Source organism: Micromesistius poutassou (genome assembly GCF_964030765.1).
Source record: "Micromesistius poutassou genome assembly, chromosome: 10".
NCBI lineage: Eukaryota > Metazoa > Chordata > Actinopteri > Gadiformes > Gadidae > Micromesistius > Micromesistius poutassou.
Genome location: NC_140280.1, coordinates 18,183,154 through 18,326,224, shown reverse-complemented (window position 1 = coordinate 18,326,224; position 143,071 = coordinate 18,183,154). Strand labels below are relative to the sequence as shown.

Below are 143,071 nucleotides of genomic sequence, written 5' to 3'. Positions count from 1 at the left end.
ATTCAAGTCGATTTACCGGAGTTGTCTGGCTGCCTCCATAGAAGGTGACCTGGTGCCAAGTTGCGATGAAAGCCCAAGCAGCGGTAAAGCCCGGTATGTTTTTAAAGTACTTGCGTATGTCTTGCGTAGCCCGCTCTAGTATTTCGGGCTCGATGGTCTCGCGGTAATACACGTCCCCTCTAATGCCATTGTGCACGTCTGCCCACAGTGGAGCAATGAATGATCTGCTGTCACTCAGGGGAAAGGCTTCCGGGGTGAACTGGCTGACTTGCACATTGAAGGAGATCACACCATTGTTGTTGACCTGCACGCAACAGAATAGGATCACCAATAGACACCATGTGATATGTGATGAGTTCCTTAATGCAGAACCAAAGCAGTTCCCAGGATGGAATAGAGGTGAGGCTTACGTAAATGGAGCGGTAGGGGGCATTGAAGAAAACGAACGGGAGGAGCATTACGACTTCTGCAGAACTCCCATCATCCATCTTGGGGGTCTCTTGATCTCGGCCCGGTCCGTAGGGGTACATGATGTCCTGATTACCAGCTGAGGTGGAGGTAAGAGTGGTCAAGAACGTGAAGATACATTGAGCAATGCATTGACTTCTTCTCAATGGAGTATTTTCCTGGACAGGGCAGGAATGGCGAAGAACATACCTCTAGTCTGTGCAAAGATGCTGAGGAGGTGCAGCACGATCACTGGACTTACTGGGCTGACCATCCTGCGGGTTTGCAGAGGAGATGGAGGAGGAAGAGGAGGAGATGGTCAGGTCTGATAGCGTATCCCACAAATGAACAGGACTGGTACAACCATACTCTTAAAGAAGAATGACAATTAACAGATTAACTTCGGCAATGTATGGGCGAAGGAGTCAACAAACAACTTTCACCATCACCAATCTGGGCTTGTCCACTTGTCCGGTGGAAGAACCAGATGGTAGAAAAGAACCTACCAAACTCTTTTTTTCCCTTTTTTTTCTCGGCATGTTCTAACTTCTTTAAGACTCGCTCCCAGGTCTCCCCGGGGGAGATCTGAAAAGGCCCCATTATGCTTGCCAGAACAATATGTCAGGATCACGTTCGCCTCAGGATCCCATGCTAACGGACAAACGATGTACTCGGGGGCCTCTGTGTGTGTGTGTGTGTGCGCTGTGGGCTCCCTGTGGCTCGCCCCGACCCTGGCCCACTCCACTCACAGCGTCTCGCAGTCTGAGGCTGGGAGTTACTCAGGACCTCATTACCACTTCTGGTTGGGAGCAGTCCATGCCTTGTTGGCTAAAGGAAGAGGGGCGTAAACACAGGGCTGCTAATGGCTTTAAGTGACCAGGTCTGGGTTGCCAAGGTCGCAACGCTGGGCCCATGGGGCTGCTCCGTACCTGGCTTGGCAGGCTTTCAATTGCGAAACTAGCGTGTACTGCCAGGGCGGCAGATATCAGAGTTCACCATATAGCACTAAGCACTGCTCTCACTTGACCCGGTACAATTTGACATTTGGTTACGGGTCGTAGGGTTTTTTGAGGGTTTTATTTGTCGATAGAAGGATTCAGCACTTCACTGAAAATGAAGAGTTAACCGGTACTCGTTAAACTAATTAAAACACACCTAATAAATTTTTTCAATTTAAATAAAAAAAAAAAAAAATACATATATATTTAAACAAAAGTTCAGAATAACTTTTAGCAGCTAGTTTTTATTATTGGGTTGAATGAAAGCACAGACTTCAGACATCAATCATTCACTTAATTCAATGTCATGTGTTTCAGAGACGTGACGTCATCAAGGCTACATAAGTACAACTATGAAATTGAAATTTAAAAAGGATATAATATGACATATATCCAAAAATTAAAACCAACCACAACATTTTTTTTTGCTCCAATGTGATAATAATATAACAAAGGAGTGAGTATCAGCTTTTAATAACTCATTTAATATGATCATAATTCAGGTTACATGATCACCAAATGAATTTATTTTGTGTATTCACTTCAGCAAAGCATTCAAACAGCCCTTTGATGCTATTGAAACGTATAGACATTCCACTGGATGTGCGGGTCCCTTCCTCTGGGTTGAACTGCAGGTGGGCCGGTGTTAGTGGCCCCTGGTGAGAGAGGATTCATTGTAGTTTCACCAGCCTGTCGTCACACTTCATCATCAGCCGATGGGACAATTATGACGATTGTCATTGGTGAGCTGTGAGCTTCACCGCTCACCATCTCATCTGATAGGCATTGACACTATGCCCGCCTTGAACCAGGCCAGTTTAGATAAGGCTTGTGGAAAACCTATGTCTCCTTTTGTCTGTTGAAGGATTGGCAGACATTTGACGCCTGTGATGTGTCACCCACACATCACATCATCACGTGTTCCCAGGTCATTCAGAAACTGCAAAACGTTGTGATATTCCTAACATTAGGGTTATGTTATCATTTCTCTTCCCAGGATGATGGGAAGAATTCTGTTTAAATAACGTGAACAAAATAAGAATATTACTTTCAGTTATTTTTAGTATTTGGTATTTAGTTTTTCAATTAAGTTGATCTAAACTAAATCTAAATCTAGAATAAAACAAATTCCACCAATAGTTTTGAAAATGTCAATAGCCATGTTTAATTCTCTAGTAGAGAATCTGCTAGTAGAGAGCATTAATGGCATACACCCTGCTACACTACACTGTATTAAAGCACTTCACACTTCCACAGCCTCCCCACCTGAGAAACAGCAGCATCGCAGTAGTATTACAGGTGTCCAATTAACGACATCAGACAATTCCAATCATAAGTAGTTACAACCACAGGACCAATCAAGGGTCAGTGGCGGTCTGTGGTGGCGAAAGAGGATGGGACTCACCTGGCTTCAGATGACTGACATCTAGCACCTCAGCTCTCTCAGCCGGCTGCCTGCACAGAGCAGAGGACCATCCACGGATGGCTGGCGGCGTGGATGCGAGGCGGCAGCGGTGGGGTTCGAGACGGGGAGAGGGGGTGACTGAAGGACGGGAACGCCGTCTATGTGCTGGTGGTGGGGGAGGGGGGAAAGGGGGGAGGGAGGGAGGGAGGAGGGAGGTGTGAGACACGGATGCCCCTCTGTAGTCACGCTGCTCGTCAGATAGCAACCCCCCCCTGCTTCGGGAAGAACAGACCTGAGCGTCCCGGCCGGGAGGAATACAAGTTGTAACGTTTAAAGTGGATAAAAAGATATCAAACCAGGGGATTCCTTGCTGCCGGACCCGTGCTCGGTGAGTTTGAGCAGAAGAAGGAGTCGAGAGTTTGGGGGGAAAAAAAGGAGGGTAAAATAAAGCCCTTGTTGGGAGCTCAGTAAGGCGCAGCTGAACAGAGACGTAAGCTGAAAACTCGGATAGCGGATAGTGTTCAACTTAATCTGAGCTGAGAGTCTGGAGTGAGAGGGAGGTAGGGATGGAGGAGGAGGAGTTGGGGCGGCATGCAGTGGGTGTGGGGGGTCAACCGAAAAGCATGTGATGAAAGCGGAGAGAAAAAACAGAAGAAAAGTAAGCCGAGATCCGAGAACGACAGCATATTGGTCTGAGGGGGGGCTGACGGAGGGCCGGGGGGGGGGGGGGGGGGAGGGGTTACTGGGGTGAATGCACCCAAAGATGAATGCGGATTGAAGCGAATGCACCCAAAAACTGGGCAAAAAACAGAGGGGATAGTTTGGGACCACGGCTTGTCGACAGAGTACCATTGGAGTTCTACGTGGGGTCTCTCGTCGATTGAGGCCCCCCCTGGATGTCCCCTGCGTTCCTTCCTCTTCCCGTAGACCCTATGACTGGGTTTCACTCGGCACAGCCAAGGGTACAGTCTCCGTGCACCTGAGCACTCAAGATGAACCAAAGTAGGGGAGTCACACCCTGGGGATGCTCACAGACTGAAAAAGACCCGAAGCTTTCCTGGTCCCCAGAGGAGGAGTTGGGTTACGGCATTAACATGACTCACTTAGGACTCACTATGTGCTCTTTTTGTTAATTACGAACAGCCTCATTTACAAGACGCTTTATTTCACCGATCCTGGAGAGATAACTGCAGCTTTGTGTGTGTGTGTGTGTGTGTGTGTGTGTGTGTGTGTGTGTGAGCGCGCGCGGGCGGGGGGGTATGTGTGTTTTTCAATCTCAGGTGGATCCAAGGAGATGTGGGCTGGGAAGGAGAAGACCTACGTCAGGTGAGCCATTGTGCCGTGAAGGGACAGTGGCAGTAACTGGAGAGGCCGGGGAGCCGGACGTGTGAAAGGCTGAGGGACCGAGGGCACACCCCGGGGCCCCCATTAACCAGCGAGCCGGGGCCCTCTGCGGAGGCTGCCATTGTGCGGCGGCCATGTCTTGTTGTGTAAATGCACGCATACGCGTAGCCAACCTGTAAAAGAGCTAGCGAAGGGAGAGGCGCACAAAGACGCCATGAACAAAACAACAAACAACAGCCCCCCCCCATCCCAAAAAAAACAAAAAACGAAACAACCCCTAAGAAAAGGTTTTTATTTTTGTTAAACGGTGGTCACTGCGTCTAGTGTTCCTGGGAATGTCTGGACGGGTATTGGCCGTGTTGGCGATGGTGAGGTAAGCCTGACCCAGACCCTTGCACAGGTCTTCACACTTCCACTGTAAGGGTGCGGAAGGTGATGAGAATGTGTAACGGCCCCAGTCTGGTCAAAGCCACTGTTGGCATGGCACACCTTTTCTTTCTTGCTTGACTGAGGCTTTATGGTAGGAGCTGGTGTGTGTGTGTGTGTGTGTGTGTGTGTGTGGGGGGGGGGGGGGTTACCTATAATAGCCAGGGGACCTCAATGTGAACTAAAAAAATCCTAGAAAAGATCCTGAAATCCTAGCAATCTCAATTTCTTTATTTCCTTATCAAAATCAGCTCTGTTCATAACATTATGATCCCAGTAAATGTCTGCGCATCATGCCGTCCTGGCTACGAATCATTAGTCCTAGTCCATTCGTTTCCTATACAGCCCCTTTAAAATAAAAGTGGCCTTAGAAATGCTCCATCAAACAAACTATAAATCGATATGAGTAGGCAGTGTCCTTCGGTCTCATATGGATATCAGGCGACTCCTTACTGCCCTATGGGATCACTATTTAAAAACCGATCGCAATTATGAGGCTCTGAACGTAATTAGTGTCTCTTTACCCTGCTATTAACAAAACCCTCCCCATACACGACCTGGCGATAAATTTGATAACCCTTGACCACACAAATCGCTCAAACTGGCAACCGGACTAAGTGGACTCGTTTGAGTGCGCATGCTGCCATGAGGTGTGACGGCGTGTGATCAAGCGCTGTGGGGTTCAGGGCAGGAAGTGTATCGCTGATGTGGGTGCGTGGGAACTGCATGGATGAGTTCTCCAGCATCACCGGAGGATTTCTGTAGAACCCTTCAAGCCTGACACCCCACAAAGAAGGTCCTGGTCTGGAGATCCAAGATTGGGCTCACTTGTGGTGGTCACCTTATCCCCACCCAGCCAACCCTACGAAGGGGCCGCAATCTTACACTAATACCCCCCCCCCCCCCCCCCCTCTATGGCCATCCAGCCTTTGGCCTTGACCTGCCCGCTTCCCATCTCCCATTCCGTTCACATTGTCCAATCTCCTACTGGTAACCTTAACCAGGCTACCAATTCACCCCAACACACAATAGGTCTGTTCAGTTAACCTTAGGCCCCCGATCCCCCGCGCCATAATGGAGTGGACCGGAGCACATCAAGCCTGGGATAGCCTGTCCCGACTGGGTCCCGGGTATGGCCTTAGGGGGTGGGGGTCTGGACCAAGGTTCCGCCCAACATCTCTCTCTCTCTCTCTCTCTCTCTCTTTCCCTCTCGGGGGCTGACCTTGCGTGAGTGGATGTCTGGGTATTGCGTGACGCTGCGTAGAGTCGGGTTGTGGCCGATGGCAGCGGAACTGAGAACCAAGTCCATGTGAGGCTGTTTGTATTGGATATAGAAAGGCTCTTTTATGCTAAATCAATACCGTTAAAGTACATGCTCTGTTCTACTGTATTCGGCATACTGTTTGAACTTACATCAAAGATTATTCCTGCGAACCCGAGTGTGACGCTTTATTTCATTGATACCATTGAGCTCTGAACCCTCATATGTTGAAATAAAATTTGAGATGCTGAACAGAAGACTGCTCAATAGAATAATCTGATAGCTACACAGCTAGACATTCATTAATTCCAAGCAACCCGTCAGGCATACGTTTGTACCTGTGGATGTAACTTTGGGGTCCAACAGTTATGCTGCTAACTATGATATTTAAACTTCACTTAGATCTTAAATCTTGAATTCCCTGAGGAGATGCTCTGCAAGTAGAATGTTTGCTCACATTGGGCTAATGATACATTTGGCAATGCCAAGATGTTTCAGCATTGCTGTAACCCTTTACACCGAACCCAAGAGAGTTCTGCTTCCGGTGGCTGAGCATGCATTCAGCAGCTCGGCGGGACAACACAGACGTCCGAGCGAGGACGAGAAACCACACTGTGGGTCGGGGAGGGGGAGAAGAAGTGGAGGTGGAGGTGGAGGAGGAGTAGGAGGAAGTAGAGGGAATGCCCCAGAAACACAACACCGCTTGACACGTATGGAATGGAGACCGTAGCAGCTTGGCGTGACGCACGCATGCCGGGCAGTGGGGATGAATGGACGGGGAGAATGCTTGTCTTCCTCTGGAGCCAAGTCGCTACAGGGCCACTGTGAAATGGAGCCAATGTGGACCAAACCATGCGACCCACCACGCGCTCCGGCGACTGGCAGGCAGCGCCGAGTCACTCGTCGTCGAGGCGTCCTGCTCTGCACTCTGTAGGCTTCAAGGTCGGTTCTCAAGGAGATCTGATTGTGGATTAGTGAATGAACACCAAACTCTGTCTGGTATGCAGAGTATTGATGTAGATGTTCTTTCAGGTGTAGTTGACCATTGGGGGATTTTTTAATTGATGGCATGCTACTGTAAGAAACTGCATTGTAGTTTTTCTACAGGGCTGTGTTGAAGTTGGGGAGCCAGTGAGAAAATACAGAAAATCTAATTGGAACATTTTCAGGGTGAAAATCATAGCAGTGATTTGATTGGTTGCTCCAAGTATGTTAGGATGGTCTGTCTGACCATCTTAACATGTTTCGATACAACCAGAATCAGCTCAACATAGAAAGTATATAGAAGTAGTTCTTTATTAGTATATCTTTAGATAAAGATAGATATTTTTTCTTTATTAACAATGGCCATTGTTCACATTCCATAGAAGTGAACAAGCATTTGTATTTGTATATCAATAAATTCCAGCTCACAAAAAGAATTGCAGTACACTAATCGTAGGACAGCAATACAACTTCAAACATACTGTGTTTAACACAGTGGAAGGCATACAGTCATTAAGATTATGTCATAAACTATTTATAGTGGTCTCCCACAAGGTGGGAGACCAGAGAATAGTCCTAAAAATTACAATGTCATAGACCCTTTTCAAAATCCCAATATATGACACTCACTCAACCTAAAACAAACAAAACAAAACAAAAATATTTTTTCTCAAATGCCCGATTCCCTTAAACAGCATCACAATCTAATGCGTCAAATCTCTTTGAGATGAAGAATTACTTTCATCCAAATACGTTCAGCGCAAGCACTCATTTTAAACATGGCGGGCGTGTAAACCTAACAAAACACACACATATTTTGAATATAACACAAACAATTCTAAAATAGAGTATGATTTCAGTCGGATGTCGCTAGTCAAGTTTACCACTGTTGTTTCAGTCCCTGCTGTTTTCAAATGGAGAAGGGAACATCCAGGTAGGCTGCAATGTGTTTGACAGCTTTGCTTATATTTTCAGTGTTTGCGTGGAGCCTTGGTGGACAGCTCTGACGTGAACTTGTCAAACTCTTTAAAACAGGAAAACACCTCAGCATTAGGACCCCCTGAAGAGCAACACCTGCTGCCAAACAGTGCCAATCTAAAAAACAACGTGATATTATAACTTTCCCATTACAATGGCATTGGATACATGGAAGCACCCGATCAGTGGGACAACTAAATTGGGTTGGGAACAGCGCAGGTATTTGGGAATCAGATTGAATCTAAATCGTCGTCGTCATCATCATCATCTGAAACTAAAATGGTCACTTTCCCAAATCCAACCAGCAGACGATTTGGTGTCTCTGCAGAAGTCAATGAGCGTGTGACAACCACGGCAACCTGCAGCATCCCTCCCCTCTGCCCCCCCCCCTTCCAATTTCCCTCTGTGTCTCCCCGTGACAGAGCAATGGCCTGACGGTGTTGGGTGATGGAGCGGATGTATAAGAGAGAGACAAGGCTGGAAAGAATGAGACGATGAGAAAAGAGAAGTAGCATGAGAGGGAGATGTATATATAGGATAGTGAAGGACGTGAACCCAATAAGGGCTGCCCCGCCATCACAGAGGGGGGGGGGGGGGGGGGAGAGAGGGGGGTGGAGACCCTATTCATTGAGACGGACAGCGGTGGTAACTCGAGTGATCCGAAAGGCGCTTCGTTTTACCTTTCCTTCCCTCCCGGACCCCCGACAAGCTCACCACAGGGGCGGTCTTGTCTTTCCTGCCTGTGTGTGGGGGGGGGGGGGGGGGGGGGGGGTAGGGGGGGGGGTCGGAGTAGGGTGTCCTGACCGAGCCGTGTCCGTGTGGTCTGTGCGCACCGCTGCCATTATGCTCGACACGCCGCGCTCCTGATTGCAGCTCTATGGGGGGGGGGCGCGGGGGGGGGGGCGGGGGGGTTTATCTGGGGACACGGCGCCATGCGCCTGGGCCGATGGCTGGGCCGGAAGCACTGCAGCACCGCCGCAGGTAGACCGCCACACCGAGAGGGGGGGGGGGGGGAGCGGGGATGGAGGCCTGTGGAAACGCAAAGCCTGTCCCAATTCAATCACATACGAAATAATAATAAACGGGTGGTATGGCTGTGAGTCAAAACTCTCTTTGTGTCGGACGACTTGTATAAAAAAGTGTGTGCAAAGGTGTGAGGCGTGATGAGGCGTGACATATAGACGCACTTTCAACACATTTTCAACGTTGACGTAAAACACGAAACAGAAACCACAAAAAAAAACAACGACAACGGGATTTCACTTGGTTTCATGCACCGGGCGCAAACAAGACAAGCCGGGTCGGGTACGCTCCCCTCCGGCTCTCTCTCCCCGGTCTGCTCAGCTGTCTGAGGAGTGGCAGCGGGCTTTGGCCCGGGGCACCACCAGGATCTCGTCGCCGTCGCGGATGCCGTACGAGTGCAGCGCCCGGCCGGCGTACTGCATCTCCTGCGACACCGACGCGGCGCAGGGCTCGGCGGTGCGGAAGATGTGGAAGAGCCGCACGCCGCTGGGCGGCAGCTGCAGCAGGGCCCGCAGCTGCTTCTTCAGCCCGCCCACCGTCTGCTCCGTGGTCAGGCGCACCACCTCCACCCGGTCGCCGCAGCGCACCTCCACCGTGGGGCCGCGGGGCGTCAGGTCCACCTCGGCCAGCGGCGCCAGCCGGCCGTACTTGGACACCAGGACGTGGTATCTGGCGGGGGGGGGGGGGGGGGGGGAGGACGCGGGGGAGAGAAGAGAGTAAAAAGAAGAGACAGGAGACAGGAGTGTGGCGTCTTGTGAGTTGTCTCGTCGGGTGCATATGTTTTGTTGGAGGTGCTGGGATAGGGAAGCAGGCGGGAAGAGGTGATAGAAAGGGGGGTTCTGGGGCGGTGGGAGTACGTGGCCCCCACCGGGCCCCCACCGAGGGAGCGCGCTGCTCATTCGGAGGCGCATGCGCGATTCGGTGGGGGGGGCCCCCCCGGGCGAGAACAGACCCGGGCTTACCCGCCTCTCCCTGCCGTGAGAAAGCTCTCAGCCACCTGGGGGACCGAGGGCCGGAGATAAGGACCGCGGGGGCGATTAAATAAATCCACGAGTGAAAGGCTGTGCTTTCAAAGCTACTGTAACAGCTGGGCCAATCAAAGCAATTTCCCTTCCCTCCCTAAATAGTCCCTCAACAAAGCCAGGACCCTGGCCCGCACTTTCAAGCCAAAACTCCAAGAGTCCACCCTGGGAATTGTGCTCCGAGCTCCCGGTGCACAAAGTGCTATTCTATTAAGAAGCCATTAAGTTAAAGCTTTCCTTTTATTGGAGCGGGAATGCTTGGTGAACAAATAATTGGTGAAATAATAGCTGGATTTTATACCGAAAAAAAATGGCTGCCATTAGCCGTTGGTAATGGTGAAATGACTGTCGTCCTTTTAGCTGTGCCAAAGCATCTTAGGGCTAATGCTAACCGCTCTGTTCTCTAAACCTCTTACCTAACTTCTGTGGAAAGGCCCGGCAAAGGTCTAGCCAATATAGGAAGTGTACAAGTGGTTTATTTACCCGATTAGGCTCAGTTTTTTAAAAATCGGACTTACGGATGGATTTCAAGCTTGAAGTATGTATTTGAACAACCATGTTGTTACGGAATACACCCGTTCTCCCATTTATCTACAGACACTCGACATCTTAAATGATATCTAATCCCTTCCCTTACTGGAGCTCGGTAGCTGTCTTTTAGAACTACCTTCTTATCCTTTTCCCACTTTTACAACATCCATCCACCCCCATACCCAAATTCACTGTCTATTGTTTCTGTTTTTGGTCGGAAAAATGCATCTTCTCCCCTTTCCAAGGTGGAATGGGATTAAAAATCACACACAAAGTCACACGCACAAATGAACCAAAGGCCTTCCTGTCGCTAACATAAATGTAGTCAATTGAGTACTGACCTCGTCCAGCAAACTTCCCAACCAATCATCATACAAGCCCCCAGATCGCCACTATCGTGTCTTACTCGCCCATAACTAAATATATCTATATAAAAACAGGGGGAGGAATCTGTCAAGTGAAAAGACTGAGGGAGATGTGGGCTGACGATGGCTTTGGATCAGAGCACGAACCTTAAACACAAGGCTCACGCAGTAAGAGGTGTGATGCTGCTCTTTAGCAAGTGAGAAAAAGACAAAAATAACACGGCCATAAGACATCCATGCCTCTTCCACATTAACCGGGGGCCATTGCTAGTCTTATCCCGGGGCTGGGGCGCTTTGCCTCAGAAACAGCTAGGGAAAAACAACGTCTCAGGAGCCACAGTGACATCACCAATAAACACAAAAATCTCTCACTTCCAGGATCAAGGTCTCGGACATAGGGAGATGTTAACCAGAAAAATAATAAGTTTAAGTTAAAAAAAAAATACGACATCTCACTTGCTACCTCGTGTATCGCTTTTCCCAATCAGAGAATTCCCTGCACAAAGGAGTCATTGTGTGGAGAGAGACTAGTGGCATTGTCTTCCAAAGGTTAGCCCTCACCCCGCCCCACCTCCCACCAACACCAACCTCCCACCGCCACCACCACCACCCCCCCCCCCAGCGCACACCACCAGCCCGTGGCCGCGCCTACCCCGGGCTGGCCCTCCCCTGCATTCTGCAGGGGTTAAGTGGAATGCGGTGGGTAAAGATAGGTAGAGCATGGGCAGGTCTTCCTGGAGAAGGAGAGCCGGGGGGCGAGAGAGAGAGAGAGCCCTTCGGAAATTCTTCAATTAAGTTGTTTCGGAAATGTCACCCATTTTTTTTTTAAATCCTCATTTTTCTTTGGATCATAGAGATGGGGTATCTTTGAGTAAATCCGATTAAAACCGGCCCTCCTCCACCTGTGCTGACCTTCAATTTACTATGCATCAGTGAGAAGTGATCAGTGACAAGACTGAATTTCATGTGTCTACAGATGCGGGGCGTTAGGGCGCAGGTTAAGCATCTGGCTGCAGACATCGGGGATCGAACTAGGAACCTTTAGATCGGGGGTCTCTCACACCCTAACCACTGCTGACTAACCCCTTCCTACCCCTTAATGACGCGCATCGGAATTCACTGTGAGTCGCATTTGGTCGACAAAGGCATCTGATGAAGGACGAAAAGATGTAAAGAGGTTGATTATTTCAAAATCGCCCCTAAAGTGACACGGCGAGTGGGTGTGTGCCAGTGGACACATCTGGGTGGACCCTCCCACTTGTGATGTCACTATAGGGTAGATCCTGAGGTGGATAGTCCCCGGCCCACACCCGATTGGTTGCATGGAGTCACCAACGCGGCGTGTGTGAGCCGTGAGCCGTGAGCTGTGAGCCGTACGTCCTGACCTCCTTGGGAGCTCCTCTTCCGGACGGTCCTGATAGTGTCGGATGAAGAAGCGCTCGGCGTCCTCCCGCTCCCCGTCCGTCACCAGACTTCCGTTCAGCACGGAGACGGACGGGAGCCTGCGCACACACACACACACACACACACACACACACACACACACAGGAAGGGGGTTGGGCATTCAGATATTTAGCTTGATGCTTGGTGACTTTTTCTAAAGTGGAGCTTGTTTTGAATACACCCAAATGGCTTTGTGTCGTGTCTGTGTCTGTGTCTGTGTGTGTGTGTGTGTGTGTGTGTGTGTGTGTGTGTGTGTGTGTGTGTGTGTGTGTGTGTGTGTGGAGAACTCACTGTGCAACTATGAGGCTGCGTCTCTGCTGGTCACTGTATGGCTGCAGTAAGGGAATGCCCTTCACTTTCACCTCCGCCAGTTTGGGGAAGTAATTCAGACTGTCAACGTCCTCCCATCGGCTCAGCCCTGTGATGAAAACATGATTGTATGTGAGTTTGTTTGTGCTTTAGTGGAGACATTGTAAGATGAAATTATTGGTGTGAGACGTCCATATCCCAGGGACGACTGGACAACAAAAGCCATCAAAAAGCCATCCTATCATATCATATAGCACACACTCTAATACAGTAATATAATAAAAGCCTCTAAAGTGGAATTAGGATATTTACATTCAACATGTCAGTCACACTAATGACCACAAACAAGTGGTATAGCCAGGGGTGCACATAACTTTTTAAGTGAGTCACTCAGGTGAGTACCAGGAGACGGTGTTTGGTACGCACCCCACACATAGCCCCACACGTAACATCTGATCTTATGAAACTTACCCACAATGTCCCATTTTCAATATACAACTTCTTAAGCACAGTAGGGTTTTTTGCTCCACCTTTTTTTTTTTTTTTTTTTTTTTTAATCAAACTGCAGCAGCTTGACCGCAGAGACCACGTTTGAATATCTCACAAAAGAAGCGACGTTGCGATCAGCTGATTTTGCTGCAGTTCTCCGCGGTGCACAGAGCACACGAGCGCACATTTCAGTGTGCTTATCGTTCGTTTTCGAGCCACGGCACATCTCGGCGCCACTTTTCGAAAAAAAAACTATTTTCTTCTACTCCGGCACCGTTTGCCTCTTCTTTGCAGGCGGCGAGCGCCAAAGTAGCTGCTCAATGTATTTCGTTTTTTTTAGATTTTTTTCCCGATCTCCCATTAGTTACAAAGCAAAAGCGTTGTAGTGACACAAGTGACGTTACGCATCCCTGATTATGGCCTCGCATGCGTACTTGCGTACCAGTTACAGTATGTGCACCCCTGGGTATAGCTATAGAGCACCGAAGGGGCCGTGTCCACAGAGCCTCGCCTGGGGGGGGGGGGGGGGGTGCCGCTGGGATGAGCCCATCCAGGGGTCATGTTTCTATCAAGGCCAATCGGAGCGGGAGCCCATAAATAAATAATGTAACGACAAAAACCAAATGTTAGCGGTTATTAGTGGGTTTTTGGTCCGGTGGTGAGGGGGCTACAGAGGAACCTGACCCCCACCATCACAGGCCCTTAAACAAACACAAACACAATTCCTTTGGTGCTGTAGATAGAAATGGCAGGTGGACCGTGCCTGACCTAGCCTAGCCTAGCCTAGCCTAGCCTATCCACTTGGTCAGTTGGGCTCAGGTGGTCAGACCTGAGTTATTGAGGTTGAGGTAGCGCAGCTTGGGGAAGAGGCGCTCCAGCGCGTCGGGGGGGTCCTCCACAGAGCCCAGGCTGTTGTTGGCCAGCACCAGCATCTCCAGACGGGGGTACATGGCCCCCAGCTTCCGGACCTCCGCCCACGCCTGCAGCTGGTTGTCTGTGATCTGCAGCAGCCGCAGGGACGGGCAGGGCGTCCCGGACTCCACCACCTCCTCGTAGAGGTTCAGGCACAGGAACAGCTCCTCCAGTCTTGGGGTGTAGAGAGGGTGTTTGGAGGCGATCAGTCGAGGGGGAAGGGGGCATTTGAAGGACCGATGGCGCAAACACTACCCAAGCGAACCTCCTTACTCAAAGCGAATCATATGAATTCATATGATCACATGAATTCAGAGGTGACCAAATCTCGAAGGAAGATCAGAGACTAAGGAACAATCTTTGGAACAGGGGTCGCCACAGGGGACTCTCTTACTCTGGGGTGTGGCTGGTGAGCGTGTGCACGGTGTCCCATGTGACCTGCGTGTTGATGAGGACCAGCCGGCGCACCCGGGAGAACACCTCGGCCAGGCTGGGCTCCAGCTCCACGCCGCTCAGAGGGTTCCTGCTCAGATTCAGGAAGTCCAAATGGGGGACGTTGGAGACGATGATCCCAATCTGGCAACCCCAAAATATAGATGGTGATTGCGTCGTGGACACATCCGTTATCGAGAAATTGGAAAGTGGTAGGAGGTCAGTACAGGTAGGAGGTTTTGTGTATTCTATAATGATCTATAATGTACAGTTTCACTAATGTAGCATATAAACTCAATTATGTCTATCTCAACTGTTATGTCATGTTTACACAATTTTTTTGCATTTACATCCCAATGCTTGTGCTCATTTTGTGAAAACAATTCTTATTCTTATTAATTTTTGTTGTTTTATTTTAATCTCTGAAATAACTGCCATTTATAATCAATTCCAGCCAATGAATTGAAAGAACTGCAGTAACCCCTGCATCACCAGAGGTGGTGCTGTTGTGCCTCCAGCGGCGTTCAGTTACCCCGCAGTACACACACACACACCTCTTCCCAGTCCCTGAGTTGGTTGTGGGAGAGGTCCAGCTCGACCACGTGGGCGCAGAACGTGGCCACCTCTGTCCTGTCACCGGCCTTGGTGATCCCGCAGTCGTTCAGCACCAGCACACTGGGCAGGTTGAGCCGATCTGAGGCGACATACACAGGAAAGTTACTGCGTGTCCCTATTGTAATAACCGATAGAATATAAACACATCTAAACAAGTGTGTCTCCTGCTCGAAAGTCTGTTACATACAAAACGTGTGAATCAGACAAGGTCTATGAAAACAGACAACAAAGAAATTATAAGATTATCGCCCTTTTCTCTGTAGATACACAACGCGCACCCCGATTATATCAAATAAACTCTGTGGCGGTCGACATGCATTGCATTGCTTATCCTTACACCCTGTCCTTATCAAAGACACCTCCCACAAAGAGTGTGAAAGATAACCACTCGTGTTAGCGTGGATTGGGGGCCCACGGGGGCCAGAGCCTGTGGTTAACTCGTGAGAGGGAGGGCGGTCGAGGGCACGATGGCTCACCTTTCACCGGGGAGCCCGGGGGGCTTGGCAGCACCACCACCCCCACGCCCGGGCCCCGGCAGTAGGGGAAGTTCTCCGGGTTGTACTTCTCACTGACCACCTGGACGAAGGAGCGCCCCTCCTCCTCGTCGGAGGATGAATCCATGGCCCCGGGCCTAGCGCATCGAGGGGGGGGGGGACAGAGGTAGCAACACGGACACCGTTAGCCGGGATTGGGTGTCAACATGGCTGTAATCGAGCCCAGAAAGGGCCCCTCATGGACACACCGTGTCTCATGCAAACAGTTAACACATAACGGATTCAAACCTGATTCAGCGCATGCTTATTTAATGATTGACAGTACTGTATAGTGTGAGGAAGAATCCATGTGAGACTAAAATAGTAAAATACCAACATATTAGTAGGCATTTTATAGTATTTTAAATGGCCGACAATTTTTAATTGTATCATACAAAGTATTTTCTGTAGACCTGTTGAACAGTACTGAATGAAGAGCATCACACATTCACACTTTAGAAGTGAAAGAGAGTAGAAATGTACTTTCCTATAAGAAACCGTGAGATGCCGTCTTACCTACAATAAGTCAAGTCAAGCTGCCTGCTGATACATGCTCTTTCTTTCTCTAAAGCGTGCTGATAAAAGTTGGTCTGTGCGGTTGCTCCTCCCAAGATTCTGAGCCTCTCTCCAGAAAGCAAAGATAAAAATGTTGTAGCGGCACGTGTCCAATAGAACACAACACACACACACAGCCAGCTTTAAATCCTATTCACTGTCTAGGAGGTAATAAATACAATGTAATAAAAAATGTCTTGCACCTTGAACCTTTATTCAGGTCATTTGCAGTTCTCGGCACCACCAAAATGAATGTGTATTATATATATTATGTTTATGTATATTCATTATTTATCCTGTAATTTACACTGGAAAAATTATTCACAACTTTATTTATTCTAACTTTATTTCACAGGATCAAAATCAGTAAAGCAAAAACTGTTAATGTATTATTTTGCAAATAGCAAAGGATTAATTTGTGGTGATCTTTATGGTTATTACTTTGGATCACTGCCTTTCTAATTCAATGTCTTTCAAATTATGTTTTGCTGAAGTATAAGGTGGTTGTAATTTTATACATTTAATATGCCAACTGATATAATATATAATATACACACCTGGAGTTACGTAACATGCTGAAAGCTCCAAAAGTTTAAATAAAGTAATGCTTTACCTAAATGTATTATACATTTTATGTAGGCTGAAATCTCCTAGAGTTAAATGAAGTTATGTTTTACATAATTGTATTATATCTTCACATTATAGATGTGCTGCCAGAGCATAAGTATGGATAACATATGGTTACTTTGTCTCTCAAAGTTCCCTGGCTAGATAACTAAACGTAACGCAATTACTGTTATGAGCAACACCTGTGTTAACTTTACTATAATGCCGTTATAAAAAGTTGCAGTTTTGAATGACCATTTCTGTCTGCCTGAGTTCATCACACAAATTTCAAACTGGTGTTTTTCTACATATAACATATATAATTTTGTCAAGTCAAATTAATCAATTAGGCTTAAGATAACTTGTCTTGACTTGTCAGTTACATAAACACTGCACTGGACTCCCAAACCCAGCCTGTTGCTTAGTAACGTGACTTGAAGCGATGGCGTTGGCCCAGCACTATTAATCAGTTGCTCTGCTGTTTACCACCTTTTTCCCCGGGTAGAATAGACGGTTAAACTGCCTGACATATCAGTCTGTCATCACAAACAAAGGGCCTGTACATGTGACGGTAAGTTGCTATTGATCTAATTAGGCTAGTTATTCTGAAGTTGAAGGACAGGTTGTACCACACTTTCGCTGCATTGACACTTTCAGCATTGACCGTGAGCCTACAATGATTTCAAACACACAATCCTGGTTCGATTTTTGAGCCACCTTCTTAATTTTGTATTTTTAACAAATAAAAGCGTGAGGTCCTTCCGTTCCATTCTTCTTATTCCCTAGATTCTTCAAGCCTGTACTGAATTGATTAGATTAAGATGTTGTGGTTAATCTCGGTTCCAGATAGCTGCACACCACTGTGCTACCAGAGCCTCACCATCTATGACCCCACATAAAGATGTCATCATGACATTATTCAGTTAACAGTGACTCCAAGAGCTGGCCATTGTCTATTGTCCGCTTCTATCATAATCTCGAGACATCCTCTCACTGAATGATAGCACTGTTGTAGTCTTTTGTCTATTTATTTCATAATCATCACAGCCTCGCATTGCATCAACAACAATGACACCAAGTCTTTTTCTGTAATAATCATGATACACTCTCATTGAATCAACAATGATACAAAGGCTTACAAATTGGTATTTTCTTTAGCTTAATTGTGGTGTCATTGTTAATTCAATGATGTCCTCATGTCATTGAATTAACAGTGACCCCGAGAGATTATTCACTGTATCATGAGTGATAACTCAAGTATAATAATCATATATTTAGTGGTTAAGATTAAGCCTACATTTTAGAATGTGAACTAATATTTATGTCTCTTCATTTTGGGAAAAAAACATAGAATACATCTATCTGTTGCCATGGTTAGATTTGTTATTTGAACTGCTGGGAAGTTTGACAGCCCAGATAATCCATGCTAATTATTAGGTGGCATTTGTGCTCCCTAGTGGTGGACGAACGGAACTGCAATGTGACGACATTGACAGGGAGTAATTCCGTAAAAACTGACAGGAAACTTGGATTTTACCATTTGAATGTTTATAAATCATATGCTAAAGAATCCCCATTCTCATCTAAAGACATCGATTTGAATCAATATTGAATAAGATCTATATAAAATATATGAATACAGGTACAAATAGTACAATACAAATATGTGGGTTAACATTTGCCCCAAGAGATGTTTTAGAGACACAGAATTGTTGTTAAAGCTGCACAAAGAATATACTGTATATTAAAAGTCAGAATGAAGGTAATCACTTTAGCATCAGAATTATACAGGTTATTTAGTTATTTAGTTAATAGGTTAGTAGGTTAGTAGGTTAGTTAAATAAATAAGGCCTCTTTCTTTATCTCTGCTCTCATTTAACATTGTAAAAAGTCAAAGGGAATATATCAGTAGCATACCCTCATGGATTTGCAGAATGGCCATTTCAAAAATTTTAAGCATTCTGTAATACTGGTAGATAAAAACATTTCATCGAGATTACAGAATAGAAAAACATTATTTTCTACCAGGTATCACTTTCAAACACAGAGGATCACACCCTCACCATCTGTCTAAAAGAAGAAAATGTATACCCATTCCATTTCAATAATTGTAAAAGAATAATAAACATCAACGGCAACTTGTACAACAATGAGGGCAAAGAAAACTCATTTTTTTAATAGTAGGTCTACATAATTAATGCACATGCGCATGGTTACAACAACACAGGACAACGTGCTCCTAACACAAAGACTGAGATGGTCTTTGATAGCAAAGATAGCACTGGCTGTGCTATCGGTTTCAGACAGCTGGGGCTTGGTTATCAAAGAGACGAGAGTACTTTCTCTGGAAAGGGTTTGACGTTTTCTGTCAAAGATGGTTTCTCATATCACAGACCGACCTGATGCTTACCTCTGATGTGTGAACGACCAAAGGAGAGACCTTTTCAGCACATTTGATGATCGGAGGTCTGTTGAGAGCCTGCCGAGAGAAAATGCTGATGAGCACTTGGTTGGTTACATGGAAAAACCCCTGCAAGATCTAACAGCTAAAAAGGCGAAACTCAGATAAGCAATCAAAAGCTATTGCCATGCACGTGACCGTTCAAGATTACTTTAAACTTTAGACACAATTGGAAACTCAATATAAGTGCCATATCGGTGCAAGGACCTCTGGGTCTAAGCCATACAAAACAAGACAAGACCAGCTGGGGGTGGACTGCCTTTAAAACTGCCGTGACAAAAGACAGATTGAACAATATGCAACGGCAAAGAATGAATTCAATGACTTCTACATGGAGCAACACATTTTAAAGGGGAGTAGACAAAACCGAAATTAAACGTAGGCATAAACCTACATGGTGAGTGTATACAGTACACTAGTGGGAGGTAGTTATTTCTTGAACAATGACAGGACTTAAATAATAATAAAGAAGTGTGCACTTGAGCAGCCTTGGAGTAACAGGTTGTACGCAGGTTGAGTATGACGTAAACATTATGGCATCGCGTATGGGACTTGTGACATTAAAATACATGTTCATATATATCATAACGTTTTAACATCTGAACAAAAGTGTTGATCCAATATATCACTTTGCAAAACTCAATTCTTATCGTGAAGTGGCATTTGTTTGCACTCACCGTGCCGAAAGTCTTGCTCTTGCACTTGCAGTACCTCTGCAGTACCTCTGTGTTTGTTGTTGTTCTTCGGTTAGATGACAACTGTAGCCGCGCCCCCGTCACCGGAAGTGACGATGTTCAAAAAGTAAATAAATCCAACCTCTTTTTAAAATTCATAACATTTAATACTTTTAGGATTTTACAACGTTTATGAAATTACATAAAACATGTAATCACTAAAGGAAACTATCGTATAGTTATATCTACTGCCATCACCTAAATATCGTATAGAAACTGAAACTCTAATTATCTTTTAGAGTTTATACAATATTTTGGTGGTTTAAAATATGTTTTATTATTTCACTGAGACACATTATAGGAATTATATTTGATTATATTGTATTCAAAATAAACTGAAAGACTGTAGAACAGACTGAAAGCGTAGGAAACATGTAATTTCCCTGATAGGTTTATGATATTAGATTAAAGCGTTTTAATTAAATTGCATTGATATCCTCCAAGGTTGTGATGTTTAATGACACCAACCCAAAAGTATTATCGAAGGTAAGTTTTTAGCGATCGGGATTCTTTTCATCATTCCATTTGTTTGCTTCCAGGTCACATGCACTCGCTGACGCGCAGCGTGTACGACCTCTGCAAGTCGGACTGGTTTATAGTTGCTAGTAATACATTAGGATGTCAGTAGGTAATAATTTGTAACATGAGATGGCTATGCGACTTCCTACAGATATCACTGGTATTCAAGGTTGCATGAGCGATTGAAGTCATCCGGTTCTAGCGATGTTGGCGTTGCGAAAAATGCATGTTACAGTGCGAACAGTATATGGACTTTTAAATTCCTTTCGGGTGATCCGCAGCCATGAATGCATGTGTGTACGTGGACGTAGTAGGACTTTCACCACCGGCAGAATTCTACACAATAAATTCTTTAAAGGTAGGCTCTAAACATGCATTGTATTGATTTTACAACACACCATACCACAGCGAAATATACGCCTACACTCGACCGTGGCTGGTCGAAATGGCTGTTTGTTTATACTGTAACAGTATCTGCGAAGTTGAGAAGTTTGCTGTTTTTTCCCATATGCATTAGACCTGGAAGACCAGTTTAATGCTGCGAGGGACAAGGTGGCGGATGCGCTACCAGGGAGCAAGTGGAGCCCCTTCGACATAAACCCCAACCTGCCCCCCGAGAGGGCGGACATAGTGATCATCGGAGGGGGTGTGATTGGCTGGTCGATAGCTTATTGGCTAAAAAAAAAGGAGCGGGTGCGGGATGGAGTTAAAGTGATAGTGGTAGAAAAAGACCCAACGGTAATTTTCTCTGCCCTGCATTCAAAACATTGAATTTCTCCAAATGATGATTTATTATATAGGCTTACAATTTAGTATATGAATATATGCTCCTTGTATTGATAGAAGGCCTGGGCATTGCGAGAAAAACAACACACAGCAGTTAGACATTTCTCTTTCTCGCCTGAAAATAATCAACCCACATGTGTTATGTATACGTGCGTTAAAAAAAATCTGCTTCTCTTCCCAGTATTCCCAGGCCTCCACGGTGCTCTCTGCAGGGGGCATACGACAGCAGTTCTCACTTACAGAGAACATCCAGCTCTCTCTGGCCTCCGCCGACTTCATGAGGAACATCAACGTAGGTTTCTAACGGGGAGGAGCACCAGACCTGACCCACCACCCACTACATAACATAACACTGTATCAAACACTACTTGGCTGTTTGATACACTGATAATACTCCTTCATACAAAGTGTGTGGAGAAATCGCAGTATGCAACAAATCAAATCCGTTTCCGCCAGAAAAAGTCTTGACGTTTTTGACCATTAACGTCGTTCGGACATTTGGGTTCTCAAATCGTCATCAGCGGTCAAACTGACTGGCAGACTCTTAGAAAATGGCGGAGTGTGATACTTCCTTTTTGGCACATGTCCACCGGCGGGTGTGGCTGCGGGTTTAACAATGCATACGTTTTCTTTGAGGTTCTCATTTCTTTGGGGAACGAGAACCTTGACGGTGGCCGCTCTCCTTATCCTAGGAGCACCTAGGGGTTCTGCACCAGGAGCCGGTGGACCTCCAGTTCAACCACTCCGGCTACCTGTTCGTGGCCAACGAGAGCGTGGCTCACATCATGGAGGAAAACTACAGAACACAGAGGTGTGCCGTTTGCCTTTCTGTCTCTCTTGAACAATCGTTTTCTATCCACTTTATTTGAATACAAGAGGGGATACAAGAGTCTCTTGTCTTTCAAGCTTTCTTTCTTTCTTTCTTTCTTTGGTTATTCAAATTAAATTCACTTAATAAAGGAAATGCTATATTGATAAAGGGATAGAATTGTATTTCATGTTGTTATAATGTGGGTGAGCCTTGACCGGGGTTATGCTGGTGCTGCAGGTTCGCCGGGGCCAAAGTGTCACTCCTCTCGCCCGGTCAATTGAAGGAGAAGTTTCCCTGGATCAACACAGAGGATGTTGCGCTCGCCTCCTACGGTAAGGCCAGACTGCTCAGGAACACGGCTGTAACCATCGAGACCGCCATGGCGGTCAAAATTGTCAAATTGTGCAGAAAAAACAACGAAACGAAAGGCTCCTGAATAGTTTTTATCCACTTAATTTCAATACAAGAGGGGTACGATAGATTTTGTCCAAAAAACATCTAAAGCATCTGTGTTTCTCTGTTCCCACTAGGGCTGGAGAACGAGGGTTGGTTTGACCCGTGGACCCTGCTGAACGCATTCAGACAGAAGGCTATTTCCATGGGAGTCATTCAGAGCATTGGAGAAGTCACTGGTTGGTTAAAGGCTAAACGCATAAGCTTGTGGTTTTCAATTGATGAACATTTCTCTTACGTTGACGTCTTGTTTTTATTCATTCTTTAAGGTTTCAACTGTTCAATAAACAGAATGGACACTGTTGACGGCGAGACAGTGGATGTCAAGAGAATAAAACATGTAAATGTAAGTGTAAACTGTTATGCTTACACTTCATCAGTCACCAGGCCACCGCCCTCGTCTGAAGAGTGACACCGGGCGTGTTGTGTGGTCGGATGTTGTGTTGTTGTCGGTCAGGTTCGAATGCCCAACAGTCGCGAGTACCAGCCGGTGGAGTGTGCCATTGTGGTGAACGCGGCGGGGGCCTTCTCCGCTAAACTAGTGGACATGATGGGCATCGGCACTGGTGCCAAAGACACACTCTCGGGGATGGCCTTACCCGTGGAACCCCGGAAAAGGTAGAGAGATGGATGTGATGAATGGTAAATGGTCTGCATTTACTAACCTTTTGCTAACCTGCTGGGGGGGGGGGGCACTGAAAGCACTTTACAATCAGTGCCTAACATTCAGTTATTAATGGACACATCCATACAGCAACCGCGGTGTAAACCATGCAGGAATATAGAACACATTTAATATATTAGGACAGCTGAGCAGTTTGTTATGCCCCCTCAATCAGTGCATCGTTAGCTGGTGACTTATTTATTAGAGCAGGGGTTTCCAAAGGGGTTATAATAATTATTATCGCAAAATAACGCTGCTACTATTATTATGATAAATTTGCTATAGCTGAGGGATATGAACATGAAATCCATGTTCAAGTTCATTGCCTGCGATGAATAAACTAACAAAATGTGTTAAAGCGATTTGTTTGCCATTTTCAAGTCATTCTATTGGACTGTGCGAGCCTTCTGTAATATAGCCATTCATTAGGTGTAGTGATAAAGTAAGTGATCACTCAAAGTTATTAGAACATTAAAAAACCTTTGGATGGGTATTCACGGTTTACTGGGATTAAACTAGCAGGCCCTGCCACAAATGTATTTCAACGGACACTTGACATTCATCACTTCACTAACTACTGTCCCATCACCAGGTTTATCTATGTGTTCAACTGTCCGGATGGGCCAGGGCTGGACTGTCCCTTCCTTGTTGACTACTCTGGTATCTACTTCAGGCGAGAGGGTCTGGGCGGAAACTACATCACTGGGACATCCCCAGAGGAGGTTTGAGAATGTGCTGCTTGGCTTTGCATACTGTGTGCAGGAAAACACATTTGTGTTTGTGAACGTTTCTTTCTTGTGCTTGCCTGGCTGTAGGATGCAGAGCCCGATGTCCGCAACCTTGAGGTGGACCACGAGTTCTTCCAGGAGAAGATTTGGCCTTCATTGGCTCATCGTGTCCCTGCTTTCGAGAGCCTTAAGGTAAGATTAGAGAATCTCTGTCCTCACCTCAGCCACCAAAACTTGAGATTGATGGGCTTTCTGACCTTGTCTGACCATATGAATACTGCTAATACACAAACATGTAGATGTTTATACAAGAATTCTCTGTTTAAGGCATCATAAAGATTCTATGAATCAAACAAAAAAGTATTCGTGTTTTTCCATAAGATCTGAGCAATGCAAAATGTGCATTGCATGGTTGGGTTTTGGAATCCCCTCAGCCCCTAAGTATGACAATACCGGTACCATTACACGAACATCCCTGTTGGACACCACAAACACTTTTGATCATAGGAACCCCCAATATCTTCTCTCTCTTCCAGGTGACCAGCGCATGGGCCGGCTACTATGACTACAACACCTTTGACCAGAACGCCATCCTGGGCATCCACCCGCTAGCACAGAACATGTTCTTTGCCACGGGCTTCAGCGGGCACGGCCTGCAGCACTCACCCGCCGCCGGACGCGCTGTGGCGGAACTCATCCTGGACGGCAGCTACCAGACGCTGGATCTGACGGGGCTGGGCTTCCAGCGCATCATGTCCAAGGAGCCGATGCTAGAGAAGAACATTGTCTAGTGGTGCAAGAGTAGCATGAAGACACAAAAGGTTCACAAACTGTTTGTCAGCGACGCCGTACTGCTCACCCAGGGAGGTAGCAGGAGCCCCCGGAGCATAAAGGATTTGGCTAGTTTGCTAAGACCCCTGGTTATTAGCAAACCAGCAGAGGGCAACCTTTCGATACGTCGATAAAACAGATTGGAAAGAAGCCTTAGTATTGACTTAAGTTCTTAAATCTAAATCAAGTGCTCAGTTCCCAGTTGTTGTTAATGTACACGTCATGCTCAGTCTCTTAAGTCTTTGAGCATGCACTGTGATATGTAAACACAAAAAAACAAAAACAGTTATGTATCTTAACAAAGATACAGTTATGGGAGTGGCTAAACACCCATTTGGAATAGAATGGATGTCAATGGCTCACCGACTGCCTCATTTTGGAACATTGCCATACAGCAAGAGGCTAAGTTGAAGAAAACCCATGGCTGATTTTAAATCTCAATATAGAATATGTCTTTATTTAACCTGGGGTCTTAACAAACCGGCCAAATCCTTTATGAATGAAACCTGGTGGCAGTCTCACAGAAGAATCAAACACATAAAGCATTTAGCAATGCTTAAGCAATATGGAAGTGGAAGAGAATGGAGGGGGACAACGTGGGAAAATGTGAACATACCTAGGCACTTACTGTTGACTTACTGTTGCCTTGGGATTTAATTCGTAAATGATGACTTGTGATATTGTCACTCAAACTAAATAACAATTGTGTTTTTACTCTGTCATAAGTTATTCTCACCAACCTACTGGAATTATTTTGTATTAAGTATTTCCTAAAACTTTTTCTAGAGGGAGCCATTACTGTATTTTTCAGGTCAGTATTTTTTATCTACAGCACTGGGTTTTTAGAATCAGTTATTTTAAAGTAAGAGTCAGAGGGCCCTTTAATGAGGTACCAGGCCTTATTTGTACTAAGATTTATCCACATCCCAGAGAATAATTCACAACATATAGCCATTTTACCAAAAAGATATATTCTAAGACGTATCAGTAACATGGGTTTTGCGTAGGCACAGACCCAAGCAATTGAACAGCCAAAGCTTTGTATTAATGTTTGAGTTACTTGTTAGCCGGTGGTGAATACATTAACCCAACACAGACCCTAAAGCAATTGGCCTTACTATTCAGACAAGTTAAATGTTCAACAGGGGACGGGGGTCAAGGCAAGCTGCTAAAACCTTTTAAACAAACAGTTGTGAGAAGGAAGGATCCAAGAAATGAACGCAATGCAAAGACTTACTTTGACGTATGTGTATAAAGACATAAGCCATATGTGTGTACACGTTAAATGTACATGTTGTACACATTCAATGTAAATGTACATATTGTCTTCTGTTAAGATGCTGAGGTCCTTAGTCCTCAGCGAATACAATTGTACAATCAAGGTTGATCTGGAAATTCATTTTGTATCAAAATGTTTTAAAATGAAGGAAATGGCAGAGAGCATTTCATATTATTTTGGGCTATATAATGTTCTATTCCGATTGGAAAAGCTTTTTTTTATTCACTTTCCCAATTCTGTAGGCTCATCTATACTATTATTCAACATTATACATTTTGCTGGGTTCTTGAGTATTTTTACTTTTCTGTGGATAATAATATTTCATACTACAAAACTATACCTGTTATTTCCATCTGAAACCTAAATCATTGTTTGATGTAGCTGAATATAAGTGAGCCATCCAAAAATCTGAAATTCTGCAATCCTAATATGTTAACCAAAGCATGGAATCCATGAGACAAAGGGGTTTTATGCCTTGCATATAATATTAATTCTATCAGTATAATGAACCTGATGTAGGTTTGTAACGACCTACTCCAGGAGAACAGACAGATACTACCAAAGACACTAAAAGTATGTGTATATATATATATAAATGGATTTACATTTTGGAAATAAATCCTATAAAGATTTGCCAGGTTGGTTAAGATCACAGGTTAGTCACCCAAGGTGAAAATGTCTTGTCAACTGTCACATATCAACTGATTTTAGTGCGGTGTAGGGGCGTTCCTGAAATGATCAGTTGGCAATCCAATGACATCCATTCTATTCAAATTGAGTGTTTAACAGTTCCTTAAGCTGTGCTTTTGTTTTGTCCAACACATGAATAGGCCATAGAAACTGCCCTGGCTAGGTAGGTTTCTCCAATAGGGCCCACATACAAACCAAACCCTCAAGTTTCGGTTCTGTGTTTAAACACCACAGGACATGCTCAGGGACGAGGCTATGAGGCGGATACTGTCTGCAGCCACTATCTCTGACTCCCTGAGCGCGTGGGGCATGCACATAGAGCGTCAACAGAGAATCTTTACTCTATGGCTCACCAACTGCCACCTTTCAGAACACATACTCTGTGAGAGGGGCTGAGAATGAAGGTTCATCTCGACATAGACGCTGACAATAATTTACCTGGGGTCTTAACATGCCAGCCGAATCCTTAAACCTTCAAACGTGTGACTCATTTGTCTTCTTGAGCTACATAAATAGTCTGGAGGTTGTGGGGGGGAAGTGGTGCATATTTAGTGGTATTTAAAACCACCATTAAAAGTCAAAATGTGCAACTTGCTCCAAACTGTGTGCACGCCACCACCGTACACATTGTACTCGCACACTGCACCACCCTCTACATGCAGTGCACGCCATACCTGCTCTGGTCCCAGACACTGCATCCTACCCTGATAGGCCTGAGGTCAGCCTACACTGCCTCTGTTGGGCGCCATGTCTCCCTCTTGCATGTCCAAAAACAAAATATGCTCCACATATATAAAAACTCGGCCATGACAACATGGCACGGAGGCACAGAAGTTTGCCTGCAGCGTTTCATTTTGATGCAAATCTCCAAGGGCCTTGGAGGGGTTTGGCAGGGGGGGAAGGGAGGGTAGCTGAACCAGGGGCTGGTGGGGGGGGGGGGGGGGGGGGGGGGGAGAGTAGCACAGTTGAAAGATTTCTTTGTGAGGTCTCAAATGTTCTCAGGGGCTTGAAAACATGAGCAGCATGGGCTGCAGAGCTGGCCTCGGTCAATAGATAGGGCCTTCTGCTGGTCTGAAACTACCGGCTCAACTGCTGAAACCAGAATATTCTGCTTTCAGAAGGAAAGGGCCCCTCACCCCCTACACACGCACACACACTCTCATCGGGGACCTCCTATCTTCTGTGTGAGTTGCATTGGAGAGGCTCTCCAGGGGCCAAGCGGGACTGCCAAGGGACCGGAGAGAGTGTTGTTGTGTCTCTTGGGCACAGTGGACTTTTCATGGTTGGGGTACACTGAAGGGTGTCTAATAGAAAATAACTCAGGACAGGAGCGTTCTGGTCGGCCCCTGTGTCTGTATGGGACCGAGCACACATGGCGGCATGTGGCTGGGATTAGGAAATTTCATTGTGGATTAAAATCTTTTCAAGGTCTTGATGGCTGCTGCTGGGTGAAAAGGAGGCTGAAGGACCAGAACACTTTCAGTCTGCAGTTCGGGCCCATGGTTGCACTGAGCAGGTAGGTGGGGATTTCCTGTACATTTGTAACTGTAGTTTCAACAAAGACAAACGTTAAGTGTACCTTGATCCAGGGTTTTGTGTTTGGTGTTAAAGTTATATTGTGTATGGCGTTAATGTGGATTCCTGTTGTATTGTTGTTATTGGCTGTAGTTACTCAAATGCATACAAGATGAATGAAGCTTTCCTTGATCACTTCCGCTGATGGGTTATGTAACGGTGATGTTTTAGATAGGATGAAGGGATCTGAAGATCTTCCAGATCTTTGTGTTTAAAGTTTTACCAAGTTTCTCTGTTGTGGTTCTCAGCAGGCTGTGTGGTGGCTAGATGGCTCACCAGTTACATAAGAGAAAATCACAAAGGACACGAGAAGCGATTTCAAACAATGAGCTCAATGAAAAGACCCACACAAAAAACATTCCTCACAAAATATTCAGTATGCTTAATATGCACGTGGCAAAATAGTTGCTGTATGGGATTATTTAAGGTTGTAGACAACAATTTCCATTCAAAAAGATAGCAAACAACCACAAAGAAATCAATCTTGCAACCTGTTCATCAGGGGATATAATTATTATAAATATATTTACAGGGGGTTTTAAGTGCAACTACTAAAATTAGACCTTCTCTAAAAAGGCATCCAAAAAAATATTCATTCCAGAAATTATAATTTATATATTTTATCTTAGCACTTATCTTCCTGCAAAAACAACTGCAGCTTTTATGATGCTGTTGATCGTTTGTGGAATTGTCCAATGAATCTCTTCAAAATTAACCTTTATTGACCTAAATTGTGTTACTTTTTTAGTCACTTTTTAATTACACTTAAACAACAAAACATTATGAAAATAGTTAATAAAACCCATACGACTGGCATGGTTTAATAACACAGGATTTATTAGGCATGGGCCGAGGGACCACACAGAAGATAAACCATGAAGTAAACATCATTATCCATGCCCTCCTGTTCCCTCTATACCCATATCTCCGCAGCGGGCCAGTTATGGACAAGTAACTTTCATCATTGTGCTCTAATATACTTAATTAAAAACAACATCTGATTAATTAAGATGGAAGTAATGACATTGAATTGAAGTAGTTATATTCTTGATTGACATTTAATGTATAACCTATTATCATAGTGGTCTTTTCCTTAAGAATTATTGGGTTTTTTTCAGGACGGTATAAGAATATCTCTTCCATTATAATTGCTATTTCTATGCAAATAATATTCTGGCTGCCACACTGGCATATTTACATAAGAAACTGCAGGATACCATGTCGATTCATTCAACAAGATGAATGTAACACAAGGCATCTAAAGGGCTTATCAAATGACTTATCAAATTCTACAGCCTTAACTGGCTCTACAGCGACAAAGGAGTGTCTCAACCAGTCTGATATGATGTTCCAACCCTGTATCACGCGATTTCGTGCTCATGCGCACGAACGTTAATCTATTGAATCGTGTTTGAATCGTAATTCGTAATCGTGTTCAATATATATATATATATATATATATATGTGTGTGTGTGTGGGTGTGTGTGTGTGTGTGTATGTGTGTGTGTGTGTGTCAATATTTCAGATTTTGCAGAAGACCTCAAAGACGGAAACGTATTTTTCGTGCTCCACAGAACGAAACGAGAGAGAAAGAGAGAGAGAGAGAGGGGGGGGGAGAGAGAGGCTTCAGAAGGGGTGTGCGCAGATAGTACAATGCACAGTTATGTTTATTCCAAAACCACAAATGCATCAAAGGGTAAATGTAGTGTGTTTAAGAGCAGACCTCCTCAAAAACCTTTCGTGCTCATGTGCACAAACTTTAATCTATTGAATCGTGTCCCAAAGCACGATTGTCTGACTTATTTCGTATTACACAGAACGAAATTCAAAACATAGCCTTTCAATTGGGATATTTTTTTAGACTATAGAAGGGGTGTGCGCAGATAGTACAATGCACCCTTTAGCTATTTATATGTCAAAACAACAAATGCATCAAAGGTTGAATGTAGTGTATTAGGGCTACTCTGATTTTCCCGCTTTTTACAGCAGACTCCTCCTCAAAAACATTTCGTGCTCATGCGCACAAAAGTTAATCTATTGAATCGTGTCCCAGAGCACGATTGTCCGACTTTTTTCGTACTGCGCAGAACGAAATGTTGCTTTTTATACCAAAAAATTGGAAAATCGGGTCTGTTAACCCGCTCTATTAAATCACAAGAAAGAAGACGCCATACCTGCTCTAAAAAATGTACTAAAGTTTAAAGTAAGAGAAAAGTAAGAGCAACTAAAGTTGTTAAATAAGAGAACATCATTAGGCCTACACGGTTACATAAAATAACATAACAAGCAAAGACAATGGTTTTATAGCCATGATGTAAACGGCACGCGAGCTGCTGGTTTCAGCATCCATAGCAACCGTCATAGCAACCATGTTATTATAAAGTATGTCCACCATTTTCACATTAAAAAATCCTAATAACTGTCCAATAGGAAAGATGCTCACAACGTCTACAACGTCTGGGCTGCTGGAGCACCCGGTCTGAACGTCAAACGTCGACGGGATGGCATTACATTGTAGTGAATTGAATCCCTTCTCCGTCTGCAGGCGACGCGGAAGGGTACCAGTCGGAATTTGACGTTCTCGGGCCACATTGACCAACTCTGACGGGGGGATCCCGAGGCGTTCCCAGTCCCAGGAAATAATTTCTTATTATCTTCATTATCATGTTGGTGGGCGTTCCCTTAACCTGCGTCCGCGTCCCAGTTTGATTGACATGATCAAACGGCCCGCCCCGCCCCCTGAAGACAGCCCTCACTGCTGTCTCCGCACACAGCTATTTGATAAATGCCAGATTATTATAAAACACGCATTTAAAAAAATCGAGTCTATCAATAACTATCAATAACAATGCAGGACAACGTCTCAATTTGTAAAAAGTGGAAATGCGTGACTGTATATATATATGCATTTGCATATTTATATTCTGAGAAATGCTCAGATCGAATGGGTTAACATTTCGTTCTGCAGTACGAAAAAAGTCGGACAATCGTGCTCTGGGACACGATTCAATAGATTAACGTTTGTGCGCATGAGCACGAAATCGCGTGATACCTGGTTGGATGTTCAGATGTTCTCTGTTTTCCGTCCTTACAGCCACAGCATGTTCCAGATGATTCAGAGTCCCAAGCATGCCCAGCCCGGCGTTAACAAGAGCCACCACAACCGGTTGGTCACAAAAGACGGCCACTGCAACATAGAGTTTGGAAACATTGAGTACGCCAACCACTTTTCCTTTGTCCTCGACTTCTGGACCACCTTTGTGGAGATCCGCTGGCGCTTTGTCCTCCTCTTCTTCGTCGCCTCCTTCACAGGCAGCTGGTTCGTTTTCAGTCTGCTGTGGTACTGGGTCGCCAAGAGCAATGGCGACCTGTATGGCCAGAACCGCACAGAGGAGCACGTGCGCTGCATAGACAATGTGAACGGTCTCACCACGGCCTTTCTGTACTCCCTGGAGACCCAGACAACCATCGGCTACGGGGGGCGAGCGTTGACTGGCCACTGCGCGGGAACCGTGGCCCTCATCATCGTGCAGTCCCTCATCGGGGTCTTCATCAACTGCTTCATGTGCGGAGTGATCCTGGCCAAGATCTCCTTACCCAAGAAGCGGGCAAAGACCATCACCTTCAGCAGCACGGCCGTCATTTGCCTGAAGAAGGGCAGCCTTTGTCTTCTGATCCGAGTGGCCAACTTGCGAAAGACCTTACTCATCGGCAGCCAGATCTACGGCAAGCTGCTGAGGACAACGGTCATGGCTGACGGCGAGACAATCATTTTGGACCAGGTGGATATTGACTTCACGGTGGACGCAGGCAAGGACAACTTGTTTTTTGTTTGCCCCTTGACCCTCTACCACGTGATCAACAGGCACAGTCCGTTTTATGAGCTGTCAGTAGACACTCTACCCCAGCAGGACTTTGAACTGGTTGTGTTCCTGGATGGGATGGCAGAGTCCACCAGCTCCTCCTGCCAGGTCCGGACCTCCTACGTCCCACAGGAGATCCAGTGGGGCTACAGCTTCCTGCCCATCATCTCACGCACCAAGATGGGGAAATACCGGGTGGACTTCTCCAACTTTTCCAGAAGCGTGTGCGTGACCACGCCCCACTGCGCGCACTGCTTCGAAACGGACGTGGACCAGCGTAACCATAACAGCCAGAGCCATCCTGACCACAATCAGAGTGCGAAGCAGGGAATTGACAACCATGGTTTCCAGGTGATAGACATGCAGGATACGATGGACATCACTAAGATGTGAGCCTGATGGAGGTTGTTTTTACCTCGAGGAAAGATGTGGGCTCGTCCCTGTGTTTGCACAGGTCGTAAACTGTAACAGCAAGGTGTTGTCTGGAGATGTTTCAATGGAGAAGTTGAGTTCTAATGAATGTAACACTTTACACCACAGTGCCCTTGTTACAGTGCAATTACACATGTAATAAGCAATGTAACAACTGTAAAATCATGTTATGGAACAGACTGTAACTACCCAGTGTGGTTCTGGTGTGTTAGCTTTTGCTATTTTGAACTGAGCAGGACCTTTGCCAAGGTCCTCCCTTTGAGTATGAGATGGAAATCAGGTAAAAATAGAGTGCCTCCTAATACAGCTGTTACGCCACCGGTTACATGCTGTTCCATAAAGTTATTAAATTGTAGGCCTACATGCTGCTACATTGCTTACAGTACTTTAAGGTGCTGTATCTAAGATTTGAGAATTGTGAAGAGAGAGGGAGCAGAATAGACCACAGGAGTGCACGATTTTGAAACTAATCCATTGAGAAGGGTTGCATTTCACGCACCTGTGATTGACCGGCAAGATGGATTACCCCAACCAATTGCGGAAAAAGATTCCCTGATTGGTCATAATTGAGCCTTGAGTGGTCTGAAATCTAAATTGGCTCCAAAATAGGCAGGCGCTGTCAGCATAAAACAGATCCTCTGACACCGCATTTCCCTAACTAATAACTGACGGATGGCTATGCCATTTCTAACGTATCACACTCAAACTAGAGCTTTTAGGTCTTACCTACAGCATAAAACACAATGTATAGTAAGTACCTTAATAATCACTTGAGAATTAAAAAAAAATCAAGCTGCATCAAGTTGTTTCTAGGTACTGCTCATTACAGTAAAAGTTTTTTGTGACTTTGAGGAGGGAAAAGGGTTGAGACAGGTTGACAGGCAGAAAAGGAGTAAAGAAAGCATTAGAAAGCATGGGCTCTTTGAGAAGATTAGGAGCTAGGCCCAATATAATGAAATTCAGAGAATTGTGCAGGTTGAACAGGAGAAGCAGAACAGTGCCTTTAGGTGTTTTAAAATTGTTCTCAAAGGTTGTTAGGTTTGCAAAACCTACAAAATATAGGCTATGAATGCCTAGTTTTTTTTTGCCATGTTGACAGGTATTTTAAGTGCTGATAAATAGGAAACTGTGAACATAGCTGCTAACTTTAATGTCTGTTGTTGTTGTTGTTGTTGTTGTTGTTGTGACCTACTCTTTGTAGATCATATTGTGTACTGATCTCAGGAAAACGTGTTAGCATAAATAAACTATCTTTGACTGTTTGAAGACTATGTCCGTCAACTTAAAGTATGAAATACGCAGCCAGTGTATGTTAGTATTTACAATAAGATTTAATATACTTTATTAACGCCCTTTGGTAGAAACTGAGAGTGAGAGAGAAACTGAAGGGATTAAAAGAGTTTGAACAAAAAGCCTTCTTACACATAAGCTGAGCATGCTCATGTACTGGCACGGTTGCACCTAATGAACCAGGTACCACCTATAGCTTATACGCATTACTAGTTCATTATACAGAGTGATTAACAGTCTTAACAAGTTCAAAAAATGCAAATCCGTGAAAATGGGAATTGAATAGTATCAAAGCTTTTGAATATCGCACTATGCTAATACTTTTAATTGGAAAACTGCCTTGCATCATCGATAACAGACCGTTTTTTGAAACAGTTTTTGAGTTGACATCCGGCCAGCCATTACTGTCAGTAAGCATACAGGGTGAGCTGGATATTTAACCTTTATCTTTACTCTTTAGGTGTTCTCTTTATATTTTAACTGTCATTACGTTTTTAAACTGCTGTGGCTGAGTGTTGTCTAGTTAATGTCTAAATCGCAATCCCTGTCCTATGCAAATTCAAATAGGCCAATAATATGGGCCTATTTTAATTTCCATAGGACAGTGTGTGCACTAGTATAGGTTAACTACAAGTTGGGACTGATTTTCCAAAAAGAATGGGGCAAGTCACTTCCAAACATGCCTGCAGACTGAAGATTGACTGGCCACTGTACACACACACACACACACACACACACACACACACACACACACACACACACACACACACACACACACACACACACACACACACACACACACACACACACACACACACACACACACACACACACAAAATACGATAATTGGCTGACGTTTAATAATACCTTAGTATACGACTTTTGGCCCCAGGGCCCCCTAGTGGGGTAACCTTCACATGGTTGGATGTTTCCAGTGCATCCCGCTTACCAACTACGGCAAGCCACGACAGGTGACTTTGTGTGTCTTTGACTGAATTTAATTAATAAACTAGCAACTAAAACATACAACAAACCTAGGGTGATGGCAAAAACGGTGAAACGGTACATCGGTATGAACTGCAACCGTGCCATTCTAGCCTAATCTAATCAAAATCGATAATAACATCATATTGTGAGAAAAAATATTTAAATGCCCATGAGTAACTATTTGGCCACTAGAGGGACCACTCTGACCTGTAGAAAGCTGTTTTAGACTATAATAGCAATTAAATTCATACAATGAAGGCGGTCAATAGATATCTCTTCATAAACATGGATATAATGAAATGGTTGGATACCGTTGTTGGTATATGTTTCAATATACCACACCTCAAACCTCTTTAAAATGTAAAAAACAATAACTGCTTAAAATTATTAGTCGCAGGGATCCTGACCAAATAGGCCTAGATGAATTGGTAAATTCTTCTAATTTATGGAAACTGTTTTTTATGCTTAGGATAAAAAAAACGCGGCCTTCAATCAGACATTTATAGCGCGCCTCATTTATAGCGTGCCTCATTCATCTTGCGAAAACCATTATTGGGTCAACTCCAAGGATTTGCAAAAGATTTGTATTTCTCCTTATGCTGATCAAATGCCGTTTCATGACTGGATCCACATAACAATGAATACTAAACACCATCTATTTGATATAAGGGAAGTCTCTGGTTTAAGCTGCAATGACTTCACCCCCCCCCCACACTCCCCGCTCACGCACAGAAAAGAAGATAGAGAGGGTTTATGTTAATTTTATTCACAGCCATTCACATTGACTACGATCATCACTTTGACAATGCATTTTATTGACGTGTGCTTCTATGGAAGAAAAAAAAGGTTATTTCACATGTAAACACATTTCATAAGGTCACTTAAATGTTGCAAAGTGTTGCTGAATCACAGCAGCAGGATGTTCCTCCACTAGATTTCCTCTATAGTCGATACTTCAATGTAATTCTTGTGGTTGTATGCGGAGAATGCCTGAACAATTCACAAGCATGCACAAGAATGTACCCCAGCAGCCTCCATGACTTCTCTTTAAAATAGGCCTAAGGCAAAACAAGATGTGTTATAACTTGTCAATAAAGGACAAAAGTAACTGAAAGCGCACAAAACATGTCATTTTTTAATCTTTGTAAGGCCAAACCATAAGCAATGAGCAAAGATACTGAAAAAAAAGATAATTAGGATCTAGTGTAAAGAACGCATGTTGGTTGCTGGTTGGTTGGTTGGTTGTTCTTTAGCTGTAACTATATTTGTGCAGCCAATGTATGGCAAAAACAAATGACTTGATCAGTTAAATGTATTCTCTCTTTGGATGAGGTCTATTTTTGGCCCACATTGCATAGTTTATCTTATATCCTCAAGGGGAATCCAGAGAATTGATCATCATCTCATTTCAAACTGTCAAACTGTTAAATTCAGTTTTGATACTAACTAACGTCACCTTCATGACAACAGCCGAAAGGAAACCATGACCAAATCACGTGGGCAGTGGTCTTCGTTAGACCACATTCGCATGACAGCAGTCAAGAGAATACATAGCAACCAACTGCTCCTCTTGGCCTTAAATACTTTATTATTAATATAATTAAAAGATAAAATACATGATTATACAATATGCGTTTGTGTATGCATGCAATGACATGCATACACACAAACATATGTATCCATGACCCAGGACAAGTGAGAAAGCAAATAGGGCAAACCAGTGGTCCTTTTGCCATTATACTCATCTCCTAGGTGCTGAATACCTGCTAAATGAAGTTTGCATAGGCTACACTAAGCCTATAATAGAGCTGGTCTTTCAGAAGACAATGCAACCATGACTGAACCGTTGCTCGCTCAAACTGGGATGCTGGGTACAGCAGCTGCATTTCTTTCAGTATTTTGTCTTATCACCGTTCACTGGGACAATAGTTTTTCATTATCACACTAAGTGTATAGTGATAACTCATTTGAAAAACATCAAATATATCTTCAGTCCCGGAACCACTACAGGGTGAAAAGTAGTACATTTAATATTTGAGAATTTCTTTATCGACTACCATTACTTTAACAATGGAGGAAATGCTACTTTTATTTGAACTAGTTTGGACCAGTTTTCCTGATTGTAGAGTACCGACATCTGTTACTTGTTGTGTGACCGAAAGTAGGCAAGAAGAAAACCTCAGCATTTTCTCCATAATAAAAAAAATAACCCATATAATTGAATATCAGCTAGAATAGCTGAATATCAAATGTTCTATTAGCTGTATAATAGCGTGCGCTGGCTGGGTGAAAACTCAGGTCCTTTCAAGGCCATCACCATCCATGTTATCATGTCAGTGCCCACTTTGCAGCAACATTTATCCTCAGAGGCCCCGGGAGGTCAAATTCAGAAGGGCCCTGCTTATGGGGCACTTCACAGATGCACATAGTTTAGCTGCCTGGAGGGGGGGGGGGCGCGCACGCACACGCACACACACACACACACGCACACACACACACACACACACACACACACACACACAAATATTATTAGCTTGCCGTCACTCGTGGGCAACACTGATATACTCCGACACGGTGGGTAATCGTCTCACATCAGCGACGCCATTCAGACTAAGGACACGCAACGATGTTGCCAATCAACAGAGACGTCAAGTGTATAGCATCTGGTTATTTGGACGGCTAGAGCGTATTATCAATGTATTTCAGTCCCTATCAGGAGGCTGCTGGGAATAGCCGATTCTTGATATGACACGAGAGACGTACAGTAGGGTTTCTTAGACTGGGACGTTGGGAAAAGTTGTCTCCAAAAAAAAAACTGCCCCAAAAACATCACTGTAATGGCCACCAGCTTCCATACTCTCATCCATTTGAGAACCATTAGTCAATGTAGGTCAAGTCAATTAAGGACGTTGTATTGTTTTGCACCAGCAAGTACAGTCCAAAAAAAGATAATCCCCCCCCCCAGAAAAATTTATGAAATGAAAGGCTGATTATAGTTTTGAATTGTAGCAGTCAATCCCTGTATTAAAAAAGAAACGAAAGACAAAACACTTTTACATCAAATTATTTGAGGCAAACACGGGCATGCACAAGCATGAATGAGTCTCCCTGGGCACAATTGAACCCTTTAACCTGGGTCTTAGTGTGCTACAGGGTTTGGTCGGCGCAAACGCATGATACATCATTCAAACGAAATGCATAAGAAAAAATGCATTTGTTTCGTTTTTTTGTAAATGACCCTGAGTGGACAACAACATGGCAATGTTTGGTTCGATTCCTGACCTGCAAAAGGCAATTCTTTTACTTGACTTATAGCAGACCATATTCCTGGTCTTCTATAGTACACACATGCATTCAGAGTTAAATACCTAAGAAAGAAAAATTGTAAAAAACTAACTGGATCCTATATGGAGATGAGTACAAGTAACCGCCACAACTGCACTCTGATGCATTCCCTTTCAAAATAAAAGACTTGAACTGAAGATTGACTTCAAATGCTTTCCTATACTTGAGATGCTTTCTTCTTATAAATCACAACATAAGGCTTTTGAAATAACGGCACCCTCACTGCAATGATACACAGACACATTTCAGGGTCTTGAAACACTGAAAGACTAAACATTTAACAACAGAAAAAAATGCTGCTTCGTGTTTACCATGGTACACAAAAACCTTTGAAGCCAAGCATTTAAAATAGGATTTACATGAATAAATAAAATCACTCCCTTACAGACGTGTGACCCAGCACCGTTCATCAAAAAGCTAATGGCGGACTATTTTGGGGTGCGACTCTAGTGTTGCGTCTGTGGTATTAATCTACGTCGGGCCAGAAAGAAAAAGAAATCTCTTTGGAAGGCAGTCTTAAAAGGATACAAAGTGATGCTGCATACATCACCGGCCAAACGATATTAATGTACACGCCTTACATCAGCTTACCAATAAATACCATCTGCTATAAATACAAACATTTCTCAATTGCAACCTCAATTTATACAACCGTATCTTTACCCATTTTGTAATAAGGAGTGTGAGACAGATGGACAACAATGGCAGTTTGTCTGATGACAAGTCGCATTTTGGTTTGGTGAAGCCACATGGACGTTGGCGTCTCCTAACCAACTATCACAACCATAATGCCCGCCGTAGCTGTGCTTCTTAACCCTGCGTCACTCTCACATGGTGACACGATTGTAAATAAGATGAAAATATCAGACTCCTAATTGGGTGTCATTTGATGCATCGCTTTCCATTCCCTTTCTCTCTCTCTCGCAATGTAGTGGGCTGGATCCCTGCTCCCCGCACCACGCCTCTTTATCTCCGTGGGCGTGTCCTGGATGCAGTACCAGGGTCTGAGTAGTCTCCAGTGGGAGAGGAGGGGGGGGGGGGGGGGCAGGGAGGGGGGTGTGGGGTGGGGGGTGGGGCAAGCCCGTCTGCTCACAGTTTTATCGGTTTCACCTCCTTCCCCCCATGTCTGGGTCTTTTTTTTGTTCCGAGCTGCGTCTCCCTTACAGGGGGGAGGGGTTATCGGTAAGGGGTCTCGGTCTGGTGGGGGCTCGGCCTGTAGAGCTGCTGCACCCGCAGCGGCCTCCCCCCCGCCGCCGCCGCCGCCGGCCACCCGCCGGCCAGCTGTCCGATGACGCGCAGCCCCACGGGCTGGCCGTGGCCGCTGGGGCTGAGGAGGTGGCCCTGGCCAGGGCTGGGGAGCTGGGGCTCGAGGTGCACCGGCGGAGGGGGCCCGCCCTGGGGGCTGAGGGCCTGGGCGGAGCGCGGCGGGGCGGAGGCGCAGTGGGGCAGCAGGATGGCGGGCGTCAGGCCGTAGCGCAGGTGGAAGACGCGCAGGGGACCCTGGGCCACGAAGCCGTTGGGCCGCACCAGGGCTTCCGGCGGGGCCGCCTCGGGGTCCTTCCTGACCTCCGGCGCGGCCGTCTGGAGGGCCGGGGCGGCCTTGGTCTCGCCGGCGGGCCGCTTGGCCCGGCACAGCTCCTGGACCTTCTCCACCTGGGCGCGGCGGACGTGGTAGGTCTTCCGGGAGCTCTGGAAGGACTCCAGGAAGGACTCCAGGTTCACGCTACCCTCCATGAACTTCTCAAGCAGCTCCTGTGGAGGAGAGCGAGGTGGGGTCAGCGGGGGGGGGGTGTGGGGGGGGGGGAGACACCGGACGCAACAAGACCACAGGATTTGTGAAACCACCTTGGAAGTGAAAATGTTTTTACTCTTTGGTATAAGTGGGTGGAAGGTTTAACCGTCAAACTCTCCCACGGTTCAGGAGTATTATGATCTCAGTGTAGTTTGGCCGTGGTCTGGGGAGATTTGGGGGAAGGCCCATCGATGAGGGTGGCCCCAGGATGTGGAGGCCTGGCACGGGGCCCAAGCAAAAACTGGCAGATAAAACACTTCAGTATTATGTTCCTGGCCAATTTGTGCATAATCATTTATCCTTCAAACAAGTGGTGGGATAACTAATTTAGCATTTACTATCTCCCTCGAACAATGACGAATGTTTTATTAACACATTAACACAGAGACACTTCACTCCTAGCCCTGCGGGCTGTTGTCTAACACGGCCAGCGCAAGCAGCACGTGCTTGGAGAGCCACTAGTGCTAATTAAAAGGAAGTTCGCAGGAAATTTAGTAAATCATTACTCTTGGTATGGAGTAGGCAACCAAGTGGGATATGCATGCTCTTGTCTTTTGGTATTTTTGTATATTAACATACCAAAGTATGGCAGTGTAGGAATGTATTTGAATAAATGTTGGCATGTAAAAGTATGCCTGTGATGTTCAATAACCTTCATAAAACGTTTTACGGCTAAAATGCAAGAAGGCTAGCAAGTCTTTGATCGCAGTAGTAGGGTATTTAAATGCATTAATAGGATCTCAGATCCCAAGTAAGCAGACTTGAATATTAAGGCAGATGGGCTTAACAAAGAATGAAAACAGTTAAATATATATCATTTTCCATTGCACCAGGATCCCTTTAAACCTTGGCCTTAATCCCTCCAATATTCAAATGGTTCTGCCCTAGCAGAACCCCACTGTCAAGTCATTACCTCAAACAGCGCCAGTTGGCTAAAGTCACAGGGGTTGAGGTGGGCCCACAAAACCATTCATTTCTCATATTGGCCTGATTCGTATGCACACTGTTGCATTTTAAAAGTCCACTCTCTAGAGGATGTTTATTCAAAAGAAGAGCTACCATCTGCATGTCTGTCTACATGTCCATATTCAGCCATTAACGCCGTTATCCAGGAGGTTGGAACATATCCCAGATTACTATGGGCGTGAGGTGGGGAGACTCCCTGAAAGCGATACCAGTAATTCACAGGTCATTTAGAGAGTCTAGGGCCTAGAGCACCAGGGTGAAACCCATGTGAAATGTGATGCAGATGGGATCAGGGTGCAACTGAAAGGGTGTAGGAGGTGTTGTCCATTTGGCCTTTGCCTTCGGAGATATGTGGGTCTCCTTGACAAAAGTTAACGCACAATGGTCACCAGGCAAAAGCTGGGGAAACCACAATTGATCCTCAAAGCCAATTCATACATGACCTTACCATGGAGTACATTCGTCTAAGATTTCAGGTTTGGATTCATAGCTGTATATGAAGAGATAACTCCTTGTGAGAGGAGTTCTCCCGCTGCCCTGAAACCTTAGAGCACTATGAGCATTTTCTATAGCCTCTAGATTTAACCATTAGGCAGTTTTTTGCAGGGTACCATTGTTTAACATTACAAATATATATATATTTTTTATTAATTCAACCAACCTGCCGAGCTTGTAAACAGCTCTCCTAGCCCGTGAAACGGCCCCCTTAAAACCCATACTGTATATGGGTTCAATCCCCCGGGACACCAAAAGCAGAGTCATGATAATCATGCGTAAGAGACAGCGGCGTCGGCAGCAGGACCGCCGGGTCTGCTGGCGAGGCGACCAAACCCAATCCTGGCTACAGCCTGGATTCACACATCACATCCTGCAAGGCCTCAGAACGCACCGGCCTAATTTCCCAGCGCTTAATGAGCGGCTCGGCCCGACATGGGGAAGGGATGTCTCAGAAATCCAATGAGATTTATGTGGAAAACAGTTCAGAGGCAGAACAACATCCTGTGTTGTTGCAGCCCGCCGTGGCGTGCTATTGTCCACCATGCCCGACCCAGACAGAAATCGGTCAATTTCGGGTCTGCTTCAACCCCGCCCCCCCCCCCCCCCCCCCCGCCCCCAGACACTCAATAGACAGTTGCTTTGCGTCCTACATATTTTTGTGAGCGACAGGAAACGCTGTACACACATCTGCCAAACAACTGTCCAGATGTTCTGAGCTTGTGGGAGAAGCAGAGCCAATTAAGCACATCCCGGACGTGGCTCAGTGTTGGTTCTGTCAACAGGTTTGAAAATAAAATAGTGAGGCGTCAGCTGTGCTGTCAGGAGACAAACTAGGCTTTATTAAATACACATTGTTAGTGACAGGCCTTGTATAATGGGCTTTGTTTCCATCAACCACTTGCTGTGTGAGGCAGCGAGAGTGGATAAAGAGACATCATTAATGAGACTTTTGCATTTGATCCCTGTTCTGTTTATGGACAACCCCCTCCCGATGACAAAAAAACATCTCCCAGCGCGCCCCGCTGCCATCAAATGGCAGCAGTTTGCTAAGTAAACCTTTGGTTACGTGGTTACCTTGGGTTACGCGGTTACCTTGGGTTACGCGGTTACCTTGGGTTACGCGGTTACCTTGGGTTACGCGGTTACCTTGGGTTACGCGGTTACCTTGGGTTACGCGGTTACCTTGGGTTACGCGGTTACGCGGTTACCTTGGGTTACGCGGTTACCTTGGGTTACGCGGTTACCTTGGGTTACGCGGTTACCTTGGGTTACGCGGTTACCTTGGGTTACGCGGTTACCTTGGGTTACGCGGTTACGCGGTTACCTTGGGTTACGCGGTTACCTTGGGTTACGCGGTTACCTTGGGTTACGCGGTTACCTTGGGTTACGCGGTTACGCGGTTACCTTGGGTTACGCGGTTACCTTGGGTTACGCGGTTACCTTGGGTTACGCGGTTACCTTGGGTTACGCGGTTACCTTGGGTTACGCGGTTACCTTGGCTTCCGACTCCACATTCCTTGCAGCGGGAGCATGTTCCCGGAGATCTGCTGGATATGGGTTTGAGGGAAAAGTCCACTCGTAAGTGTTTCTGTTGGCAGGTTTTCTAGTTGAGGGGCATTAAAAGGGGCTTAATGACAAACTATAGTTGATCATATTAATTAAGAAGAGAGAAATGGATGCATGAAAAAAGGACTGCATCTTTGACACGTCCATAAAATATAGTTCTGCTTGGGCCATCTCTATGAACAAAGCTGTGGATAAGGGTTAGGGGCTGTCTAGGCTGTGTCACGATGCCAGCTCTATGGCTTAACAACGTCAGTATGGGCTCCAGTTCGGTCCAGATTTTCACAAGCTGAGGTTTTTTTTTTCTTCGCTGGTCCAATACGAATCCGGCAAAGCGGGAGACATTTCCTCGCAGATCAGGCAAATGATTCCTGAAGATGTGACCCTAAAGGAAACTGCCAAGCGTTTAAAAGCTTTTGGGGGGCTCTAAAATGAAAGTAAACATTTAATATCATAGGATTATGGCCTTCGAGGTCGATATTTAATAATGAAATGCAATTATTCTGCAGTATGTGCTGCCAAGTGCATATCATATACACAGTGTGTGTATAGGAAGAAGAACTACATTTGCAGTGTGCGTTCTTCAGTTTAAGAGGGCTAGTTTGGACAAGTATAAACCTCACATAGATGTACTATGAAGTAAATCCTCAACGCTGGGATTATGTGGAGGTGCTGCTGGATTAATTCATGATCGTAAAACAGACATGAAGCGCTTTGGGAAGAGCAACACCAACCTACCTTCTGTGTTTATGGAACATTTCCTGTATTTTTGTCTCGCTGGCTGCAAAATATGCCATCCATCAAAGCAACATCTGTTGATGTCCCTTTTAAAATGCACTCGCTATTTCTTGCTTGAAGATCCCAAAATCTGTCTGTTATTTTTTTTAAAGAATGGGGATATAATATCCACTGAACTGCACAGTGATCGACTCAAGCATCCCTTTGTGATCTTGCTGCTGCTGGGGCCCCCTTGGTGGAGCTCACTGTCAAGTGTCAATCATTCACTGAACAAGAAGGTGTCATTCAAAGACAGTTCAACCTATTGCTTGTGGCAGTTATAAATCACACGCAAGGGCAGCCGGGCCTGAAGGCTCCTGGCGATAACAAACCTTATAAGTTAAACTCGGCTTCTTTTACTGCCCTCAATCAATGTTTCGCAGAATATCGTTTTAATGGAACTATCCGGGTCTCGCCTACAGTGTTTTGTACTTCAGTTTTCTTGTATCTTACGGTTTCAGCTAGCTGGGTCGATGTGATCAGATGCGGCAGGGCTATTGAAACAGAGCACCGTATCGCACTTTCAAACAGTGTTTGAATGTAGGTCTGTCATGCATCTCTATTATTTATACCTTGTTGTTTTTTTACATGCCTTATCTCCCTTGTTAATTATTTATAGTATTCCTCCCCTGTTTTACTTCTAATGTTTCGTTTGATGCCAAACACATTGGAATACTGCACTTATGCTTGAAAAGGGCCAATAAAAGGGCGTTTATGGTTACTTATTGTTGACAAAGGCAGCGCTTGTAAACAGTCTTCTGCATCAGTACCACTTCTGAGAAGTAATCATAACAAAAACGTCCAGACTTCAAACGGGAAACCTCTTCAAGTCCGTTTTGAATACTTAAACATTGTCGAACATAATACTCTTACAAACTAATTGAAATCAGGGATATGTAAACAGGCTGTAATCATAAACATTTATCATGTGTTATGTTAGTCATGATGTGCAAAAACATCTGTGACACAGTTGTTTGCGTTGAACAAGAAAATAAGATCAAATAAGAACATGTAATCCTGGATCTTCACCTCCGATTGCTCCTCCGCCTGTGCCACCTCTTCCCGCAGCAGGGTCTGGGCCGTCTGGGGGCTGCTCCTGGGCCCGTGGTTCTCTGCAAGGACAAAGAGAGAGAGAGACCACTGATTCACCCGATAACATGGGGACGGGGAGGGGGGGGCGTTGTGGCTTGGTTGTGTTTGTCTAGACTCTTGATGCTCTCTTTTTTTGGAGGGGGTGAAGCAAAAAATAAATAATTAAAAAAGCAAAACGGATGGATGAGAGACAAAATGTGATGATAATAAGAAAAGTCCTAGGTGAACAGTTGGATATATTTCGTACTTCTTTCACAGACCCATGTGTTTTTCACATCCAACTCATTTTTTTCCACTCCTTTATTGGTCTTTCTCACTCTTGACTTTGATGCACACATTGTCTGCTTGTATCCTCAAACAGGACACATCCTGTGTTTCCAAGAAACAAAAGAAACGAGTGGAATACGCCCTAAAGCCTGTCTAGGCGAGGATTTCCGAGACACAACACATGAACATGCATGCCCCCTCTCAATTATTTATAGTCCACAGCAGTGCAACGGGGCTGGGTGGGCGGGGGAGACACGGCCCACTCATAAAGAAACTGGTCACAATCTATTAGCTCCGTGCGGCTGGATAAAAAGGTGTGGCGTGTTGGGAGGGGACGGGGGACGGGGAGGGAGGTGAAACGACAGTCGTGTTCCTCGCTGCTGGCTAGGAAGGGTTCACTCAGCAGTGAGGGGGTGACCAACAGGCCGCTGCGACGACACCCGACAGCTCCCGTGCCTCCCGGAGATGCGTGCGGACATGTGCGCGTGTGCGTGTGTGTGCGTCGCTCCTAGCGGTGTCTCTCAGGGGACGGCGCACACTGCCGTGACGCTAATGCGACCTAGCATTCCGCCTGGACTGTGCAAGTACCCTCTTGAGAGGGCGGGGGGCGTGGGCCGTAAACCGAATAAATCCTTCTAGACAAAAAAAAAAAAAAAAAAACATAAAAGCCGAAAAGGTGCCACCCTTTTTAACAAGTCCTTGGTTGACACGCCACGCCCACTCCTACCCGCTGCTTGACCTGACCTCAGAGACCCCCCCGCCGTCAATAAATAAACACCACTCCACTGCCAGGGGTCTGGCCTCTTGCTTGTAGGCCTCACTCTGCTTATGTAGATATGATCAACGTTTGTTCATGCATGAAGATATCGCCTCGTGTTTGACCCCCCCACCCCCTGCTCCTGATGTTAGAGATCTAATGAGGGCTGACAGACAGGCAAACCGTGCGTATGTGGAGGCTGTATGTGACCTAATTTCCATGACTGCAGGGGGCGCGGGGGGGGGGGGGGGTAGGGGTAGGGGTAGGGGTAGGAGTAGGGTGGCAATTGGTAAAGATAACTCGGTCAGCCCGGGGAGCTCGTGTGGTCTACTACAGCTCAGTGCTAGGAGGATAGCGGCGCTGGGATGAGGGGTGACACCACAGAGCGGACTGCTGGAACAGACTGCTGCTCCTCAAGCCCCGAGCGCAGCTGTGGTCGGGGCGGGGGGAAAAAAAAAAATAAAAAGAGAGAGAGACAAGGAAAGGCAGGACCGTGGAGACCGCATTATGTGGAGGAAAAACATGATGGGGGGAAAATGATGACGCCGTTCAAATGAAACATCACCAAAAAAAAAAAAAAAAAAACGTCCATAACTCTCATTACAAAAAGAAAATAAGGTGCGAGGAGTCTTGGGGCCTTTCGGCATACGGGCCGAGCTGCAGCGCGCGTGAGAAACGCACTGACATTTACTACACGCCACGGTCCCGTGCTCCTCCCATTGTGTGTGGTGACCGGTTCCCCTGGCGGAGCCGGTGGGTGCGTGCGTGCGTGCGTGTGGCCTTGTACAGGAGCGTGTCACGCTCGCGTGGTTCGGTATAACGGGCCCGTCGCGAGGGTGTCGGGTGGCGTGGCGGCGTGGCCTTGGCGGAGCTCTCGTGGCAAGACGACGACGACGCTCGGAAATGAAGTGACCGATCCAAAAGTGGAATGGTCACGAGCATCAGACACCGGTGGAGGATCAGCTATTCAGGCAGCTGGTCGTGTGTTGCCTAGTTGGGTCATTGCATGTCCCTTGATAGGCTGAAATCAAGGGGAAAGGCCAAGATGAGTATTACTCAGTTTCGCACACTGCTTCCAAGTTAAGGACTTTACAACTGTGGTATCCAAGCAACACGCGCCATGATGGGCCACAAATACAAAGTGACCTTGCTGTAGACTGACAGTAGCGTTTGTTTTCCAGCTATGGAAAAAAAAAAAAAAAGTAAACTAAAGCTGTTGGTGTCAGCATGGAACACTCTTTATCAATGCTAACTGGCAGAGGGGAGCAGAGGAAGTGTAAGCCAAGAATAGCCGGGAGATGTTCCTGTGAATGCCGACTGTACACAAATAGGTCACCGTACTGTAGACGAGTCTTTGATGTCCACATTTGAGCAGTAATTGAGGGGTAAGTCTAATCATGAATTATGCATGCATGCTAACATCAAAGGGGAGTGGTACCGTAATGGTCACCACAATTTTAAACTACGGCAGACATGATATGAACCGAAATTCGGGTGGCAGGTGGAATAGGATGGTGCCAAGTTGCCTTTGAACAATTTCTGGGTTATCTCATCCAATGAAGGGCAGGCCCACAGCTAGTGGTGTAGGGGGGGATATAAATACAACCAACTGAATTTTAAATCGGAAAAGTACTGAACTGAAGGAAAGTCGGTCGGAAATGCTGCAGCTTTGACGATTCTCTTAAAAAAATAAAAAAAGACACCATGGATCTGTTTTCCCCTTGCTAGCTCAATTCCATAACCATATATTATTCACCTGTTCAACAATGTATGCAAAGTAAATCAATCATTTGACATCAAAAAGCGAAATCAATGCAACAGCAGCATAGCCAATTCTGTGATGCAGTTCACGTATGGTCTCAAGGAGGCTCTGCGACTCCAAAATATCTTAAAATGTTTCTGCCCCCACTAATCTAAAACCTGTAATGCCGGAACACAAATGCTGAATGTGTTTTGTCACTTTCAGATGAAATCAATTAAAAATCAGATACCGCCTACATTTTGCCTGCAGTCATGTCCTGTTTAACTTGCAAATCAATTCTTGCATCTTGGCATCTTACGACAATTCAATACTTTGAAAGCCAATTCATGATTTTGTGAAGAATTATGTTCCAGACTTAAGATGAGAATCTTAAGTCTAAGAATAATTGAAAACGTACTGGTGCATATATTACAGGTGGGTAAGGGAATGTGAAATGTGCCACCACACAAATCACAGTCAAATTTCCCAGCAAAATAACCTAATGAGAACACTTCCCGTAATATTAACTGTACGCTCAACCTTCATTGCGTAAGCAGTGTGCACCGCGTCCCTGGGTGTTGTGCAGTACGTTTGTGTGTGTGGTGTGCACAATAAAGGTCCCCCTTCAGCCATACATAAAGGGACTATGGCAGTGCCGATACAATAATGGAATGAACACATAGTTATGACAAACATACACTTTGTTTATATAACATGGAGGCAATCATTGGGCAGTATAGGAGGACTTTAACACATGCATGCATGCACAGCAGCAGACATGAAATGCCCTTAAATGGCTTTTTCCTTTTGTTTGATGCGGGGTGACAGTGACTAACCCTATACTATAGATGCTACTATAGCGATGCTAACATGTCATTAGCCAATGTATTCCTGCACTTACATGCACTTACATGTTAACCGAGCTAAAAATGTGAATGGGGGCCCCAACAATGGTTGGGTGAAATTACCTCATAAAAACGACAATCTGGAAAGTACATGGACCTCACAGGTTTTATAATGTTGTACAAAAGCCGCCATTCACCATTAATGATTCAATGAGACAATAAAGGAAAAAATAACTCTGTGGCTGCTGCTTCCTGATAGACCCAATGTTCCCTTTTTTGAGGGGATTAAAATGGCTGAGGGGAGTCCTTTGTTCCTTGCCGACAAATGTGTTGGTTGAATACACAGGGAAGTTGAGCATAAAAGTCTTGCCTAACGGTTACAGTTGCCTTTGTGAGGTGAAATCAACCATAATCCTAGTGCGAACACCACGCCCAGCATCCACGCTGTCAGACTGAAGACGGGAGGCGTAATAAGCACGGTCCTACTCCACACTGGTGTGTTATCATCCTCGTCGACCGCTCAGCTCAGAACGCTCGAGCTGCTGAATCTAGTGTTCCTCCCCTCCATTCCTTCAAATTCAATATATTGAATTAACGCTCCAATGAGAGTGACCATAAAACCGATATATCGACGAGGACACTTTGCTGCAATCTAGGGTTTTAGGGAAATAGCCCTAGTTGTTTTGTGCATTAGATGAGGGTTTGGGGAAGAGGATTACCCATATTGATTTAAGGCCACTTTATAATATGAGTCAATGGTAGAAAATCCAGTGATGTAGCGCAACCAGGTTGTGTCGGCATTAAGAGTAATTACGGATGACTCAACAACATAACAAGTCCAAAACATTTAATGCTCGAAAACAGAATGACCATATTTCCCAGGAGAAGACAGCTACTGCTCCACAGATGTAACCATAGACAAGGAAGATCAGATAATTATTTTTTTGGGGGGGATGCCCAGAGGGGCATGCATCAGTGGAGCTGCAACAGTACAGAGAAAGATAGCGCTAAAACTCGCCTGGAATGATTCCATTACTCTGGAATGTAAATCTGTTTCACACTTTTCACACTTCACACTTTTCACCCCAAGACCACGGGGGGAAGAAAAGAAGGGATGGTGGGATGGTGTGCGTGTGCGTGTGCGTGCGTGCGTGCGTGCGTGCGTGCGTGCGTGTGTGTGTGTGTGTGTGCGCGCACGGGGAGGGGTTCATGTTTTACCCTCAATAACCTAGCTGACCAGCTGGCTCCACGGGGCCAAAACTGTGGCCTGCCTTCCTGCCACATCATCGACTACATGTCTCTCCGCTGGAATTATTAGCCTGGAGTTATACGACGACGGGGCCCGTGCTCCTCGTGGCCATGCTGCGCCAAACCAGATTCAGATGTTCGGAGGAGGAAGGAAGGAAGGAGCTCCACACCCAGCCTGCTCCGCTGGGGAGAGTGCATGGGCCGTGCTTGTGCTCACATGGTGTGGGTGCGGAGCAGGAGAGCAAGGGGTGGAGGTCTTTTTTTTTTTTTTACAGGAAGTTTGACATTCCACCCAACTTCCATCACTGGACAGCAGCAGCTGCTGCTGCTGCGGCGCTGAGGAATTCATTCAGAAAAAAAACCCTGTCACTTTAAAAAGGGTCAGCTTGAACTCCGAGAGCATGCGTTGAAAAGATAGAAAAACAACATTAAAGCGGCAAAGATCAAAGCGGCGGATTTACAACTAGTTTCTCTTTGTACGAGGTAGGATTTATCGCGATGGAAAAACGCATCTGCTGCTTATTGCACCGCCTTTGGAAGTGTCCGCTGGTTTAATACCAGAAATGTAAGGAGGCTGCCAACACGTGTGATCCTTCATGTTCCTGATGTGCGAGAGTAGCAGAAGACCAAACCGACATATCAACACATTCTGCCCACATCACCCTGGTCTTAGTACAGCAAGACTTACTGGACTGGCCCGAGTTACTTGCTGCCCTGTCACAAAGCATGACTTGACTAAACAAAGGCAAACCCCTCTTCCACCCCCCTCCCTCCCCGGCTCTTTTCTACTCTTGTAACAAATTCCTTGACAACTTCTGCAAACTCCCCACTGGCATACGATACGTTCCCATGACCGCCAGTCAAAGCTATGCTGAGGCTTACGCTGAGCAGTTGGAGAGCCGCGTCTCACTAGGGGGAAAATAAAAAGCTAACTGAGGCAAACAGTGAAGAGAATCCTGCAGCAGCCACCGCCGCCTCATTCATTGGCTTTTAATGAAGAAACTAGCGGGAGGCTAGCTGGGAGACGAGACGGGCCTTTTCAAATGTCAAGGTTTCAATGTTGGGAAAGGAGACGAGAGAGAGCCAGTAGAGTTAATAAAGTCAATGTGCCTCTTGTCCAGTGTTGAGGATACAATGGGCTGTGGGGTGGCGATGAACTGAGAATTGGGGTTACAGGAAAATAAAGGCGCGAAACAACAAGGGGCAGTGGTGTCCCTTTCTCGTGTGCGGTTTCTATCCATATCCCCAGTTATATAATCCCCCCCAAGCATGTAAGTGTGCAGGGCCAAATGGGGAAAAAAAAATAGGAAATGTGAAAGTCTCTTTTTCCAAATTCACAGCTAAAAGGCTTTTATATCTTAATGGCAATTAGACTGTGAGATAATGCCAGATACTCGAGGGGATATCGGCTGCCTAATTACTTTTACCATTGCCTGGGATTCAAGACAAAAAAAAAAGGTTGTATTTCATCCAAGCTCCTCTTATGTGCCAAATGGTCACTGGAGACCGAATTCAAGAGCTTAAAAAACTGAAACGAGAAGACTGTTAGCATTTGGCAAATTAAAGCGGTCGAGTTGACTGATAATGAGCCAGTGAGAGCTTTTCTCCCTACAGACGCACTAATCTCCCTGTTGGATCCCTATAGGTGGGCTCCTCTGTCTGCACCTACAATCCAAGCCCACTATCCTCACCTGCCAGGGTCGGGAGTTTAAACTGATGCCGCCACAGGTCTGCTAAATATTGAGCATGTCTTGTCAGCGTATGAATAAAACCCATTAAAGCACCAAGAAATGTACCGGTATGCACTCAACATGTTGTAAGGATGAACCTTTTCACCACTGGCTGTCATCCACACTGATCAAATGAACTTGATCCTTTTAATGGACGATCCTTGAAATCCCCATGCGAACCCAGAGGCGTTTCAACTCATCTGCCGCCATGCCACTCAAACAAATCAGCCTCATGCAAAACCCCCACCCCGAGTGGTTCCTCTGCGCTTTTTTTCTTACCCAGCTGCTTCCGTTTCTCCCAGCAGGCGGTGGTCAGGTTCGAGAGCTGGCGGTACTTCTCGGCCAGCTGGAGCTTGCCGGTGTTGAGCGGCGGCCGGCGGGCCAGGCTCTCCTCGGCCAGGCACCGGTTGGAGGCGAGCAGGGCCTCTCTCTGCAGCTGTAGTTCCTGAAACTGGAGGAAGGCGGAGGAGGGCGAGCTCATCATTGTGTTCGCTGTAGAAAGCTAAGAGGGGAAACCATGAGAGTCTATTGACTAAAAACAAGATGTGTGGTCCGATGTCCTACCACTAACATCTGTTAGTGGGAAATGATTTAAATGGATTGGTTCGTAAAACAAACGGTACTTTGAGTCCTAATGCGTGTTCTTTTATCATCAACCTTTCACCCGATTTTTGCTGAAAAGTCCTAAGTGTCAGCTCCATCAGTGAAGTCGTCCGATGTGAATTTCACAGAGATCCATGCTTCACAGTCAAAGCTATAGTGTATGTTTCTTAAAAAGGATAAAGTATGTGATTTAAAGCTAACGTGCGTAGATATCCCAGTAAAAGCACAGTAATTACAAATGCAAGATTAATTCTGTCTTTAGTCTTATGAAATGACCTTTCATATATGCATTAATTAGGCTCAAGGAAGCAAAGCATATACCCCTGAGCTGTACTCATTTACACAGGCTATGCTGCTATTACGTGTAGTCCCTCTCATGTCCTCGCTTCATAATGTTACACAATCCGAAAGCAAAAGAGTAGGATTTAGAATATAATGTGGCTAGTTGACTAAAACATAAGTCCCTTGTTAGATTTGGTCTATAATATGTATTCCGTTCAAGTTCTGAACTAAATGAATGCAATCAACAATTAGGCAGGCTCTGGGGCAAGTTCTGCTCCTTCTGGATCAGTAGAGAAACATCAGAGTGCACTAGAGCTCATTTAAAAAGCTACAATGCTGCAGTGACACCCTGCAGAAAGCCCAGCGCCTCGCCGTACTGACAGCACTGCCACGTCAAATCACTGTGACTAAAACCAACAGCTCTGGCCAAGCAGTGACGCTCTTTAAACCCCTTCGCAGATGACAACAGAGGCAAACCTCCTGTCCACTCGGATAAAGAGCAAAAAAAAAAAATGCAACAAAGGCTTCTTCACTGGATGGGGGTGCATGTCACGTAACACGTTGGCTGGTGCTTGCTTTGAGTACTAGTATCTTTCCCACAGAGGACACTAGCCCCGTCCCAGGATGCATCTGTCACGTCTTGCCTGGTGTCTTCCGTGCGCCCGTGATCACGAGAGGCCGCCGCCGCCGCCGCATACTTAGCTCACTTCCCACACTTTGGGTTGCGTGTACGAGCGTAGTGGGGGCCCGTGCACAAAAGGCACGGTGCGCACGTCTGACAGCTGCTTCAGTCACAGCGGATCTCACGGCTCGCACCGCAGAACCAAACAGCATAGAGCGGGGAGCGCTTCATTTGTCAGAGCGTGCCGGGGTGTCAGGCTTGACGCGCCGCTGCAGCACATCAAGACAAAAATGGAATTCTAATAGAGTTCCGTTCTAACGGCGTTCCTTTAAGAGGGGGTCGGAGGAGGTTGTTATGAATCGTGGGGACTAATATTGCATTGCATACGTGATGCATTGTCTGGCCCGGCATGAAAGAGAAAAAAAACACTATGTCTCAATGACGATCCATCAGAGCTGATTTTATGTGGATCTCACTGCACTTTATCCCTACCCAAGTCTGGCTTCACAGCTCACCAGCTTGTAATTGAAAAAAAGAAAGAAAAAAGAAAGGTCTACAAAGAACAGGTTATCCGCCACCCCACACATTGGCAGGAATGTTGTAGATCAAAAGAAGGAAAGACAAAACAATGAATTCACAAACTAAATGACATTGACCTTGAAGTGGAGCCAAGCTTTGCTACGTCTCAACAGGAAACAGCGTCCAGGGGGGGGGGGATTCTTTTAAACCCCCAGCACACGAGTGGGCCCGACTGTCGCTTTCAGAAACAACATAAATCCAAAGCTCCCTTCTGGGATTTTATTGGTCTTTCTCTGTTCCATCAATTCTGCAGAGTCAGACACTTCTCGCCATATCCTTCTCTCCAGACAGTGCCTGTCTTCAGACCCCAAAAGGGGCATTTTCTCTGCAGCCGACCACACCATGTCATCAGCTTCTTGGGCAACCAACCCGTTGTGGAAAAAAAATGAATAATAAATACACTTATAAATGTGAGCCTATGTATCTTCCATATATTCAAATCGATCAAGGCATTGCATTTCTCGCCGCATGACCTTGCGATGAGTCACGGGATCGACATGCGGCTTCATTGACCACACTTGGCCTTTGATAATGCAGCAGGTCCCCTCTCCTGACCACAACACCATATTATTCTCTCTGCACCACTCCATTAAGCCCACACAAAGTGTCTTTGTTCCATTGGTCCCCCCCCACCTCCCCCACCAAGAACCCCAATCAATTTCCCCTTATCATTTTACGACCTTGGTCGCGCTGTACGCCAGAATGCTTGCCACTGCTGCATTCTCCTTATTCAGAGAGAGCTGCAGGATGGTTTCTGAATGTACTGCTCGTCTCCACGCGGCGTGTCATAAATGCCCGACGGTCACAGAACACCCGGGTCCATTTAACCCATATTCAAACAAAGGTTTTTTGTAAATGTATGATAGAGAAAAAATGTAATCACACGGCATGGGGCCGGCATGGGGGCACACGGCACAGAATAAGTTATCTTCCTGCGTCTCTGCAAATGATAACGGATCACCTTCTGACAGTTGAGGGCTGTAATTTAAAAAGAAAGAATAAGCACCCTTTACCATGAACCAATTGTGACCCTTCCATTCCACGCCTTTCTTTGTCCCAGTTCGAATGTGTTCAGTCAAATTATGCCTTCTGCTAGCCCTAAAGTTCACTCACAATCATTCACCATCACGGACCAGACATCCAGGGAGCACTATGCATTTAAGGAGACAACAACGTCAGCAAGTCTACCCTCCCGGGGAAGAGAACAACCCCACTGTTGTCTTCCCTGGGAGGACATGTTTGACCACATTCAATTTGGTAAACTGGTATTTTGCTGCTCCACCTTTGAAAGCTCAAAGATATATTGTCCTTGCTGAGATCCCAGGCTTATTAGGTCTGCGCAACCTCAAACCACCTTCTGGAGACACATGGCTCCTCGCAAGGCTAGTGGGATTCAGGATCCTGTCCCCAAAGGGGGAATCCATGGTATCACTGGGAAGTTTGACCGATTATTAAGGGTCCATTGAGGACTGTAAAGAAGTTGTCGGTGAACCTGACATCTTCAAACAGTGGGAGTGGACAAGGGACAAGGTAGAACCTACAAGGAAGACTCCACCAGGACCAGTCCAATGGGGTTTGTAGTTAGTTACTATCAAGGTTGGCCATGTGAAAAGCAGGGGGTTGGGAAATGCTATGGGACAATGCTGTGAGTCACTGACCAACCGCAGGTGCCTTTAAGAATGTGTTGGTTGACCCAGAGACCCCATAACAGGGGTTGTGGTATGTCATGCGTTTACCTTTTACTCCCACTGTATTACTCAAACCACAGTTATATGGTGTAGGCGTTGATGCACAATTGACAATCGGCATATACTGTAGTCATTGTATACGAATGACGTCTCTTGGTTGGTATGCGTTGGATGCTCGTTTGTATTCATACATGCACTGAGATCCAACGGCTCTCCGTGACATTCACAAAGGCAGTATACTCAAATGTAACTTTGATGGAAGGTACGCGTACACACACACACACACACACACACACACACACACACACACACACACACACACACACACACACACACACACACACACACACACACACACACACACACACACACAGGATAGCCTGTGCTTCCTATAAGATTGTTGTTACACACACGTGCCAAAAACACTTAAAATCCTGGTCGAAACGTTCATATTCACATAGACAAAAACGATGGCAAAAAAGATGCACAGAATGAAACGGATCGCCACTCAAACGCCCATTGGATGAGCCAGATATGTTATTGTACACACATTGCACATCGCATCATGTGTAGAAGGGATATTAACATCCATTTTTGGCACTGGCCATATGTACACTACAGCAATGTGTCCATTGGATCCGTTAAGAATGACTCACACACTTTAACGTTACCTAGAATCACGAAGAACACGTTTCAGTTTCTTTAGTTAAAAGAGAGGACAGACGGGAATAAACGCTACCTTTTCATTGAGATTAATGATTTGGTCCATTTTGTCCTCATTTTGTAGAAGCTCTCGGAGTTCGCTGGTGCTCAGAGCCCTGTAGCCGTCAGGGCAGGAGTTTGCTTCCTTTAGGTTGGACATTGTATTTCTTCCCTGCGATTCGGACGATTTGAAACATAAGCCCGCTCGGTTACATTTCGTTCACGTCGGAATGCGAAGTGTGCTCCGACCGTAGACTATCTGAGACACTGGCAACCCCATCAGAAACCTGAGAGACAGCTCCCACTAGTGTCCATGCAGCATCCGGTTCCATATGCATTTCCGTCTTGAGCAGTTTTTTCTGTATACGTTTTTTCAAAGCAAGGGTCTTTTTTGACACACGCCCGCCAGACATTCGGAATAGGCACGAATGACAGGACTGACGAGAAATATGATACTTTTAATGGCATTACTAGATGGATCTGTATACAGTTTACGCGAAGTTGCAAGAATGTGACCAGTGGAATTGAAATCTCAGTTAACAAGCGACCCTGCTGTGTGTTTATGACTCTTTTGTTGGTTTTTAGTCAATGGTTCCCACTTAAAGTTACTCAAAGGAATAGCTTTCCTCTGTGCTCAATGAGTTAACAAATAAACCTATCCAGATGTTATTTAATTGCCTTCCTTTAGGGCAGCATAGACGTTATCACAAGTGTGTTCATACATTTTAATTATATCTAATTAATTAACAAAATAATATCTGTCAATTAGTATCACCATCTCTCCATCCATCCACTCATTCATCCATCATTCATGTGTGAATTCACATGTATTCACAAATAAAATGAATGATATCTATCCATGTAATGTAAAAGAAGAAAAGCATTTCCTAAAGCAGCTCCTTTATTCGTTGCATCTCTGATGATATTATAGCATTCCAGGGGAAATTGTTGCTCTTCATATAAACTATGTGTAAGCCACAGCATAGAATCTACAAAATGCCTTAAATGATATATATAGTGCTGCTGGTCAAATACATTTAAATATATGCTGCAACACAAACTCATGATTGACCTTAATGATGTATTCATACATTGAGCATGTTGAAAGGGTAAAAAAAGGCAGTCGATTGGCAATATTGGCTTAACCAAATGCCCTAATTTAAAGCACTCCCTTAGTTACGCACGGATCTAGGGAGGATATTAAATACACATTGAAAAAAAACATTCTGTATGAACTGTCCTTGATAATCACAATCACATCCACGTCTTCCCTCTGAATTATCCCACGTCATCATAATCATCTCCATCGTGGTTTTCGTTTTCCTCTCCAATGTCATCGTAGTCCTCCATAGACTGACTGTCGACTGAAGGACAGCTTTGCCTTGACTTTGTCGGTGGTGGAAGGACCTCTTCCTCGTCCACTTTTACATACTCTGGCAGTTCTGCGATGCTCTCGTAACTATCTAAAATACAAAAAATACCAAACTATAAAAGGCATAGTACTGAAACTGTTTATGTAAAAATATACATTTATATTTTTATATATATTCCAAATATTAAATAACAGTTTTCAATGTGATAACTTTTCAGAGGGTATCAATTATGGGACAAAGATGATACAGCTTTCAAAGAAAGAATATATAAAATAATTCATATTCATAATTTTGGAAGGCCTTTCCCTCAAGATTAAATGTTCACATTTCTTACTGCTAGTAAACTGAGTCCTAGGTGGTAGGGGAGGCTTAATCTCTTGATCCTTTGATATATATATGTTGTTTCTGAAATGCAGAAAAGATGGCATTAGTATGTATTAGCATTCAAACTAAAGGCTTACCACAGTTTTCTAAAGATTAAGAGAATTGTATGTTTTATTACTGACCATTTCTCAAAATAATAAATAACTCTAAAACAAACTTTAGATATAGGGTTCGCAATGCTCCTGCGCATGACAATAAGTATACCAAAATACTGTAAACCGTAACATAATTTATTTAAAATACATAAACATAAATAAATACATAAATAAGAAATGGCCAAATAATGAAACAAGAATTAAAAACAGTTGACCTATACAACACCTGCTGGAAGTCGTTTAGTCAACAGGTCTGAAAGACACTACAAAATGAAAGGGCACCTGCAGGAAGCAGCCCTGACTAAACCAACCCCCCCCCCTACCCTGTGCTCCAGACATCCCACACTAGCCCCACACTCCCGGAGGCTAGCCAGGCCCTGCACTGCACAAGACACCTCAGCGGTCAACCATAATCAAGAATGAGAGGTGAAGGAGGAGTGCACAAGGAGGGTTCATGTAAGACAAAGCAGCTTCTTAGAAGCAGATGACGATAACAAAAAGGGGTATTTCTAAAACAGGAAGTAAGTGATATGAGAACTAGTACATATCTTACTGGACATTTAATTCAGGGGGGTTGCAGGGTTCGAAATAGTCTTTATCTAGAAAAGGACAGAAAAAATGGATTAAACACTTTCTTTAAATGCAGGTAAATACAGGTAGAAAATACTTGTGGTTGCTGCTCATCTCAAAATGTACTTTCATTTTGCATTAAGGTCATTTGTGGAAAGGAAAGGGCACAGCTATTTGCATGACAATACCTCAATTTGGAAGAACAAGCTTGAGACCATTTATTAAATTACCAATGGAGAGCATTGCTTAAATAGTAAAGTTTATGAATGAATACACAGGATGTTGAACATATATAGCCAAATGCTGTGGTTATTACATAGATAAGTAAGGGCAAGAAATTTTCAGAATCATGTTAAAGGAGATTCACTGAATAATTCGCTGTTGTTACACCAGAAGTAAGACATTCTACATACCTTTACGGATTATATACTTGTTGATTAGAAAGAAGATGAGGACTATCACCAAAGATGCCAATATTATGCCTATTAGCATCCATATCCACTTGTTTTGCCACCAAAATTCCATTAGGTGCTTTAATCAAAACAAAAGTAGGTAAAACAATTTGGTCATAAAACATTGCATTATGATTTCCTTTTATTTATAATTAATAGATTTACATTTGTGGAAGAGCCACTTCCTTGTTTTGTCAGCTGACTAAGCTTCAAGTTTTTTTGTTTAGTGTTGTTTGAAGGAAGATACAAAATAATATACAATTCATTATGTTTTCCAAAGTTTCTACAAGGATTTCTGGTGGAAATACAAATAATTGGAAATATTATTAATATACAGTAAATGAAACACGACTCATTGTGAGGGGGCTTCCAGCCAAGCAAGGCACTGAATGGAAATATAATAAAGTTCCTGTAAAATGTTATGGATTTTCAGCACTAAGATGTGAACTACACTCTCCAGTGGACATCATGGACATAATATGAGAAATGACACACATACACAGATGCATCTAAGAGAGAAAACCCCTTTCTATGCACTGCATCCTCTAGAAGCCGATTCCTGTGAAAATCGTGTCAAACGCCAAGAAAACAGAGGACGTGCACGTCTCACTGGATATTCATTATATTCTCATACATTGTCCATTCTGCTGGCCTCTCTAAAAGATCAAATACCTACTCAAAGCTCAAGAATTCGTCATACATTTTACATCATTATTCGTTTTTAATAAATGCTAAAGCCACAATTAATAATAGTATCATTACCGCAGAATCTCTTAAAATGGCTTACCTTTTCAGGACAGGGATGCCTGGCTGTTTATCACATCAACCGATGATTTTAAAAGTATTAGTAATAATTGAAGTTGTCATTGTGGGGTTTTCATATCTGCTATAACTGTCAGCTAATTTCCGCTGCCAACATAAGGAACTTCAAGACGATAACACCCCCGCCCCTTCACACGCTACAATGACTTCAGTTTATGTTGGATGATTTTCTGTCTGTATGTTTGAGAGACTATGTTAAACCCAAACAAGCTTGTCACATGTGCGTGTGTGTGTGTGTGTGTGTTTGAGAAAATGCTTTAGGAATTGTATGTTCATATAGATGCAAAACATCATGTATTTCCATGGGTAGTAATTTATATTTAAACAATTGTGATTTTCCAATCTAATTTAAGAAGAGTAGAAACTTCCACTCATTCGACTGTTTCATTCAAAAGAAACACACACACACACACACACACACACACACACACACACACACACACACACACACACACACACACACACACACACACACACACACACACACACACACACACATTGCATAGTCATATAGCATTTGGATACGGCATTAACTCGAACAGAACATATTAGAATCGAATAATACCAGTAATCACCAGTATTTTTGAGAGACTTTTACTCGCTCTCCTTTACGGTGAGAGACTTTTACTTTGAAAACTGCTTTCCGGAAGAGAACTATTCTGCTGTTACATTGATACCCTGACAGTGGTAGTGATGTTAGCTTGTTTTCCTTGACACTCCTAGATCATCCCTTTGCATTGGTTATTGCCACCAAGCCTGTAAGGAACCATGGCCGAGCAGGCCCCGGGATCTCAACCTGACGGTAAATTATTTTTTAGATTCGGTTTATTATGTTGCCATGGTCTTGAAGTGGTGCAGACTAGCGGCCTCGATATCCACCGCGTCTCATCATTAGTTAGCATCCTCAGACGACGTGTCACTCTTGTCACTCACTATTGTTGTGTTGTATTCATTGTGTCCTGACCATGCATATGGACCACGTCTTTATTTTTGAGTCTTTGTTATCGCAACGAATGGGCTTGCTCTCGCCCAGGGAACGTTGCTCTCGTGTTATTAGCAGTATTCGTACTACTGACGTTAGCCACTAAATATTGTTAGCTCGTCATGCAGGACGGCTAGCAAAAGCACCAATAGCCACCAAGATCCTAGATCGTCTCGGGCTTGTCATTTAGCTCACTCCTAGCCATGACGTTAACAATGTTGAATACAAAGAATATGATATGGACCCAATCCAGACAAATGTAATTTGAAACTCAATGCCGCTCTATTTTGGCCTGCAGACTTTGCGGTCCCATCAGCGATTGAGTTTTATCTCCTAGTGTGTCTATCTGAGAGCTCCACTGGCAGGCCAATATGGAGATGATTTAATTTGCTTGAAGCATTCGAGCTCAAAAACGCTATAAAGGTCCCTGTTTTGTGGACCTATTGATGGGGGAAAACCAGGTGTAGAAATACAAACATTGGGCTGAACTTGAGAAATGACCATGCAGATTTAGACTTTGCTTTGACATTAGACCAAACACTTGACTGGATTCAAATTGGAATGCAAGTTTTTACACTAGTAGGTTGTCCTGATATTGCGCATTGTGTAGTAATTAAATGTTTTTTATGAGTAGAATATTAGGAGGCGTGGATGGAGCTCACAGATACTCGAGAAAGTTCACAACTTTTGTTATTTAAAAGCTATTTTTAAATACTAAGGTGTTTCTTGTGTTTTCCACCAGGTCAATTGGCATCTGTTTCTTGTAGGGTTGCAGACAGCAGTTGTATATTCGTTAAGCAAATCTTGAGCCATAGTAGTGTGAAGACAAGAGCTCCAACTACTTTTCACATTCTTATCTCCCATGTTAATGTGGCTATCATCCTTATCCAAAGTATTGTGCAATATCAGCAACAATTTGAACAACGGGAACAGTCACACTTAACACAATGTACCTCTTGGTACAGAAGATTCCTGCAGGCAGGAGGTTGGTCTCCTGGGGGATGCTCACATCCGATTATATATGATGGTGCAATAAAATAACACACACAAACAAATGTATTTCATTTTAAGTGCATTTAGTACAGTCCAAAGGTAACAAAGCAATTATATATGTATGTATAGAAGAATGACATAATGGTACTGTTAGCCTACCCTATGGATGATTATGATAAAACTTTGAGGAGATGTTTGTATTTTTTTTTTGCACGATAGTCATACACTGATGATTATTTTGACATACACTTGACTTAACTACATTAAATATAAAAAAAAATCGTTGTTTCATTTAACCTAGTTTCATAATCAGATGTTCTCTGTTAAAATCATTTTTCTTGGTGTAGAACTGTACCCCCAAATGCAGACCTGAATTTTTAAGGATAAAATATATTTTATGAGTATAGATTGTGTTTGGCCTCTGTATCTACGCAATGTTGTAAAACCTTAAAACAAACATGATCTGTGTCTATATTGCATTTAATATTGGATATTAACTCCTGGCACAACACATCTAAGAATATTATCGTTTGCAAAACTTAATGTAAACTTGATGTTAATCTACAGATAGATTTAGATTTTTGGAGCCATGCTGGTCCGATATTTACATGTGTTGCCTTCTTTGTTCCATACATCACACAGGGGCGCTCCAGCAGCGAGTAGCTGTCCTGGAGCAAGAGAGAGCCGAGTTGATCAGGGTCAAGGAGAAGATGGAGGCTGAGTTCAACCATAAGCGAGCCAAGATTAAGGAACTCTACCTGTCCAAGGAGGGTGAGTCGTAGTAGTACTCTGTTGAACGCAAACACTCACACTCCCTCTTTCTTGAGAAATGTGTATTTACTAGGTCAGACCCACATCGCCGCTACTGGGGCAGCCGCTCCTTTTCCTGCTGGGCATTATTTTTTCCTCCCCAGTTTTTCGTTTAAATCCCCCCCCCCCATCCTACTCCTATTTCATTTGTACGCCTCACCCTTCTCCAATCCCATTTCTCATGTGAATTACGGCACTGTGTCTCGGATGGCCTCTTATCTTCCCTCTCCGCAGAGGAGCTGAAGAGGCAGACAGCCTCCCTAGACGGGGCCCAGGCGGACCGGAGCGCCCTGCAGGTCCAGCTGGCCCAGGCGCAGGCCGACATGGAGAACATCAAGGCGGTGGCCACCGTGTCGGAGAGCACCAAGCAGGAGGCCATCGACCAGGTCCGCAGCCAGTGGCAGGAGGAGGTGGCCTCGCTGCAGGCCATCATGAAAGGTAACCTGCCGGGGGTCTGTGTCTGAGACTGCCTTATGTGTTCCAATGGGTAGCAGAGGCCACAGCACAAGCAGTGCACAAAAGGTCAAGTGCCGTATGTCTAGTGAAATTAATCATTGAATTCAGTGGAACTCAGTGAGTCTTATTTTAGAATCAGCGTTTAGAGAGAGCTGCAGGTGTGAAGACTCTACAGCACGCTTTTTTGTTTTCTGGTTTTCAAACGAATACGGAACTGAGCTGCCAAGCTCAACCTCTCCCTGTTCCCTCCCTCCCTCCCTCCCTCCTACTGAACCTGGTGCAGACACGGTGTTTGAGTACGAGGAGCAGTTCCACCAGCGTCTGGACCAGGAGCGGGCCCAGTGGAACCAATACCGCGAGGCGGTGGAGCGCGAGCTGGGGGAGCTGCGCAGGAGGCTCACCGAGGGTCAGGAGGAGGAGAACCTGGAGGACGACATGAAGAGAGTGAGCTGCTCTTGATATTGTTGAAAACAGCAGGTGTCATTACCCTGGGCATTGGTTATTATATTTTTCATTTGGGCAGACCTAAGACCTCTGGCAAATCGATAATAGCATACAACAGTATTTGCAAAGTTTCAAGTAAGTATGAGCCAAAACTTGGGTACAATTGTTTAAGATGGTCTGGATCTATTCGAGCCACGCCTTGGGAAGCAGAACCTGCTGTATCCCGATGAGTGAGCTGGAACTCCCCATACACAGGGTGCTGGGAGTCTAATAGAATAGCCTAAGCCATTCCAGCACACCATATTTAAAGGATCTGGCTGACTTTCGCAAGTTTTTTTTATTCTTCAGACCGACCGGGGCAGCCATGTTATAGGCTAAATTAATACTCTACATCAAAATATACTTATATGCTCATGTGTCCCACCCTCTATTCTGTCAGACATTTAAGAAAATAATTTCAAGCGAGTAATAGAATAGGGTGTAATCTAAACCTAAAAATAGGAGGTCTTATGGTAAGTCTAGTCAAAACAAAAGTTTCAGTATCAGTTCCTATATTCCTTGCTCCGTTTCTTTGTTTTCTGTGTTTTCAGAAATGTGAAGCTGGTAATAAGCCACAATAGCAGAAGTACACACTTGACTCACTGCAGCCTGCAGAGTGCCTAGAAGAGGCAGGAGGTTGAAATACAGGAGACTCATTTTAAAACAATGTATATTACCCTATGCATTATGCAACATTTTTATGACCCAAATTGTTAAGCCTCGACAGCTGTAAGCGCTTTAGACATAAACTGCTTACCGACTTGGGACAGTATCCTTACACACCCAGTATTGTAACCCACACATTTGTACCTTGTGATTGATCAGTCTTTTTGTTCAGGTCCAAATCCTATTATATGACCATCGCAATTTTTGTATTGCAAAAAGCCAAAATACAGGCAAGCAAAGTGGAGTCAAGACCATGTTATACATTATTCATGCCCTCTGTAGCAGTGTTATTGTGAATGGTTGAGTTTGTGCCAAGCAAGGTCGGTGTCATCAAATATTATGTACACTGAATCTGTGGGTGACTAAAATCCCAATGAGGTGCATCAATTGTCTGGGCTATGTTGTTGTTCCTGATGAGCACCCCTTCATTTGAACAGCAGATTTACATTTCCAAAAAATCAAATGCCAATAATAATGAAGTATCATATGGAGAAGGAAATGTGTTTCTGTAAGGGTTTCCCAGAGGAAAGACCGGATAAAGCTATAGTAATTTGTGGTATTGTGAAGAAACGCACTATTAAAAAAGTAATGATTAAAAAAAGATGGAAATGAAGAACTGACTGTCTCTATTCGATAGTGGCTGTTAAAATGGGTCTCCCGCCCTCTTTTCAAGGTTGTTTACCACAATTTAGGATTGTTTAACAGCCCAGGCTTGCCAAATATAACGCACCATGTTTTGTTGCCCATGTTGTGTTTTTCCCAGCACTAATGCAGCCTCCCTCTTGTTAACAGGCCCAGGAGGATGCAGAGAAACTGCGCTCGGTGGTGATGCCAATGGAGAAGGAGATCGCTGCTCTGAAAGCCAGGCTGGCCACCTCGGATGAAAGGGTGATGGAGCTGGAGGCGTCCAAGGTCAGTGACCCCCAGATACAAAGGTCTCTAAGATCAGTGAGTGACCCCCTGATACAAAGGTCTCTAAGATCAGTGAGTGACCCCCAGATACAAAGGTCATTAAGGTCAGTGAGTGACCCCCATATACAAAGGTCTCTAAGTTCAGTGAGTGACCCCCTGATACATTATCATACAGGTCATTAAGGTCAGTGAGGGACACCAAGATATACAGGTTATTAAGGTCGGTGATGGATCCCCAGATAGAAAGACTTTCAAGGTTGGTTATCCCTGATAAAAAGGTCTTCAGAGTCAGTTCCCCTCGGATCAAAGGTACTCAAAAATGAGTACCTTTGATAAGTATTAGATAGATGGTAGATGGTACAATAACAAGATAATTCTGTTGTACATAATGTTGTACATACGCTGGTTTTCTCTTCTTTTACTAATACGGCCTAACAAAACAGCATGATTCAAAACAAATGTTTGAGACATCTCTTTTCCCCTCTTTTTGCAACAGGTGAAAGAGCTCAACCACGTGCTGGAGGCGGAGAAGTCGTGTCGCACGGACCTGGAGATGTACGTGGCCGTCCTCAACACTCAGAAGTCAGTGCTACAGGAAGACGCCGAGAAACTACGCAAGGAGCTCCACGAAGGTGACTGAAGCCAATTTCATAGCCTATACTGTATAAATGCCATGTGGCCGCCTGCTTCGCGTCACGGTGACTATAAATCACGCTTCAGGATCAATTACATCTTTGTTTGTTTTTAGTACACCCTGCTTACTTTATCATCAGCAGCAGCATCTGGGTACCCGCTTGGTTCCTGATGGTGATGATCGTGTGTCTGAAGGAACGGTCAAAGTATCAGTGAATCTGTTACATGATGTAGAAATGTATTGGCATTTGGCATGTAGCAGCATAGCTAGGCTACAGAAAACAGACCAATGTCAAGCAAATATCAATCGGATGAGCAACACGGATGACAGGTCTGATTTACACACCTGTTTATAGTCATAGTGGGGATAAGTTGACGACTGGAATTCCAACCTAGTTATTTTATGACCAACAATTAAAAGTTAAGGATAAACCTTTAAAATATATATTTTTTCAAGTACCAAACCCTCGAATAACTAATCCTTAGTACTGAGGGAGCTGGTTATTCCTTTTGGCTCTCGTTCAAGGGGTTGTAAATAAGACTATAAGGTATTTGTATATGTAAGACCACACTCCTTTGTGTAACTCGATTTCTTACTTGGGCCATAATATTGGGGTCTCTGTCACTTACTTTCCAGCTATTTGACCCTTATGATTATACTGTTAATTTGGTCTACAAATATGTTGGTTTATGGTTGGTTTCATGGTTTGTCTTAAGTGAGAAAACTACAAAAATTGAAAGAAAAGTGCTCATAAATTGAGTAGACTATGTATAGTGATACAGCGCAGAGCTGGGAGTCTTTTATTGGCTCAGCCATATTCCGTCAAGAAGACGATGTCTAACATTTGATTGAACATAGTAATCATAGGTGATTGTACTTAAGCGGATATATCATATATCTGCATTTGAAATGCAGAATCTGGTTCATGCATCCAAGTAACTGGTGATTTAAGGTCAGGAATTTGAGTAGAATGATTGAGGTGACCACTTAAGTACTTGTTTATGTGGCAAATATGTTCTTGCCTAGCGGTTGTTTTTCTTCCTCGGCCATCTGCCTCAACCAATTAGTGTTTGTTTGGATGTCATTGAATTCAAGGACTACAGCCTGCTGGTTTTGTGTGGTTAGCTTAAGCCCAGTGGCTTACAATTAATCAAGGCCTCATATCCTTATGATCATGATGATGTTTACGTTTATCTTTTTTGGAAGATGCTTATGTTAACCTTAAGTGAGAGAGTTTTGATTTGATGAATTTCTTCTATAAATTCTATGTAAAAAATATCTTTCCCCCCCGTCTTTTTGGTCCTGGCCAACAGAGTCCTGCTGTGTATTCTCTGAGGCGGTTGCGGCCTATGAGCATTCATAGAAAATATTGGTCTGGGGACAATGGAGACACAATGGCAACTCCAAGCGTAGCTTCTTTATAAAATGGCTTGGTGCTTCTTTCAGAGACGGCTCCCTCTTAGACTAGATCCTGTTGCAGCTCTTTTGAATAGAGCCACTATCCAGATCGTTTTGGGTGCAATGTGTGGTGTTTGCACATGTGACCAAAGCCCTTTGAGACTGTAACTGTGATTAAGGGCTGTAAAAATCCCATTGACATGACTTGACCACTGAACTCTCCAACTACAGTAGAGCTGCACGGCACTTGGTTCATTGTACCGCACAATGCTTTAGAAAAATACATTCACTAGACACTCACCCGTGTCAAAAATGCACACAATAACAGGGGTACCACAATGGACGGCTTCTCGTCCTTTTGTGGTTTTAATTTTTTTTTTCAAAATATTATTCCCTGCCAAACGCGTTGCCTCAGAAGACAGCGTTGTGTTTTCAACACTGGGATGGAAAATGTTTATTTAAATGATGGTGAAACTATCAATATTTAGTTAACACAATCTGCCTTGCATTCCTTGTCTTTATTGCCAAACACCAGCCCTCCCCGCTTTACTCAATACTCTATCCATACTTTATGCTTACTCTACTGTCACACTTCCTCTGTGTATGATTACTCTTTGTCTACTTTACTCTGCCTTATCCTCTGCTGCTTAATTTTTCAATCTTCGATTACTCTACTCTTCCTCTACTCTGCTGAATACGCTACTACTATTATTGTACTAAACACTTAACTCTGCCTATCCTCTACTCAATACTATATTACTCTACTCAATCCTTGACTCTTCCTCTCCTCAACTAAATAATTGACTATTACTCCACTCAATACTCTTTGCTTATTCTACATTTACTCTTCCTCTGTGTACTATTATTTTGTCCACTTTGCTTAATACTATTTTCTGCCTAAATCGAATCTACTCTTCATCTACACCTCAATCTTCACCTCTACACAATACTAATAACTCTAGTCAGTTCTCTACTGTAATACTCCTCTACTCTTCAACACACCCTGTGCTCTCTCAATGCTGCACTGTCCCCTAACTCTGCTCTCCTCTAACTCTTACTGTGTGTTGTCCCCGGGGTGACCACTATACTCTCCTCTAAAGGCCCTTACATAGTCGACGCGAGCAACGCGCGTAAGCGACGCGAGTAACGCGCTTCCCTTCATAGTCTACACAGCATACGCAAACGATGCAATGCATGACATGCAATACACCGCTCACGCCACTTGCGATACTATGCGACAACGCATAGTATTGCATGGATCGGCGCGTCGCGTATCAAAAATTGGGAGACACGTTTTGCTACGCATCGCCGCATAATGGCGGCCGAAGCGTAGCGATGCGTAGCCTTGTGGACGCGTATGCGTACCGATGCGTTGACTATGTAAGGGCCCTAACTCTTACTGTGTGTTGTCCCGGGGGTGACCACTGTACTCTCCTCTAACTCTTACTGTGTGTTGTCCCCGGGGTGACCACTGTACTCTCCTCTAACTCTTACTGTGTGTTGTCCCCGGGGTGACCACTGTACTCTCCTCTAACTCTTACTGTGTGTTGTCCCCGGGGTGACCACTGTACTCTCTAACTCTTACTGTGTGTTGTCCCCGGGGTGACCACTGTACTCTCTAACTCTTACTGTGTGTTGTCCCCGGGGTGACCACTGTACTCTCTAACTCTTACTGTGTGTTGTCCCCGGGGTGACCACTGTACTCTCCTCTAACTCTTACTGTGTGTTGTCCCCGGGGGTGACCACTGTACTCTCCTCTAACTCTTACTGTGTGTTGTCCCCGGGGTGACTCGGTCAGTGTGTCACAAGCTGGAGCTGGAGCGCCAGCAGCACAACCAGCTGAAGCACACGTGGCAGCGGGCCAACGACCAGTTCCTGGAGTCCCAGCGGCTGCTGATGAGGGACATGCAGCGCATCGAGAGCGTGCTGTCCTCCGAGCAGCTCCGCCAGGTGGAGGAGATGAAGAAGAAGGACCAGGTAGGTGTGTGTGTGTGTGTGTGTGTGTGTGTGTGTGTGTGTGTGTGTGTGTGTGTGTGTGTGTGTGTGTGTGTGTGTGTGTGTGTGTGTGTGTGTGTGTGTGTGTGTGTGTGTGTGTGTGTTCAGTACATTCACACAGGCGCATATGCAAGGACATATTTGTTGATGTATTTTTAAGTCGCCAATAAGTCTCACTCATTAGACTTAAGAATTCATTTTGCTGTAGGTGAGTAAAATAATTGTGTGTGTGTCTTTGTGTAAACACAATTACATTTTTATGTGTCTGCTAATTGTGTGTGTGTGTGTGTGTGTGTGTGTGTGTGTCTGTGTCCCAGGAGGAGGATGAGATGGAACGTCTGAGCCAGGCACAGGACCACCAGGATGATGAGGGTGGGGACAACACAGAACCTCTGGACGACATGAGCCTGGGCCAGAGCAATGAAAAGGTACCAGGACATTTCGTACCTCCACACTAAATGTTATATATTATACTCCATATTGGGTTCATTAATTGGACACAGAGGATCTTTAAGTGGGAAACATGAATCAATGCACATTTCTGTGCATTTTTTTTCCATAAACTATGCACACCACTCTCTCTGATTTCAAGTGTTTCATATTTTTTGTCTTATTGTGCGTGTGTGCTGCTTCAACACAAGTTCACTATTTCATAGTAGTTTTCATAAGAGACCTCTCACACTTTGGGTTCAGCAGAGTGATATACTTGCAGCACAATTTCAATTCAATTATAAATAATTGCAGTAAAAAAGGTACACTTCTCCAGCCTGAATCTTGAATCTGCTAGCTCATGTTTTATTTGCCATAGCATATGCGTCTGGCCCCCCACCCATTCAGACAGATTTTTAGCAGACCTGGCCTGGATCGGGCCAATCACAACCGTTGATCTTTAATTGGGTGGGTTTGAGACAATTGCTGTATGGGAGCGGCGTTGAGGCAGTTTCATAAACAACCAAGGTGGTTGCCGCTGATTTGTAACACGTTTTATTGCTCAGATTAGTTGTCGGCCTTATCAATTGCATTTTTGTGCACCCGTTAATAACGTCCCATTGGAAATCAAAAATGTACGAGAGGTGTACGAGAACACATTTGTGCATTGGTCTGGTGATTTCAAGCTAAACCGTTTCATGGTTTTCCTCTAGAAGCTAAGCTCTGGTGATATTCCTGATTTGAACTCGTCTGCCATGTGTTCCTCCCACATCCAGTGTTAACCTTCCTCTGAACCCCGTCCCCTCCTCCCCAGCACCAATCCAACCACAGCACCCACGGCTCCATGCACTCACTGGACACCGAAGTGGTGACCAGTGCTCCCTCTGACCCCTACTGGGACAGCCTGCGGCGGGTCCAGTCCACGGACAGCCTGGGCTCCTCCCTGGGGGCCCCGCAGGGCCTCGGGGCCTACAACCACAAGGCCAAGTCGGCCAGCCACCTGGACTCCGAGTCGGACTTCGGGCCCCTGGTGGGCGCCGACTGCGGGGCCTCGGACGGCTTCGGCGACGCCCTGTCCGTCAGCTCCATGAAGCTGACGTCCAGCCACTTCCTGCTCACCAAGGACCAGGAGAAGGCCATCAAGGCCATGACCCCCGAGCAGGAGGAGACGGCCTCGCTGCTGTCCAGCATCTCCCACGCCCCGGACACCGCCTTCCTGCCCCCCTCCGGATACCGGCTGGTCAGCGACAGCGAGTGGAACCTGCTCCAGCAAGAGGTACACTCACTCACTCATAAGCTTGGTTAATACTATAAAATATAGTGATCGACCAGTTGAATTTTTTTTTTTAAATATATTTTTTCCCGCGTGATTTACAGACAGTTCAATAAATGTTATAAATCTTTTTTAAATTGAGACTTACAACATAAACATAACATTTACATTTGTTTACATCATTGTGTCATTTTTATGATGTAAATTGAGGGAACAAAAGCAGTATCGGTCCCAAAAATCTGTATCGGCCCTAAAAAAATCCATATTGGTCGATCCCTAATGAAATGCTATACTTATGCTACACTATACATTACTTGCATTTCAAATCATTTGTTGATTTGAAAGCAGAAACTGCATCAATCTTTTCCGAAGTTTATTGTATAGATCAATGTAGTCTGACACGAGTGCAAAGTGTGTTTGAGCTTCTGGTGCGTGTGGTTCTGCTAGGTGAAGAACGCCGGCAGGAAGCTGGGCCGGCGCTGCGACATGTGCTCCAACTATGAGAAGCAGCTGCAGGTCATCCAGGGTCAGGAGGCGGAGACGCGGGACCAGGTGAGCCATCCCTGAGGTTTGGACACTGGGGGAGGAGGGTGGGGGGGGGGGGGGGGGGTTAGTGCTCTGTGCATCCATAAATGGATACCCTTTTAAAATGTTTTGTCCTTTTGTGGCAGCCTGCGAAATGGACTTAGCCGAAATGGACTTTTACTATTCTTAAATATCTTTTTTTTTATTTTGTGTATAATCTCATAAAAATACGTAATTCGTCCAATTTGGAGAATGCAAATCGAGGATACTTTTCCAGGATTTGTTTGCAGAAATTGAGTAACACTCGTACCTTGTACGAAACAGTTTGCACTCAGTACGTTTACATGCACAGCGTAATTCAATTAAAACCATAGCTCGACTATGCTCCTCAATTGGACAACTGCAATTGTCCGCGTATACATGGCGGTGAGTAAATCGATTCATTGGCCGAAGCGTGTCATGCCCCGGTACGGTAGGTGGCGCTGTGCCCATTTCAACTAGCGGTAGTAGAGCCACCGGTTGACCTCTTTACGTCACCAGCAACAACAAACTCAGGCGGCATTTATGTTTTCAGTAGACAGCTGTCAGTTCACTTCGGGTCCATATCATTTCTCAGACGCTCCATTGTTCCGACCTCTCGGTCGTATGCTGACTCCTCCGGCTGCTCTGCCGGCGGAGGATTCCGCATACGACCGAGAGGATCAATGGAGTGTCGGAGAAATGATATGGACCCGAAGTGAACCGACAGCTGTCTGCTGAAACATCGCTTTCTCCTCCATGTCGCGTTTCAATCTGGACTTCAGAGAGTCAAAGCCAAAGTTAATTTCCCTCAATTCCTTTTCCCCATGGGCGAGATAAACCCGACTAGGAGTCTTTACTTGTTGTGGAAGTACCAGAGTCGGAGAACCCGACGCAGTCTGTAAGATTCATAATATCAGAGAATACCCCCATCAGTTCGGCCGCTGTGCAATGAATGAATAAAGATTGTAGTTATTTTACAACCTTGTTGATGAGAAACATTTAGAAAAATATGTACTTTTAATTCAGCCTTGGGTTAAATCGAAGCGTAGTGTGTACTGAATGCATGTTGATGATGATACACTCCTTATAGGGGGTAACTACATTGGCATGACACCGGCTTCCTCCATCTTCTGCGGCAGATTTTTAAATAAATCGCATATCCGAAGTGAGTTGACAGCTGTCTACTGAAAACATCTTTCTCCCACCGGAGCAGCCTCTCCGCTGCCCGTCCGTATAGGCTACGGCATTCCCCGCCGCGGTGCAATGAATGAATAAAGATCGTAAACACGTCGGGAGAAAAAAACATTTATTTTGACAGATGTGCCCGAAGTTACTACTTTACAACCTCGTTGATGACCCACATTTAGAAAAACATGTACTTTTAATTCAGCCTTGGGTGAAATCGAAGCCTAGTGTCTGTGTGCTTCCACCTTTAATGAATCAATGCCATGCGCGCTCCGACAGCAGGGACACAATTCTTATAGGGGGTAACTACAATCACCGGCTTCATCCATCTTCTGCGCCACCTTTTTAAATAAATCGCTGTTTGTCGTTATCCCTTATCCGACGGCGACAACAACACGTCTATCGTCTCTTTCTACTTCCGGCTCACGGCCCCGGGAAAAGATCTCGAGCATGCGCCGAACGCAATTCAACGCATAATCCAATTCGACTCTGTACATGCAGTGGCGGTTTTAGGCACGGGCGAAGCGGGCAGCCGCCCAGGGCGGCATTACAGGGGGGGCGGCACGAGCAAGAAAAAAAATGATCCGCACATTTTCTATTATCGATAATACCCCCCGTCAACAACTCCGTCAGCCCGTAATTCCCCCCCAGCCCCCTTGAGTGTCATGTAAACGCACTGTGTCGCACAGAGCCCATTTAAGGCCAGTTCACTTTTGATAGTGTAGTTCAGCATTTTTTTCTTAACAAAATGGAATCCCTGCCATATCTGAAGCATATGTACACCTGTGCTGTCTACAACTGAATGGTTGGAGGTTTGGGGTATTTGGCTTTCTCTAATGTGGAAGAGTAGGCTGAAGAGAACAGTCTAATGGCCTTTACAAATGGGTCGTTCTAACAGTTCAGTTCCCTTAACAATTGGGACATTTCCACAGCTTTACAGTTGCCTAGGTTTGTTTCCATCAACAGGATATTACAATGTGTGTGTGTGTGTGTGTGTGTGTGTGTGTGTGTGTGTGTGTGTGTGTGTGTGTGTGTGTGTGTGTGTGTGTGTGTGTGTGTGTGTGTGTGTGTGTGTGTGTGTGTGTGTGTGTGTGTGTGTGTGTGTGTGTCAGGTGAAAAAGCTCCAGATGATGCTGCGTCAGGCCAACGACCAGCTGGAGAGGACCATGGCTGAGAAACAGGAGCTGGAGGAGTCTGTGAAGCTGGTCAACGAGGAGTTCACAGCCAAGGCATGGAATTCTTTGGTCAAACCTTTAACCGACAGCAACATGTTTGACTTGGAGGGGTTAGTGTTTTTGACCGTGTGTTTGTGCGCTAGGTGTCGGCCCTGGTGCAGAGAGTGCAGGAGTCTGAGGCCCTGCTCGCCTCCCTCCAACAGGCCTTCGGCCAGGCCAAGAGGAACACGCAGGAACAGATGGTTAGTGACACCACCGACCATTAGGGGCGGGCCTCTGCAACCTGGGCGATCATACTATACCGCATTTGATACATATTGTGTAGGAGGATTTCTTTTTTTTTTTACGTAACAATCTAAACAGAAACTGTAAAAATTTCCCTTTGTCAATTTGGCATTTGATGTGGTTTTGACCACCGATCTGATATATACAGGATGAGGAACCTGACTTATACAGTATTAAGGAGAAGTAACCCCTCCATTTGACATCTTCCAGCAGCAACCAAAGATGCCTGGGGACTGAAATGATTAATTGTAGTATTAATCATTTGGCAAATCATTTATGCACAGCAACTTGTAGTGAATTATCTTCAGTAAGTGGCATTAGAAAACCGGTATGGATTAGGCCACTTGCTCGAGTTACACCTACAGGCATCAGGGTTTGATCCCAGAACCTTTCGACTGAGAGTTCCCCTCACACCCTGAACTCTATCCCGCCTTTTCCCCTCCATGTAAATCCCTGTGTGTATGTCCTGGTGTCACGGTGATGACGGCGCTCCACCAGGCGGTGCTGATGCAGTCCAGGGAGCAGGTGGCGGAGGAGCTGAGCCGGCTGCAGAGGGACAACGACAGCCTGAAGGGGAAGCACCGGCTGCACTCTGAGCTGCAGCAGGAGGAGGGCTTCCTGATGCCCGGCACCGTGCAGGTACGACCCCCCCCCCACCCCCTACCCATGTGCTCAAGAGTGCACACCAGACTTAGACTGGGTACCTCCAGCCAATTCTGCCGGCCTGCAGCAGGGTCTGGAGATGAGCAGTACATTTATTTCTGCTTCCGATTATGCTTTTGCTTTTGAGCTAGGCCTGTTGATCACACTTCTTGTGCTGAAGAAAATGACAGCAGCCTCCCCAGACCAACGTGCAATCTACGATTGAGCTTGGTCTGGCAATAGCCAGGTTACACCAGTCGGGGAATCTGACTTTCTTCGGCCAAATGTAGTTTGTGTGCGTTTTCAAATGAAATGTTAAAGACAAGGTACCGTTGACTCAATAATCTCACTCAAGCTCAACATCTTAAGTCTGATGGCAGAAATCAGTGAACGTCTGGGTGAACAGGGTTTCAATTTGTTTCCCTACTAATTAGTTTTGACCTGTCATGTTGCCGAAGGCCCGGATCTGTAAAAAAAACCACCTTGCACAGCAGTAGTTAAAACACGTCGAAAGACTGAATCCACACTGTATAGACTTGCCGCTCAAAAAAACACCACGCGTTACAATTTTCATATTTTCTTTGGTGGAATATCTCTAATGAAACAGGAAATAAGGCTTAACTCTTGCACTGTCTGGTTTCCATCTCCCCTTGTTCTGCTCTAACATAGGGTTAGTGAAATAACCATTGACCTGAAATATTTGTATATTATATTCTATGCAGTGTGTTAGGGGATTCTTTATTCATGGCATAGTGTGCTGTGTGGAGTTATGGTGCTGTGAGTGATATAATACACCATCATATTACCATATGACCTGATAAAAACAATCCAGCCTTTTTGTCGCATGAGCTAACACAATTTGGCCGTTCCGCTTCCATCTGCCTCTGACCCAATTCTCACCCCCACCCCCCCCCCCGCTCTCTCTCGTTCAGGAGCTCCAGCCCCTGGTGCTGCAGCTGCGGGAGGCGGTGGTGACGGAGCGCACCGCCTCGGACCACCTGGAGGAGCGGCTGATGGCGGAGGTGCTGTTCCTGAAGGAGCAGATCCAGGCGGAGCAGTGCCTGAAGGAGAACCTGGAGGAGACCCTGCAGCTGGAGATCGAGGGCTGCAAGGAGGAGATCGGTAAGGTTGCGGGTCCCCTCCCGGGCGCCTTGCACTTCGAGTGTCTAAAAGGGGGCCCCTGTCGCGCCTCCCCCAGGTGGGCCGGAGACACTTGTGACATCACAAATGGGCGTGTCCACCCAGATGTCTGATGTAGACGGAAAGAGCGATAGTTGGAAACGGTAGATGAACTGCAGTCCACCAAGGGCAGGTGACCAAACAGTTTATCTATCCGTCTATCTGTCATTCTGCCATACATCTGGGTGGACACTCCCATTAGGGATAGATGCTCAAATGGCTTCTAATGGCTGATCAGCCTCACACCTGGTGGTGAAATTGGACTGCATTCATTTAACTCTGAAACACATGTTCCCGTTCAATGCGTCATCGGAGATGTTTTCTGGCACAAAGGAACGAGACAGATGGTTGTGGACTCTACGCGGTGATGATTGAATGCATGTGGATGCTGTTGGTAATAGCTGCACTTGTGGCCCTCCGCAGAGAGCTGCACTCGCGTTTTAGTTTGATTTGCTCGAGAGCAGTGGCTTTTCCTCACGGCATCCTTCACCGGTTTTAATGCATTTCTTTACTCTGATTCATGTTGTCCCTTCAGACATCTTGGAAGGTACGGCACACGATGCAAACCAACTTTCTAGCTGTGTGTGTGTGTTGTTATTATTTTATTATATTATTGCACATCCAACTGCAACCCCTGTGCTTTACCGTTCACATGCATAGAAGTGTCTTGGCTCGCCTTCGCAGAGAGCTGCCTTGCTCCATTGCTCGGGCATTGCAGCGTTTCCCAATCAACCGGGCTGTGTTTCCTGTTGATGTGTCTATGTGACCTCAGGACGCCTTGGATAAAGTCCACGTGAAGCGAGAGCTGCCAGTGTGTCTTGTTGAGAAAGGGCTTCTGACGCGTTGCCATGTGTGACGCAAGCGACGTCTGACACCTTATTTTTAGACCCTACCCAGAGTGTTCAAATGACTGGAAGTTGTCACGCGGTTAACCTGTGTGTGTGTGTGTGTGTGTGTGTGTGTGTGTGTGTGTGTGTGTGTGTGTGTGTGTGTGTGTGTGTGTGTGTGTGTGTGTGTGTGTGTGTGTGTGTGTGTGTGTGTGTGTGTGTGTGTGTGTGTGTGTGTGTGTGTGTGTGTGTGTGAGAGAGATACTCACGCTTTGGTAAACATTAACCCACTAACGATGCCTGCAGCAGCAGCTATGCCTCACCTGAACACACACGCAGCTTTTCTGCATCCCTGTCCCTGGCAGCACGTGCTGGGACTCGGCATGCCAAGTGTTGTCCGTAAGCATCCCATAATGAGTTTCCACCTGCTGTTTCCCCCCCCCCCCCAGCATCCTGCTCCAGTCTGAAGACGGAGTTGGAGCGAGTCAAGAGGGAGAGGGAAGAGGTAAAGCGCAGTTTATTATAACCATCATAGCTGCATCATGTTAAGGGCAATGCTGAGCCTGTTGTTTTAGTTTGACCTACTATTAAAATGAGCCTCACAGTGGAGAGCCAAAGCCAAGCGTTTTCTTGGTGCGATGTACACGTTTAGTGTGTCGTTCTCCTGATTGTGTGTGTGTGCGTGTGCGTGTGTAGCTCCAGCGCAGCCTGGCCGAGAAGAGTCAGAGCCTGGAGCACCTGCAGTCCCGCAGCTCCAGCCTGGACGACCAGCTCAGGGAGCTCACCAGCACCAAGGTACACACACACACACACACACACACACACACACACACACACACACACACACACACACACACACACACACACACACACACACACACACACACACACACACACACACACACACACACACACACACACACACACACACACACACACACGCCCATATTACTTGGTAATAACTCTAAGTGACATATGTGTTTTTTCTTTTGCGTTTGTCTGTGTGCTTGGGTTCACCTGAGATTTTTTCTTTTTTCTTTTCCTCTTTTTGTGTGTGTGTGTGTGTGTGTGTGTGTGTGTGTGTGTGTGTGTGTGCGGGTGCTCCAGAGCTCCCTTGAGAACCAGATGCTGGACGAGAGGGACAAGGCCCAGCGTCTGCAGACGGAGCTGGACGTCAGTGAGCAGGTGCAGAAGGACTTTGTCAAGCTGTCTCAGAACCTCCAGGTCAGTCCCGCCCAGCCTGACCTCACCCGACCCCTCTGGTGCCATCATACAGCGGACGACCGGGGGAACCTTAACCTTAAACTAACCCAACTGGTTTCGACCGGGAACTCTTATGCTTTGTGACATTTAATATCGGTTCATAATCAGTTCCATTTTATTTTCTGAATTGACCCAAATCCCAGCTTGCCACAGCATCACACGTGACTGATTACAATCACGTGGGCTGTGATTGTGTGTGTATTCTGTGGTTTACCTTGAGTTGGAACGTCGGAGAAGAATAGGAATCTGTTTTTTTGGGGCTGAATCTCTATGGCATCATTGTGGCGTGTTTGGCCCGAAAAAGCAGTTGGCCAAGTGGGAGACCAGACAGTCGTTGCACTGTTCTGTTGGTATGAGTTGGCGCACGCTGCCAACTCATACCTCAGTGCAATAAAACTTCAGCGAAGAACGCTAGAGAAACCGTCTGGTGGATCATGTTCTTCCCGTTGGCTTATTACGGCTGTAAATCAGTAAGACGCCTCATCAAAATGCCATCACCCCACGGTAATTACCGCAGGTGGGATTCAGTATATAAATTCAGTGAACATTCGATTTATGTACGTCTTTAAAAAAAATACTGAAATGGATAGTGCTGATTGGTCGAATGTCACTCGTGGTGCTGGGATAACCTCTTTATATTTTTGCTGTTTAGTCACATCAGCAGGTGCTTTCATTCGAGTTGATTAAAGCAGGCAGCGTACTTCAAAGGAACTTGAGTTTGAGTCCGAGAACGTGGAAGTCCTTTCCAGACAAACTTGCTTTATAGTCTATGCCTTTTGATCTGGTCACTGAACGTTCCATTAGTTAAGACCAGTGGGGTCTCCATGGAGACCAAATGAGATCAGAATAAATCATGTGTACTTGCTTCTCGGAATAATCACACACAACGTTTGCAATTACCGTCCTCTTACAAAAATTTCATATTTTCTGCATAAAGTATGCTGACCGCTTTCCACTGAATACAGATCATAACAAATTGATCTATTATGCCTTCTACGTATGCTTAGTTTGCCTGCCAGGCCGAAAATAATCTCAATGTACAGAATCACCATTAGTTTTTCTGTAAAAATGGCAGAAAAATTACTTTGACCTTGACTTAAATGACCAAGCCACTTGATTATCCTGCCCCCTATTGGACTTAACAGAATGCCCTGCTGTAATGGCTAGACGGCTCTTGTAGCCATTACTTGAATGGGAATATTTTATGGGGAATACTATACTTACTAGTTACTATACAATTATCAGCTTGAAGCTGATGTAGGTAAGCTATGAGAGTAGTCTAGAGCAGGGATAGCAGAAAATAGCATGATTTTGAAACTAAACTGAACCCTCCCCTCCGTCCCTGCTCCTCCGCACCCTACTTTTCTTTGCCATTAAGAATTGTTGCATTTCACGCACCTGTGATTGACATGAGTGATGCGTTCCCCGAACCAATCTGGAAAGACCAACATTGTTTATTTCCTTCCCGCTGTGCTCAGATGCAGATGGAGCGGATAAGGCAAGCGGACTGCTTGGACCGCATCAAAGTCATTCTTAATGACACCAACTTGACTGATATCAACCAACTCCCAGACACATGATGCCGTTGATTGGCCTCAAACTGTCCCCGCCCCTCACCCAGCCGCCTCCCTCCCCTGTCCCTGTGTTTGTGTCACTGACCCGATAACCTCCCAGCCCGTCTCAAGCCCCTCCTCCCACTATGACGGTGCGGGCGGTACTGGGGGCGGCGGAGGCGTCAACGAAAGTGAGCGAGACTTATCGGAACCCACGAGGAAACTACGGGCAAACTCTGCACTTGGAGGTAATCGCACATGCGCACGTTGCGAACGGACTCACGGAGACGGAAACACTAACAGGAAAACTGTAGATAACCTAAGATACTGTCCGTGACAGAAGAAACTTAAGGCCCGGCTCCCTGTGTCTCTGCCACTTCCCCCGTCTCTCTGACCATCTCTTGTTTCTACTGTAGATGTATATATAAATATATGACTGTATGTATTAGCTCTACCAAAAAAAAAATGAGTTTATTGTCTTCTAATGCACTTTTCACCTGCAACTTCTTCTTTCTTCAACTCATCTTTTCGGTTTCCCCCCATGTGTATTATCATTACACCAGATTCCTCTCTCTCTCTTGCTCCCTCTCCCTCTCTCCAGGCAGTTTAAGATGGCTTTTCCAGCCCACTGTTCCACTGTTTGGGTCTTTATTTCGATGTCTCGGCTAGGCTTGTTTCTGTGATGTTTTTTTCCGACTCCTCTTTATGGTCATTTTAATCACCCACCCCATCTCCCCCTCTCCCTTCATCTTACCCTGTGAGACCGTACGACAACGATTTAATGAAGGAAAAATGGGTGGAAAGTATTTGCACATGATTCAACGAGGGTAAGGAGAAAAAGAAAAGGAAGTCACTCATGATGTGAGCAATACCGTCTGTAAAGATGTTTTTTCCCACCACAAGTCCTTTTTTTATCCTTTTGTGACCGTCTAGTCCTAAATCTACAAGTGTGCGGATGAAACTCATGCCACCCCAATGCGGAGTCATGCCACCCCAATCTCTCTCACTTCAAACGATATATCCTCCTTCTTTGTGTGAATCCTGACACTTTTTTCAAGGAACTAATATAATTATCAAGCCACTCCTATCTGTACTAGCAGTAAATAAATTGGTTAACATGGTCGAGCAGAAGGACTTCGACATAGTGTGTCAAAGGAGAACTCGATCTTAGTATTACAAACCAGAGGACTATCTTATACCTTGAGTTCATCTTAGTGTTCCTCAACCAAATGTTTTTTGTGTAAGATCTGACCAAATAACAAAATCTTTTCTTGAATTTATGGGAAACGATTGGTCCCAACAATAACATGGCTATCAATAAAACAAGTTTTGCATCACAGCACAGGGAACATAGCAGCAATTGAACTGCAGGGTATCATAATAATATTCAATAATTAGTTTTTGAAGAATGGCTCATCAACTGGTTGGGACTGGTTGTCCCAGTGTAGATGAAGTTCCCTTTTTTCCTGCGCAAGGGAGAATGAGGCTATGGTTCAAAATACAACTTTTATTTTAAGACTCCTACTCATCCTGCTTTGTATCCTTTTTAAAGACTTACTACAAACAAGACAATTTGTGAGTTTGCTGCCATCTTGAAGGCCACACACAACTTGAATTACCAACATAAATTTTAACGATTAGATGGCAGCAAAAGAAGTGTGTTCTGTAGTTGCTCTTTAAACTTCAGCCTCCTATTCTGCTATGACTAACAGCCCTAACTGTTGCCCTAACTTGGGACAGATGGTTTCTTGTTTATTTTGAAATCAGTTTAACACTTTAAGCAGCTTCTAACCCGTGTTGGCTGTAACCCTATTATGAATGAGCACAGTAGTTCAATCATGCCGTAAAAGCCTATGGCCTTTCAACAGCGGCAAACGCATTAGATTGAACACCATTCTTTACACATGCTTATTTTGTTTCCCTTAACTCTGGCTAGCCAAGTCCCCAGTAGGATGGCCGATGAGTTTTAGAAGTGAAAATGTGAACCAACAACCAGTAAAGGGTTAATACACGGTAAACATTGATGAATTCTACCTTTTGAGTTGGATAGGGTTCAACCTGCTCTGTTGTTATAGCTTGTCACTGTATTACGTGGTGGAAAGAGGAGCTTGCACACTACACACGCTACAACCCATCTGGCCAACCTAACCAGCTGCAAGTACCTTCGTCTTTAGGCCGCCGTTTCTCATGATTGTTCAATTGAAACGCAGGTAACTGTCAAACACTGTTCAAATAATTATTTGTTTTTATTCTTTAAATATTGTGAACGCACCTTTTACCAATTCAAACATTTCCAAAAAAAAAGAAATTCCCTCATGGAGTGTGATCATGTGGGTCGGTAAAGTGTCATCTAATTCAAAGTGATCCAGGTTGATTTACGTTGGAAACACTACATTGCATCTGTTTGGTTCTAAAAGTAATATTAGCATGACTAATAACGTCTGATGTAAAACATAAAACCATCATTTAGCCAGCAGTTTTTGTGCTGTGTGTGTGCGTGTGTGTGTGCGTGTGTGTGTGTGTGTTTGGAAGACATTAAAACATTCACAAACTGTTTCGTTTGAAAGTGTTACATGTTCTATGGGTTGCATCGGTTGCATATGTCCACTCATATCCTTGATTCATATTTATCACCGAATTGTGTAAGGTTTGGCTGGGTGCGAGCGTGGGATCAGTTGCACTGATAAAAAAACATATCTTGGAATTGTATGTTCATGACCCGAGTGAATGTTTTTTGTATGTGTGGCACTTCAATGAGTAACCATCTATTCACACTTCTGTATCAAATAACTTATTGCTTAAAAAAAACCAATATACATTGACATTGAATTGTGTTCTCGCTTGAAATCCTTGCCCACACACAACAGTGCATATACATGATGATGGAGATCGACTTAAACTGAAATTTTGTTTATGTTCAAGTCACATCATCTGCTACTACAGTTTGGACTTTGCCCATGGAATAACATGGACATTGTATGTAGAATACCCCTGTATGAACTACCACTTAGTTATCACCAATTTCTATAGAAAATAAAGGAATGGGTCACAGGGAATTTCAACTGTTTATTAAGCATCATCACAGGCTGTGAAGTGAAAAAGCAGTGTGAAATGGAGGGTTTGTGTATAAACAAAGTACATTTGTTCAGCACCTAGAAACCATAATCTATATACCTTATTCTGTTCACTGCAAGTCCTGATTTTTAGAATACATATAAATTGTGCAGAAAATATAAAATTTCTTTCCATTCGATCACTTGTTGGTGGAAGGCACCAGGACGAGTCCCCAGGCACTATTTTGAACCAATCAGAAAAAGCCATTCCTGTGTCCACTATGCATTGTAGTGTTGATTCTAGTCTTCTGGTACTCTCGGCAACTCTCTCTCTCTCTCTCTCTGTAACTTTGTACTGTGGCTCGATGTTTCCAGGTGAAATAAATCCCGTTAAAAAGTTATATAAAACATATAAAAACACATATCACAGATATGACCTGTTGCTATGCTACACATGTCTAGTGTTTGCCTACCCTGTACAGGGGCGCCTCCAGGGTTTTTTTGGGCTGGGCGCTCCACTAGGGAACTCTCTGGATCAACGACCATCCCCTTTCCTTCACTTGACGACCACTATGGACGTATTGCGGATGGACTCCATGGCCGCGGCCAGCCGGGTACACAGGTCGTGGGGGAAGCTGCCGTGCACCTTGGGGGGGTCTTTCAGCACCACCATCTCTGCCGAACTGTCAAGGACTCTGGGCAGGATCTCCCCGAGCTTGACCTGCAGCGAGTCTGCGGAGCGGAGAGGGAGAGCAGAGCATGAGGATTTGTGTGACACTTCTAATGGGTTCTCTGGCTGGAAGATCAGCAGTTTGGCTCCATCCGCGTAACAGACAAAGGATGAGTCGTTTTACAGCTTTCCTCATTTTTGTTTGCATGGCCTGTGGGGGACATGGAGTTTTGTTGAATTGTAGCCGTGTTTCTCAAGTACCCTTAGGGGTACTTTGAAAGATTGCAAAGGGAAACCAGGAACATTTCTAAAATCCTTAATGAAATGTAGTAAATTTGAATACTAACAAATTCCTGTAGTCTTTCCCATGAATGACAAAAAGTAACGCACAAGCCCACGGGAGTATTCACAGCCCCCAGGTCATGTTAATAAATAACCTGCTCATGCATCATGTTCAGTAATATCTTTTTCCCCTCCCTAAAAATGTTTTATGCTGGTGAAAAGGGTACTTTGCGGTCGCCCACACCCCCCCCTCACCATCCATGTCGGGGCTGAGGCACGTGCACCAGTGGTCGCGGATGGTCTCCATGACGTCCGTGTCCTCCGGGGCCAGAGTGGCGTCGCGTGACATCAGGTGCAGGCAGGGAATGATGGCTTCATTCATGATGGCCACGCCCTCTTCCACCGCCGTCTCCTCGCCGCTCCTGAACAGGCGCGACGCGCTCTCATTGAGCGCCTGCTCGGGTGGGACGAGGGATGAGGTCAGATACACAAGATGCAAAAAAAAAACAACAACTTCACGTCCACCCAACCAGGGTCGGTGTCCATCGCTTATGCTGCGCATGTGATAGATCGGGAAAATCGTTAGCCTCACAGCCTCAATTGCTTTCCTAAGCCAATCAGAGTGCTTTTTACATTCCGTAATCACTATCTGCCTGTCATCTATTTGACCTAGGCATTTTTACGCTCGATACAAGATGAACCGTTAAACATGACTTAGGCAATTAGGCTATGAGGCTAAAAAATATGCAAAAGATACTGAAAATATACAAATCTGGAAAACAAATATGAAAATATTATTTAGAAGATATTTAATGTTTCTGAATAATTCTAATTAGTGCCATGACACTACCACAGTTTACGTGAACTGACTTGCGAGCCTGAATCACAAGGAGTTGCAATGACCCAATTGTCACCATAGATGGTGCTGTTGTTACAGTATAATTTGGCCTCGTTATTCTCCGTTGAACGGTGCTCACCGCGAGGCATTTCCTCCGGTAAAGTGCAATGACAGACTGCTTCACCCCCCGCCTCTCCCCCTTCCTCAGCAGCGCGGCGTTGCTCTGGTAGGCATGGGCCAGGTAGCTCAGAGCCTCGCGGATCCTGCACACAGGACGCAGAGGTGTCAATACATACACATATATACACGCACAAACACACATACACACACACACAGGAGGCTGGGAATTATAGTTTCATTTTTATTTAGCTTGAGGGCAACACGGTTTGGCAGGAATTATTAATCTTTTTATGACCCTGGCGACAGACAAACCATGGCCACTTTCCATACAGGATGAATCTCTAATGTATCTCTAATGATTAAAAAAGCAGACACAATATACACAGTCAAATACTAAAGTGGAAGGTAAAAACTAGATTTCGCAGTACATTGGTGTTTGCATCTTACGACCGTGGAACTGAAGTGCACATAAAGAAATGATGAAGAGGTGAGCGAGATGAGGGGGTAGTCATGACAACACCTACTTTCCATGCTGGTACTGTTCAAGCCCTGTGAGAAGGTAGATGAACACGGTCCGAAACTGTCTGTAGTCATCCTTCCAGTCCTGCACAATCACAACAGCTCAGGTCACAGAATAATCAACACGAATTATAGCGGAACATTCATCAGAGTCAGATTACAATCGGCTGTTATTTTACAGCGGTATTAAGAGTTGAGGGCAGAGCGGCAGGTAGGTCGATTTCCTCACACTAAAATCTACATTCACAACCCTCTACCAATGCCTTTTAGTGACACATGACACACGATTACTTTGCTTCTCCGCTGGTGAATATTTGTGTAGAAAATAAAATTATATTTAGTGGTATTAGTAAATTGGTAAAATTGTGTTTTGCCCATCTGGTGATATGTTAGTCATTCTGCAACCGTGTCTATGTATGGTCTGCATGAGGTTGATTATTATTTCATTCAATTCGTAACGGCTCAGGGAATGCTTGCTACGTGTTGTCTAGCATTTGGAACATTTAAAATCATTATGTCGTTTCAGCCATGGACTCAATAATGTTGGTTATTTCAGAATGATGCAGCTGTAATTACTGTAATAATGATAACTTAATCTTTAGTGCAATTAAATCAGAAAACCCTCGATGCTTAATATTAATAAAGTCCTCAGCAGGCCTTTAAACGGTGAAAAGCTCTTTAAAATGCACCAGGAGCATTATGTGTTTGGTGGTAGTAATTGGTCCATACCAAGTACTCGTCCATGTCCATGTCCTCCGGCCTGATCAGACGCAGCTTGGACCGGGCCTCCCTCATGATGCTCACCGCCCTGCAGGCGGGGCATGGACAATGTCAGCTTCCAAACACCCTATTACACATCACACCACATATCATCTTTCACAGAAAATACTCCCAACTGATCCGTGCCGAGACGAAACTGTGAAACGTGAATGATGAGAATATTCAGAAATACCGCTATGTTTAAAACCTCAAACATGGTGCATTTCTCAGATCTCTCCGACATGAAAAGCAGCAAAGCCCTTTGGCGTTCAGCACAACCGCCCCCCAAAACCTATTCAACTCATATGATCCATGCAAATGGTAAATATTAAACGGACTGCATTTATATCGCGCTTTTCTAACAAGTGGCCACTTTACAATATTGCCTGACATTCACCCATTCACACAGCCGGTGTCAACCATGCAAGGCAACCCCAAGCCGCCCAGACTTATGTCACGTTGACCACCGGGGGGGGGGGGGGGTACGGACGAACGATAAATCCTAAGTCACAGAGGCAGGTCGTCCTGGGCTCCAGCACACCTGTCGTCGAAGCTGAGGTTGCGGTCGGTGAACTGCTCCAGCAGGGCCCTTTCGATGATGCGTCCGGGGGCCTGGTTCTGGAAGTAGTAGACCACGGCGTGGTGCAGGCGCACGTCACTCTGCAGCGCGCTGTCTTCCTGGGACAGCTCTAAGAGCCGTGAGTACTCCTCGTGGAATGCCTGCAAGGCAAGGCAAGGCAACTTTATTTATATAGCACTTTTCATACACAAGGCAGACTCAAAGTGCTTCACATATAAACATTGTCATACAATAAAATAAAATAATAGATAAGTAAAAAGTAAAATAGATAGAAAGTAAAGGCAAAGTTAAAAAAAAAAAACATTTTAGAAAGGCAGAGTTAATAAAAATGCATTTTAGAAAGGCAAAGTTACTAATAAAATTTAAAAAAAAATAGAAGCATTGTAGATTTAAGATTTAGCAGAAAGCTAAAGCAAACATAAAAGTCTTCAGTCTTGTTTTAAAAGCTGTCAGAGTTGGGGCAAGTCTGCAGGCCCGTAAAGGGGAGGATTGTGTTGTCGTGAGGGTTTTTTAAAAAAAAAAGTCTTCAACAACACTGATCTGGTCCAAGTCAAACTAATATACTGTTAGTGTAATGACAAATAGACAATGTACAGACATTACATTGAAAACCATTACATAATAACAAACAACATAATACTAAGAATTGTGTTGATTATTAAGTTGTATCCATTCCAATGGTCCCATATGCCATGAGTAAGCTCCATTTTATTTTAAAGCTGCTATATGGCATTTTTTCACATTTTCCATACATCAGACAGCTGACGTATGTATGACGGTTATCCCTTTTAGGTGTACTGTATTCAAGCTCACTACGGGGAGGATGTTACCTTAATGAGACCAGCCTCGGGCCCGTCCGCGTCGAATACCTGTCTGGCCTTGGCGATGGCCATGATGACACCCTGCATGGCTGGAGTCAGCATGCTCTGTGACATCAGCACATAAGAATCACGCTTGATTGGTTCAAAGGTGTCCGCTGAATGGATACATGATTAGGCTCTTGTGTTTGCTACCCTTCCACACAGGTTGTTTTTAACCCAAAAGGCTGAGAGACAGATGATGCATTGATTTTCTTTTTTTTGGTGATTCTTCTGTATCGATGGAACGGGAGACTGCAATGTACGCACTTATTGTATTGTATAACTTATTTAGTTATAGTACTTAGATATGTAGCATCTTATTCTGGCTATCTTTGTACATGGGGAATAGGTTAACCTAGCGTTTGTTAGTGCTTTGCACTTGGTTCTATGAACATCATTACTGCACGACAGCCATAAATATTTTTTCACTTACTTACGACAAACGTACTTACTGCAAGTCACTTTAGATAAAAGCATCTGCTTTTAATGTAAATGAGACCTACAGCGCCTACAAGCCGACAATGAGCCCCGAAAGAACTGTGAGCGCCCGCCTGGCGTCACTAAAGGTTTGTCTCATCACCTCTTCGTTGTATCCGTCGGCGTCGGCCCGCACCGTGATGCGGCCCACGTTGGGGATGTCCACCTCGGACACCTCGCTCTCAGACGCCTGCTGGCTGCTCCGCTGGCGGCGCCGCCGCGGCCCCGCCCCCTCCTCCCCCTCCTCCCCCTCCCCTCCGTCTCCCTCCACCTCCGGGGGGTCCTCCTCCGCGTCCCGGTGGTTCCTGGGTGTGCGCGGCCCGGGTTCCAGGCGGCCCCCGGGTTCTCCGTCCTCGGGGCCTCCCTCGGCGGCGGCGGCGGCGGTGGCGGCGGCACTCAGGATGGCCACCTCGGCGTCGTTCTCGTCCCCTTCCTCCTCCTCCTCCTCCTCCGCTGCCGCTGACGGAGACGGAGCTTTAGCGGCGGCTGGGGCTCTCTGGCTGCCTGCGTCTGTGATGCTGGGGGCCTGAGGGGCCGCACACACACACACACACACACACACACACACACACACACACACACACACACACACACACACACACACACACACACACACACACACACACACACACACACACACAGGAGACAAGGTGAGCTAACATCTATTTGTTTTTGTATTTGTGTTGTGTATTCCTAACCATATAATAGGCTTATTCCAACGAATAAGTGAATTACATTTGCTTTAATTTGTTTATTTTATTGAAATTGTTATAATTGTATTAACATTAAATCTTTTTCTTATTCATATAAAATGACTAAATGAATAGTTGACATGCAATGCGTATATTAGCCACTAGAGGTCATATGGAGAGTACAGTATTTATTAAGCTGGAGATGTAGTCTCCATGGGGATCTAGCCTGTCCAGGGCACTTAGACCTGTCATTACTCCTCAATAGCCATGAAATGAATGCGTCATATTTTATCCAAGCAGCACCTATGTGTTGTGTAAGAGTGTGTTGCTATCTTACCTCAACATAACATAACCGGACATAACTAGTAAAGATTCAAGCTCACTATCTTTAGTCCTAATTGAGTCAGTGGTCAGTAGCCTGGAACTTCTGAGTCACACAGATTCACCCCAACTATAAATACATCTTAGAAAGGAAAGAGGAATGTTCTATTTTGAGATGGCAGCCCAACAACATCCCTGCCTACCTAGCGGATTTCAAAATGGTGACCACTGTCGTCTTAATTAATGGCTAAATATGGGCTACTTTTAATAAGTGAAGAAACAGATAGAAAATAGACAATCAAACTAGACCTAAATTAAACTATTGCAATAAAATGCATGAACACTACCCTGGATCATCCCCTAAATCATCACCACATGTATTTATAGTCAAAACTGTCATGACGGATATAGAATTCCAATAACATGTTCATTAATTCGTAAACAGTTATTAATACTCCCTCGGCCAGCCTGCGTACCACCTAACACATCCCTGTGTGGTCCCCCGAAAGCCCCTTGGTAATCAAAACACTGAAACAGAAGCTCTGACCCAGATTGCCGTGTTTATACGGCCTGCCATCTCCGACCAATGATATCCCCTGTTGGAGTGGAGGAATGCCGTTGGGCCGAGCGACGGGTCACCCACACCCACCTGATCCCTCGGTGGAGCCACCTTCTCTTTGGGTTCACCCGCTGCCTCTGGGTCTTGGCTGGGGCTGACTGCCTGGGGTCCACTCGCAGTCGCTGGCTTATGGCCAGAGCCCTCCCCCGCTGGCTGGGAGGTCACAGTCGCCGGGCTGGAGGATCGTTCTAGTAGAGAGAAGGGGAGCAGGTGTGGAGGAGAAACGACGCCGATTATACAGTCGCCCTCAATTGGTTCGGTTGTTGATTGTTTGTATTTGTACGTTTTGATGAATCCTTTGCCATACACTGTATCTCTACTCTGGAGGTGCTTCTGGCATTAGATAAGTACAATTCCTTGTTGTAGTGATCAAGGGGCTATGAAATGAAACGTTATGCCTAAGTCCCCCCGGAAACCCCTTCATCCTCTCTCCCACCGCTGCCCACCTTCTTCTGCCTCCTGTCTTGCCGGCTCCTCCTTCTCCTTCTCCTCCTCCTCCTCCTCCTCCTCCTCCTCCTCCGCTACCTCCTCCTTCTCCTCGCTCGGTGACTCATGCGGTGGTTCTGATCCCGTCGGCTCCTCCGTCCCGGGCTCCCGCTTCCCGGGCATCTGCTGGGCAGCCTCCGGGCCGGAGCCCAGGGACGGCTCCTCTTCCTGGGGCCCGCTTGCAGACGTGGCGGGCTCTCCGGCCTGCGAGGCCTGGACCTGCTGGACCTGTTGACTCTGGCAGAACTGCTCCTCCCACTCGTTGATCTCCTGCTGGAACCAGCAGTTGTCGGCGTGGACGTAGCGCCGCAGAACGGGAGGCAGGGAGTCCATGCCCCGCAGGACCTGCCCGGTCTCATCATCTGTGTCCTCTGGGAAGGCGGTGGGGGGGGGGGGGGGGGGAGGGAAATAAGGGGTTTTATGAATGAAAACACACGTATGAGGAATGTTAATGAGGGGAGTCTAACACATATAGACTGGAGTTACTATCTCAGCTATATGAGTCATGTGAGATCCTTTTATCCATATTGGCGTACAGTGAATTGATGCTTCGATGCATATTGTTAATGGGCAGGTAGACTCGAGATCAGGGCGTCTTAGCTCAGGGATGCCTATAGGCAGACATTGGAGTTTTTGCACTGTTTTTTGCTCTAGCGTCAAGTCACCGTATTAATAATTTGTCTTGGAAAAGTGGCTTCAACCTGATTTTAAGATAAAACCAAGGTTCACGTTTAGGCTAAAAACTGTCTGTTCCCATTGAAACAAGGGCTTCAGCCGGCCTCAGAAAGGTGGATTTGGTCACGATTACGTGTCCTAATGGTCTAAAATGTACGCAAGACGATTATTTTCTGAATCATCCACGTTGAACATTGTTCACAACCTCAAGTTTTTAACAAACAGACACACAGTTTGAAAAAAATACAACTAAATCAGTTTCTCTCACTCACATCTGCACTAGCGTGTGACACCACCTCCGTGCGACACACTAGTGCAAGACGCAAGAGAAAGAATTTGTTTTCAAACAGCATGGCGGCGGCGGCGCCGTACCTGCGATGAGCTGGGGGATCCGCTCGTCCACGTACATGAGGCAGTAGGCGCTGGCGTTGGTCATGCCGCCGTAAGAGTCCCTCATCAGCTCCTCCCAGGACGACTCGGTGATGGCGATGTCGTTGTACTTCATCCAGCGCCTGTTGGCGTGGTCATAGATGTAGGCCCAGTAGTGGCCCGCCGAGGCCTGGCCCTCGTGGACCAGCACGGCGTGAAGTCTGTACGGGACCTGATGGGGGGGGGCCAGGAGGAGCGACCGTGCGTTTAGAAGAGGATCAAACCCGCCTGACGGCACCTTTTAGATAATGCTTACAGGTTACAGGTCCTACAAACGCCCCTTCCATTTAGTTTCAATAAGCGGAGCACAGCTGTGTCGCATCAACGCCTAATTAATAAGTACCAGGGTAGCATATCGACCAATAATAATAGGAAGAACGCGTTTAACCTAGAGAGGAGGCCATCTCCTGGACACCAAAGCGATGGGGAATGATTCTCTTTTTAAAAGCATTTTGGCATCCCCAGTGAATTAATAAGTGGGGAAAGTACGTCAAAATATCGATTTAAAATTAATACTATTACTATTACTACTATTAATAGTATTACTATATTACTGTTATTAAAACTACTACTATGTTGGAATTCAGCTGGACTTGTTTTTGTGACACGTCGTGCACGCATGGCCAAAAAAGGCAATCGTGACATAGCTTGTGGAAAGACAAATACAGAAGTGTGAGTGAATGGCAGAATTGCGACGTGGAGAGTGCTGAGCCTTTGACAGATTACATTCATTCTCTTGGCGACACACTTTGCTCGTGGTTCATTGGGCATGAAATATTGTAACAGAATCATAAGGCCGCGGCCCATCATTCATGTCAGTAAGAGGGTTTTTCACCTCATTGGTCTCAGGGCTCAACGCTCTCACCATTGAGATTCAACAACGTTCACTGCAGCTTTAGCAATTGACAAATACAGGTAAGATAAATACACTTTAACTGTGCTTAACCGTAGAAAACATCCTACTTATATCCCACAAGTTAGATATGGAATACAAGTCTTTGATAGTTTGTGTGTCATTTTCGGTTCCACACATGTCCATGACAACATGGCTCACATCCCGGAGTTGCATGAGTCATTCCCCAGGCGGTAGGGCTGAGTGGCCATTGATTTGCTATCTGCTGCAGTAGGTTAGGAGAGGGCAGCTCTTGAGCTCACCTGACACAGACTGTTGTCCCTGTACATGCCCTCCAGCACCTGGCTCACCCGCTCAATGTTGACCTTTAGCTCTGATACACACACACACACGAGGGAAGACAGACACACACACACACACACACACACACACACAAATACATGCATCAATGCAGGCAAATACACACATACATGCACTCACACACATACACACACAAACACATACACAAACACACACAGGGATACAACATTATACACAGGCAGGAAATAGTCAAAATAGAAACATAATAAATCACATTCCGACTTTAGCTTTGTTGTAGTCGATACATACGATCAATACACAACCAATACTGCCGTTTTAGTTGATCATTTAGCTTTGTTCGGCAAATAGCGCCTGTGTCTAATGATGAAGAGACGCATGGACGTGTGAATGTCATTATCTTGTTGTCCATTGGTTTTAGCCCAAACAATGTCAACAACAACAATCAATTGACTAAGAATGAAACAATTTAGAAAATGTTATTAAAAGTCATATTTAATATTACCTTTATGACACATTTACTTCCACATTTGATGGGCGGATGTTCATAAAAAAAAAGCGTGCTTTTATTTTTTTTAAGGATTTGAAATATTGAATCCTATTTAAAAAAAGAAAAGAAAAAATGATGCCATAAAAGGTGTCTTTCTAAATAAAAAGTCTGGTCTGGGGGTGGTGGGTGGGTGGGTGGGCGGGGGGGTTAGGGTGAGGGTAGGTGGTCCAGGTGAGGGTAGTGGTGGTGGTCGGGCGGTCCTACCGGTGATGCTGTTCTCCACCTCGGCCCTCCAGCGCTGCAGGCAGGCCCTCACGTGGTGGAGCTCCTCCTCGCTCACGTCGTGCGGCGCCGGGTGGGGCGGGCGCTCCATGGGGGGTCTGCACTGGGTGAAGGGCTTGTAGATGGGGGTCCGCTGGCAGTTGGAGGCTGACACGCCCTCCGACGCCTCCGCCTCGCTCTGATTGGTCGGACTGAAGTGAAGTGGGGGGGGGGGGTTAAAGGTGATGGGGATAGAGAGAGAGAGAGAGAGAGAGAGAGAGAGAGAGAGAGAGAGAGAGAGAGAGAGAGAGAGAGAGAGAGAGAGAGAGAGAGAGAGAGAGAGAGAGAGAGAGAGAGAGAGAGAGAGAGAGAGAGAGAGAGGGAGAGAGAGAGAGAGAGAGAGAGAGAGAGAGAGTGAGAGTTGTTGAGATGTCAGAATTTTCAATTGAAGGAATTACGGTTGTGTTTCTATTGAGTTGACATCTATTCACTCTTCACAAGCCGTGGACTGCATGCCTTAGCTATAATCCTTGGCCTGTTCCTCTTCAACTCTCTGTTCAAACAACTCAGTTACAGCAGCAGCAAACAGAACTGCGGCCGTTTGTAACTGCCGTCACGGAATTGTACGGCGGAGAGGCCAAAAGGTTGGACCTTGAAACGAGGACTTCCCACAATCCAACAGGAACGACGTTAGGAGAACACACACACACGATGTGATGTAACGGCACCCTCCTTTGTCCTCCTTTACCTCCCGTCCTCTGACGTGGGCTCCGCAGGTTGGTCGCTAGGGGGAGGTGTTGCCGAGGAACCGGAGCTCCTGGAGTCCTCCGCCTGGGACGTGCTGGGCGGTTTGGTGGTGGCAAACTCCAGGACAAACTGCAACATGTCTGCCAGGGGATACTTCAAGGGGCCCGAGCCGTAGTTCTTGTAGCTGCCGATTTGGAGGGACACGTGTTAAGATTTGTAGATTCAAGTTGTGGACTAGAGGAACTGGGGCAAGGCGGGAATACGAAGCCTTGACTTGATTTATGAGCGGTATCGGCCGTGATGTGATTGGGAAACGCTGCAACTATTGCTGCCTTACTTTGACAGACTATTTCATTTAGGTTTACTAAGAGAAATTACCTGTTTCTGGCTGGTTTTAATTCTTTCTTTGTATTATAGAATTCAAAAAAAAAGTTTTAGTGCAGAGTCATAGTTACTTAGTTAAAACTATATTTAAAGAGTTTTCCCTTCATTTTGTATTTTTTTTTAATCTCGTTTAACCTTTGACAAGAAGTCCAACAAAGTAACTGAGGTGGATCAAAGACTTCCAACCGTACTTTAGCGTGAGTCTATGAATACTATGTGTAGCGGTGGAGCTCCACTTAAGGCCAGCGCTCAAGTGTTGTCTTCACACTCTCCGGCGTCAACACGTACCACTCAAGTTTCTGCTGAAGGGTGGCAAGCTGCTCTTTCAGTCTCTTCACCTCGCCCCTCCTCCCGTGGGTCATCGCTATGTTTTTGTGAAGATACCTGCGTGGACAAAAACGCTACTTTAGTTTTTCTGCACAAACGGCATTGAGATTTATTTCGAAAGCATAGCCATACACGGTTAAAGGGAAATTTGTTTCCGGGCCTTTCTGCAAATGGAGAAGATGATTGTAATTTTGTCCTGATCGTAAGCCACTTAATTCACCACTCTATTCATTCTGAATTATATCCATTCCAATTACTTCCTACTAAAGTCCCTTTCCTAAAAATATATATTTGTTGCACATTGTACATTTAAGTAAACAATAATGTGAAAAGATATCTCCGACGGTGTCACCTGGACCTTACCTATCCATGTACATGACTTGTGGGAATTCCAGTTTCTTGTGTATCTTCTCAGGGCGTCCAAGCTGGGCGTTAAACTCAAATCTAGACAGTTCAAAGGTCAACACGGGAGGCAGCTTTGAAAACCATCTCTGAAAAAGATAGCACATATTACAGAAAATAGAAATAGAAATGCAACGATAAGAATCAATTGATAATCACAAAATGTATAAATGAAGACATCATTTGAATATTTTTGTTGGTTTACCTCTCGGGCAGATGTGATGGTTTGATCCGGATGCAGCGATTCAATCTCTCTCTCTACCATGGCACCTTCTAGACACTCGTCCAGGTTGTTAAAACCATTCACTTGCAGGGGGTATTGTCCAAACTGCTCGATGTTGGACAATATTTTGCCTGCATGGAAAATGCAGGCAAACATATTAATAGAGGCTTATACCGTAGGTGGTCAAACTGACAAAAAAAAATGAAAAAGAAAACCCCACAATATATACCTTCGTGTTTTCTCTCTGTCACAAAGTTTCCATAGAAAAGTTGGACCATGGGATTTTTTTTCTTGTCTTCCTGGGACCTGAGAAAAAGAGTTCTCTAATCAGATATCTATCTATCTATCTATAATGCAGACAAACCAACGAATATTAATATTAACGAATGCATAACTGTTAGTTTTACACACTTACTTTCCAGTGGCCGACAGCTGAAAGGCGTCCTCCAGCCAGTCCAGCAGCTTGTGGGTGAACTCACTGACGTCCTGGAGGAAGCAGGTCGAGGGGCACAATGAGCGTGGGAGAAACTGCTGTTTACCTCACATCATGTTGACAGACACTGTTTAAAGGGCTACTGTGTGTCTGTGATTCATCAATACCGTTTTATTCCATTAATGTCGCAATTTATACGATTAAGTCAGTTATTGATGTGATTTATTGGTAACAATCCCTATCGATCAGCATTATATATATATATATATATATATATATATATAGTCAATGCTGATCCCTAACCTAACCCTAACCCTATCGATCAGCATTGACTATATATATATATATATATATATATAGTCAATGCTTAGATCAGCATTGACTATATATATATATTGACTATATATATATATATAGTCAATGCTGATCGATGGATTGTTGAGGGAATGTTGATATATATATAGGTTATTTTAAACTACAAGCCTAAATGTTGTTATTATTTAGGTATTATTTAGTAGCATTCTGTAAACTGTTCCCTTTTCAAAATACATCATCTCAGTTGTGGAAAAATTCACTATGAAATTCCAAAGACATTGCACATTATTTACAGTGTGTGTATTCCCAGGTTGCTTGTCAGTGGTCCACAGCCAGCGGTCCTACCTGTTGGGCCTCACTGGTCCTGAAGGCATCCCGGAGGAGCTCCACAGCAGCGGAGGGGTCCACAAACTTACAGGTGGAGCCCACCATGAGAGCAAAGAGACAGCGCAGCTCCTGCATAAAGGCCAGGTTCCTCTTGTCCTGTAAAACATCACACACACACACACACACACACACACACGCACACACACACACACACGCGCACACACACACACACACAGAGTGAGCGTATGTATATGTGTAGGTTGTTGTTTGTCAGGACCCTACCGAGTACCTGGTGGACACTTTCAATTCACCCATTTGTTTGCATGGAACCGGATTAGCTAGATAGAAAGCACACGGCCACAGGGATAACAGCCACTCCACAAACAAAAGCTCTCTCCATTCAGCTCTCCGGTAAAAGGGCTTACTTCCAAAACATGCCAGTGGTGGCGGTCATATCAAATCTTGTTGAAGAATAGAGTTAAGTAGATCTTAATAATAGTAATAAAGGAATGTCCAGAATCACACTAAAACATTCTGTCCAAGCCAGTGAATTCAACACAGGTAAGAGGGAGGGAGAGAGGGAGAGCGAGAGAGCGAGAGCGAAAGAGAGAAACATTATTGTTATACTACAAACTGTATTATACTACACACAAAAACATTCAATGTCAACGAATCTTCTGCCGACTTCACACCACTGCATGCAGTACACTTACTGCGTTGCTCTTGCACTTCTCCAGTACACGCTCGGAGATGCAGTAGTTGAGCACCAGTCTCCGGAATTCAGGCAGATGGAACAAAGACTGCAAGAGAGGTAAACCATCAAATGGTAATTTCCATTCAATGAAACTCTAAAATAAGCAGAAGTGGTCAAGTGCTCAGGAGATACGTCTTGGTATGGGATGAAAAGTATATTGAAAGGGAAAAATAAACTTGTCCAAGGCACTCTAAAATCGTTTTATTATATCGTTTTATTGGTACCCAAATGGTAGCTCTACCAGACACAGTGACGTGATGCCTCGTGGAAACACGGGCAGGGCTCTGACACAGTGTCTAATGCACCAATTAGTCTTATGTGTCATGTAGTATGTTAAGCTCATAATCCTCTGTGAATACCTTGATGTGCTGACTTCCCATCTCCAATCCCATCTAATACAATTACCACTCTTTCCATTTTACTGTTATTGGCGCCACAAAAGATAACACGGGATATCTGAGCCCACCCAGCGGAGGCGGGCGGTCGCTTCACTTCACTCTGATAGGCTAATTGATTTACACCAAATTTGAGTTTGGGATTGAAATGGACACAAATTCAAACAAATGGCATTAACATCGAATGCATACAGTAACAAAAAAACAGGAACATTAATAATAACATAAATAAACAAATGAAAGCAAAAGGAGACAACACCTAAGAGCTTTTTGCATTGCTAAGACTATTTAATTTCCCCTTCCTGTATAATGGTTGTATAGTATATGGGGGCTTTCTGTTATGCGAGCAAAGATTCCAGACCAAAACGAAGACAGGCGTACAAACATACCCTCACCTATTTGCTAATCAACAGAGGCACCGATGCTCATTTCCATTTGAGAACTGAGAAGAGCCCTATTGGTCTCTGCATCATAGCAACACTATTTAATTATCTCTACAGCCTGCTCTCTCTGATGAAGGCTCAGGTTGCTGCAAAGCCACTCGATAGGCCTGACTGGAATGTGAGTCTGCGATGAACTTTTAATAGAGTTTAGCGGTGGACGTGAAGCCCCATATTTTCACTGGGAAAATCATCAACATGCTTTTTCAGTAGCTCTTACCAGATGGTGAATAGAGATCCTCTGGCTGCATATGATTCTTACTGTTCACTACAGGTTTCTTTGTTCCAGGTTCCATGCCGACCGGGCCCATCTAAACCAACGTGATCTCCAGCCTGTACTATCGTATACTAGGTCGTTTAGTTTGTGTTTTGATCACATTTCTAGCGAGAATTTTTTATTTAATTTTCACAGTCTTCGTTCAGTGACAACGTTGCCATATTTCAACGTTTTCTTTGACCAGCCAATAGGGACATTGGACCAGCGAACACCCATATGGTGTTACTAACACTAACACACTAACGGTCCCTACCTGGATGACAGCGCTGAACCAGCAGGTGTTCCCCACGTTGCGGATGCCCACGGGCCAGTCCTCCTGGCGGATCCAGTCTGTGGGGCTGCAGGCTTCGCTCGGGGCCTCGCACCTCTTCCTCTTGACTCTGGCTCCGCTCTCCTCGGCACTGGCCTCCAGAGCCCTGGCAGACACACAAACATCTGATCAAACACACACCAACGCCGGGCCCCACGGCTTCCGTCGACCCCTTTCGACCTGGTGAGACTTCAGGCTCAGGGGTGATTGGCTGAAATTGGTGCCAGGTGATGATCATACAGCACAAATATTTAATTAGAAATTGGTTTGAACCAATCAGGGGGATCAATTGCGTAACCTTTGCTTTGTTACGGTCACACGGAATTGTGTCATTCGTATGGGTGTCTGATTGTTATTGTTAGGCCCTGTCTACATTTACCCGGGTAAATATAAAAACGCACATTCGCAATGAAAATGATCTCCGTCCATACTATAGTTTTCATATAGTTTACGGAATTTTTGCATCCAGGTTCCACACTGAAAAGATTTTGATAAACAGATGTTGTCATGGATACGCAACTCCCGCCACGCCTCTCTGTTTATATTACAGGCGCGCGATCAGCTGATAGCTGATCGATAGATAACCGGCGTCTTTGCGTTTCTTTCCCATCACTTAAGCACAGCAAGTACAGTGCGCGCCTTCGCATTGGAGTAGCGAATATGTATTAAACAGTATGACGAGTTGAAACTGAAGATAGGCCTAGATAGGTAAATTGCACAGAGAAATCATAATTTCCATTTCACCTGCCATGTTTGTTTAGATATTGTCTCGGTCTTGAGCGCAAGCTTGTGGCAGTGTCATGGCAACCGAACGTCATCACACTGCAATACGAACCCAGAGTTTTCACATTCATCCACCTCAGCGATCGTTATTGAAAAGCATCGTTTTCAGTGTTGCAGTGTCGGAAGGGCTAAACTGATAAATATTTATGCATTTGTAGATTGACCCGGGTTGGCGTGGGCAGTGTCAGGTGCCGCCATAGGTGAATAGAACCCATAGGCTGCCATGGATGTTAACCATCAGAGGAGAGGGCAGATATACATGAGGATAATCGCTGTGTACCGGGTGAGTTCTCGCTCTTCCTCCTGGGCGGTGTGGGATTCCTGCAGACTGAGCTCAATGGCCACCTCCAGCTCATCTTTAGGAACCCCTGACAACAGCACACGGAGACAAGAAGTGTGGTGAGAAAGATTCTCCCCAAAATACTCGAAGTTACACATTATTTATAAATTAACTTTAAAAACATGTCCAGGTTCCTCGCACAATTTAAAGAATGCTAGAGCACATGTTGTGTGTATTGCAATAGTACTTTTTATGACAATAGAGATTGTCAAAGTATCTTTTTTTAAATTAATGTGCGCTGGTCTGTTGGTAGATTTATTACACTAATGTTGACTTAATCATTCCACCCCATTTATTAACTGCTCGGCACTCTGAGGGCATTATGCTGAAAGTTAATGTTGAAATAATAACCTTGTGATGAAATTAATCCGATTTCCCAAGGCACTCACTAGTCAAATGCATGATCGTGATCATAATCAAATATAATAGTCTAATCTTCAACAGAAACACACAGCTGTTCACCTTTCTGGGCCTCCCAGGACTGGGTGTGGGAGTCTGGGTCCTCCCCAGCATCGTGGACCTCAGCAGGCTTGGTTGTCAGCAGTCCAACCGCATGGCCAACGTCTCCCTGACTGGCCTTCAAGTCAAGAGATCCAACAAGCAAATGATAAGGCGTGATTCTACTACTGGGAAAAAAACACATGTTTATATATTGCATCCTTGCGTTAGGATGTTTCTTCTCCTACTCTTTTTACTCTACTCTCTCCGACTCGAGTAGTGTGTTGCCTTACGTTGAGGGCTCTCTGGAGCATCTGCGCGTCATGGATGCCAGTGATCTCCGTCAGCTGGTTGAGGAGCAGCTGAAACTGTAGAAAGACGACAGAAGGTTGTGGATGCAGCAAAACATTGTTATCGAGACCTGATGGGCAAAAATAACCTAAACGGACATTACATTATGAATATAGTCAACTCTGGGCCCAAATCTAATAAACGCAACATACCACACATTCAAGAGGGTGAAGATGACCCTCGAGCCCTCTCCCTATCAGTCTACGGAGGACACTCCGTGTCATTGTGCAAAGGGATGCATGCAATGTAAGGCCGGGGTGGATGCCACCCCCTAGGAGGGGTGTGTATGGCATACTCATGTCCGAAGCATGAGTAGCGTTTCTCCCACGTGGTTCCCCATACACCCGGCCAAGCGAGATATTAGGCTGCCTCAGCTAGATGGCGAGGCCACACATATCACACAGAAAGACAAAACAACTCGGAGGCTCAGGGACAAGAGAACCCTCGATAACACACACAAAGTCTAGCACACACACCTGGCCATGAAAGATACTATAAGTTTCTCATGCACCAAATCACGGGAGCTCTTCCGAGGCAGAACCTCTTCGGAGGCGAAGCTCCGGACGACCTCAGCGCTGTTAGGGGACGTAGAATATTCGATCTCTCACGCTTTATGAATCAGTATTACCTTTGCTACTTTACTCAATAAATCCGAGGCCCTCGTGCTGATAGACTTTATTACCTCTCCGTCTCATTTTTTATCTGGCCAAGTAACTAGGCAGACTGTTTTTCCCAACAGACCCTTAACAAGAGTCAAAGCATATTTACATCAAACATATTTCATAGGAATCAGGGAAAATTGGCTCCCTTCTTTTTTTCTCTCCATTTTTAGTATATTAACTTGCAAAAAACAATACAACCAAAATATTATATAAAGGTTTGTAGAGAATGAAAAAGTGGATAACGATAACGTACGTCTCAAGTTTAATACCTTAACCCAAACCGGAAGACAAAGCTCTTAGGGTAATTAATTAAATATCATCATGATTCAAGTTGGCTTTGGTTTGTTGTTGTATTGCTACATAGCTTAGCTGAGTCTCATTTCAATATGTTGCTGGTATTAATGGCTGCATTGAAACAGATAAAACTGCTACCGTTTGGAAATTCTTAACCATGTTGCGAAAGATAGCTTCTTAAAAGTTGTTTAATGTGCAGTAAATATTGAACATTTTGTAATTAATCTTGCCATTGATAATGAGGAGGTTGCAGAAGTACCATTACATATTCGGAGCAAGAAAGAGGAATATGAAATGAATGTGTAGGGTCCTGGTTAGCCGGGACAATACTACTAACTACTAAGTGGTCTATACTTCTCTGAAACAGAACAATGCAGTGTTTTTCATTGACAATTCCCCAGCAAGCCAACCTCTTTCTATTTAACCAAATACAATACAATCCAAATGCAGTTCAATGATAACTATATCCCAATGAACTACGAGTCCCTGAATAAAATAAAAAATACAAATGTAGCAAGGAAAATCTGAAATACTTTAATAATATAATGGTCAAAGAAAAAATGCATTACCGGAAAACAAATAAGACAGAAGAATGAATATATAAACTGAGGGTTAATTTGCCAATGACACATGCAGAGTCATGGTACGTCATGAAGCCATAACACACACATTCTTTTCACTCAGTACACTTGGTAAGAGGAGCTATATTAAGACTATACAGCAGCAGGTGGACAGACTGAGAGGGAGAAACACACACACACACACACACACACACACACACACACACACACACACACACACACACACACAGAATATATATGATTTACTCATTTAAACATATAGAAATACACTTGTACTTTAATAACCCGGATGGAATAGCCTAGTTATGAGGGCCTACAGCAGAATAGTTATAGCCGTTTCTACTGTCAACTACACACATCCAATTTGATATGAATCCGTATTATATATCTGATAATACATTTTTATTATCGGAGCCCCTCAAGAAAAATAATGAATCTCTCATGCACACGCGCACGCACGCACACACACACACACACACACACACACACACACACACACACACACACACACACACACACACACACACACACACACACACACACACACACACACAATTCCAGGTTGGTGGAGAGCAGAGAGCAGGGGGCGACCAGACTTATATGGAGAGCTGGGGCGCTATCTGAGACGCGACTCGGCGGCTCTCTATTTTAGGCCCCTGACATGAATAGCAAGGGCCGCTGTTTATCACTCCACTTACCGCCGCGCCGCCACCGCTTGAGTGACAAAGGCAGTGGGTGTTTCAGTCCCTGTCGCGCGCGGGCGTCGATACACGTACACGTACGCGCGTGCGCACCGAAATACGCGCGCGTAGACAAGCGCACACACACACACGCGCACGCACGCACGCACACACACGTACACACACGCACGAGCGAACGTAGCTATAAACCTATAATTACACAGTAACACCTAAATGCCAGCCCTCTTTATCAAAAGTGGGGCAGTCTAACAAGGTGAAGCAGCTGACCTTGGTTTAAAATATATATATTTTATATACTTTTTAGGCCTCCTAAAGTCACTTAAGTAATTACGTCAGGGAGTATGAATATGTATTAGAGCAATAAATAAGATATAAAAAGACAAAATGTAAATGTCGAGCTGTAAAACAAACATTTAAGTTAGTTGCCAGGGCTTTAATGTATTTTAAGGCTATTCTTTGGTGTTTAATGAAGCCAGACTGCACTTCTTGTGATGGAATGGTATGTGATGGAATGTTGGGGGGTTAGTCGTTTTAGTATTTCATTTCCATTTCGCTCACCGCGTTCGTTGACTTATCTCCATTTCCACTCTGTTCAACTCTCATGGCTGTGGAAGCCGGGTTTCTTGATGTTTTCCCACTAATGTCTTTAGCTGTTTTCGGAGTCAAACCAACCCCATCTGTCAAACAGAGCAGACCCACAAACGAGCGGAGCAGCGGCGCGTAGTCGTCCAAAAAAAATCAACGTGCGCGCAATGGACGTGCGCGGTCCCGTGACAGTTGCAGCGGTGAACGATTGTGACAGGGTTGGAGTAGACTTGCGTTAAGTGGTTCACGGGTGTTGAACTACACTTTTAAAACGACTGAAATTTGAAGTTAGTTTACTTTCTTTTTTTATATTACTTACAACAATGAGTATCCAGTCCTACGCACAACAAATAAATATAAATAAATAAAATAATAATCATGACAAACAATTCTGATAATAATAATAATAATAATATTAATAATAATAATAATAATAATAATAATAATAATAATAATAATAATAAAAGCCTGTTAATAAGATATATGGTCATGTATGATTAAATTGCTCAAACAAAACCGATCATTAATCACCCCAGACCCTCTTAACATAATTCGATTTTTTTGTTTCAATGCTGCATTCTTTCCCAAAAGGTGAATTTTCCAAGTGTGCAGTGTGCACCTACATAAGAAAACACCTGCCATCTTTTGTGACCAAAATGTTCCATTGCATCTACTCGAAAACACCCATGCCATTTCTCTGAGACCACAGTATTCCATTGTATCTACCTCTACTGCTACTACTACATAATGTATAATTGGCATTCCATCCATCAATAAGACGCATTGAAGGATTATCCAAATATGAAAGGAATACAGTAAAGATTTATTGTCGTTATTGTACTAACATTAGTGTAAATCATTTTCATATATTTCATATTTGGGTATTTAATGAAAAAGAAAACCTTCAACACAGTTTCATCATCCTTTGCTATGATGAACCAACAGACCAGCATGGCACAGCCTCTCTAGGGGAAGGAATTGTCTTCCACGCTCATAACCGTACGCATCAAGTTACCCTATAGCATTGCAAAATCAATACCAGCAGTACCAACTTTCACACGCAATTCCACCTCGCTGTACCTCTGCGCAAACCGCTCCTCAAAACACGATATCTGTTGTGTTTTCAGTATGCGTTGGTGTTTTTGTTTTTAAACCGTTTGTTTATTTCAACTGGACGTGTGAAGACCTGGACATACACGCTGAAGACCCTTGGTAGTGACCATGACATACATCTGGCTGCTCCTTCTGTCTTCAGGTAAGACGCTCTGCATGTTGTTTTGAACCTGATGGGGATGTTGCAGGATGAGGATCCTGTTCAAATATAAAGTTTATTATATAAATTATATAACATTTTTGTGTATATGTATGACATATTTCATATTTTCTTGGTCTTTATTTTTCTTTGTTCTTAATACTGCTTATTGTAATTGCCTTACTCCCTTTGGTCGTGTATACCGTTGTGTTTATGCCACAACAATATATTCATTCAATGATAGAATTCATGTTAATATAATTTATCTTCTTCTCATCTTCTTCACCTATTATTAGTATAATTGTTTGTTTGGTTGTGCAGAGAATGAGAGCATTGTAGTTGTATAATATCACGTGTATTTGGTCTTGACATTGCTGTCTTATCCTTACTCAAATTTTGTTAAATCGAGACGCAGATTTTTGCAATTCCTCATTGTAAATTTTCAGACGTTATATCATGGTTGACAACAAATGAAAAATGAGATGACGTTGACCTCCATATCTCACTTTACTGGAAAAAAAAAAAAAGTGTTGACCATGTTAGTGAATGAATAAACCCTCACATAACCCACGTCTTCTTACCCTCCCGCCTCAGTGGCCTCTGTACCCGAGAAGCACAAGAGGTCCTCCCTGAACCAGCTGACCAGGACCCTGCTGCGGGGCTACGACTGTGGGGTCCGGCCCGTGCAGAACTGGACCATCCCGACAGTGGTCTACATAGACCTCATCCTGCAGTCCATCCTCAACGTGGTACGCACTTAAACAGCTTCAGCATTTACACATTCATATATTGAGATTAAAACAGTGTAATCGCTTCAATTCATAAAGAGAGACGCGTGCCCAAACCTTATATGGCCTAGTATGATTGGTCTAGTACTGTAAGGACATATTAATTAATAATATAATAATCCTTTCATTCATTTGTCACATTTGATTCATTCATCCAGTTCTTCCTTCTTTACTTAATTTTACCTAGGATGGAAAAACCCAGAGCCTTACCACATGTATTTGGTACAGACAAGTAAGTGTTTTCTAAATTTCTCAACACTGTTGGAACTGCAGTATAGTAATGTCTAATGGAAAATGATTCCATTCAGGATAGGTGTGTTGTTGTGTGTGTGCGCCTTTCGCTGTGAGCACAGCATTGTTTGCACTGACCTTTTCAATGAGAATATCTCATTGGAAATGGATGTTTGCTTATATGCACCAATACAAGCATGTGCATGTGAATGTATATCTATCAGTCTCAGTCGCTTTCCATTTGAGTCTAGAGAATATAAAGATTACATTTTTTCCTTACAGATGTTTGCTGTCAGCTCCCCTGCTGAGATGTCCTTAGATATCATTGTGTGTCTTTCTGTGCTGCTATCAGATCTGGACAGATGAGTTCTTGGTGTGGGATCCTGAGGAGTTTGATGGAATCACTGAAATCTCGCTGTTGTCAGATGCCATCTGGGTACCTGATGTTATCGTCAGTGAATTGTAAGGGGGAAAAAAATCGAATAATCCAATATTTATTCCTTTGTTGGGTTCCAAATTTAGTGATCGAATAAGAATTGTTAAGAGGGGACCCATGCATGCAAATGGATGCTGGAATTACTTATTTTTTCATACAGCTGAATCTCTATTTCAATTGCAAGAGAAACATTCAGAGGGGCACGCAATTGCTGCTTCCAGGTAGCTTGTATATGGCATGAACTGCATACAAATGCAGTAACCTACTTTTCCTATGTCCTGAATTCAGATGTTAGTGTTTAGTGATTCTCTTCAATAGCAACGTCCCAATTTAATGATATTCTAGCTGAAAATGTTTACAAATCAAGGCCAGCTGAATGTCCTGGGTTGCATCGTCCGCACTCTATACATAGAGGCATCCTCGACAAAGATGCCAAACCGTTACCTAGCTCCTGAATGACATGTATCTACACACATTATACGTTGCTTTGCATGAATTGCGTCGGCTAAAAAGTAAGACATTCAATGACGCTCTCTTGGTGTATGTTTTGGCAGCGTGGATGAGGGGAAGTCCCCTCCCATCCCCTACGTCTACGTCAACTCCTCCGGGCTGGTGAAGAATTACCGGCCCGTCCAGGCCGTGCTGGCCTGCAAGCTGGAGTTGTATGCCTTCCCGTTTGACAAACAGAACTGCACCCTCACCTTCCGCAGCTGGCTCCACTCAGGTCCTCTTTTCCAGGCTTGTATTTTTTAGAGGGAGAGAATTGCAGAGGGATTTAAGCATGAATTCCACTCAACTCACAACACACACACACACTTTTAAGTGAAAGTCTGCATGAGTGACTAGAGAGGGGACTCAATTCTGATATCTTTTTTTCATCTGTCGTGGTTTTACTGAGGTGTTGGGTTACTCTGACTGACTCTTAGACTGACCCAGCAATTGGGCACATAAACCCAATCATGGAAGACACGAACATAGATGGTGTAGATCTCACTACCTACATCAGTGAACACAATGTGTCCATCCCTCCTCCGATCCACTTTTCCTCTGCCCTCTTATCCTCCGCTTTTGACACGACCTTCCACCATCCCTCACCATCACACACTTCTATTTATGTGCCCGCAATAGACGTGGTGGCGAAGAAGTAAAAGTTGCGTCACGTTTTCAACTAGTTTTCATCTAGTTTCAACTGGGTTTTTGGATTTTTGGTGCCGTTGAAGTAGCATTAATAATCGTTTACTTCTTTTACGGAGCCGACAATCCAAAAACACAGTCGAAACTAGATGGAAAATGTGTGTAGTTCAAAACGTGACGCAGCTTTTACTTCCCTCTGCCACCTACAGAGTTTGTTATGTACGATCATTCAAAAACCCTATGTTATTTCCCATAGACATTTGACAGAGGGATCCGGAGCCTTGGAGGTGGGACTTATTCTTCAGAGGTCTATTGAGCTAGCCTAGCTTCTCACTGATTTCCTTTCCTTTTACGCCATTGTAACTCCTCCCCTTTCACCTGATTGGCCCCGTGCCTCCCCCCGTGTCCCGTCTCCAGTGCAGGAACTAGACCTGGCCCTGTGGAGGAGTGCTGAGGCCATCGCCAGCGAGCAGAGGGAGTTCATGAACGATGGAGAGTGGGAGCTGATGTCCATCCCCTCCCACTACTGGCAGCTCCAACAGGCCGGGGAGGACTACGCTCACATTCAGTTCAATGTGCGTGAGGCCTGCAAACGTTTCATGTTCCCTCCTAGTGTACACGCTTTGTCCACACGTGCAGAGCACAGGGGGGAGAATGTGACTGAGTTAAGTGTTTTCCTGAAGTCGACTCTATCCATATGGGGCCTTAGTTGACTTTGAAAATACATATGTAGTATGTTTTTCTTGGAAAGCATGAATTTGACAGCACTCGCCCCCTGATGATTTTGAAGTATGTCTTAATTAGGAGAACGCGGTTTGGTCTTTCCTGAGATTCTTCATTGTTTGTTTTAGCTGCTGATGCAAATTACATTAACAAGTGAACAGTTAAGCTTCACATTACAACATGCATCGTACATCCACTTCAGTTTTTTCTATCCGTCAGATTAAAGCCTCCGCTGTAATCTATTTGCACTCCCAATAAGTCTGTAACTGCCTTGTGATGAATGTAATTGCTTATCGATGGCAATGTTAAACCCCTGGCCATCTGCAGGCGTATCTCTCTCCCTCCCTCCCTCTCTCCCTCGCTCTCTTTGACTCTTTCCCACACTGTGTAGGCGTTTAAGCAATTGGCTGCAAACCCTCATGGATTCTGCTAGTGAGCTAATGCTAAAAGATGAGACTGGGGCGGTCTGGCTTGTAAAAAGGACAGTGTTTTTTGTGTGTGTGTGTGTGTGTGTGTGTGTGTGTGCCCGTGTGGGTGTGTCTGTGTGTCCGTGTGTTTGAGAGAGAGAGAGAGAGAGAGAGAGAGAGCAAGAATGAGACTGAGGTGGGTGGGGGGTTAAGAGAAAGAGAGAGGGGCTATAATGAGACTGTCTCAGTGGCTGGCTGATCAATGGACTACTTGTTAGTGGCGAGGGGAAATGGGCTCATGGCCCATTGCAGGTGGAGATGTAGTGAGGGAGGCTGCGGAGCTGAGTGCGATGGGTTGGCAGCTCTTTACTCTGCTCAAAGAGCTAAAGGCTTTCAGTTACGGCCCTCTCTCTTTACTCTTGGCCGGGTGCCGGCCCACTGGTAAAACTATGCTGATTGTGTGGAGATATTTAGAAGGGAATGCAGGCAGGACCACAGAACAAGGTCAGTCATGGATGCTATCGTGCATGTTGACACCAGGGCCCAGAATAAGGGATATTATTATCAATGTTCAAAGAGCCATAGCACACATCGCTGATAAATATGAAATACGGCAGGACACAGAAGTGCGTAGGGAAATGGTTGTGTCAGTCCTGTCATGTTTTTTTTGCCCAAACCATGCACTTAGAAGCTGGTTTCACTCATTATTTGCTCCACTGAGCTGCTATTTATTTGCAAATCTGACAAGGTTGACTGAAAAAACAGGTGGACTATTACTTTGTAGACATTTCATTTCAACCTTTTGGTTTATGGGTTTTTGGTTTAATTCGTATTAGGGTTGGGTGTTTGGCTTTAGCGTATGGTTTAGAAGTTCAATATTAATTTTAAGGATTGGTTTAAGGTTAAAAATGTTTGGTTTAAGGGATAGGTTTTTGTTTTATAAGGTTTGGGTTTAGGGTTGGGTTTTTTGTTTAAGGGTTCGGGTTTTCGTTTTAGGGTTTTAGAGTAAGAAAATTGGTTTAGGGTGAAGTTATAAAAACAGCACATTACTTAGTAAAAGGGTTAAGCCCTAACAATACTATCAACATTCATGCGCAGGACAGTCGAAGATAACACTGCACTAGAAGAATTGTGCAATCGTCAATACTCATTTCCAGGGTCACTTTCAGGTGCTGATCAGGCGACGCCCGTTGCTCTACGTGGTGGGTCTACTCATCCCAAGTATCTTCCTCATGCTGGTGGACGTCATGAGCTTCTACCTGCCCATCAACAGCGGCACACGCGTCACCTTCAAGACCAGCACTCTCCTGGGATACACCGTCTTCAGAGTCAACCTGATGGATGAACTACCTGCCACCGCAGTCACTACACCACTCGTAGGTAAGCGCTTGGTATGCTGTCAGGGCTGCTTTTGGCTCAGTACGTCTCGTAAATCAACCAGAGTTCCAGTGTTTTTTTTACATTGCTTGTTTGTCAGATATAGCAGGGGCCCTATCCAGGCCCGGTTCCAGAACAAAATGACTTGGGGTGCATCTGAGATTAGAGGGGGTGCACCAGTACTATACTAAAACCAGCGACCCAGCTTCAGTTCAGACTTCGCTTTTTACACTAGGCCTTTCTACCAGTAGATTGACAAGCACTTCTGGGTAGTTGTACTCACATGTCACAATAATATTTACTGTGCTTAAAAGCTGGTACACATCATGTCTTTGTGATGTGGAGAACATTTCAGCTGCAACATTAGCTTATTGATATCCAAGCTTTGGATATGAGAAAGGTTTTTGATATGTGTGAGGTGTAAAAAAGAACAGAATTCTACCCTGAAAAAAATAACCCACTTTTTAATAAATTGTGGCAGGATATTTGACATAGCAAACAATTTTACATTGTCATTCACATTGTATCTTAAAAATAAAACACATTTAAGCTGTATTAGTCAAGGAAAGAACAAGGAAAGAACCCTTTCAAACTTTGAATTTGTCTGTGTTTATATATGTGAACCACTAAATGTCAATACTCTTCAATGTCAATGTCAGTGCTTATTGTACTGCCTTTCTGTCTTGCATTTTTAGGTTGAGTTTTCCAACTCCTGCTACACAAACTTTTAATGCTGACAGATAAAACCCAATTAGTAATGTTACTTTCACAAAAAGTAATCAGTAATAAATGGTGCCTTTCACAAGATTGTAAATAAATACAATCACGACACAACTGGCAAATATGGGTTAATCTTCTGTTTCTGTGCTATGAACATAATGCTTTAATGAATTACTAAAATAAACTAGAGTGAATTAGTGTTGCTAGCGCTAGCCTCGCTAGCCTCCACAACGGCGATCCTAACGTTGAAGTTGACAGAAGCCGCAGTAACGTCAACTGTTCCGTGATCCAAATTGTCTCCATCCTTCCTGCTCTGGTTAATGTGTGACGTTGATTCTGCAGTGTTCTTATTTAGCCATTTTCGGATATCCATTATCCTTTTTTCAATAGAGGGTGCACACAATTTAATTGGGGGTGCAATGCATGCTTATGCACCCCCGTAGAACCCGGGCCTGGCCCTATCACTTACCAGGATGGACGAATATCAGCTTATGTGATCTCATTCAAATGTGTATTTATTAGTTAATCATTTATTTTAAACATTGCCCTTTTTTATTTGTCGCTTTAAGTATATATGTCTAACTATATATTTCATTATGGTTTTTTTAAAAATTAGAATACATCAATTCTACAATATATAGAATCTATGTACAGTATATAAACAAAGAACCCAATGCGAACCCAATGCCCGGTTCTCTTCCTCCTCCCCACCGGACTCCCAGGGGTGTTCTTTGCGGCCTGCATGGCCTTACTGATGCTGAGCCTGGCCAAGTCCATCCTGGCCATCAAGCTGCTCCACCACGGGGAGACGGAGGTACGGCAGATGTCGGTGTCTGCCCAGCTGCTGGACCGCTACGGTTCCCTCGGCCAGAGCTTTGCCGAGAGCATCTTCACCACCGCCTCCACCCGGACACTGGACGACCTCGCCCTGCAGGCGCCAGGAAGTGAGTGAGCGGGAACATGAAATAAAGAAATTGACACCTATTTTCTCACATTTTCGTTTTCATAAATACCAATTTTCTCGGATTGGATTTCTGCACGTGTGTGTACAGTGCTACATTCAGCGTGAAAGGGGTGTTAATATACAACACCGTGACGGTAGTTATAATGTGATGCGATGTTAATGCAATCTTAACACGTTGGCTTTGCAACTACAAAGCAAGGATGGTATTGATCGTCCAGACACTCAAAACGGAACACAACAAAAAACAGTTTTAAAATTCTGTTTGTGGTCCTCATCTCTATCACACTAGGCTACGGTGTCGACCGCCTCCCGCCCAGAGAGAGTCCCGTGCTGTCCCTGGACGATCTCTGGGACGGTCTGAGCTCCAGGCTGGACTGGGTCCTACAGGACCTGCTCTCCCTGCGCCTCGCCCTCGCCGAGGGGGAGAGCGAGGACGCGGCCCAGGGCAAGTGGCTGGTGCTCTGCTCCAAGGTGGACCGCGTCCTGTTCCGGGTGTACCTGTTCATCCTGGTCCTGTACACTTCCACTCTGCTGCTGCTCTGGCTCAGCTGGGGGCTGGCCTGACGCATAGACTGTATCAGGGTTTAAACCATAGACTGTATCAGGGTTTAAACCATAGACTGTATCAGGGTTTAAACCATAGACTGTATCAGGGTTTAAACCATAGACTGTATCAGGGTTTAAACCATAGACTGTATCAGGGTTTAAACCATAGACTGTATCAGGGTTTAAACCATAGACTGTATCGGGGTTTAAACCATAGACTGTATCAGGGTTTAAACCATAGACTGTATCAGGGTTTCAATTATAGACTGTATAAGGATTTGAACAATATACAAGGATTCAAACCATATACTGCATTGTTAACAATGTTCCAAAGTGCCCCCCCCCCCCTTTGCCCCTTGGTTTGACCCAGTGTTTGCCACAGCACAAACCACTTATATGCCATATGTCCCTGGTACTCTCTGATATTGTTACTATATATATGTCAGAATTGTAATGCAAATGATATTCTTACCCTGATTGTTAACCAATCTGTTAATAAAACTGTAATCTGTATCTGTGATAATTATTGTAATATGTATGCAGTATTGAAATATTGGAAAATGTGTAAAACACAATGTGTTTTGGAAGCCGTAATACATGCGTTTTACATATTAACAGTTTACCTCACTGGAATTTAACAGAACTTTAGGAATGAGACTTCAGCATATTGTATATTTAGGTAACATGTCATCATAGGTAATCTATATGTAAGTAACACACTCACTTTGGATCCAAACTGCATAAATAAATAAATCACACCCACTCAAGTGTACCTACCCAACCTCTGCTTTCCCCCTAAACCAATCAATAGAGACCATTTAGAGCACTGGGTTCGTAACATCCTACCCTTGTGGCTCCCTAATAGTCATGAGAAATTAATAAAATGGCACTTAACAGTAGCCTAGTCTCCCCCTGTGGTACTATAATTTTCCACATTACTGGCATACACCTCCAGTGGATTGTGTTACATAATGTAAAGTTATCTGGCAGAAGAGACTTTGCCGTCAATACTTCCCTTCAGTGCAATTAATAACTTCATTAATTAAGAGCTACAAAGTACATTTATGAATAAACTGAGATATAAATCTGCCATCAAAATAGCACCTCTGTTTTTTATTTTAAGTGTATTAAAATTTGATGCTGCTTCAATACTTTTTGCTTCACTATTTTTCTCTTCAGTGGCCAATTCATGGGTACTTTGGGTACTTTTCTTTAAGTGTGTTGAATAAAAAAATATTCAAATTATATATGAGCATGCCTCTTCTCTTGAGGACACCACGTCCTTCAACTCAACTTCACTGTCCAACCAAATTGTTTATTTGAAGGAGCTTTACAGTTTCTTATAATATATATATATATATATATATATATATATATAATTAGGACTAGTAGTACAAGTAGTTGTATAGCTCTAGCAAGTCAAAACGTTCATTCCAGTCTAACAGCCTTCACAAAGCGTAAATATCATCTTTAAGTACACTTTGATCGTAAGCATCTTAAAATGTTCAACATTTGAAATAGATTACATTTAGGCAGTTGGAATTCAGGTCGCTTTAAATTGATCACAAAAGCTCGAACAAGCAGAGGATTTACATTTTTGGGGTAGGGTTCTGATGCAGACATTATAAACATATTTATTTTATTTCAAAAGGTATAAAAGGTACATCAAAAGGTATCAAATGGGACTTGTTAACTTGGCAGTCCCTTAAGAGCCAACTTTACCTTTATATTTGAGCAGATTTTCCTTCCCAAGATAAAAGCTGGTCCCATATAACTGTCACTGATTGGGAATCCAACTCCTTACCTTTCTGCTGGGAGTCAACCATAGAAGGGTTATCTTCAATTTCAAAGTAATAGTTATTAAAGAAGTAAAAAAGTATACAAAAAAAAGTTGAGCTTTTCTATACAATTATGATACTTCATAATTCAGTCTATACTATCTATCCCTGTCAGGCATGAACCTTGAAACACATAAATTAAATACATATTATTATAAACATTATGTTTCAAATCTTTAAATAACGATTTGAAATGGTCCTGATTTACAGTCACATTAAATCAGATTGGTCTCAATAACAACTCATTTCACGTTAAGCAATAGGACATCCTCCCTAACCTGCAAACGTGTATTTGTGGATTTTTTGTCGAGGCATAAACTTGAAAAAAATATATATATTTTTGTATTTTCTGACTAGGCCTATAATTGAAGTAGATTTTCCCCCAAATATCCTGACATATAACAAGAATAGGAACACTTCCATACGCTTATAAACTATCTCAAGCGGTGAGTCCTGACTCGGCGTGGACACACCCTCGGGGGTCCAACGACGTCACATGGTTTTGGACCAGGGAGCCAGTAGCGCAGCACAGCAGATTGATGCTTCTGTAAACACAGGTAGGCTATAGATTACAACGTGTTTAGCTTAGGAACTTTTAACACCAACGATTTACGCCAATAATCACTTTTTTTTTTTTTTACACGTACGAAATACAACAAACAAACTCCAGAATGAGACTTTCGGTACCATGGACAGCTCTTGTTTTCCTCCTCGTTCAGGGCGTCCTACCAGCTTCTACAGGTACGATAACCAAACCAACACGTTTTTTTAGTTGGGGTTGTGATGCATTTCCAATGCTCCCAAACCCTCATGCATGGTAAATACATCCCCTCTACTATATTCCAACAGTAAAAAAGATTGGCAACAGCATGGGACGATTTGCCAACGCCACCTTGGTGCGTCTGTCCGAGTTCCTGAGCGCTGGGTACAAGAAAGGGGTTCGACCCGTGAAGGACTGGCGCGACTCCACCTCGGTGGCGATCGACCTCATGATTTACTCCATCCTCAACGTGGTGAGTTGTTATAACTTCATGTTATCAATGTTACGATTATTGCACGTTAATGTTAGTGCGTTATGTCTCGTAAACCCAACCACATTGGGATCGATATCGAGTGTTTAGCTCTGATGGATTAACACACCTCAAACACCTTGTAGGAACTTTTATGTCTCATTTCGGTTTTTCTACCCCATTATTTTAGGATGAAAAGAACCAGGTGTTGACAACTTACATCTGGTACAGGCAGGTAAGGTATTGAAAATTATACCAGAATATCAATTAAAACATAATGAAATCAGAATGCAAAACAAAATTTGTATTTTCATTCCATACGACTACAAACAGTTGAACATTATTGCATCTGTTGCGTTAGGCGTGGACTGATGAATTCATGGTCTGGAACCCAGAGGACTTTGACGAGGTGAAACAAGTCTCTATTCCCACTGCTAACGTGTGGGTGCCGGACATACTGATCAACGAGTTGTAAGTATCTTGCAGAGAAGCTGGGGGAAAAAAATAGACCATCTGGTTACAGTACCAAGTGTGTTTACTAGGTTAATAGATGAGGAAGAGGACAACTTGTATATAGGTGGCACTCTTCCCTCTGGCCAAAACATCAATCCCAATGCCCCAGTGCAGTGACGGGGACACTGTGCTGTGGAAGGTCATAAAAGATCCCAGGGCACTTATCGCAAAGAGTAGGGGATTCCCTGGTGTCCTGGCTAAAACTGCCTAACCAGGCTCATTCAATCTGGCCCCCTAATCATCCCCTTGTATAATTGGCTGATTCGTTAATTCCCTCACTCTCCACCTCAAGCTGGTGTGTGGTGAGCATTCTGGTGCCAATTGCCTGCCATGCATCACCCATGTGGGTGCTACACATTGGTGGTGGTAAGTGAGGTTCATCCTTCACTGTAAAGCGTCTTTGCGTGACCAAAAAAAAGCAATATATAAATCCTATAAATTATTATTATTATTATTATATTTATAGGATTGCATGGTGCATATTAGAAACGGACTGCTCTGTGTCATATTACTGTAGGTAACAACCATTATAACTGTATAAAATAACAGCCGACTATTTGTACAATTTGTTCAAATGTCATAAATTCAATCATAGATCAATTGTGGGTGCGGCATGTCTTTTTTTAATGATATTTCATATGAATATTCATACACAGATTGAAGGGAACAGCCAGTAAAATGTCAGCCACCTTAATCTCCATTACATTCTGAGACATCTCTTTGCGTGTGTCTCCCTCTCTCTCCTCAGCGTAGACGTGGGCAAGTCCCCGGACATTCCCTACGTCTACGTGACCCACGAGGGCCTGGTGAGCAACTACAAGCCCATCCAGGTGGTCACCGCCTGCACCCTAAACATCTACAACTTCCCCTTTGACGTCCAGAACTGCAGCCTCACCTTCCAGAGCTGGCTCCATACCAGTACGCTCATTACTACTTTCATTCTATTTAGAATAGTGTTTAATAGTATTTATTCTATCAATCCACTGTTTTTACCATCAATAGAGTGGCCCTGGCACAAACAAAATCTTTGTGAAATCCCCCAAAAAACTGAATTTCTCTTCTTAGTCTAGGCGTTAAAATAATTAAAGCAGGAGATGTTAAATTATATCGATGTCCCAAATGAAGTTCCATATGGACATTTTGGTCTCAGATTAGGGAGCTTCTAACCTCATTGGACTTGACAAACCCTGCTATGCCTGTAAATTTCTCTGTCCCACACAAACGTTTGAGATCTGAGGTTGAAAGACCCATCAGGGTCTTTCAGGCTGTCTCCCCGGGAAGCAGCGCACGTTGTGTTCCGCATGCAAGTACATGTTCTGTTTTCATCCATCTGCGCTCGTCGACTTCGAAGTTTATTTAAATCTGGACACATATTGTGTATTGTGATCGGTAAAGTAAGAACAGGGGGGGTGATATCCAAAAGAAGACACAAGGGGAATACTGATGTTCAAAATACACAAAACTCTTGTGTGTAGTTTCACATTGTCACAAATGGCTTGCACAGGAATATTGTAACCATTATGATAATTCCTTAGTTTCCATTTGTTCCCATATGATAGTAGTCTGCTGCCCACACAAAGCTCTGTTGAGACGCTTCTCTGTGTAAAAGAGGAGAATCTGAACGCCAATCTGCTCTGTGTGTGAAGTCAGATGAAAAGAAACAACAACGGTTGATGATTTCGCAAAGATCATTCCAAAAGAAATTCATGTTTCGCTTGACTTATGCTATGTCAACACTGCTATGTTGACAAGGTTACAAATGTTGTCCACCCAATTAAGCCTAGTGTCCTTTTAAAATTGAGTTTAAAGTTATATAGTGCGCCCTTCACATAATTGTTGTACTGAACGTCATAACATTTTTGCCTTTCTACAGATCTATGCCAGTGTTTTACAGGAGCCATTTATCTGCATCAATAGATACATATTATGTGTTCGCTGCGAGTGGTGTCAAAATATAAAAACTATTTGTCAACAAATCAATACTCAATTTCAGTACTAAAAATATAGGGATATGTGTTTGAGTTCAGAGGGAAAAATATTTCTATACAAAATAAAGTCAAGGCAACATATTCTGGCAACCAACCACATTTCTTAAAGCTATTCATAAATTACTGTTTTGATTAGCAAGAGAGAAATGTTCAATTCTATAAAGTGGTTCAGTATTTTTTTTCCTAACAAACCAGCTTGATTCTAAAACTAAATTCACTATCACTCGTTCACTATTTGCCTTATTCACCCTGTAGCCAGTTGGTTGTGGAAACATTCTAGAATCTTTGGGGAAACCATGGAAACTCAATCGACATGCATTCTAAATGCTACCTGGGGAAATGGAACGCAGAACTAAAAACAATGCATTAATGAGTTCTCATGGTTTACGCAAAAAGATTCCAGGTTTCCCCACCCAACTAACCAACCAATAGCTATAGGTGAATGAAGGTATGCTGCTTCGCTGTGTGGTCGCTTGTGCCTCCACACTGCAGTCAAAGACATCAACATCACGCTGATGCGGAGCCCCCAGGAGCTGAAGGAAGACCACAGCCTGTTTATGAACCAGGGGGAGTGGGAGTTGCTCCACGTGCTGTCCGCCTACAAGTCCTTCAGCCTGGACAACGACGACTACTACGCTGAGATGAAGTTCCACGTGAGCTCTTTTTTTCTCTGATTCCGCTGAAGACATTGTTGTGCAAGAGCATAGCGATGCTAAAGCAAAAAAAAAAAAAGCGTGCCACTTTTTGAGTCAAATCTCAGGTGACATGCTTTCTTTTACATGTAATGCTTAAAAAAAAAAAGAGTACTTTCTTTTCTAAACTTTTTTTTTAAGCCCAAGAAAGTAAATGCTATGGCACGTGTTTTTGACTCCATATTTCCCTCCCTCCATGTATTATCCTATGTTTTTTTTAACTCAACCGTGCACAACCGTTCCCCACCCTGGTCAGGTGGTGATCCGAAGGCGGCCGCTCTTCTACACGGTGAACCTGCTGCTGCCCAGCATCTTCCTGATGGTGATGGACGTCGTGGGCTTCTACCTGCCCCCCGACAGCGGGGAGAGGGTCTCCTTCAAGGTGACACTGCTGCTGGGCTACTCCGTCTTCCTCATCATTGTGTCTGACACACTGCCCGCCACCGCCATCGGAACCCCCCTCATAGGTGCGTGAATAAAAACCTGTTATTGCCTTATGATACTAAGTATGACAACAGGACAACAGGACAACAGGACACCCGTTTATGCCACTTGTACCACAGTGTACAACAATGATAGATATTAGTTGCTATTATATACAATATGAATTATTTTGATCAGCTTAATAATCAAAATGAAAATGTGCTTCCGCAGTGCATTGAGCTTATTGTGTTTATTGTTGTATTTGCAGTACATAACACAGAGCTCTTAAAATGCACTGCGGTGTCCCGCTAATGAAAAATCGACCAATTCAGCAACCGATTAGTGTTGTTCTGTGCGCTACCTCTTTCCAGGAGATTTGTTACAGTATCTTTCCAAACAATATTTCCTAAAGGGAAACAACACTGTCTTCGCCAGATAAAATCCATGATATTTACACCATTTTTTCCTGTAAAGAAAAATGTAAAAGGCACAGTTTTTGTGACCTGTGAGCATACATTTAAATCAGATTAGTATGTCTATCTGAGCCAAATTAAATAGCCAATGGCTATTTAGCCATTTTGCAGACACCAAAGTGTTTAACAGTGACATTCTCTCTTCGATACATTATAATTAATGTGCGAGCACACAGGTTTACAATGCAGTTGCATGTTGCATCCAACATGGCCCCAGGTGCACTGCGGACCTTTGGGTTAATCACACTCAGTCCGACTCACACCCTAACCGCTACCTCCTTCCTCCCCCCCCTCCCCCCCCCCCTTCCCTCCTTGTGCCTTGCAGGCGTGTACTTCGTGGTGTGCATGGCGCTGCTGGTGATCAGCCTGGCCGAGACGGTGGTCATCGTGCGCCTGGTGCACAAGCAGGACCTGCAGCGGCCCGCCCCCGACTGGCTGAAGCGGCTGGTGCTGGAGAAGGCCCCGGTGCTCTTCTGCATCCACACCAAGCACCGCCTGTGCTCCATGCTGTCCACGCACTCCTCTTCCTCCTCATCCTCCTCGTCCTCCCAGGCCCCCTCCGACCTGGAGCGCTTCAAAGAGCCCGGCTACGGGAGAGGTGACCCAGTGGGCATGATGGGAGGGGTCGTTATTCTTTTTTTTTTTTAAAGGGACTTCACACTGATTTCAATAGTAGGGGAGGAGAAGGAAAGAGTGGAGAGCCGTTTTTACACTTTCCGTCCTCCACCCTTATTATACAAGCCTGTGCTCTGAACTGGCAAGCTCGTGTAATCGATTGCTCTGGAATGATCCACATTTCATCACATCGGCTAGGAACTGCAGTCAAGCATGCCATGACCATGCCTGCAGCCATTTGAAGCTGAAAGTGATGTTATCTTCTCAATAACCTTAAAACTAAACATGACTTATTCGTTTTTTTTAAGATATAACAATCATCATCATTATATATAGATTCTAAATTCTTTTGTTCAGGATAACCATTTAGTCATTTGATCTCAGACCAACTCTGGCTAAACAGATGAGTGATCTGCTCTCCATGTATTCCAGGGCCCTGCTCTCTCCACCACACCTGCGAGATGGGCCATATGGGGCTAGGCGGGCTGGACGGATTGGGCGGACCCCCCCACCACCACCACCCCCACCACCCCCACCCCCACCCCCACCAAACCGAACGAGACGGTGGGGGGCTCCTGGGGGGCATGGGCGTCCCGCCGGTGGTGGACAACATCCTGCAGGAGGTGACCTCCATACGCCACTTCCTGGAGAAGAGGGACAAGTGCCGGGAGGTCGCCAAGGAGTGGCTGCAGATCGGCTACGTGCTGGACGTGCTGCTGTTCCGGGTCTACTTGGTTGCCATGGTAGCGTACAGCATCACGCTCGGCACCCTGTGGTCGGTGTGGCAGATCGTCTGAGGATTATGACTCTTTAGCGCGCAGAGCTCAGCGCCCGGCTCCGGCGAGGTTGTATGGAGCAGCAGGCCACCCGTGTAGCGCTTGCGGAGCCCCAGGGGAGGTTGGGGGGTACAGCGGCAGAGAGTAATAGGTGTGATTACCGCCGCAGGCTGCTTTACTTAGTCATGCACACATGTACAGTGCTCTAAGAAACAAGGGAGGCAGACGGAGACATGGGCATCCAGGTGGGATTTAGTGCACAGTATACTCGTCTTCACATATTCCTGTATATTATTGTTGTCGCCCGGAACGCTGATGTAAGATACGGGCGGTGATGTGCATAACGACATGTTAGATGACTGAATACCTCCACATTAACAAAAAAGAGACCACAACAATATTCCATGGGAATTGTTTGGCTGGGATTGCAAACATGGTTGGGGGAATTATACACACTGTACATAACCTTTGTCTAAAACTCGGGCTGGATTATGCTCACTCTGGATATAATTCATACTATTCATTAACTTGATCAACCTGGTTTACCTATAAAAACAATCAAACCGTACTTTAGCCTCCTATTCAATTTTGAAATTGGTTATAAAAGGGCAAATGACCTGTGTACTTATTACCTACTTAACTGTGTGTCGTGTTGATACAATCCATGTTAATCCTGGATGTGAGCCTTTCTATTGTGCTGAAGACGCAGCCACAGCTTACACACTCCCAATGTGTTCAGAAAGAGTTGTACCATACTCAATATATTAATAAAAACTAAAGGCTTTTCTTCCCCAAGCTTGCTGAAATCCTTCCAAAAAGTCAAAACACAGGTCAGTTTCATTACTTCAAATGCATTAAAATTCACAAATACTTAGTTGAGAAAACTCTTGATAAGCCATACTTATGTGTCCCTATTGTATCAAAGTCTTTCTCGATATTACTAATTGGCACATAAAAGAGGCATTATAATGAGATTTTGACAAAGCTGTCAAAAGTGTATCATTATAAGGTACAATGACTTGCAATTGCTTTTACATTTTTTTCATAGCACATTTTCTGCTGATTTCCTTTGTGAAAGCTTCCAGTTAAGTGTGTGGTTAGGTGTGTATGTATGCCTAATCATGTTTTGAATGGATACAAATACAGGAATATGATACTATGCCTATGTAAGTGCTTACAAAGTGTTTCTTTGAACAAGCCAATCATGTGTTCGTTCACGTTGAGAGAGAGAGAGAGAGAGAGAGAGAGAGAGAGAGAGAGAGAGAGAGAGAGAGAGAGAGAGGGAGAGAGGGAGAGAGGGAGAGAGGCGGGGGGGGGGACAACGACGACGAAGACGACGACAAGCACAGGGAAAGACATGAACATAGGCGCAGAGAAGTCATCGAACAACAATATGTTAACAGTATGTTTGCACATTACCCGAAACATTACATTTCATAACAAATGACACCCAGGACTCTGTCTTCCATTTGGCTCCAACCTCTGTGTGTCCTCCTATTAGGCCGTATCCTACACGCGGCACCCCATTCCGGGTTTGTCATTTATAAGCCATTAAACGCACTGCAGCTCTCCACACCAGTGGCACGGCTCACCCACCCACAGCCACATCCATTTGCCGACTCCAATTCCCTGCTAACAACGGCCTTGGCCCCGCACACAACGCTCAGATGAACTCACAGTAAAGATAAGCATGTAGCTCTGAAAGCATTACGGCGGGTGAGACGCGGGATTCGTTAAACCGTATTGACAATTCCTCTACATAATTAAAGTAAAAATCTGCTGTGCAGTAAATGGGAGCATTCATCCCGAAAAAAATCCATCGGGGGCTCCACAGGGCATGGAGAGGGAACACGGGGCCCATGGTTTAAAGGGGAACGGCCATTACGCCGACGCTTTAATGGATCCAACAGAGGACCCTGATGTGGCTTTGTGTCGTAAATGTTCACGATTGAACTTATGTTATGGTAGATTTGGGTCAAGGATTTATTGTTTGGGTTTAGATTTGGACGGATCCAACTTAGTTATATATATTTTTCCACTCCGGAAGCAAGAGAAGGTCAAATAAAAATGTTACATCCAAAGGGGTGTGTACTAAATATTATTGCACATCGGTGTCTGTGTAGCCTAGATCTACTTTATCTGAACTCAAACAGGCAACCTTGCTTTCAATGGCTGCTTGATACATTTTCACCATCAACAACAAACATTTTTTTGTTTGCCAAGATTGCCACCCCCTGCTTTGGATAACTGTAGTTATGTTTTCAAAATACAGAGGGATGTTTTTTAACGTGCACATATTTGTTATTCTCTCACCGTGGTAGCTCAGCTATCAGCTGCACACCAATAACAGATATGTATTTAAAGCTGCCATGGTCTTCTCCTAAAACAAGTATTAAAAAGAAGAATCCCTGTTGATCATATGAGAGCCTGTATATTATTAATACTCCGAATAACGTATCATTATGCTGCTACTAATTGTAGGCTATTTATATTCTAATCCTAACCTATTGTTGGGTGCTGGATGGGGGGAATGGAGGAAGAATTCCCCAGAGTAAACACTGTAAAACATTTCGAAAAGCATAACACAGGTTGCAGGTTGATGAAACACCCAAGAGAACAATGCAATCGACGAAAGAGAACAGCAGAGGAACAGGTTGACAGGTTAGTGCCGCGGAGAACCGCTAGATGGCGCCCTCACCTGAGGATCGTCTATTTTCATTGTACCCGTGATTATTATACACTAGGAATACGCTACATTCTTACCAGCTCCTGTGGTAGGCTATATCTGAATGCCCATCATGTATATCGGACTACAGAAAACACCAACAGGAAAACATATATAAAATCAAGTTAATCAATAAAGACATTAGGCCTATATATTAGCCTAAGTTAAGTTTTCATTTTCATTGTCAATACTGATTGAAACATGAGTAGTGCAACTTTCTGAAAGCTACTAAGACGGCAACAGAAGGGACTTAGAGAGGCAGAAAAGCATCGTTGTCATGTATTACAGTAACAAATGCCATTTACCCTAACAAACCGATGATTACATGTTGTTTGCCTCTTCTCAAATGAGTGATGTGATGAGAGGGGTGTGTTTGTAGAAGGGCTGCACATTGAAGAATCCAATCCAAGGGTCCGGTCTGGTTAGGCTTTCAACTAAGAAAGGAGATAATAAGAAAAACTACAAATCATTAGAGCCGCTCACATTAATACTTATTTTAGCCAGCTTTCTGACACACACACTTGTGTTTGTGTTTCTCTGTGGTTGCGTGTGTTTGTGTGTGTGCATGCGTTTGCGTGCATGTGTGTTTGTGTGTGTGAAAGCTGGCTACCCCCTACAGATCCTAGCTTAGCTGACATGACAATCCGAGAGGAATTTGGACACGACCGGACACCACCCCCTACCTCTCTGATCACCCCCCTCCCCCAAACACACACACACCCCCCCAATCCATCTAGTGTGGTCTCTTTCACAAGGGCCCAACTGTCCTCTCTCTCTCTCTCTCTCTCTCTCTCTCTCTCTCTCTCTCTCTCCCTCTCTCTCTCGCTCTCTCTCTCTCTCTCTCTCGCTCTCTCTCTCAGATCATATCTGGGTCAAAGAGCAACTGAAGATGGGACCCCTGGGTTCCTCACAATGGACATTCAAAACACACACACACACACACACACACACACACACACTAGCCTACCAATGGTCAATACAGTTGCCCCTGCTTTTTTTTTCGTGCAGGACACAGGGAAAGAAAACAAGGAAGCCTGCAGGACATCAAACGTCCTCACAAATCACTTGTCTGTTTTCTTTACACTCCTCTTCGTTTGTCTACTGCTTTACTCACGCAACAGCTGACCAATCGAGGGCAACCGTGCAGCTCGAGAAATATTGGTGCAAAAGCTTCATGGCTTTGGACCAATCGGCCGCCTTCTCCCCATGTGTTTCCCTGTGAGCTGACACTCAGCAGGTTTGAATGAAAGGGAATACTAGACATCAATATTTATAAGGTCGTTGGACGTGGATATGAAAAAAATGCTCCGGGGAATCCCCCAAATGGGTCTTTTGGTTGAATGGTAGGCTGCCAACAGTCTGCTGCCCACCATATTGCTCTGGGTCTCGTGGTAGAAGGCATCGTGCCCTCCAAACGATCAAAATATGAGGTTTGAAACGTTTGAGAGGAAGGAAAGCTAGTCTTAGTCCGATACCATACTTAAAACCCCCATATTGTCAGCCTGATTGCCTAAGTCGTATTTTAAGGTTCATCCCTTATTTAGCGTCAAAAATGCCAAATCAAATAGATGACTTAGGCAGACCATGATTATGGAATGTAAAAAGCACTCTGATTGGCTTAGGATATAGCCTATGAGGCACAGTGAATCAGCAGGGTAAGGAGAGTAGGCTAGAAATCACAATTTGGCCAAAATATGACTGATGATATGCTTCAATGCAAAGTCTCTCAGTTAGACTGTTTGGAACGGCATTATGAGCCTGAGCCTATCCTGATGTCTTGTATAAATCCCCATGGTTATGGTGGTAATCCATCCATTATCGCCCATCCCCACCCATCACCGTCACTACTGATCACTGCCCAGCAGGGGTCGGCACCCCTCACACATCACCCCACCCAAACAGCACCCCTGGTGACACCCCAGCTCCTAGCCAGGCCCCCTGCTGCACCCTGGATCGTGTTAGCCCCCATGGAGGATCAGAGTGTGAGCGTGACAACTCATTGTACCTGACGCGACTCAACGCTTTGGCCAGGTTAGCGGGGCAACAGGGGGACACATGCGCCGCCACTTCATGTTAAACACTGCACATATAAGGAGGAGATGAAGAGAAAGAGGAGGAGTAGGAGGGTGAGAAGAATAGGAGGAGGAGGAGGAGGAGGAGGAGGAAGAGCAAGGCGTTCCTCAGTACTCCATCCAATACTTAACCTCGCGGGGCAGGCTTTAGGGAGACTTCAATTTGACTTAAAGGATATCGCTGCAGTGCCTGCAATATGCTTTTCCTCCTCAATTGCGGGTCATATCGGGTTAAGCCAAGCAGAGCCAAGTGAGAAAAAAGCATGTCCATAACTCTGTGTCGGTATTGGGTTCCTCAGAAATCCTCAGTGTAAATACACATTGTTGTATGGACTGGAATGCCTTGTCGAGGAATCTCAGCAGGGGACGGAGCAGCGTTTATAAACAGCGGTGGTATTTACAAGCCCAGTCAAGTGTCTACATTTTTTGGTGTGTGGATGGGAAGCAGTGAGTATCGTATTGATGCAATCTCACCAAGTGTTTTGAGGTCACGGCCGCCTTCTGGTCAACCCGTGTGCCTATACTGCTAAGGACTCTGGGAAAGCACATCGTTTTCACGGAACATTCTAGATTATTTAGAAATTCTCTTACTGACCATAGTCATCAATTTATTTAAAGATTTGGTAAACATCTAAGCTTTGCTTTCTTTGCTCCAAAATGTATTTAAATGTATGAGTAATTTAATATAATAAATTACGCTCATATATAATGCTTTATAGCTAATTTAAATATTTGAAAAATCCCAATATGTTTTCATAGCTTCATCTAATCTTGTTGTGCATTGATAATGTAATGATAGTGTCTGTAAATCAGCCTTTTTATTTGGTACTTCACTCACTTTAATCTTATAACAATTAGGAAGAAAACAACCCTTGATGGATTTTAACAAACCAAATAAAATAAAAAATGTCCAGGTATATGCACATGTGTTATAGCAACATACTCTTTCTGATAATGATAAACAATTTTTTTATTTTTCATTATATTGTTTCATGTTATGAATATTGTACATATAATCATTATTTTTATATAACAGCTCTATAAAATAAAGACAATCAACTATAAATCGGTAGAAACTAACCCATACAAATACAAATCTAATAATATTATTAATAATCATATTAATACAAATAATTAATTATATCACATGATTGCTTTGGAAAAATGTTTTTTAATATATATTTCGTACCTGTAGTATGTTGCATGTTTATATTTTAAGAAGTAGCCCTGATTTTGATGATGTACACTTAAAAAGGTTATTTCATAAACAGTTTTGATATTATTTTAATTGCAGATACTGCAAGCTGTTGCATCTAAATGTTTCTGGGATTAACCAAAGGGCGGCTTCAGTTAATTGTTGTTAATATGGATCAGAATGGATTTCCTTTAATAACCAGAGGAAATGAATAATAGCAAAAACAAAGCTACATATTTTCAATGATTATATTCATATGAATGTTACTTAAATATGAATTTGTTAATTGAATGAATAGATTTTCATTCATTAAAAATTTCTTTACCATGTTTTTAGTGGAAAAAAACACATCCACAAATACACACTTGACATTGAGAGGCAATATGTCTTGCTTATAAAACTTTCAGACGCTATATCTGAATGTGCAAAACTAAAAAAACTTTGTTCAAATTTCTTTGAGCCCAAATAAAAGCCAAGACATACAATCTGAAGTCTATTTTTAACTGCAGAAAGCGCACAATGTTTTGTATTTAATATAATGCAAACATTGTTGTACATGAATTCATAAATATATCCACCACAACAGGATAAACCGTCTACAAATACAACCAATCTACAGCTAGTATTCTAGAAGATTAAATGGTGTATGTGTTCTCATTACCGAAGGCACAACAACATTGAAGACACAGAAGAGAACCTGCAGCATTAAATCCTTTATTTTTCCTTTTTTATTTTTTTTTCACACTCCATCAGAGAACACTGAAATGTTACAAAGAGATGTGTCTTACTCTACGTGGAAAGAAAAAAACAAAAAAACAAAAAAAAACAACAGATCATCCTTTTCATTATCAACAGACGTGGATGTTGCCATAGATTGGTGGCACAGCTTAACAGTAAACAAACTGCCACAGAAATAGCACATTGTCGCTAGAAAAGACACAGGACCTTTGCAAAGCTCAAATGCAAATTTAATACAACCAAAAATAAAATAAAAATAAAAATGATAACGGGCACCTTCTAAGATTAGGCTAAGATTAGGTGCTGAGGTAGACGAAAACTATAAAAATTCAAATCATAATAAAAACACTATTTTTTTTATACAGAGCAATTTTGACTGGCACTTGTGCTGTCACAAAAATGAGAGGGGGAATATAGCACAGACAAGCCAGAAAAAAAAAGAAAGAGAAAGAGAGACAGAAAGAAATAGATACGAAGCTTTGTTACATAAAAAGCTGTGTTGCGCTTGGTCCGATAGGGCAATTGGTCCTCAGTGCTAATATTTAGAAAAATACAATGTCTTAGTGCTTTTCTTACTCTGTTTTTTGTCTTTTTATTTTTTATTCCTTTTTTTCTGTAGACCTCAAATGGCACATGCATGGCAACACGGCATGAAATGGCTACTTGTTCTAGAGACATCAACACCAAAACACAGAAGTGCCAGCTCCAAGGGATGCCAGGATTACCGCCAGGTTTTCACTTTGTCATCACAATCTAATTGTATTTTTTTTAAGAAAAGAAAAGCACTTTTTCCAGCAAGAGAGTTAAAAAAAACAAAGCAGAAGGGAAGTTACTCCCCTGTGCCAACCTGCCTAAATGGAGTTATTTTTAATTTTGTTTTCAAGAGCAAGCAAAAGTTATAGTCAGCAAACCTGTTGCTGACATGGGGGCTTATAAATGTTAAAGAAACATACAAAATTATGCTAGACTTACTCAGTCAATATGCAAGCAAGCCAGCCAATATCGGTGATAGGGCATAAGAAAAAAGAAAAATCACAAATAATTCCTTTACATTTGTTGAAAACATTCTCCATGTTGTATGCTTTTGGTTTGGTTGCCAATACTAGCCGAGAGAGGGCGGGAAAAGGATTTTCTCACCACAATCCCAACGTTTACGGGTGGGGAGGTTGGCAGGAGGGGCAGTGAGAAAAGACACAGACTCTTTCCAGATGACCAGATCAGGTTATTTTGCATGGTTTCCTTTGTAAGAGCGTCATGACATCCCTAGGGTGGCTGGAGACACCATTAATCTTTCTTCTGAAAATACAGAAACTAATATAGATGGACATTTTTGAACAATTTCCATTTTTAGGCACAAAGATAGTACATAAACATCAGAGAAAACACTGAGGGAAGAACTATAGCAATGCAAACGCACTATGTATAGAATTATCTTTTTTTCAGAGGAAAAAAAAAGTGGCATAGAACATCATTTTATTTTGTGTCTGATCGGATTAGTGCATTTTTCACTAATACACACACACACACACACACACACACTTTCGTTCACACACACACACACACACACACACACACACACTTGCGCACACACACACACACACGCACACGCACACACAGATATAAAGACACATACTCTTTTATGCACTCGCCCACACAGAGAAAGTAGAAAACATTCATAGAATCACAATAGGAACAACTGATCAGCTCTTGATATATAGTGGCTTTTACACTGGGACCCGGACACAACATACTATTACAGGATGGATAGTGTGTGTGTGAGGGCGGAAAGAAAAGTAGACCCTAGTCATCACAGTGTTTTGAGATTTAAAAATGGCAAGACGCAATAGGAAAAACCATCCCCTTACTTTTTTTCAAATACAACAAGGAAATAAAATAAAAAAGAAACGCTGACAATCAAGTTTGATTGAAAAGTCGCAAACGACAAGTACTTATTGGTTGGCCGGCAGCAATGGCCCCGCCCACCCCTCCCTCCCTCGAAACCCTCCCTCGCCAACCAATCGACTGTCTCCCTACCTTCCCTGCCCTGCTGTGATTTGAGGAGCTTTTTATCTTTTTTTTTCTTGAATGAAAAATTGATATTCCTTTACACTTTACACACACACACACGCACACACATACTCACACAGTTGTGGCGGATAAGACGTTAGTCCTTCATCTACAATGCGATTGACATCCAGGAAAAGCGACACTCAAGTACAACATGTTCCACGCACGTACGTAGGGTTATGTCCGACAATATCAAGGAGGAGCAAGGCTAAACCATTTACACCCAGAGGGACCAAAAACAAGAGACATTATAGGTAATAAAAAAAACAGGAAATACAAATATTTGTGCCCTGCTGATACCCTCAACAAATGGGGAAAAAAAAGAACCGACACGGAATACAAAAATATCACAATATTTTATAATATCTATCAAATTGCCTCTGTTGGCTCTCTCAGGAATACTCTGTTTTTCAAGAGCACTGGTCAACGAAGAGAATCTTTATTCTTAACCGTGTCTTTTTTTTTCTTCTTTGTTTTGATTACGACTTGCAGTTCCACTTGTCCGACACACTTCGCAATCGCTGCATCATGTGACCTGTCCACGGGGTCCACGACAATGGCGATTCTCGGGCTGTTTTCCGATGACTTTTTTTGTCTTTATTTTTTGTCTTTTTTTCAGCTTTTTCACATTACAAAACTACAATTCTATTCACATATTTTCAAGTTTAATTCTTTTTAAACCCTCTTTAAAAAGTTATTCTCCCAACCTCCTCTTCCTACTCCACATTTAAGGCTTCAGAATTGTTCGGAATCTGCTCTTCAGGGTGGGGGGGGGGGGGGGGGGGTGAGAGAGGGTTAGAATTTGAAACATCCGTTGAAAGGTTTTTCTTTTTTTTAAACTCTCCTCAATACTTTCTTAGCCTTTTCTTAACTGTTGCGATAAAAGTATGTGCGAACAATCGTAAATCAACTTTTGAAAGCATGAGATGAAGTCGACAACAACAATGACGACAAAATAATGCGAAACACAACGACACAACGAATACAACATGGAACAAAAATGTGCTTTTTGCAAAAGGAAAAAAAAAACAGAAAAAAAAAAATGCTAAACAACTTAGAGGTAGCTTTTATAACAAATGACCAAACCTTCTCGGCCTATTCCTCAAGCAGAGTTAAAACAATACCAAATTTGGTAAACATATAATGCACAAAGAAATATAAAAAAAGAAAACACGGAAAAAGCATCTTCTTTACGTGGCACTTAACATTTTTCCGTGTACGCACATTGCTCTATCGTATTGTGCAATGCATCTCTCTCGACACATACCGAACAAAACCAAATGTTTGCCGATGAAAAAAATAACGAAAAGAAAAAAAATGGATAAAGTAAAAACACAAAACAAAACAAGCACATGAGGTCACATAAAAAAGGAGGTAATTCAAGTACAATGTGAGATTTAACTCAAGATAACGATAGGAAAAACAAGGGAGCCAAAGCGCAAGGCATGGAACCACATACATGCAGAGTGGAATAATGCTGTCCTCTTACTGGTCAATCCTTGGCCCCTCCCCAACAGGCCGTGCATCATGTGACCCCCCCGCTCTGTGAACCAGCTCTCCCCGCAGACCACCCCCCCCCCACCCCCCAGTTATTTCGATATGTATTCACCCTCGACATTAGCGCTGTAACTCGCAGTGTTGCTTGAAATACCTTTGGCCGCGGTTGACAAGGCTTGGCCTTATAAACCAGGTCTTACGTTTAGTTAATCCTACTACCCCCCCCCTCCCTCCCTCCTCCCTCTCTGTCCCTGCCCCCCCCCCCCCCCAGTCAAATACAAACAAAATCAACCTTCTCTGGGCTGTTCTTTCACATTCATGGTGTACAGTGAACAAAAAACTAAATTGTCCGTGACCCGTCTCTCGGCCGCGCACATTTAACCAACAATGCGGGGGGGGGGGGGGGGGGGGGGGGGGGGGAGGGGCGCGTCACGTACATTTCAAGCATGTCTTCTCTAAAACATTCACCACTGTTTCTCACAGTTCTAGCAGATCCTCGTCCTGCCCGCCCCTTCTCTTTTTTTCTGTTGAGCAGCCATTTTGGTTGCAATGTCCCACCGTCCATTGTTGTGACGAATGGACCGATCTCGTGAGTTCTTTTGAGAAAAACAAAAAACAACAACCTCTTTGTCCGTTTGGTGCCGGTCTGTCTTTAGTGTGATTAGTTGATAGTCGTCTTCATACATGTACAATTACTACACCGATAGTTTTGGAAAACAGACAAAAAAAAAAAAAAAAAGAGAAAGATAACGTAAAGAATGACGTTTGTAGACAACTGTGTTTTTTTCTTTTTTTTTCTATAAAGGACAGATGGAGCTGTGCATTATATTGTTGTGTTATTGTAGTTTGCGTATTTTGTAATGTTATTTCTTCTTTTTTTCCCCCAGTGGCGGCTCGCCCCTGTGAAGATATACTACGAGACTGAAGCTTCGAACAGAAACTGTTGTCGTGAGGGGTTCTAGATGTGCAGTCAAGCCGTGAAAAAAACGTAGGATTGCAGCGACCTACCAAAAATAAACAAAAAAAAAGAAAAGAAAATAGCATCATTATACATGACGCGTTGGGCGGCCATTGCTCTCCAGGCGGGCGCCCCCCACCCCCCCCCCCCCCCCCCGGGTAGTAAATTGACCCCCACCTCCCAGCCCTTATGCAACACAAGATGGAGGAAGGAAGACCAGGAAGACCAGCAATGACCCCCATAACAACAACAACAACAACAACCCGCCCACCCCCTCCCCATTCCTCTCCAACCATAAATCCCACAAAGAGGAACCGGGCATCGCTGCCTGAAACAACACCACCGGCGATACAAGTCTCTTGCTGCCCGCCGGTCTGACGCCACTGTGCGCCGTACACGACGCCACTCCGCCAAAATAAAAATAACCACACGGCCACAGCTGTGATCGACCCGATGCATCCGAAAAGTGACTGAGAATATTCTCTCTCTCTCTCTCTCTCTCTCCCTCCCTCGCTCCCTGCTCTCGCTTCTCCCTTGCACGTCCTTCTCCCTCACTGGGCGACGAGCACCCTTTGTTTGTAGTACTGTTCGTGGCACGGTGCCCTTACGAAAGCGCTGTCCTCATACCCACGTTGTTTCTTGCATGAATATGGGACAGCAGCAACAAAAAAACGTAACCCCCCCCCCCTGCCCCCAACAAAAATAACCGACGCCCACCGTCGTATTTCAAGTCTTGTTTTTTTTGTTGATGTTGACATTCCAGGTCTCCTAACCAGCCCCGCTCCCTCTTTCCACCCCACTATCCATAACCCTGCCCCCCCCCCCCCCCATCACCCCATCACTCCGCCCCACCCACCCCCACCCACAAACTCACCCCTCAGACGGCCAAACGCCGCCCCCTTTCTCTGGTGTCACCACCTTTCCCCCTCCATCCTCCTTCTCTTCTCTCCTCTCCATCCAGCCTCCCTCTCTCTCTCTCTCTCTCTCTCTCCCCCTCCACCTCTCTCTATGACCCACGCCCCCCCCGGCGGCTCCACTAGACGTAGCAGAGGTACAGGTAGGTCTTCTCGATGCGCCAGTCCGAGGGCACATCCTCGGGCTTGTGGCCCTTCATGTGCTTCTGCATGCCGGACAGGCTGGGGCAGTACTCCAGGCAGATGGTGCACTGGTAGGGCGAGGCGCCGTTGTGCGTGCGCAGGTGCTTGATCATGGCCGAGTAGTCCCTGGACCGCTGGTGGCACAGCTTGCACTCAAAGGGCTTCTCGCCTGAGTGGGGTGGGGGGAGGGGGGGGGAAGGATAGAAGCCGGGGAGAGAAGGAGAGAAAGGCATTGAATGCAAGGTGGGCCATAACAGAAGAAATATACAAAACAAGATCCAAAAGAAGAGAGAAAGAAACCGCCGACAACCGCAAAACCGCTGAGCGCTCACGGTTCCGTTTGTCAGTTTTGTACGTGGCGAACGTATTCGCAGATCATTAAAACGACGTGACCGGTTTGGGAGAGCGAGAGAAAGAACGCTTGGCATTGAACGCAACCTGGGCTTATAACCAGAAGAAAAATGTACAAAAGAACTAGAAGGATGTCGAAACCGCTAACAAACACATCCTCCGTTGAATGATCCGGTTCTGTTTGTCAGATGGCACACGGCTGACATGGAACCGAATCAATGGACGCCACCTCGATGGGATTCAACTCGGTCACAACGGGAACGTAAAAAAATAAAAAAGACTTCCAACACCCCCGGCAACATTTTTCTATCGGACAATGAAAACGGAGCGATGGCCTTTAACCCAATCAACTCCGCAACGGATCAAGCTAGAGATTCTAAGCTATGGCAACGGCAATGCAGATGTTTTTTTTTAATGCACATCCTTCGCTCTTCATTATCCAGCGCTGCCCAGGTGGATTGGATAATAATTACACAATACTGGCGATATCCAGTATTGGATAATAATTACACAATACTGGCGATATCCAGTATTGTATAATAATTACACAATACTGGCGATATCCAGTATTGTATAATAATTACACAATACTGGCGATATCCAGTATTGTATAATAATTACACAATACTGGCGATATCCAGTATTGTATAATAATTACACAATACTGGCGATATCCAGTATTGTATAATAGGCGGTAGGCGGTGGCGGTGCAGGCTGTCGATTTTGGTGTGAGCGAATCAACATTACAAATCCAATAGCGCCTCGTCGACGGGGCGATCGACGGCCCCCGCGCAGCTCGGCGAGCGCGCACACGCTCCCCGTACGGAGCGTGACGTCCACACACGTGTCGGTGGCGGAACTCCTCGGCTCAGGTCTATCAAAATATCAAACATGCCCCCTCTAGTGTCTAACTTGGCTCTGCCCCAATTAGTCTAGCTAGTTAAAAGGGACGGCAATCCTTTGTGTTTCGGTCGTTATCAATTCTCATTAGAGGCTCATGAGAGGCGAAATCGGGCCGCCAGACTGTGGAGAGGTGCAGGCGACGGCATTCTGTCACATGTCAACGCGACGCCGGGCGCATGCATAAATCAAGCGACCGCCAAAGACAACCGCTGTTACAGACGCTAATGAAAGTACACAGAACGCCCCCCGCTTTCAGGGGCCACTTGAAAGATGCGTTTGTAGGGGGGGGGTCTGAAGGGGGGGGGATCTTTTTGATGTTTTAAATGTTTTCTTTAGTTAAACATGCAGCAAAAAACCCTGTTCCTCTCGTTCTGTGTTTTCCACTCCACTCGGGTCTTCACTGCGCTACGTTGTGATATACTCACAACGGATCCGTTTTGATTCGAGGAGACAAACGGCGGCAAACCGAGAGGCATTTCCTTTCAGCGCCGCGTCGCCACCGCGTCCCCCCTCATAGCCCCCGCGGAACAACGCCGGCGGGGGCATGTTTTTCCTTAATCCCGCCTCACCTGATTATACAACACATCAATCACCACGGCAACGGCGCCCTTTGAAGCGGGAATCACGCAGGTGCCACGCGTCAAAGGGAACCGGCCGCCTCTCGTCATGGGGGGGGGGGGGGGGGGGTATGGAGGGTGTTGATGGCGGTAGAGGGGGGGGGGGGGGCGGGGGTGTGAGGTCAGAGAAAGCACGTTCCCATTCAGCCTCGTGGCAACGCGCCTTCCCGTACGCACGCGGCCGTGATTAGAGCGGCGGCGGGGAATAATCCGCCCTGTGCTCCGCCGCGACAGACACAAATTAGACATGTAAATGCTGACCTTTACCGGTGGCATTTGAAACGAGCTGTCGGAAGCCATCTTGCACGTCTTAGGCTGTCAACTTTACGCTGGTGTGTGTGTGTGTGTGTGTGCGCGTGTGTGTGTGTGCCTGCCAAAATGAGCTCAATTATCTGTGTGTGTGTGTGTGTGTGGAGGATGGAGGGGGGGGGAGAGGCTGTTTTGGGGGGGGGGGGGGGGCAGGTAAAGGTGCAAGAGTCAACCTTGACCTGGGCAAGGTCATGGTTAGACGGCGCCGTTTAGCAGACAAGATGCAAATGAGGGGGGGAACGCGGGTGTTACTCACACGCTTCCTCTGTAACGGAGAGAGAGAGAACGAGAGAACGAGAGAGCGAGAGAGAGAACGAGAGAGGGAGCCAGAGAGAGAGAGCGATAAAGCAAGACAGCGAGAGAGAGAGAGAGCCAGAGAACGAGAGAGAGAGAGCCAGAGAGCCAGAGCCAGAGAGAGAGAGAGAGAGAGAGAGAGAGAGAGAGAGGGAGCCTCTGTGTGTGTGTGTAGCCCGCGGCGGTGACGGCCCGCCAGCTCAGAGACAATAAGCACACTGTAAACAGGCCTGCCTCAATAAGCAGCCAATAATGAATTGCAAATGGGACTGAGGTATTGATCGGCCGTCGCCGGACACTGGTGAAGGCCGGCGGCGGCAGGGGGGCGGGGGGGGGGGGGGACCTGGAGGGGGGGGCGGGGGTAGCTGCTTGCCAATGTCAATGATTCATCAAGGGACTCCATCTTGTGTGCGGTCGGCCTCTGACTGTGAGCTTGTCACTCGCTCCCGTTATCTGAAGCTACCCCCCCCCCCCCCCCCCCCCCCGGCTTACCTTGAAGCCTCTCTCTCTCTCTCTCTCTCACTCTCACTCTCTCTCAATCCGTCTGTCTGTCTGTCTCCCTCTCTCTCCCCGTCTCCATCTCTCTCACTTTCTCTGGATCTCTCTCTCTCTCTTTCTCCATCTTGGTCTCTCTCTCCGTCTCCCTCTGATTCGTCGAGCCTCTCCTTCTCTGGATCGCTCTTAAGTCTCTCCTCCTCTGCCTCATTCTGTGTCCACACGCGGCCAACCCGCCCAAAAAAACAGGGTGATTGTTTGGGATGATGGGCAGCCAATTTATTTGACATGGTTGCCTTTGATAGTGCATCGCTGCTCCTCTGGCTTAGTGATAATGGGGCTACGGAAAGCCATGGCGTGCCTTTTGTGCTTGCGCGGATGTGCAGCTAGTGAGGGAGAGACGAGCAGAGAGATGTATAGAGTCAGGGAGAGAGAGAGAGAGAGAGAGAGAGAGAGAGAGAGAGAGAGAGAGAGAGAGAGAGACATGAAGTGACACATATGGAGTTTCAGTCGCATTAGAGGAAAACGCACAACAACAACGGCAAAGGCGAGAGAGAGAGAGACAGAGAGAGAGAGCGAGAGAGCGAGAGTGAGAGCGATAGAGAGAGACGAAGCGAGAGAGAGAGAGAGACTGAGAGAAAGAGGGAAACGAACCAGGGGCCGTAAGAAGGGAGACATCAGGTAGGACGGGCCACATGACGCTCACGCGCGCGCGCGTGTGTGTGTGTGCGGTGGGGGACAACGATGTGAAATAACAAGATATATACGTTCACGGAGCTTTAAGACGCACTCGGATCAAGGTGTGTCCCCCCCCCTACGTGCTTCTATCTACGTCAGCCGGCGCAGTGCAGGGAGGGGGGGGGGGGGGGGGAGGGGAACTCGAGAGTCGTCCTGGGAGGGAGAGATGAGTCGGGCGGGGCCGCTTCATGTGAGGTTAAAAGGAGGATCCGTACTGTACGGCCACGCCGGCGGTGCGGCCGTACAGTGCACGTCACGGGTTGGCTCTTTTCGTTTGTGTGTGTGTGTGTGTGTGTGTACAGTCGTGTGTGAGGTTGTAGTGTTGATTCTGTGCCGAGGCCCTCTTTGGTTGTTGTTGTTTTTTTTTGCCTCTGTGTACCGTTCAGCACGCGGTACACGGAAGACCCGTGGTCCACAGCGGGACGGCTCAAACGCCTCACACACACCCTCCACGTTCGCTTTCCCTCTAATTGCCCCCCAACCTTTCAAATCCCCCCCCCCCCCCCCCTGCAGACACAACAGACACAAATAATTCCAAAGACCAAACAAAACGACAGACAGACAGACAGACAGACAGACGTGCTCGGCGGTCCCCAGTGGGGGGGGGGGGGTGGGGGTGGGGGGGGGTCCTACCTGTGTGCACGCGGTAGTGGGTCTCCAGCTGGTGCTTCAGGCTGAACTTCTTGCCGCAGCCGTTACATTCGTAGGGCTTCTCGCCCGTGTGGATGCGCTTGTGGCCCTTCAGCGTGCTCTCGTCGCGGAAGCAGCTCCCGCAGAACTCGCACTCGTACGGGTGGTCGCCGGCTGGGAAGCACAGGGGGGGGGGGGAGAAACCACGTTCAAACCACGTTCACATTCAGCCGACGCTTTCATCCAGAGTGACGCTGCAGTCGATACGGACAACTCCGTTTGACGGAAGGAAAGGCAAAGCAATACATATCGCTGTCGGTACGGTAAGGACGTTCATCAGGAAAAAAGTAAGTGTTTACAGTTGCTAGGTCCACCCGTTCCCCCGTATACAGACAAAGATAGCTCGATAAGATGCTACACAATGCCAAGTATTATTTTTAAGTGCCATACAAGGACATACAATAGGACATACAATAAGTGCTTAGAGAAATACCGTTCAGAACGGTGTGTAAATGAGGCCATATAGACACCGTAGTGTACTTATAAATATAGATGGAGATATGGAATGAAAACGCTGGCGTATATATATATAGATATAACAATATAGTACAAGTCCCTATTTTCAATGAGACTTCAGAGAAGTCATCAATGAGCAGGTGGGAGGTTAGAAGCATCTTGCTCTAGATTGCCTGCAGGTTACACTTTGGGGGGGGGGGGTGGGGGGGTGCTAAATCAAACCCAGCACCTGTCGGCTGGGAACGGCCCACCGAAGGCACAGCCTACTCTTGTCGTGAGAGCAGATACCCAGCCCTGGTGCTCGCAGCGATCCCCCTGCCTGATGTGTCACGTTCACATCCACGTCACCGTTGCATCATTATTGCTCACCTGACAGCAATCCAGAAAGAAAAAAAAAAAAAAACACATCCGTCCCCTATTGTCTCTCTCTCTCTCGCTGCCAAAATCACGTGCTTCCTCTCGGTGTCTGTGTTGTTCGTTGTCCTGGTTCATTTGTTCATTTTTCAACGCAGCAGCATAGCCTCCTAGTGCAGGCGCTGCTGACGTGTATCCACGTCCGTGCAGGTTTGTTTTCTATACAGGAGGTAGAGAAGGGGAAATGGGATACAGTAGCTCCTGGCTACGATGCCCCAACTCCACCACCTCCACCACCACCTCCACCACCTCCACCTCCACCACCTCCCCCAGGAGCCAGGGCATTTCCCCGGGACATGTCATGTTTCAAAGCTGGGAGGACAGGTCTTAAAACCAGAGATAGGAAGACAGATAGGAAGTAAGTAGGAGTGGTAGGGGGATCAACCGCCCAGGGACTGAGTGTGTGTGTGTGTGTGTCTATGTGTGTGAGTAGATGTGTGTGTGTGTGTGTGTGTACGCATGAGTCTGTGCAAATGTGTGTGGGTGTCTGCATATGTGTGTGTGCGTATTTGTGTGGACAGGTTTATGTGTGTGCGCGTGCGTGTGTGCGTGTCTACGTGTGCGAGTAGATGTGTGTGTGTGAGCACACATGAGTCTGTGCAAATGTGTGTGGATGTGTGCGTATTTGTGTGGACATGTTTATGTGTGCGTGTGTGTGTGCGTGTCTACGTGTGCGAGTAGATGTATGTGTGTGTGCACGCATGAGTCTGTGCAAATGTGTGTGGGTGTCTGCATGTGTGTGTGTGTGTGTGTGTGTGTGTGTGTGTGTGTGTGTGTGTGTGCGTATTTGTGTGGACATGTTTATGTGTGTGTGCGCTGTGTGTGTGTGTGCGCGCGTGTATCCGTCGCACGCAAGTGTAATTTGTGTGCGTGCGTTGGCGTGTGGGGCCGGGGCGGGCTGTAAAAATCAATAAAAGTGGCAGACTTTATTTGTCTGCATGAAGTTATCAGAGGGCTCCTGCTGTAAGATATTGTGCTGTTCCCGGCGTCTCCGACCAGCGCCTCTACAGATCACAATCCATCACGGCGCGCCCGCTGCCGCCACACCAGAGGAATAATAATCACAGCCCGCATCCACTCGCCTATTAATTAGACCCCGATCACATGTGCAAGGGGGATAGCTCGTGCGGTCAGACAGCACGCATGCGTACGCACACGCACACACGTCGCGGCCAGACGTATGCACACACACACACACACACGCACACACACACACACTTATGCGCGCACACACACACACACACACACACACACACACACACGCACGCACGCACGCACAGACATATACACATGCAAACTGAAGTACGTGCATGCACTGGCACACACCTTCGCGCACATGCAAGTGCTCACAAACACACGCACACACACACGCACGCATGCACGCACGCACAAAGACACACACACAAGAGGGGGGGGGGGGGCTGTTTTTCTATGCCTTCTCACTTCGTGTCGGCCGGACCACGCACTACATTTGCACGCGGCGGCGGTGGCGTTGATGCCGGCGGTTTAAATTAGTTTGCGGCCCGAGCTACGGCAGTTTGGGGCGTTTTAGCAGCGCACGCAAGGTCACTGTTAAATAAATAAACCGTAGGCTGCTCGGATATATATTCAAACTGCAGGCGAACGCCCCCGAACGAGCAGACAGGTCTTAATTTTGTCGGGGGAATACATTACGCTCGCAGGCACAAGAAGATATGTGTCCTCCATAAATCAAGAGCCTGTCACCGGGTTTTCTTCTTTCGCTTCATCGTCCGTCTCCCTCGGTTCCTTTTCCTTTTTTTCCCCTTCTCGTATACGTGTTGGTCACTTCCCCTCGCCGTCTCTCTCTCTCTCCGTCTCGCTCTCCCCATCTCCCTGTCTCTCTCACTCTGTCTCCCTCGCTCCGTCTCTCGCTCTGTCTTGCCTCATTACCATCCTGTTTTTTTCCTTCCCTCCTTCTTCTTCTCCTCCACCTCTTCCTCTCCTCTCCTCTCCCTACATCTTGTAAACTGCTTGGCCGCCTCCTAATGCATGCCGGTTCCGCAGGGGATGACCTGTGCATGGAAGTGGAATGCTGAGGATGAAGCTGCGTGTGTGTGTGTGTGTGTGTGTGTGTGTGTGTGTGTGTGTGTGTGTGTGTGTGTGTGTGTGAGAGAGTGGGAGAGGAGGGCACATGCTGGCGTGCATCGTCATAATGTCAGGACAGACAGAAAAAAACAACAAATACAGTAAGCTCAGTCAGCGCCAGTCCCCTCACTTCATCTCTCCCCCTTCTCTCTCCCTGGTCTCTCTCCCTTGCCCTAGTCTCTCTCTCTCTCTCTCTCTCTCTCTCTCTCTCTCTCTCTCTCTCGCTCTCATACAGCTGCGGACACACAAAAACACTCCGCTACAGCAGACAGCAAATTGGGCGTGAGTTAGAGACATGCGACGAGCACGCGCGCGCACGAATGATTTGTCGGAGGAGGAGGAGGAGGAGGAGGAGGAGGAGGAGGCGCACGGCAACAGAATATTAATGGAGGAGGGCAGGGATGGGGAGGGGAGGGAACGCCGCCTTCGCCGTCATTGTGAGTCCACCTTGTACAATACATTGGACGTGTGTTTCTGTCTGGGGGATTGTATAGTGTGTGTCACAGCGAGAGATTAGAGATAAAGAGCATAAAGATGGAGGGACAGAGAGAAGAGGGGGCGGGGGTGGGGGGGGGGGTACAGGAAAAGAAAAACAGTGAGCTACACATACGAGACAGAGGGAAGGCATGGAGGAGGGGGCAGATGGAGAGATGGGGAGAATGGAAGACAGAAAGAAAGAGAAAAATAGCAAAAGGAAGAAAATAGAAGGGGTGAGAAAATGAGAGACGAAAGGGTTCCCCCTCTATGACTCTCCTCTCCCCGCCAGCCAGCCAGCCCGGGTGGGAGGGAGGGAGGGTGGGGGAGACGAGAAGATTAAAGATGCCGAAATAACCACTGCCGTTAAAATTGATTTTTTTTTTCTTTGTTGCGTGCACACAAGCGCACGCCGACTCGCACAGCGGTCCTCTCCTGGTTTTTGCACCGGCAATTGGATGGACAGCCCCAACAACAACAGATGTGGGGACCAGGGTTTAGGGTACGTGGTGGGGGTGGGGGCTACAGTTAAAAGCCCGTTAGGACATGGTTAAGTCACACACTGACTTGACTTTGTCGCTGGATGGGAAGTTTAGAGCATGTTTTTATGACAAATATGGAGGGGGGACACGATGAAGTGCCCAATGCACATTTGTAATTTGGTGAATGTTATTGCAAACAAAAATACTACGATTCTGTATTTGTCTTTTTTTTTAATAAATATACATTTCATTCTAATTTTACAAGGGAGTATGTAAGGGGAACATGAATAGTCACTTTTGTTTGCTCATCTGAGAAAATAAATAAATGTTCTCGCAATCACGGGAACGGGAGTACCTAGATAATCGTGACCCTCAAGATGTCTCCCCGAGAAACACAGACGGTGACGGGTGAGAACAATTGATGAGCTCCACGGACGCGGTGAGCTACCAGCTCCACCGGTCTGCACGTCCACCCGACCTCCGAGCCCTTTCTATCTCGTTATGGAGGAGATGAGCAACATGAAAGGACGGGGAAAAGGTAAACATCTCCCGCTATATGCCTCCGCTTCTCCCCTTTCACGGCAGAGTAAAAAAAAAAAAACGAAACACAAGAGACTTATTTTTGGCGCCCAGTGATGAATACCAAGCTACTGACTTTATAATCCCCCCTCCCTGCCTCCCTCCCTCCCTCCTAACCCCCCTCCCCTCCCTGACAAAAGGCTCTGCGCCGCATTTAAATGATTGCTTTTTTCACGGCCACAGCTTCATTGTTATTTAACACACGCCTACATGAGATCAGCTTCAAGTTTGTGCGCGTGTGTGTGTGCGTGCGTATATGTGTGCATGCATGTGTGAGTGTGAGTGTGTGAGTGTGTGTGTGTGTGTGTGTGTGTGTGCGTGTGACAGTTTATGCATGAGTGTGAGTCTGTGTGTGTAAGTGTGTGGCCGTGCATGCGTGCGTGCGTGTGTGTCAGGTAAGGTAGTGTTTGTAGCTGCTGTTGATCACATCTCTTTGCAAAAGGTGTGTTTCGGTGTAAGAGGGGTATGTTATCCCCTACAATGCTTTTAGTGTGTGTGTGTGTGTGTGTGCGTGTGTGTGTGCGTGTGCGTGTGTGTGCGTACAGTAGTACAAGAAACAGCCACAACACCCCCCCGCCCCGCCCCCCCCTTTCCTCAACCAAAACAATTCTAATGATTAGTGTGTGTGTGCGCGCGCGTGCAAGTGCGTCTGTGCGTGTGCATCCGTGGGTACGTGTGTGTGTCTTGAGTGTGTGTGTGTGTGTGTGTGTGTCTGGCTTGTAAATAGGGCTTGGCTGCTCTCATCTAGCCGCCTTTCGTTTCAATATTTATCCGTGAGCGGGTGAGCTAAATCGACCCCGACAGTGAGACTGTTATTTAAGGTCGCAGACAGCCGGTAGAGCGAGGCAGGCCGAGAGGTAGAGTGAGAGAGAGGGAGAGGGGGGGGGGAAAAGAGAGGAGGAGGAGGGGGGGGTCCCTTGTGAGCAAAATGGGATTCATATCCATGTGTTCGTATGCTGTCACGGCTGTGGCGGGGGGGTTTTTCTCACCGGAATGGCTGCCTCTGCCAGCCTATCACTCCCCTTCTCCTCCCCCCATTCTCTCTTCCGCTCTCTTTCTACCTCTTGCTGTTTTTTTCCATCTCTTTCACTCCCTTTCTTCCTCTCTTCCTACCGTCTCTCACTCCCTCTCCTTCGCTCTCTCCCCTGCTCAGGCATCTCTTCATCTCCGGTTCTCCCTCTCTCTTCCTCTCTGTCTACAGTCTCTCTCTCCTCCTCCTCTCTCTCCCCCCCCCCCTCTCTCTCTCTCTCTCTCTCTCTCCTTGCTTGCTCCTTCTCTTTCCATCTCTCTCCTCCACTCTATCCATCTCTCTTCCCCTCTCTATCTCTCTGCCTGCCACTTCTCTCTCTGTGGCTGGCTCCGTGGATCCACAACAATGTATTAGTATGATTGTCTTGTCTCAGCGAGGAGCAAGCACAGAGAAAATAACAAAACGGGGGATTGGACAAAGAAATAGACGGACAGAGACTAAGAGAGGGAGACATGGGGGGAAAGAGAGAGATCTAGAGTGACAGTACTTTTGGTGGAATAAAGTCAGAATCATTCCTCAAATGACTGAAGATGGGGAGGGTTCCAACAGGATCTCTGATATGGGATTTTTACACGCCGCCTAATGAGCTGTGAATGTTTATGATCTATTCAGGCGACGTGCACGCCTGCGTGTGCGCATGTTCAATGAACCTTTGTTCACACATGCTTCTTATTCTCCATCGTCGAGACATACTATTTTTATTTTGCCCAAAATTCCAGAGCTAGCAAATGGATTATCAAATGAAAACAATGACTACACATGCATTAGCCATACTGTGTCATAAAACCATCCGATCACAAGAATGGTGAATGATATAGAACAATGATGTACAGTTACTAACCTAAACTGACCTACTGGTATTTAGGTTCATGCCGAGACCTGTATTTAAAGAGCAACTGTATTATTGTGATTCTTTTGCAAGCCAATGCTTCCATATTAAAGCTTAAAAACATACTAGATAAATGTCAAGGGGTCCTGTGGTAATATTTACCATCACGCAGCTCACAACATGACAACAATCATGACGTCACTTATTTATTGTCACCGAGGACCGGCATCAGTTATTGGTTACAGAAACAGCCAATGGGAGTATTTTCGGAAATGGTAATGGGAACAACAACAAAAAACAAACCATGGCGATAAAAGGTGGGACCTAAACTTGTAAAAGCTACACATGTAAAAGGCAACCCGCCAAATGCCCCCGCCCCCCCTCCACCCCCCCGCCCCCACAGGCCCCCACCGACCTG

The 143,071-nt window shown here is 45.0% G+C and overlaps 9 protein-coding genes, 1 long non-coding RNA gene and 1 pseudogene across 11 annotated transcripts in view; 5 read left to right on the top strand and 6 right to left on the bottom strand.

Moving 5' to 3' along the window:
- tecta (tectorin alpha) overlaps positions 1–721 on the bottom strand; it is a gene marked incomplete at both ends in the record, with an annotated part of 16,011 nt that extends 15,290 nt beyond the window's left edge. The window contains 3 exons of the mRNA XM_084474264.1: positions 17–304; positions 411–547; positions 658–721. Of these exons, the coding sequence (XP_084330390.1) occupies positions 17–304; positions 411–547; positions 658–721 (489 nt within the window). The remainder of the gene's footprint in view (positions 1–16; positions 305–410; positions 548–657) is intronic.
- An 8,085-nt stretch (positions 722–8,806) lies between these two features.
- Positions 8,807–19,872, bottom strand: tbcelb (tubulin folding cofactor E-like b). Its single transcript, XM_084474587.1, has 9 exons — positions 19,817–19,872; positions 19,089–19,157; positions 15,461–15,615; positions 14,924–15,063; positions 14,332–14,513; positions 13,855–14,111; positions 12,519–12,645; positions 12,170–12,286; positions 8,807–9,535 (listed from the first exon to the last, which is right to left on the bottom strand). The coding sequence occupies exons 3-9, from the start codon at positions 15,603–15,605 to the stop codon at positions 9,184–9,186; spliced, it is 1,320 nt and encodes a 439-aa protein (XP_084330713.1). The 5' UTR covers positions 15,606–15,615; positions 19,089–19,157; positions 19,817–19,872; the 3' UTR covers positions 8,807–9,183.
- Positions 19,873–20,439: 567 nt separating this feature from the next.
- Positions 20,440–26,288, top strand: foxred1 (FAD-dependent oxidoreductase domain containing 1). The gene is made up of 11 exons (XM_084474134.1): positions 20,440–20,750; positions 20,910–21,130; positions 21,360–21,470; positions 21,871–21,989; positions 22,227–22,321; positions 22,520–22,621; positions 22,712–22,788; positions 22,900–23,060; positions 23,699–23,828; positions 23,922–24,026; positions 24,371–26,288. The coding sequence occupies exons 1-11, from the start codon at positions 20,597–20,599 to the stop codon at positions 24,623–24,625; spliced, it is 1,530 nt and encodes a 509-aa protein (XP_084330260.1). The 5' UTR covers positions 20,440–20,596; the 3' UTR covers positions 24,626–26,288.
- Positions 26,289–31,277: 4,989 nt separating this feature from the next.
- On the top strand, positions 31,278–32,465 carry LOC311354465 (ATP-sensitive inward rectifier potassium channel 1 pseudogene; annotated as a pseudogene). Its single transcript has one exon. The product of its transcript is annotated as an ATP-sensitive inward rectifier potassium channel 1 pseudogene (transcript).
- Positions 32,466–39,208: 6,743 nt separating this feature from the next.
- vps37d (VPS37D subunit of ESCRT-I) lies at positions 39,209–56,128 on the bottom strand. The gene is made up of 4 exons (XM_084474152.1): positions 55,916–56,128; positions 51,682–51,853; positions 44,752–44,834; positions 39,209–39,878 (listed from the first exon to the last, which is right to left on the bottom strand). The coding sequence occupies exons 1-4, from the start codon at positions 56,036–56,038 to the stop codon at positions 39,303–39,305; spliced, it is 954 nt and encodes a 317-aa protein (XP_084330278.1). The 5' UTR covers positions 56,039–56,128; the 3' UTR covers positions 39,209–39,302.
- Positions 56,129–56,770: 642 nt separating this feature from the next.
- LOC311354042 lies at positions 56,771–59,677 on the bottom strand. Its single transcript, XR_014637175.1, has 5 exons — positions 59,540–59,677; positions 58,714–58,831; positions 58,284–58,329; positions 57,586–57,656; positions 56,771–57,341 (listed from the first exon to the last, which is right to left on the bottom strand). It is a non-coding gene; the product is annotated as an uncharacterized lncRNA (long non-coding RNA).
- A 566-nt stretch (positions 59,678–60,243) lies between these two features.
- On the top strand, positions 60,244–82,249 carry rabep1 (rabaptin, RAB GTPase binding effector protein 1). Its single transcript, XM_084473785.1, has 18 exons — positions 60,244–60,376; positions 62,192–62,320; positions 62,594–62,797; positions 63,099–63,259; positions 64,757–64,876; positions 65,373–65,508; positions 68,707–68,885; positions 69,221–69,331; positions 70,147–70,608; positions 71,053–71,157; positions 73,449–73,565; positions 73,655–73,753; positions 74,295–74,435; positions 75,371–75,560; positions 76,894–76,949; positions 77,141–77,239; positions 77,552–77,668; positions 79,186–82,249. The coding sequence occupies exons 1-18, from the start codon at positions 60,343–60,345 to the stop codon at positions 79,285–79,287; spliced, it is 2,562 nt and encodes an 853-aa protein (XP_084329911.1). The 5' UTR covers positions 60,244–60,342; the 3' UTR covers positions 79,288–82,249.
- A 64-nt stretch (positions 82,250–82,313) lies between these two features.
- usp28 (ubiquitin specific peptidase 28) lies at positions 82,314–102,772 on the bottom strand. Its single transcript, XM_084473784.1, has 26 exons — positions 102,605–102,772; positions 99,751–99,825; positions 99,482–99,596; positions 98,960–99,047; positions 97,840–98,002; positions 96,434–96,520; positions 95,739–95,876; positions 95,061–95,131; positions 94,875–94,951; positions 94,628–94,776; positions 94,384–94,511; positions 93,982–94,077; positions 93,311–93,493; positions 92,566–92,774; positions 91,796–91,866; positions 90,584–90,812; positions 89,497–89,907; positions 89,081–89,238; positions 87,522–87,944; positions 86,912–87,007; positions 86,043–86,221; positions 85,472–85,550; positions 84,748–84,827; positions 84,243–84,366; positions 83,521–83,719; positions 82,314–83,045 (listed from the first exon to the last, which is right to left on the bottom strand). Exons 1-26 carry the CDS (start codon positions 102,647–102,649, stop codon positions 82,870–82,872), a joined length of 3,849 nt encoding a protein of 1,282 aa, XP_084329910.1. The 5' UTR covers positions 102,650–102,772; the 3' UTR covers positions 82,314–82,869.
- A 1,080-nt stretch (positions 102,773–103,852) lies between these two features.
- htr3b (5-hydroxytryptamine (serotonin) receptor 3B) lies at positions 103,853–111,227 on the top strand (the record flags this gene model as incomplete). Its single annotated transcript, XM_084474263.1, has 9 exons — positions 103,853–103,886; positions 104,478–104,632; positions 104,859–104,903; positions 105,255–105,364; positions 105,893–106,062; positions 106,890–107,047; positions 108,772–108,982; positions 110,422–110,643; positions 110,953–111,227. 9 exons carry the CDS (start codon positions 103,853–103,855, stop codon positions 111,225–111,227), a joined length of 1,380 nt encoding a protein of 459 aa, XP_084330389.1.
- A 2,491-nt stretch (positions 111,228–113,718) lies between these two features.
- Positions 113,719–119,558, top strand: htr3a (5-hydroxytryptamine (serotonin) receptor 3A; the record flags this gene model as incomplete). The annotated part of the gene is made up of 9 exons (XM_084474262.1): positions 113,719–113,788; positions 113,897–114,060; positions 114,248–114,292; positions 114,419–114,528; positions 115,319–115,488; positions 117,051–117,211; positions 117,507–117,717; positions 118,472–118,744; positions 119,323–119,558. The coding sequence occupies 9 exons, from the start codon at positions 113,719–113,721 to the stop codon at positions 119,556–119,558; spliced, it is 1,440 nt and encodes a 479-aa protein (XP_084330388.1).
- Positions 119,559–131,821: 12,263 nt separating this feature from the next.
- Positions 131,822–143,071, bottom strand: part of LOC311354461 (zinc finger and BTB domain-containing protein 16-A-like) — a gene marked incomplete at its 5' end in the record, with an annotated part of 11,410 nt that continues 160 nt past the window's right edge. The window contains 3 exons of the mRNA XM_084474261.1: positions 131,822–132,055; positions 136,227–136,397; positions 143,069–143,071. The exon at positions 143,069–143,071 is cut by the window's right edge and continues 160 nt beyond it. Coding sequence (XP_084330387.1) covers positions 131,826–132,055; positions 136,227–136,397; positions 143,069–143,071 — 404 coding nt within the window. The 3' untranslated portion in view covers positions 131,822–131,825. The remainder of the gene's footprint in view (positions 132,056–136,226; positions 136,398–143,068) is intronic.

Bases quoted from the DNA above. Each gene is read 5' to 3' on its own strand.
- tbcelb (XM_084474587.1), bottom strand. From the start codon at position 15,605: ATGGATTCATCCTCCGACGAGGAGGAGGGGCGCTCCTTCGTCCAGGTG. The intron at 12,646-13,854 runs GTCTGACCACCT...TTTTCATCACAG, and splicing joins CCTCAACCTCAATAACTCAG to GGCTGAGCCGATGGGAGGAC. The intron at 9,536-12,169 runs GTCAGGACGTAC...CCCCCCCGCCAG, and splicing joins GAAGAGGAGCTCCCAAGGAG to ATACCACGTCCTGGTGTCCA.
- foxred1 (XM_084474134.1), top strand. From the start codon at position 20,597: ATGTTGGCGTTGCGAAAAATGCATGTTACAGTGCGAACAGTATATGGA. The intron at 22,622-22,711 runs GTTGGTTAAAGG...TCATTCTTTAAG, and splicing joins GAGCATTGGAGAAGTCACTG to GTTTCAACTGTTCAATAAAC. The intron at 23,829-23,921 runs GTTTGAGAATGT...GCCTGGCTGTAG, and splicing joins CTGGGACATCCCCAGAGGAG to GATGCAGAGCCCGATGTCCG.
- vps37d (XM_084474152.1), bottom strand. From the start codon at position 56,038: ATGTCCAACCTAAAGGAAGCAAACTCCTGCCCTGACGGCTACAGGGCT. The intron at 51,854-55,915 runs GTAGCGTTTATT...GCCTTCCTCCAG, and splicing joins TCATTAATCTCAATGAAAAG to TTTCAGGAACTACAGCTGCA. The intron at 44,835-51,681 runs GTAAGAAAAAAA...TTGTCCTTGCAG, and splicing joins GGAGAAACGGAAGCAGCTGG to AGAACCACGGGCCCAGGAGC.
- rabep1 (XM_084473785.1), top strand. From the start codon at position 60,343: ATGGCCGAGCAGGCCCCGGGATCTCAACCTGACG. The intron at 71,158-73,448 runs GTGAGCCATCCC...TGTGTGTGTCAG, and splicing joins AGGCGGAGACGCGGGACCAG to GTGAAAAAGCTCCAGATGAT. The intron at 77,669-79,185 runs GTCAGTCCCGCC...CGCTGTGCTCAG, and splicing joins AGCTGTCTCAGAACCTCCAG to ATGCAGATGGAGCGGATAAG.
- usp28 (XM_084473784.1), bottom strand. From the start codon at position 102,649: ATGAGAGTTGAACAGAGTGGAAATGGAGATAAGTCAACGAACGCG. The intron at 95,132-95,738 runs GTAGGACCGCTG...TGCTTCCTCCAG, and splicing joins GGACCAGTGAGGCCCAACAG to GACGTCAGTGAGTTCACCCA. The intron at 87,008-87,521 runs GTGATGAGACAA...CTGATGTCACAG, and splicing joins CCGACGGATACAACGAAGAG to AGCATGCTGACTCCAGCCAT.